Genomic DNA, 131,260 nt, shown 5'->3' with positions numbered 1-131,260 from the left:
GGCACCAAGCAGACAGCTAGCAGATAACTTTTCAAGGAATGGAGAGAGAGAAAATCCCTCTGATCAAACCGTTATGTTGACTATTAATCAGGCCTTATAAGTGTTTTTTTGGTAATGCTGGATGGAAAATGTTGGTAAATGACAAATGCATTTTATTTTATTATTTCATTGTGTGTTGTAGCTAGTGTCTTAATCCACCAAAGCCACATGTTTTATTTATTTTTCTTTTAGTCTTGCCTGTTATTCTCATTTCACAGCATTTTAAACTCTATAATTAAAAACAATATATAGTTGAGGTTTAGCAAAATAAGTGGGATCATACAAAATGCATGTTATTTTTTATTTAGTACTGACCTGAATAACATATTTTACATATAGTCTACAAGAGAAAATAATAGTTGAATTTATAAAAATGACCCTGTTCAATAGTTTACATACGCTTGATTCTTAATATTGTGTTGTTACCTGAATGATCTACAGCTGTTACAGAAGCAACTATTACAGAAGGTCTAAAAGCTTTATGAATTTTTTAAACACAATGCGTTACGAGCTGGGGGTAAAAACTTTTGGAATTTGAAGATCAGGGTAAATTGAACTTATTTTGTCATCTGGGAAACATGCAAGTGTCTTCTGTAGCTTCTAAAGGGCAGTGCTAGATGAAAACAATATGATATTTAGGCAAAATACGAAAAATTTACACATCTTCAGTCTGTTCAAAAGTTTACACCCCCGGTTCATAAAGCATTGTGTTTCCTTCTGAAGCATCAGTGAGCGTTTGAACCTTCTGTAATAGTTACAAATGAGTCCCTCAGTTGTCCTCAGTGTGAAAAGATGGATCTTAAAATCATACAGTCATTGTTGGAAAGGGTTTAAATACACAAAAACAAAGTATTAAAAATCAAGAGTATGTAAACTTTTGAACAGGGTCATTTTTATAAATTCAGCCATTATTTTCTCTTATGGAGTATATGTAAGCGTCTTTTATGTGAAATTTCCTATTCAGGTCAGTACTAAATAAAATATAACATACATTTTGGATAATCCCTCTTATTTTGGTAAAATAATTAACATTTTGCAGAATCTGCAAGGTGTATGTAAACTTTTGACTTCAACTGTGTATATCATTTATTAATTTAGCAGATGCTTTTATCTAGAGCAACAGAAACAGATTTGTATGCTCATGTCTGGCCTTTTCACATGTTCAGGGAAGTCTGCAGTCTACATAGAGCATACGAGCCAAGTCACATTTACGGAGTCTATTTACGGCAACCTGCTTCCAGTCGCGCTTGCTTCCCAAAAGCTAAAAACAACCAAGCCCAGTGGAGAAATTTAAATTAGGAGAAGGATTTGATTTCACACGTAGTCTGTTGAAAACGTACTTGGCTTGGTTGTGTGGACAGATGTGTGTGTGAACCCACTGCACCCAACCAATTCAACCAGTGTTTACCATATGTCATCCACCTCCTGTTAATGGCAGTAAGCATGATATGACTGGTGAACACACACACACTGATAAAACTGCCATTTTTCTAGCTTTGTTTGTGCATGGAAACAAGAAATCGCCTTTGGAAGTGTCATATGCTTACATAAGCTACCAATCAGAGCCCAGGTATAGTTAGCACGTCTTCCCCCTCCCGCCAGGCCAGAAGACAGCTCGACATGTTCCAATTTATCCAGAGACAGTGGAATTTAGGTGCTGTAGCTTAAGAGACGGTGTTATATTAACATTAAGGCCAAACATATAAAGTAGATAGACTCATAGGAACGTTTGAAATGCTGCTGTCATAAAATTTTACACCAGTAGCTTGCAATAAAATTGCTTTAAAAAACATTAAGACTATGTAAAATGTTCATGGTGTACCATTCGATCTCTTTCTTGGTCACTTTCCAAATCTGCATGTGACAGTGTCTTTGCTAAAGTGAAATGTTTCTATGGTGATGCACCATCTTGGGCGGAAAGTACAAGTCGTCATAGTTTATTCATTTGATTCATGTATTTTTCAAGTGTATTTAATGTGTATTTCAAGTTTTGAACTTTAGTAGATATATACTTATTTCACTAAAAGCACACAGTGGTTCACTCAGATCCTGCTCTATCAAGCTGCATTTAATATAAGCAATAGATAAATATAAAAAATAAAAATAAAATAAAAATAAACCAAATAAATAAATAAAACCAAACCATCAAGAACTGAAAAATCCAACATACACGGAGTAAACTCACTAATAAGGAACTTCTACAGAGTTCCCTGCCCATAAAATTGCTGGGTACCGTTCTGGTAGGTCACATGTTTCTGTGTGGAATTTCCCCTGTTCTGCAGGAAGCCACATACTCTTAAGGAACATAGAATAAAAGCATTGTTGAGAAGGGAAGCACTTGCTCTCATGCTCACTAGTCATTTCGTCATGGCCACAGGCCAGAGCAAGAGATGATTGATGAGTAAAAGAGTATGAGAAAAGGTCAGAGGAAAGGATGTCATCGTTCCAAAATCAATATATAATACAATAATATCTAATAACAATCAAGCATGCATAGTCATTTCAGTCATTGTGCAAGTCCCATAGCATTGCCTCTTGTCATCACATCCTGTTTTTGTTTGTTTAGCAGTATTTGGTTCGTGTTGCATTCATATTTCATTCGAATCACACCAGAGTTTGTTTGGAAGTGGACAGAGTAGTGCTTGCTGCGCACCAGGGTATGAATGGCAGCGTTCACATTTACTCAAATGAACTGCACTAACAGAGCAATCGAACAAGAGTTTGTTTTAATCAAACCCAATATGACAAGTATAAACACACCCTTAAAACAAAGCAAATCAAATCAAAAATCAAATCAAAAAGCAGTATTTGGTTCGTGTTGCATTCATATTTCATTCAAATCGCACCAGAGTTTGTTTGGAAGCGGACAGAGTAGTAGTCTCGCTCTGCTTGCTTGGTGTGCACCAGGGTACGAATGGCAGCGTTCACATTTACTCAAATGAACTGCACTAACAGAGCAATCGAACAAGAGTTTATTTTAATGAAACCCAATATGACAAGTGTAAACACACCCTTAAAACAAAGCAAATCAAATCAAAAATCAAATCAAATCAAATCAAAAAGCAGTATTTGGTTCGTGTTGCATTCATATTTCATTCGAATTACACCAGAGTTTGTTTGGAAGTGGACAGAGTAGTTGTCTCGGCCTGCTTGCTTGGTGCGCACCAGGGTACGAATGGCAGCGTTCACATTTACTCAAATGAACTGCACTAACCGAGCAATCGAACAAGAGTTTGTTTTAATGAAACCCAATATGACAAGTGTAAACACACCCTTAAAACAAAGCAAATCAAAAATCAAATCAAATCAAATCAAAAAGCAGTATTTGGTTCGTGTTGCATTCATATTTCATTCGAATCACACCAGAGTTTGTTTGGAAGCGGACAGAGTAGTTGTCTCGGTCTGCTTGCTTGGTGCACACCAGGGTACAAATGGCAGCGTTCACATTTACTCAAATGAACTGCACTAACAGAGCAATCGAACAAGAGTTTGTTTTAATGAAACCCAATATCACAAGTGTAAACACACCCTTAAAACAAAGCAAATCAAAAATCCAATCAAATCAAATCAAAAAGCAGTATTTGGTTCGTGTTGCATTCATATTTAATTCGAATCACACCAGAGTTTGTTTGGAAGTGGACAGAGTAGTGGTCTTGGTCTGCTTGCTTGGTGCTGTGGCGGGGATCCCGAAGCACAATCAGCGTCGCCCTGGCAACTCACAACGAACACCTGGATCCACTCACCACGGACCAATCGTTCACGGACAACACCCCTATAAAAGCAGTTCGCTTACCACAGACAGATGAGAAACTATCTCCGATGAGGTTGAAGCTTACCTGCTCTCTGCTCTCGTTTCCCCCGCAGATTCGCCGTGAACGATTGGGCGCCGTCACTTCCTGGACACAGCCACCGCAGCGATCTCACTCCCAGCACTTACCTGCTTGTTTGCACCTTCCCGGGAAACCTGCACGACGAAGACTTCACCTCTCACCGAGCACCGACGCACATTCACCTGCCTTACCACCGTTACACTTAAGTCTGTCAATAAACTCACCCTCCGGGGCTCACCAAACAGTCTTGTCTTGTCGTGCTGTTCCCCGCCCGGCCACAAGGTGGTGGAGAATGCGGGCAAGTTTACGGGCCTGAGAACGCCGACGAGCAAGACTCACTGTTTGTTTACGCCGCCATCTTGCCCCCATTCACTTCCGGTTCTTTTTGTTTCAGGGCGCGCCGCTCCCCGTGATCATGGAAGAACTGGTAAAACAACTCACCGAGGTTAGCGTCCGCCAGCAGCAATGTTTTGAACTACTGACAGAACAACATGGACAGATTCAAGGATATTTGGCAGAATTACGTGCCCCGGCTGCTCACACCGTCCCGCTGCCGGACCCCCGCGCCGCCGCCACTCGACTGCTACCCAAGCTGACCGCAGATGATGATATTGAGGCTTACCTCAAGATGTTTGAGTCTGTCGCTCGCACAGAGGGTTGGGCGAGAGGAAATTGGGCTGCGGCATTGGCACCGCTGCTTTCTGGTGAGGCCCAACGGGCGTATTTTTCACTGCCAGCAGTGTCACAAAATAATTATAATGAATTAAAAAGAGAAATTATAGGGCGTTTGGGGCTTTCAGCCGTAACTGATCTGATGCGGTTAGCTGAGCATTGGTTGTTAGAAGACTCGCCATCTCCTGCTCAAGTTGCAGAACGGGTAGTAGTCGACCGGATGCTGAGAGCGCTTCCGCGTTCGATGAGGCAGGCCGCCGGTATGAAGGGTCCGAGGACCATCGCGGAACTAATTGAAGCTATGGAGCTGGCGGACGCTACCTACCACCGGGAGGCCGGGGAGCGAGCGCCGCCTTTCCCCCGGAGGGTGAACCAGGAGCGACGCACGCCAGAGGCGCCACCCCGAGCAGTATACAGACCGCCCAGTCCCCACGACGAGCCGATGCCCACCGATCCACCGTCACCAACCCCCAAAGCTTGGATGGCCGGCTGTGTGGTGCATCAAGAGACCCTGAAAGGGGCCCCCACAACCTCTGTGGTGATTCGCGGACGACGGTATCAAGCCCTCTTGGACTCGGGAAGTTCGGTCTCACTCGCCAGGCCCGGGCCCCTGGAACCCCGGCCAGCCCCTAAGTCGACCATGCCCGTCACCTACCAAGCTACTTACCTTTCGCAAGGACGGAAAAGCCCGGACCCTGGAGGTTGGGGTCTTAAACGACCTACCTGTTCCGCTGCTGTTGGGCCGTGACTGGCCGGGGTTGGAGGCTGCCCTCAACGAAGCTGCCGGGTCCTCTCGTCCTCGTCCCCACCGGCATCGGCCGCCGTCGCGGGGGTCTGGAGGCCACACCAATCTGCTGACAGCTGACAGTGGGAGAGATGGTGAGTCCCCCTCCCGTAATACTAACCTCTTCCACAATGTCTTCCAGCAGGTTACTGGAGGGGGAGATTTTGGAAGGTCCCAAAAGGAGAACGACCGACTGAAGCACTGCTGGTGGCAGGTCCACATCCTCGAGGGAAAGGAAGTCCTCCCTGCACCTCACCCTCTCTCATACTTCGTCGTCCAGAACGGTCTGTTATACTGCATCGCGGAGCGACGGGGGGAGGTTAAGCACCTACTGGTGGTCCCGAAGACCAAGACAGAGCTGGTCCTGGAGTTGGCCCATTCGCACCCCATGGCTGGTCATTTGGGAGCCCAAAACACGACGCAATGGATTCGGGACCGATTCCACTGGCCTGGCCTGGAGGCCGAGGTGAGAAGGTTCTGCCAGGCCTGCCCTACGTGCCAGCGCACGTCGCCCAGGAAACCTCCCCCCAGCCCGCTGATACCATTACCCATCATCGGAGTGCCCTTTGAGCGGATCGGGATGGATATCGTGGGGCCGTTGCCGAGGTCTGGTCGGGGACACGAGCACATTCTGGTCATCGTGGACTATGCCACCCGGTACCCGGAAGCAGTCCCCCTCCGCCAAGCCACCGCCAAAGCCATCGCACGCGAGCTGTTCCTGCTCTCCAGCCGGGTGGGTCTACCGTCGGAGATACTGACCGACCAGGGAACCCCCTTTATGTCCCGGCTAATGGCTGACCTCTGCCGGCTGCTGAAGGTCAAACAAGTGAGGACTTCGGTCTACCACCCTCAGACCGACGGGCTCGTCGAGAGGTTTAACCAGACCCTGAAGCAGATGTTGCGACGGGTGGCCGTCGAAGACAAAAATGACTGGGATCTGCTACTGCCGTATGTGCTGTTCGGCATCCGGGAGGTTCCTCAGGCCTCCACAGGGTTCACTCCATTCGAGCTCCTCTTCGGTCGGCAGCCCCGTGGCCTCCTCGACGTAGCCCGAGAAGCCTGGGAGCAGCAGCCGGCAGTGTACCGGACCGTTGTGGAGCACGTCCGGGACATGCGGGACAAGATCGACCGGGTCATGCCGCTAGTCCGGGAACACCTGGTGAAGTCCCAACAGGCCCAGCAACGTCACTACTACCGGGCGGCCCAACTGCGGGAGTTCCAGCCTGGGGATAGGGTGATGGTCCTGGTCCCCAATGCGGCCTGCAAATTCCTCGCCCAGTGGCAGGGGCCGTACACCATCGAGGAACGAGTAGGCCCGGTTAACTACCGGGTAAGACAACCCGGCCGTAGAAGAGTGAATCAACTGTATCACATTAACCTATTGAAGAAGTGGGTCGGGGACCGGGACCAAGTAGCTGCCCTCGCCTCCCAAGACCCCGCGGTTGTAGATGTCAACTCCAACCTGTCAGCCACACAGAAGACGGAGCTGCGGCACCTGGTCGGTCTGTTCCTGGACGTCTTCTCCGACAGCCCCGGCCAGACTAATGTCCTGGCACACGACATCTGCACCCCTCCTGGCGTCATTGTCCGGCAACGGCCCTACCGAGTCCCCGAGGCCTGCCGGCAGGCTATAGAGGAGGAAATCCAGAAAATGCTCAAGCTGGGGGTAATAGAGCCATCACGGAGCCCGTGGTCCAGCCCGATTGTCCTGGTCCCGAAGCCCGACGGCACTCTGCGGTTTTGTAATGACTACCGATGCCTGAACGAAATCTCAGACTTCGACAGCTACCCCATGCCTCGAGTGGATGAGCTCCTGGAGCGGTTGGGGAGGGCTCGGTACATCACAACGCTCGACCTCACCAAAGGCTACTGGCAAGTCCCCCTCTCAGCCGACGCCAAGCCCAAGACGGCCTTCTCTACGCCCACGGGGCACTGGCAGTACCGGGTTCTCCCCTTCGGCCTGCATGGGGCCCCCGCAACATTTCAACGTCTGATGGATGTGATCCTCCGTCCCCATCAAGCATACGCCGCCGCGTACCTCGACGACGTGGTCATCCACTCGGACGCGTGGGAGGACCACCTGGAGCGGCTCCGCAGGGTGCTGTTGGAGCTTCGCCGGGCTGGACTAACCGCCAACCCCCGCAAGTGCCACCTAGCCATGAACGAAGGCAGGTACCTGGGCTTTAAGGTGGGAAGAGGACTCATTCGGCCCCAGGAGGATAAGGTCAAGGCCATCATGGACGCCCCAAAGCCGTCCACCAAGTCTCAGGTACGTGCCTTCTTGGGGTTGGCGGGTTATTATCGGTGTTTTATCCCCGGCTTTTCCTCTATAGCGGCCCCCCTGACAGACCTGACCAAGAAGGGACAACCGGAGCGGATCCGCTGGTCTGGGGAAGCCGAGGAGGCCTTCCGGCGCATCAAGAGGGCCTTAACCACCGAGCCCGTCCTACGTGCCCCAGACTTCAATTGTCCCTTCCTGCTCCAGACGGATGCCTCCGACACGGGATTGGGGGCCGTGCTCTCCCAGGTCCAGGAGGGAGAGGAGCATCTGATCGTGTACATCAGCCGGAAGCTGTCCAAGGCCGAGCGCAACTACACAGCTGTTGAGAAGGAAGCTCTTGCCATCAAGTGGGCAGTCCTGGAGCTGAGGTACTATCTGTTGGGCCGCCATTTTACTTTGTTCACAGATCACGCACCGCTACAATGGATGGCCCGGGCTAAATATACCAACGCCCGGGTCACGAGGTGGTTCCTCTCGCTCCAGGACTTCCACTTCGATGTGCGCCACTGGGCCGGATCCAGCAACTCCAACGCCGACAGACTCTCTCAGTCTTGGGCAGCATATGCAGGTCTGTCAGGGGTCTGCCACCAGGACCAGGACGTCGCTTGGGGGGGGGGGGGATGTGGCGGGGATCCCGAAGCACAATCAGCATCGCCCTGGCAACTCACAACGAACACCTGGATCCACTCACCACGGACCAATCGTTCACGGACAACGCCCCTATAAAAGCAGTTCGCTTACCACAGACAGATGAGAAACTATCTCCGATGAGGTTGAAGCTTACCTGCTCTCTGCTCTCGTTTCCCCCGCAGATTCGCCGTGAACGATTGGGCGCCGTCACTTCCTGGACACAGCCACCGCAGCGATCTCACTCCCAGCACTTACCTGCTTGTTTGCACCTTCCCGGGAAACCTGCACGATGAAGACTTCACCTCTCACCGAGCACCGACGCACATTCACCTGCCTTACCACCGTTACACTTAAGTCTGTCAATAAACTCACCCTCCGGGGCTCACCAAACAGTCTTGTCTTGTCGTGCTGTTCCCCGCCCGGCCACAGTGCGCACCAGGGTACGAATGGCAGCGTTCACATTTACTCAAATGAACTGCACTAACAGAGCAATCGAACAAGAGTTTGTTTTAATCAAACCCAATATGACAAGTGTAAACACACCCTTAAAACAAAGCAAATCAAATCAAAAATCAAATCAAATCAAAAAGCAGTATTTGGTTCGTGTTGCATTCATATTTCATTCGAATCACACCAGAGTTTGTTTGGAAGTGGACAGAGTAGTTGTCTCGGTCTGCTTGCTTGGTGCGCACCAGGGTACAAATGGCAGCGTTCACATTTACTCAAATGAACTGCACTAACAGAGCAATCGAACAAGAGTTTGTTTTAATGAAACCCAATATGACAAGTGTAAACACACCCTTAAAACAAAGCAAATCAAATCAAAAATCAAATCAAAAAGCAGTATTTGGTTCGTATTGCATTCATATTTCATTCGAATCACACCAGAGTTTGTTTGGAAGTGGACAGAGTAGTTGTCTCGGTCTGCTTGCTTGGTGCGCACCAGGGTACAAATGGCAGCGTTCACATTTACTCAAATGAACTGCACTAACAGAGCAATCGAACAAGAGTTTGTTTTAATGAAACCCAATATCACAAGTGTAAACACACCCTTAAAACAAAGCAAATCAAAAATCAAATCAAATCAAATCAAAAAGCAGTATTTGGTTCGTGTTGCATTCATATTTCATTCGAATCACACCAGAGTTTGTTTGGAAGTGGACAGAGTAGTGCTTGCTGCGCACCAGGGTATGAATGGCAGCGTTCACATTTACTCAAATGAACTGCACTAACAGAGCAATCGAACAAGAGTTTGTTTTCATGAAACCCAATATGACAAGTGTAAACACACCCTTAAAACAAAGCAAATCAAAAATCAAATCAAATCAAAAAGCAGTTTTTGGTTTGTGTTGCATTCATATTCCATTCGAATCACACCAGAATTTGTTTGGAAGCGGACAGAGTAGTGGTCTCGGTCTGCTTGCTTGGTGCGTACCAAGGTACGAATGGCAGCGTTTACATTTACTCAAATGAACTGCACTTACAGAGCAATCGCACAAGAGTTTATTTTAATCAAACTGTAAAGACACCCTTAAAAAAGCAAATCATCAAAGAGCAAACGATCGTTGTAGTACTCAAATTTATTAGACAACTAGATTAGGAAAGCATCTAGGCCCTATTACACCTGGTTAACACCCAGAGAATATCCTTTGAAATAATTTGTTAATGTTAATTTCCAAACTATTTTGGGATAATTTAAGCAAGAATATAGTCATTGTTAAGCAATAGTTGAGTTAAATAAAACTACCCAGAAGGTTGGGTTAAACATTTAACCCAACCGCTGAGTCAAAACAACCTAATCGTTGGCTTTGTCTATATTTTATTCAACTCTGGGTTGTTTTTAACACAGAATTTTTTAGAGTGATAGTACAACGGGGCTAAAGGCACACCTTAAGAAAAAAATTGCTTTTCACTGCACCCAAAGTGTATGACTGCGGAAACAAAATATGTTTGTATTGAACATTTATAGAGCAACAGATTTTGTGTGAAAATAAATCATACAAGTCGTTTATTTTGTTTAAAAATCATATAAATGTATGAGGTGGCAAAAGGGGCTTTTTATTCCACACACAGGGTAAAAGGCAGATAGTATTGTTACAAATACTTTAGCTGAAATAATGTTTTTTTTATCAATGTCTAAGTTAATACCAAAGTTTGTACTATTTTCTGCTTATTTTGATAAATAAAAAAGTATTTTTTGTTCATTAAATATATACTGTAAAAAGTTTTCACCAGTTTCAACTTAAAAACTTAAGTTTAGTAATTTTAAGTTAAATCAACTTAAGTCATTTCAACTCACAAGTTAAATCAACTAATTTTTATTGTAATAAGTAAAAATGACTTGTAGTTTTAAGTTGATTTAACTTAAAATTTTAAGGCAGCTGCTGAACTTAGATTTTTAAGCTGAATATGGTGAAAACTTTTTACAGTGTACTGTCATTAAAATATGTTAATATAAACCATATATTTTAAAATACAGAAACAAAATAATTTTAAAATGTAAAGATTCTGTAAGCATTGATGGAGATCTCATAGTAATTTAATATAGATTTACAGTAGTATCAACAAACTATATTTCATTATATGATATGATTATAGCATGTTTTTAAATATGATGGTTTCATCTAAACATGGTGATTATCTCTAAGATGGATACCCAGATTTACCATCTAATCCTAACCATGTCATGTCAACAAATGGAAAAATCAGGCTTCTATTAATTATCATGTTAATTATTGTAGCTTTTAGCCCCAACAGCAGGGGTGCTCTTTAACCCAAATATCATACTTTTACATATTCTTTTGTTATTTAAAAACTGTTGCTTTAATTATCTTAAACAAAACTCATCAAGAAGACCTTTGTCTCAAAATATATTCAAGAATTTTATCAGTTCTCATTTGCTAACTAAATCCGCAAAATTTTTAAAAACATCAAATATTACATCAAGTAAGCACAGAATAGTGAATGTTTTGGAAAGTAATAATGTCAAAGAACGAGATACAAAGTTACACTGTAAAATATTAAACTGCAATTATGAGAAATCAAGTTGCATTTGATCCTTCGCAGAGACTCGCCCCATTTCATTACATTTTGTGGCTCTTTAATGTATCGTGACAGATCACCGTATTGCATTGCGTTGACACGTGAACCAACCGTCTTTTTTCCCTTACTTAAAACACAAAAAAAAACATAAATGAACATCACAACGTATTTAATGTCAAATGTCAAAAGACATCAGTACACACAATTTTTCAAGTTTAAGTCTGCCTTAGTTAATCTATTCTCCTGTCTGATTTGTTTGTCGGACAGAATGCTGGATTCAGCAATATGATTGGTCAGATCACCTGTCAATCAAGCTGTTTGCAAAGGGTCAATTGCAAGGTATAATGTCACATTGTGAGATATGAGTTGCAGTTGTGAGATATAAAGTTACTGTGAGATATAAAGTTGATAAAAATGAATATAAAGTTTATAAAAAGTTATTTTTTTCTGAATAGACAACCAGCAAAGACTGTTTATGCATCTTATAAGTTCATCCATCCATAAATCCATTCTCCAATCTGCTTATGTGTATACGGTTTGTTGGCATAAGTTGTTCAGTGAATGCTTTTCCTATATGGAGACTAAACAATCAGATCCTTTGTGCTTGAGTGTTTGAAACTGTCCCACAAAGAATTGATTAGTGTACAATGAAGGGTGCTAACAAAATGCTACGAAGTGCTCTTAGGTTAGTAGGGCACCAGAGGGTCTCTGTGGATGGTCTCAACGTTTGAGTCACATGAAAATGCCTGTCGTCTCCCCCTTGTGTCATTTCCATAAACAACAAAGGGCCTGATGGTGGAAATTTGTTAGCCTACTTCTGGGTGCCAGGTTCCCTTGTGTCTCATTCAGCTAGAAAAACTGCCCCACTTTACACTTCACTTCTCAGTCACAGGAGCAATCCGATGACACGGCTAAGATGCTCCATTTGTCATGTACAACCGATTTGGAATTGTTTTTCCATATGGGCCTCAGATGAACTTTCAAGCAGGTCTGTATCTCTGTAACTCCAGACCCAGTAACCCACTACTCTAGATGGGGACCAGCCAGGTTGGCAGAAGCTTGTCTTACAGAATAGTGGTAAAGTTGTTGTTGTTTCAGTGGTACAATCACAGATGACCTACATATATTGAATCATCCAGCATCTTAATAGAAGGGATAGTTCACCCAAAAATTAAAATGATGTTGTTCTAAACCCTTAAGACCTTCGTTTGAAACACAAATTTTACAAGATATTTTTGATGAAATCTGAGAGCTTTCTGACCCTCCAAAGAGAGCAACACACACTGTAAAAAGATTTCACCAGTTTCAACTTAAAACCCTAAGTTCAGCAGCTGCCTTAAAATTTTAAGTTAAATCAACTTAAAACTACAAGTTATTTCAACTCATAGCAATAAAATGTGTCAAAATGACTTGTACTTTAAAGTTGATTAAACTTATGAGTTCAAATTACTTGCAGTTTTAAGTTGATTTAACTTAAAATGTTAAGGCAGCTGCTGAACTTAAGTTTTTAAGTTGAAATTAGTGACAACTTTTTACAGTGCAGAAAGGTAGTAAGAACATCTTTTAAAAAGTCCATGTGACATCAGTGGTTCACCCGTGCTATGAGAATACTTTTTGTGTGCAAAGAAAACAAAAGTAATAACTTTATTCAACAATTCTAGCACCATTATAGTTTCAAAGATATGAAGGTCTTACAGCTTTGGAACGACATGAAGGTGAATAATTAATGACAGAGTTTTCTTTTTTTGGGTGAAATATTCCTTTAGGGTTCATTTCTATAGTGCTGTTAGCAATATATATATATATATATATATATATATATATATATTCAGAAACTGGCACCATATATGTATTGCTCACACTTTCTGCAGGTTAAATAATTACACCAGTGGCTCAAGAGTGAAATACTGATTCACTGAGGAATGAAGAACGTGACTTGCTTTGTGATGCGTCACGATCGGCCATATTGGTGGCACTGAACATAAACAATGTCACTGAACTGAACGGAACTCGCAAATTTTGCTGACTATTGGTCCTGAAAATGGTCAATTATTTTCATGTTCTGGGCTGTACTAATAAATTGGGAAAAACATTTAAAGTACTATAGCACTACAGACTGCCAAAAGTTATAACAAATCAAAGAATGCAAAAAGCTGTTTGAGGAACAAAAGGCATTTGTGGTTGGCCAAACTGAACCATGATTTCCAAGGTAAGAATCAACAAACATTTGTGTTTGTTTTTATCATTTCTGGTCAGGTAGGTAAAATAATAGACTAATATCGTGATTAATAGGGTACGACTGGGCTAAAGGCGCGCCGGGGTAAAAAGTGCCTTTGATATTATTTTCCTCTAAACCATTAGATGTCAGAAAAACATGTTGTAGCACTTTCCAAGACATTCACTTTACAAGATAGATGTGAAACTTTGTCTGATCCTTGACGTGATTGCAGGGAAGCAGTGCAAAGTCATTTCTGTGCTTCAAAATCTAATAGTTGATGTTTTTAAAAATGTTTTAGATTTAAGTAGCAAATAAGAATAGCTAAAATTATTGAATATATCTTGAGACAAAGGTCTTCTTAATGATTTTCAGTTTTGTTTAAGATAATTAAAGGGGTCATCGGATGCCCATTTTCCAGAAGTTCATATGATTCTTTAGGATTTTAATTAAAAGTCTATAATATACTTCCTCATATAGATTTTATAATATAATTCTCAATAGTAGTGTAAAAAAACACCCTTTAAACTTGTCAAAATCAGCTTTGCAAAACATCAACTAATTTTATTGCATGGTCCTTTAAATGAGATGACGAGCCGTAATGTTTACTTTAGCCGCATTTAGCGGCAAAACTTGCCAAGCACATTATTAAGAAAGCCCATTTTCAAAGATGCATAAAAAAACCCTTATACTCACTTCTGCTGTGGGTGAAGCTGCATCAGGAATGATTCACACAAACATAGACGCATATGTAGATCGGGATCGGTGCTTTCCTTTTAAAAATGAAAGTAACGTTATCCTCTGCATCTTCAGCGGCTCAGATGTTGGGAGTAAATGACTACTGCTATGTTCATTATTACATCCAACAACAGAACACCTCAATCGCTTGATTGTCTTCCCCTGCACCTGAGTCGACACAATGGCGATTGGAGTCAGACTGTTTCAGCTCGGTGAGGGCGGGTCTAAGGTGAGGTGCTCATGTCAATCAACTATTGTACACCGACAAGAAGCTGAGAATGACCTGATTTTAAAAAGGGGATATTACTTTTAAAGATTAAGAAAATACCACTGGGTGGATTTTTATCATTATCAATAATTAACATGATAATTAATAGAAGGCTGACTTTTCATATTGTTGACATGACATTGTTAGATTCAGATGGTAAATATCATATATTATGTTGGGTTTCAATCTTAAAGATAATCACCATGTTTAGAATGAAACCTATTTAAAACATGTTATTAAATATCATATAATAAAATATCATTTGTTGTTACTGTAAATCTATCTTAAATTACAATGGGATCTCCTTCAATGCTTTCAGAATCTTAACATTTTAAAATGATTTTGTTTCTGTATTTTAAAATATATGCTTTTTTTAACATATTTAAAAAAAATCTATATTTTATTTACCAAAATAAGCAGAAAATAGAACAAACTTTGCTAAAGTGATCGTTTTAAACGAGTATTAACTTGTAATTATTTTAGCTAAACTATTTATATTACTGTGCTTGTGAGCCTTTTACCCTGTGTGGGGGGTATTGGGGGGCATTATCTATTACAATATCAGTCATGCATGCCAGTGTTTTTGCTGCAGTGTTTGAATAGCTTGTATTTTGGATTTCTGGTCTATTGCCAGTCTATCCGATCTATGAGGCACAAGCTGACGTACAACAGATCCACACACCTGCTGTCGACTCTCTCCTCCTATATCCAGCTGATCTCTGATCAGTTCTGGCCAGCAAAAGTAAGGAAATGTAAGCCACTTGCTTCATCTTACAGATCTATCAGTTGGTTCATGCATTAGGTGCTTCTGGGCACAGACGCCAAATCCGCCTAAACCTTCTGATCTTGTATTTAGATTACAAGAGCCACTTGTGCGCAAGATTACCCTTGAAACATAAGTCACCCCTATATGCTACAATGCTTGTGGATAATCAATGTATATTCAGGCAAGTATTTCATTCAATGCAGAGATTTCACAGTTATCCATGTAGAGCCTTTAACTTTCCCACATCCAAAATGGGGATTTTCTCATTTCCATTCCACTCCAGTATAAGCCTGACACTCAAAGCACTGTCTTTCAAAAGCTTGTTTATTTCTTTACATTGACCTGGCCAATGCCAGTCTAGTGACTCTCTAATCCTTGACCTGTTTTGATCCCAGTCACGTTTCAACATTTGACACTTCGGCTTGCAATAACACAACCTACTGCCCTAGATAAAATAAAGGGCACTCATACTCAAACTCTCAATCTGAACTAAGAAATTTATATATTTCTGATATTATACACACACAAATTAAATAATGCATTTGCATTTTGAATGCTGTTCACCTGGGCTACATTTACCACTCCTTTCTGGCAAGCTGTCTTTCCTGCAGACATGGGATGGGCACTACTAGAGTCGCCGCTCATGCATACACAATAGCCGTCTTGGTGTATTTGAACCAAAGGCCATCTGAGGTGTTTCCTTATCATTTTTGCATGAACGTTAACCTCTCTCTAAACTAATCCCTCTCCACGCCGTCTGTAGGAGAGAGTTATAAATAAACTGCCATGCCTCAGACATCTGCATAAGTATCACATTCTAATATTGCTGCAAATACAAGCCTCACGTTTCAGTGTAGGTTTCACTGCCTAATAGGATTAACTGAATTAACCCTACCAAGGCCTCTTGGCCAATTAGACTTCAACTCAAATAGTGTGCACAGGTGTCTCCTGCGCAGAGTTTTCCACGGCAGGATGAAATGGACAATGCAATGCTGACTCTATCCTTGAACTATAGAATGCACTGCATTACACCTTAAATTAAATATTTACACCTTGTATTAGCTTCCTCTCACATCTCATAAGAGAATGAACGCAACACTTTGTTTTTGATGAAAGCAGTACATTTGAATTACAGTATATTAACAATAACTGACAATGTAGCTTGACTAGAGACATAAATGTATAATGTTCTGAACTCTTTATTAAGGATAACTTATGAGACAGTGTATCCGGATGGCAAGTTGCATTATTCACAAGATGGCTAAAAGCACACTTGTAAGATTCGTGCTACAACCGGATATAGCGTCACTTACATAAAACGATTCTGCATTCTTGATATCAAAACAGACTGCCATTTACTTGAGGTAACTAAAGAGCTGAATTATTTAGAGATCTCATACTGACAATGCCAATGGTGTTTTAGACTGTTCTCTCTTACAGAGGCTTGCAAGGTTGTTTTTGATTCAAGACGTTGAATGGAAAAAACTAAGTGTTAAATTGATTTCACTCTTTGTCCTCAAGTCTGATCACATTTTTTCCAGCACAAGATGTTGCAGATCATTTAGATGTTTCTGAGGAAATAAGAAAGTGTTATTTAGGGTTTGCGTTGTCATGGAAAACCTGGAAATGTCACAGACATTTAAAACTGTGACTTCCCGGCCTGGAAAATTCACAGTCATGGAAATGTATAAATATATAGAGAGAGAGAGCGAGAGAGAGAGATACACTTTACATACATTAGTTTAAAAAACAAAGAACGCATGGAGTCTAAAATCTGTATCTCAGTGCCCTTTGGGTAGGGGATCATTCAATTCTTAAAACCATATCATGGTTATGCTATAAATATACATTTTCATGATTTGAGCACATTGTGTAATGTTTAATTATATTTTTGCTGTGATATGTTTTCTTTATATTTTTAAGCATTTAAATTTTACGTAACCTGGTGACTATGCCATATGATTAATTGATTGCTGTACAAAAGGGCTATACATGTTTTAATTGATCACACCTTGATAAAGATTTGTCACAATGCGTCAATGTGTGGTCACTTGTTACCTGCTTTTCAATACCCAAGCCAAGACTGTTTTTTATTTCTTTTCTTCAAATTCTCAAGTGACTTAAATTGATATGGTTTTAAGAGCTGAATCATAAATTTTTTTACATTTTTAATTTACATTTAAATTTTTAAATTGTTGTTGTTGTTATAATGCAATCATTATTTTTAAGTTTATTTTGAAGGAGTATTTATGGTTGAACATGTATTTAGAAGAAAGTAACTCATGCAACATAACTGACATTTTAGGCATTTATATTTGGTCTGGATTAGATTAAATACATTTCTAAATAAAAATAGAAATCTGAAATTTTGTATTTTTTACACTTCTCCTATTTATTGCCTCTTTATGATGAATCACTAGTTGTTTTCCCAATTATTAAAGGGATTCCTGGGTATTATGACATGTATGGCTTAATATAGCATAAATTATGTCTCTTAAATTATGTTTTACCAGAACACATCTTGATGATCTCCAAGAATTTTGGGAAAATACTCTGTGGACTGACGAGACAAAAGTTGAACTTTTTGGAAGGTGTGTGTCCCATTACATCTGGCGAAAAAGTAACACAGCATTTCAGAAAAGAACATCATACCAACAGTAAAATATGGTGGTGGTAGTGTGGTGGTCTGGCCATCTGTTCGTGACCTCAAGCTGAAGCAAACTTGGGTTCTGCAGCAGGACAATGATCCAAAACACACCAGCAAATCCACCTCTGAATGGCTGAAGAAAAACAAAATGAAGACTTTGGGGTGGCCTAGTCAAAGTCCTGACCTGAATCCTATTGAGATGCTGTGGCATGAAAGGTAGTTCATGCTCGAAAACTCTCCAATGTGGCTGAATTACAACAATTCTGCCAAGATGAGTGGGACAAAATTCATGTACAGCGCAGTAACAGACTCATTGCAATTTATTGCAAACGCTTGATTGCAGTTGTTGCTGCTAAGGGTGGTCCAACCAGTTATTAAGTTTAGGGGGCAAACACTTTGGATTTTGTTTTCATTCATAATAAAAAAACTTCATTCAAAAACTGCATGTTGTGTTCACTTGTGTTATCTTTAATTAATATTTAAATTTGTTTGATGATCTGAAATATTAAAGTGTGACAAACATGCAATAAAATAAAAAATCAGGAAGGGGACCAACACTTTTTCACATCATTGTATGTAGTAGAAAACCCATGAAAGATTTATGTTATTTAAAAAATGCACATCGTTTTATACATATTTTGGACTATGGGGGGCACCATTATGGTGTGAAATTGCAATTTTTACCGCAACTCAATTAAAATACTGATACAATGACCAACGCTACTGAAAGAGCTTACAGGCGGCAATGGATATAAGTGTAGGCCTAAACCATATGTTGTACCATTGATTTTCCTTACATAGAGTCTAAATGTCCTGGATATCCAGTGAAATCCATGCTGAGAAACTCCTTCCGTGGCTGCAGCGTCATGACAAGCATCAACATGTTTACATTCTGCCAGGATGGAATCTAGCATTTCTTGTCTCTGCTATTTGTAAGCTCTTTCAGTTGCTGTGTTCTACTAAAAGCCTCAAGGCATCAGGGCTAAAGTGGAGAGAACAAAATCTTCTTTAGGAAGTTTTCTTCATCCACAGACATCTTCCCATTCTTTGCTCCTCTTCGTATCGCTAGAAAAAGCAGGCTTACATCACTTCTCTTGTTGCCCTTCGACTGAAAATTACAACCAAAAGCTGCACAATGTGGCATTGTATTAGTTTATTATTTTCCGCGTTGTGTTGTGGTAAAAATAGCAACAGGTAGTGCCAGTAGCTCACTGAGTGCAGCTATTTCACGTCATCGAAATAATATCATCCTCCATACTACAAAATATGTATAAAATGATGTGGATTTTTTAAATACATAAGTCTTTCATTGGCTTTCTGCTACATATTTCAACAAGAGACATCATTTAGGTTACATTAAGCCATACAGGTCACTTTTGACAAAAGCATCTACTAAATTAATAATTGTAAATATTCTCAACTCATAATTTAGTATTTTACAGCGCATTAATTGTAACCTAATTGTGAAATATGTGTTTAAATCATAGGAGGAGGGTGGACCAACTCCAGAGTAAGGCTAAAAGTATTTTTGTCTTTCTATTTTTAAAAGGACTGAATTTGTATTCAATGTGATCACAATTTAATAACTACATTGTAAGTTGCTAATTATAATGTTTTTATTTCCATGGTTATTCAAACAGCAAATAAATTATATACAGAAAGCAAGCAAAGAACATTTTCACTATAGCTTCTATAATCACTATAATTATTATAATCTTTTATAATCAGTTATACTCACCGAAGCTGTACCTACAAGTGTATACAGAAAATCATCATAGCCCTTTGAAAAAGTTACTTTATTTGTTATACAGCCTGAAATCAAACCCCATTCCCAATAACTTTTGCAGCTTTATTTACAATTTTGGTCTTGCAACATCCAACTAATGAAAGAAAAAACACAACAGTTCTGCAAATTAATTAAAAAAACTAGGGTAATAGGGTTTATATTTAACAATTCTGACTTTAACTCGCAATTGCAAGTTTAAATCACAATTTTGACGTTATAACATGGCAAATGTGAGTTTATATCATAATTTTTTTATCATAATTGTGCAGGGGCATTTATGCTCAACGTCCATGTATCCACACCCTCCACCTATGGTTTAAATACTTTGCCTCACCAAAAAAACTTTCGTTCAGTTTTACACTTTAATTATTAGGCATGTTGATATTCTGGTCATATTTTTTTTCAAGCACATTTTACTAATTACAAACCACATCAATCCTAATAACTGTTATTAATTTTGTATTTAATCATTCAAACATGATATATAATTGTCTATGAAGGCTGGAAGTGAAAAACTTCTTATATGTAGGTGTGCATAATTATTAGGCACGTTTTCTTTGACATATAAAATGAGCCAAAAAAAGATTTAAACCAAACTGAAAAGTAAAAAATTAGTAAATACCCTTGAGAAGGATGCAATACTACTAGATGCACTACTAGAATTTGCAAAGTAAAGGCATGACCATTGGACAGAGAAATGCCTGTTGGGTCAGCACGGTGAGAAAAAAAAAGGGTGGAGAAGAAAAGATGTTAATTGCAAAATAATTAAGAATTAAGGTAAAGAATTAGGTGTGAAACCACCGGGAACCATTTAGTCTTCAGCACCACCATTATTTCAGAAATACAACCTACCTGGAGTCTCCAGAAGTGCAATGTGTCAGGTTCTCAGAGACTTTGCTTGGGTAAAAAATCCTAAAAAATGACCCTCACTTAACAAGAATAACACACTGAAGTGTTGTGAAATACACGAGGACTGTTTTTTATAGGCTTTGTAGACAGATAAGTTGAGAGTGACTCCTGAAGGACCAGCATCACATCCTCTTGTACCACTTTTACCAAGTTTTTGGTCTTCATTTTAGTCCATCTCTTCTTTAGGATATGAGATAGACTAAAAACGAACTCCCAAAACTTACTGCCAGATTCTGGAAGCTAAATTCTTGAAAGAGTGGTACAAGAGGATGTGGTGCTGGTCCTTCAAGAGTCACTCTCAACCTATCTGTCTATAAAGCCTATAGAAAACAGTCTTCATGTATTCCACAACTTTTCAGCATGTTATTCTCTAATAGGGTCATTTTTGGGGATTTTTTTTACCCAAGCAAAGTCTCTGAGAACCTGACACATTGCACTTCTGGAGACTCCAGGTAGGTTGCAGTTCTAAAATTATGGTAGCGCTGAAGACTAAACATTTCTTGATGGTTTCACACCTATTTCTTCACCTGAATTCTTTTTTTTTTTTTTTTTTGCAGTTAAAGGAGTAGTTTGTACTCACAAAACAAAAATTTGTACTCATCCCCTTGTCATCCAAGATGCTCTTTCTTTCTTCAGTCGTAAGAAAATTATGTTTTTTGAGGAAAACATTTCAGAATTTCTCTCCATATAATGGACTTCTATGGTGCCCCTCAGTTTGAATTTCCAAAATGCAGCTTCAAACGGCTCTAAACGATCACAGCCTTATCTGGCAAAGCGATCGGTTATTTCCTAAAAAAAGATACAATTTATATACTTTTTAACCTCAAATGCTTGTCTTGTCTATCTCTATGTGTACTCTGTGTAGAGATTAAAAAGTATATAAATTGTAAATGTTTTTAGAAAAAACGATTGTTTTGCTAGATAAGACCTTTCTTTCCTCAGCTGTGATCGTTTAGAGCCCTTTGAAGCTGCATTTTGGAAGTTCAAACTCGGGGCACCATATAAGTCCATTATATGGAGAGAAATCCTGAAATATTTTCCTCAAAAAACATAATTTCTTTACGACTGAAGAAAGAAAGACATGAACATCTTGGATGACAAGGGGGTGAGTACATTATTTGTAAATTTTTGTTTTTTCTTCTCCACCTGTTTTTTCTGACCATGCAGACCCAACGAATATTTCGCTGTCCAATGGTCATGCCTTAATTTTGTTTTGCATTAATATAGCATTCTTCTCATGGGCATTTAATTATTTTTGACTTTTCAGTCTGAGATTACACACCCTAAATCTCTTTTTTTGGCTCATTTTATCTGTAAAAGAACACATGCCTAATAATTATGCACACCTGAATATAAGGAGTTTTTCACTTCCAGCCTTCATGGACAATTATATATCACTTATAAATGATTAAATACGAAATTAATAGTAGTTATTAAGACTGATGTGGTTTGTAATTGGTAAAATGCGCTTGGAAAAAATATGACCAGAATATCAACATGCCTAATAATTATGCATACAGTGTACTTGATCTCCTAAACGGATGCAACAGAATATACTGTGGCAGTTAGTTTGATCTTCAAGCTGCTTGTGACGGGTGTTTAATCCCTGATCAAGTGTCTGTAATTGCTGTGGCTCTGATGAAGCGGATGAGCAGGAGTTCCTCACTTACCTTGACCTGACTGCTACCTTGTTTCCTTTTATACTGATCCATGACCAGCTGTGCTGACCCAAATAATTGTATTAATCAGTGTAATATATGCCACAAAACTAACCTTGGAACAGTGGACAAGGAGACTTGCAAATAGCACCCTGTCATGAGCAGACGGATATAGAGTCCTTCAAGGCCTTGATTTGAGCCCAGTCCTGCTGACACGGGAAAGCACTCAGCGGTCAGTGCGGTTGGAGAACAAAGCTGAGCTGCTCCTTCAGCATGCCAACAGCTGCTCGGCAGGAGGCCTGGCCATAGAAAGCCTGGGCTTCTTTCACCATTTGCTCATGTGCAACAAACAAAGACAACAAACAGAGACATCTGAAAACACTCTCACACAGGCAGATACACACACATATAACACATGTAACATACAATATGTGAGCTTGGACCAGTCATAAGGGTGAGTTTTTTGAAATTGAGATTCATACATCATCTGAAAGTTGAAATAAGCTTTTGCTTTGCTGTATGGTTTGTTAGGATAGGACACTATTTGGCTAAGATACAACTATTTGAATATCTGAGGGTGCAAAAAAATCAAAATACTGAGAAAATTGCCTTTAAAGTTGTCCAAATTGAGTCCTTAGCAATGCATATTACTAATCAAAAATTAAATTTTGATATATTTTTGGTAGGAAATTTACTAAATATCTTTATTGAACATGATCTTTACTTAATATCCTAAGGATTTTTGGCATAAAATAAAAAACGATAATTTTGACCCATACAATGTATTTTTGGCTATAGTGCTACAAATATACCCGTTTCTTAAGACTGGTTTTGTGGTCCAGAGTCACATATATGGGCCCCTTGACCCTAGCAATATTTTACATGCACATGACAGATAACAACAGATGTAGTGATGTCCAATTAGTAAATGATTCATTTTTTTTTACTTCTATGTACCTATGTGTTTAGCACCAGATCCCATAACTCCTCCCACACCCTCTTAATCGCCTAAATTCTGACTCGGTACACCCCTTGCACCTCATTACGACCACATATAATACCAGCACTTCGCTAAAACTCAGTGTCTTGTCTCGTTATCCACCTAGGTGTGTTACTGATCAACTCCCTTTGTTCTGTTTGTGATCCTCTACCTGCAATCATCTTTAGTCCTTCATCATCTGCCCTGACTCGGAGCTTCTATTACTCATCCATCTGCTTAGCAAGGACACAATTTCAAGCCTGTTTCACCAGTTAAGTTGCTACGCACCACTACCAAATACCGAGTCACCTGCTCTAGCCTGTTTTCCTCATTTCTGTCAATAAAGTCTGTTGAACTGCACTTGTGCAGTCTCTTCTACTATTTGTACGTACATGTGTCTCATTTTTGTTATTGCATAAATTGTACATATCAACTATTCAAAAATTTCTTTAAATGCAAATGAGCTGCTGCTCCCCGCCTCCTTGTGCCTCAGATATTCTGCTAAAAACATCTGTTTGGTTTCCATTATCATGTTTATTATGCTGAAATCATGCGTTTTAAAACCAAACCAGTTTAAACTTCTGATATAGGGTTTTCTGAGCAAAGCACACGCACAGAAAGCAGCATTCACGCGGCATGTGAGTATTAAACTAAGTTCTCTTTCATGCCTTATTGCACTTAAACTGTCAAATACACACAAGTTTATGTTAAAAACACACACGAGTTACAAAAACATGGTTATGTTATGTCTGTTATGGTACGGTTATGTCTGTGAAGGTAAACAGCTGGGAAAGAAATCACATTTTTATATTAGATCTATGAGGCAGCAGCGTAATATACAGTAAATAAATCAATAAACCACTGCTCTCTAACCCAGTAAAAAGTTACTGGGTTATCCTTTTTCACATTTTCTGGGTTGGACGATGCACCGGGGACCTGATTATAGCACTTAAACACTGAAAAGGTCAGATTTTCATGATAAGTCCTCTTTAATTTGTAGTAATATTTTTAGGGCTGCCCCCTAATAGTCAACTAACCATTAGTCGACGAGAAGATGCCTGGTCGATCAAAATTCTATTAGTCGCTTAATCACAGAAAAAAAAAATCCACAGGAAGTGGTGAAGTCACGCAGTCCGTGACGGCCAGATCGTTAACGGCTGGTCTATGTGGTAATATAGTACAGTGGACAGGACATCCAACCACTCGCCTATCATTCATCAACCTCAAATATGGCTAAAAGATGTATGTAGTAGCAACTTCACATGGCAGCTCAATCTAATGTTAACCTAGAAAAAATGGCCGCTAGTGAAATGCCTGTGCGGAGTGTGGAAGCTGAACAACAGCGTTCTTACTTCATGACAGATGGAGGAGCTGGTGCGGTCACTTGCTCTTAAAATACTCTGTCATTTTTTATCATTCTCTACGTTTATTTGTGTGCACTCAAAACAACAACGAAATGTTGCGCTTTTGTAAAATAATTCATCTCTGTAAACTTGAGTACGAAACATCGCAATTCTGTGAAAATATGAAAAATAAATCTATAGAAAGTGAAATGTCTACTTTCAAATGAACCAATTCAAATGGAAAACAATTATTCTAACATTATGTAAACCATTTGAAACATGCAGGCACATCCAATACTGCGGAGATGACAAGAGTCAGAGTCGCCGACTTTATCTCCTAAATTGAAAACAAAGAAAGCACTAGTTTTTCAATAAATGAATAAAACATTAATGCTCCTTGCTGTTTTTCCCTGTCGGTGCATATATGTGGCAAGCTGTTTTTGTGTGCGCTTAAGCGCTTATTAGGCTATGTAGGCAATTAAAGGCTCAATATTATGATGTATATGGATTATTAATAAACGTGCGACTAATAGTCGACTAATGCTTAAAAGTAATGACTACTAGCCGACCAGAAAGATCTTTAACCAAGGGAAGCCCTAAATACTTTACATTATTGCCATTCCTACTGTATTTTGATCAAAAGAATACAGCCTTGGTGATTATGATACTTTTATTTTAAACGTATTTTGAAATCTTACCAACCCCAAACTTTTGAACATAGTGGTGTATAAATGTCAAGACTATAAATAGATGTAGCTGATGACTAGTTATAGTTTTATGGGTCATAAAATGTGCTTTATATCCGCAAAGGTCACATTATAGAGCTGACGATGCAGATAAACCATGTGATGATAGTACACGTGACCCGAAACTGAATCTGAAAGTTAATGAAGGTCAATATTTTTCAGATTATTGTATATTAACCATCTCAATATTTGATACTTTAAGAGGCGCCCAATCATACCAGGGCCCAGAGCAAAGTTTCTGTTTTCATCCCCACTTGTCAACAGATGTCTTTAAAAGCATCCTTAAAAGCTCAACCCTGCTAAACCCAGTACACACAATGAAAAAGTAGCTTAGATCTAAATTACTACTCGAATTATTCAGTAGAGCAAGCCACTACGCCTGTGTATTTAAGAACCATAGGGAGGACAACTCTTCCCACACGGTAAAGGCAGGACCGAAAGTCACCTGTAATCTTGTCCAGGATGGTTTTTAAGCTTTGCAGCCTCCCAAATGAAACCTGACACTCGCTACAAATAACTTGTTTACCTAGCAACAGTGACACTAAGCAACAAGCTTCCTGTGAAATGAGACAATGTCCATGCACAATATGCCCTGGCCTAGAGTCAGTTTGACTCTTAATGCATATAAAGATGCACAATAATAATAATAATACCAAAAAATTTAAAATACGTCTTAAAGGTAATTCACTTTACTGTTCTCAGTAAAACACGTCACATAATTTGGAAATCAACCTGCTTTGGACACACGAACATCGCTGACAATATCCAACATTGTGCACTCCATTAAGTGTACTTTGCAATAAAAGGAGAGTTTTATTGAATCAGGTTTGCGTAAAGGCCTTGCATAAACTGCACAAGCCACATACCCCAATTACATCTTTATGGAGCACACTCTGAACAAGAAGGTTGCCCAGGGGGAAAGTAGGCCACTCGCAGGATGCTAAAAGCCATTTTCATAGCACTGCTTTAGAACAAAACCTTTCCTGAGAGAACAGGGGCTGCAATCCAAAAGTTCTTTCTCTTTTGTAAACAGTAGTATATACTGCAGTCACTAAGTCTCCTCAGTGCATTAAAAGGTCAGCCATAAATCATTCCCTGTGCTGGTGTCAATCCTCCCTTTTCCGTATAGGTCTGGTGTCCGTCACTGTGTTTGATATTGCCCTATATAACCAAAAATGATATCGTTATTAAAAACACTTCACGTAGACATATCTGGGGTCACACTGTTGCCATGATGACAAAGATACTTTGCCCTGTAAGTGTGGAGTCAGTCGGTGATCATGTCTATTCTCTGGCTATTTAAACATCATGTTATGATGGCAGGACACAGAGGGCTGATATAGAGGGCTACTTGAGAGAGTTGCGTCACAGAACAGTGATGTTGGTTTTGTGACCTCTTTAAGCGTTATGCAAGGCAACACCGTTAGAGTAAAAAAAAACAAAAAAAAAAAAAAAAACCAGAAAACAGAAAACATGGATGAAATTACTTTTGGGAGCCATGAAGACAGAAAAGTAAGAGCAGATGCTATGATTTTTTTTTTTGAGGGTATCTATAAAACTAAATAAAAATGACAATTTTTTTCCTTCACTCATAAGTTGTCATAATGGGGCACAAAGTATGGGGTTCCGGGTTCCCAGGCAGACGTTCCTCAGACGGACGCTCCCAAAGAGGAACATGCTCTCATTTTGCTGCTCTCCAGGCAGACTGTGGGGTCATGCGCTATTTGAGTGCTGTCTAAGGCGTGCTGAGTTCAGCCATAAACAAATCAGCTAAAAAACAGATGACAGACAGACAGAGGCAGAGCATAAGAGTCATAGAGTAAGAAACGAGACAAAGGTTAAGACAGAAAAGAATGAGGAAAAAAAATAACATTGATAAGATAAGGAATACCTGTACAAAAGGCTCTGTGTGTTGTTATTAACTAAAGGTTAACTGAAATAAATCTAAAATTAAGATGAAGTATTAAAAACTAAAAAATAAATAAAAAATCATACAGCTATGAGTGTGATATTGCATTTATACAACAGTTTGATGGCACAACAGTTTGTAAATACATAAGAAACAACAACGGAGTGTCTTTAAAAACCTCTTTTATGCAGAACTACTTTCTTCCGCCACGGATTCAAATCTCAGTTTCACAAGCTGAGCTCAAGCCTCTGTTACTAATTCAAAAACCTCACTTTAGAACTAGCAACAAAGAAACGTTCAGTTGCTTTATTAAAAGCCTTTTGTATTACTGTAGTAAAATCTCACTGTATTTATGCGTAGTAGAGTATTATGAGAGTATTATGAGATTCTTCAACTCAATCTCATATTCACAATAAAACATTAGTCTGAATGTCCGCTGAGGGAAGCGATATCTTTATCGTAGTATCCTTTTATCTATTAAGGGTGATTTCAGATGACAGCGCTGCTCAGTACATTTGTTTGCTGTGTCTTACAAGGTGTTGTTTAAATAAGTATAAAAATTTTCCTTGTTTACAACCCTGTTTCAGTCTCTTTCAGTGTAAAAGTCTTTACTGCTTTGCTGACTTACTCATAAAAACAGTCTCGTCACCATCTAATAGCGGAATAATGTAAATAAAATCACAATCACGAACACACACACCGTTTCCCAATAATATTATTAAATACTACTATTATTTATATAAAATATTTTTATTGAATAATAATATTTAATAAACAATAACAACCATCATAAAAGTTGAAAGACAATTCACAAAAACAGTGGATTTGGGCGTCCGCCGTGACATTCACTGTGAGAAATACTGCAAGCATAGTGTTACAAATGGTAATATCTACTAGAATATCACACTCCTCTCAGCCAATCAGATTTGTGGACTAGAAAGAACTGTTGTATTTATATGAAAAAATCTCATTTATTCTTTTGATTGTATTGATGAAATATAGTCATGTTCTTATGAGATTCGTACATCTGACCTGTTGCTGGGGTAATATCAGTAGGCCACACTTATCATAAGTATAGCTACTTCTTCCATGTCTGTGTGCCAGTTACTGGCCCATCCTGACCCACAAGCAGTGCTCCTGTTACTGTGGCTCTGGCTGCGGCACTGGAATGTGGAATGTTCGGGTTGTGGGACAAATGTTCCTAAAATGCAGCCCCACCTTTCAAACTGTTTGCCACCACAGTTGTGGGGACCTGTGCGCGGCTTGTGCGGACATGTGTTAGACAGCAATTGCACGGGTGCTTTTGTGAGGGGGCAGGGCGGTGCAAGATTGCTGAGCTTTAATAAAGTATTCCTCCCACCCAATAGTGAAACTTAAAACATTATCAGAATGGAAACAAAGAAGTGCAATGAGGGCATACACAGACGCATGCATTTTTTTGTCCTGTAGCACATACCGCAGATGAATGATTCATATTTAGCGAGCTTGTCAATCCTGAAACATTTTCACTAGAAGAGCTGCTGTAAGCCAAGACTTCCCAGGCCTGCTGTTCAGCTTTAGTTCTTCAAAAAACAACCTTTTAAAAAGGCCACCATTTTACCAGCCAAATTAGACCTGTGTGGTCGATTCTCACACCAACTGTCACAATAATGACAGGGTCATGGTTTATAGGAGCTTGTTTATAAGAAAGCAGATTGTAAACTTTGTGAAAACTTTATGATACATCAGTGACTCACTTTGCACTGACGCATTTCATTTAGTTAACATGAAAGACGTCAATACTCAGATCCAGGTGGGCATACACTAACATTATTAGGTGTTTGTTTTTTATTGCTGATGCAATCGTTCCATTCCAGCTCTTTTCATTAGATCACCTCATGGCTAACAAGCGTATAAATCCTGAACTAACTGTAGCAATGGCAGGCTTCAAAATGGGCTTTATAAAACAGACTAGCATAATAAAATAATAAAAAAATGAGTATAAATACTTTACTCATTTAATGACTGCATTCTTTTGCTTGTATTCAGTAAACTAAGCACAGGATCATGTGATTTTGAAACACACCATACCAAAGCTAATAACATTCTCTAAAAGCAGTGCATCAAGAGGCATGCAAAAGCATGAAACGCGTGACGATGATATGAATAAACAAAAAGGATGTTTTTCTTGAGATTATCGTTCATTGAATTGTCCTGAGGTCTTAACAACTGTGTTGCTTTGATTCTTTTATTTTGTGTAAGATGGTTTTATGAAATCATTCATGAATCATGCCTTTTTTTTCAGAGCAAACCCACACAAATTCTCCATGGGTATACAACATACAAGTGTATTTTTCTTGTGTAACCAAAGATATTTTGGAGTATATGTAAAATAACCACTCCTAGAGCTTCCAACATAGACTTTGAAGGCATCATAGGACACATATGTTCTAGAAGGCATATTGTGCCTCCAACTACACATAATTTTGGAGAAATCAGCCCCAGAATGCACTGCAATGAGCTCAGCAAACATATAGCCTAAATCCAAAATGAGTGGACAAAGTGAGAGAAATATTGATTATAAGTATACCTACAATTCTGCCCTACAAAGCAAAAAGGCAGTAACTACGCCGAGTGCAGAACTGAGAAAAATGACTTTAAAGTTATCCTGTCATCCAGCCTGCTATCCAATGTTAAAACCGTCCCGTGAGGATGCCGCAAAATCACACACATTTGAGATAAGATATTTTGTTACATAACAAAGGACGCCTTGAATGTCATGAAAATGATAATAACTCATTTTTGACCAAAAATGCAGTTACTGCCTTTTTGCTTTGTAGGGCAGAATTCATTTAATACTGAAAGATTAAAAAAGACAAAAAATGTCCGTTTTATTCAATATTTGTCACCCTGAACCACTAAACCAGTCATAAGAAGCAGTTGTATATTTGTCAATAGCCAACAAAATATATGGGTCAAAATTATTGATTTTTCATTTATGCCAAAAAGGACATTAAGTAAAGATTATGTTGCATGGAAATATTGTGTAAATTCACTACTGTAAATATATCAAAACTTCGTTTTTGATTAATTAACTTAATTTGGTCAACTTTAAAGCTGATTTTCTCAATATTTAGATTTTGTGGCACCCCATTCCAGATTTTCAATAGTTGTATCTTAGCCAAATATTGTCCTATCCTAACAAACCAAACATCAATGGAAAGCTTTGTTTAGCTTTCAGATGATGTAAAAATCTCAAAAATTGACTGGTTTTGTGGTCCAGGGTGGCATTTGTGTATGCTATCCACCTATTTCCTGAACGCAGAAGTTTCGCCGGACTGGAACAGTGCTTTACATTTCTGGTCTTTGGTGTATCTAGTCAAAATAACACATTCTTCGAACCAATAATATAACGTTAACCTATGAAAATAGTTTCAAAAAGCACATGCCGGCATATTTGATCACTTAGCAGTGTCGCAATGACCATCTTTTTACAGTAACTCACCTGTTTAATGAGTGGTAAGATGGCATGAAGAGTATTAGAGTATTTTCTGTAGGGTGAATGGCACGAAGTGCACTATATAGAGGATAGGGAACGTTTCAGACAGTGTAATTATGTATTTATGATTCACTGCATGAGCGAAACATATGCACAAGTCGACGCAGACCATAAAACGCATTGGACACATTTGAATTTTACACAAAATAGTATATAGAATAGCGATATGGATAAGATTGTGCCTGTCAAATGCGGCTTTACCGAGCTCAACGGCTTTAGCACAAACTGTGTTATAAACGAAACGCTACTGGCTGTTTTAAAAAGGGGGCGGGACTGCTTGATATGTCCGGCCCTGTCTTCCTGTTTCAGTTGAAATTATGTCAACACACAGAATAACGCTGCGTGTTTCAAAGCACTTTAGTGGACCTTTAAGCTTATTGCTGTTATTGTGGCAGCCAACAACAGCACAGCTTAACCCTGTGCACATTTTATATTTAGTTATATTGAAAAAGTTACTTTAATTAATTCAGTCAATCTTTTTTACCCTGTTTTAACACGAGAGCACCTAAACGGAAGTTACTCAGGAAAAAGGTTGATACATGTACATTGATTAGAAGATTGTAGCATTTCCTCAGCATACTCCTCTGTAACATTAATGAACGGTCACACTCTCATCGCAACGGCTGGTCTACAATCCCCCGTGAGGGCTCCATATGGCTACAGGACTAAGTCTTTGTAAAACCCTCAGCCTGGAAGACTGTCCCTGACACTAAGGGTGAAGGGAGGGAGGGAGGATGCGACTACTTGGACCATTCAAGCTGTGCCTGGCCACCGATGAGTCCATATGGGTCATACGTTCAGTATGTTGGATCCTTAATGGGATTGACTTAATCTGCTCTCTTCTAGCAGGACAGTTCTGTGAGGCTAAATCAACCATGTCGTGCCTAAATCTCAATGAGATTGATCAGAAATGAGTGGCTACCTTGACGCACTGTTGTTCTGAGCCTGTTTGGACACGCTGAAGACTGGCGAAGAGACAGTCATGACTTGTCCCAGACAGGGTTTTATAGTCACACAGCTGCTCTGATTAATCCCAAACACATGTTGTGAGTCTCAATTAATGTACTATAGATACTTTGATATATACATTTCAAAAGGAAATACCATGTTAAACATTAACATGAACATTTTATTTCTACTTTGAAGTGTCCAAGGTCAGAGAAATCTGATAAAATGTGTTGTTGTTAGCTTTAGCACATGCTACTTGTGCTAAAGCTAACAACAAGTTTAGCTCACACAACATACACGTCATCTGGGTAACATCTCATTATTATTTTTTTTCAGCGTTAGTACATTTCTCAAACTACTTTTCAAACAAAATGGTGGATGTATGTCAAATGGAACACCTGTACTTCACTATGCTTACCCTGAAAACTATTTGCTAAACATTAGCCATTGGAAGACAAATGGACCAACTAATGGTTGTTAAAAACATCTTTCACCATAAATGCAGGCTAGCTTAAGCTGCTAAACTGAACATAGCATAAGCTGAAACTCAAAGCTCTCTGGTTTCATTCATTTGTAGATCAACAAAAGATATTTCTGCTTTTATGAGGTTAGACGAACAACACGTTTCAAAGCTCTTTCATGAAAATCACGAGTGGGTGGAGGATAAAGGAGAAGGGTGAATACAATTGACTTCTCTTGAACTCATAATATTACGTGTTTGGAGGAACATATCACATATATACTTACATCAGTTGGGAGAGAACAGTGATTGCATTGATTTTGATATTTTTTTAATTCCATTAATTCAAAAAATCGCCTTTAAAGTTGTCCAAACGAAGTTCTTAGCGATGCATATTACTAATTAAAAAATACACTTATATATTTACTGTAGGAAATTTACAAAATATCTGCATAAAAACATGATCTTTATTTAATACCTTAATGATTTTTGGCATAAAAGAAAAATCGATAATTTTGACCCATCTTTTTGGCTATTGCTACAAATATACCCAAGCTACTTAAGAAGGTTTTGTGGTCCAGGGTCACAAATGATCCTCAAAATGACAAATTATATCCCAACTAAGTGGGATATTGGTATATAAAATGACTACATATGTGTTCATGCTGGTTCTTATACAGGACACATCCGCTTTGATCATGTAAATATTGTGGCATGGTTATGAGCTCATCATATGTAAATATACCAACCAACCGGTTTGCCTTCTCTGCAGCTGCCCTCAGGGGAGTTTCAACAAGTTTCAGTGAGGCTGGAGATCACAGTTTAATAAACACATTCATATATTGTCTTATAGAAAAACAATGTCTAATTTTGAATATATCCAGACCTTCAACAGTCACAGTTTCTCCACATCACTTTGTCCAATGACCTACTTTTGTGTTTGGGATGTTCTATAAAGTTTGAACATTGAATCAAGCCAGTATTGCCATTTGGATCTATAATTTCAGTTTTATAAGGATTGGAAAAGGGAATACAAGGACAATACATAACTTAAGGAGTCTAAAAGTAAAGCTACTTAAAACAGCATAACCAAATGCACATGAACTAGATTACTACACAAAAGCTGCCTGATTTGATTTCATCTTGTGCACGTACATACTAGTCAGATATGCAGTCAGAAACGCAGGTGATGCGCCCATCTGTTTACAAGGTTTATAAAGTGTATCTGTTGTTTATGAACATCAGTATTTAAAATAAGACCTGGGGGGTGTTCCATAAAACAAGTTTACCAAATAAGCCAGGCTTATTTCAGTTAGTCTGACTTATTGTCACTTGATTTGGCTCAAAATAAGTCAGACTAACTGAAATAAGCCTGACTTATTTGGTAAACTTGTTTTATGGAACACCCCCCAGGCTTGTTTACATGAGCCCGATTTTGAGTTTATTAAAACTACGAACGTGTGGACCTGCACAAAGTCCAATTATGACTTTAGAAGTTACGCACACTTGTGATGAATAATAACGTAAGCATGCTAACAATGTACAAATTCTAACAATGCTTTAGCGCACATTCCTACTTGAGTACTTGCTGTATTTCATAGGTGTGTTCAAAAGCCTGCTGGTTTGTTGAGTAAAGTTTACCATTGAAGAACACTCAAACATTACTGTTCAGATTTCTCTATAACTGTGTACAGTACTTTGGAAGCACACTTCATTCACTCGTTTTAACCTGGAGAAGTTAATAGCTTAAAGGATTGGTTCACTTCCAGAGTAAAATTTTTCTGGTAATTTGCTCACCCCTGTGTCATCCAAGATGTTCATGTCTTTCTTTCTTCAGTCGTGAAGAAATTAAGGTTTTTAAGAAAAACATTACAGGATTTTTCTCCATATAGTGGACTTTCATTAGACAGGTTGAAGGTCCAAATTGCAGTTTCTAAGGGCTCTACACAATCCCAGCCGAATAAGGGTTTTATCTAACTGAACAACTTGCCATCTCATTTTCTTCCCTAACTTCTAAATTGTCCAACATTTTTATTTTACCCTTTTTTGTAAAGGGAGTTTGGTGCTTTATAAACACTGGGTTGGTACTTCCGCCTATGTCGCGCATTCATGATAACATAATGCATGAGGTCAAGCTAGTTTAAAAAGTATATAAATTTGTATTTTTCCTAGAAAATGTCCAATAATTTCCCTAAATAAGACCTTTGTCCTTTGCGTAGAGCTCCACTGAAACTGCAATTTGGACATTCAAACCATTGGGAACCATTGAAGTCCACTATATGGAGAAAAATCCTGGAATGTTTTCCTCAAAAAACTTAATTTCTTTTTGACGAAAGAAAGACAGACATGAACAAATATCAGGAAATTTTTATTCTGGAGGTGAACTAATCCTTTGAAGTGGCACTGAAATGGAAGTAGCACCAGATTCCATACTAGGAATCCATAGACCCAATAGTGAAAGACAATTCTCATTTTTGAGAATGTTAGAAAAAACACAGGAAATAAAAAAAAAAAACAGACAGATTTCAAACAAAAGACTGGTAATATCAATTTTATTTCTTTTTTTTTTTTTAGAAAAGAAACTAATACAAGCTCATTTGGTTACTTACACACACTTTGTCATTATTTAAATCTTTTACTCCTGTTTCACTGTATCACTTATTTTCATGCGCTCTGTGATTATCATGCTCTAAACCACATGGCCAACAGTCAAAGTTTAAAGGAAAATTACATCATTATCTCTTTCACTTCTCTTTAAAACATGAGTAACAGTAAAAACTCTATAAAAGGGTGAAATAAAAGCAATACAAAAACCTGACCATTAAAGCTGGAAGAGAAACATTAGTCATCCCGTGCTTAGCATTGATTTAGTCAAGTGTGTTCAGTTAAAGGCACAAGACTAGATAACCCCCAAAGCGAGGGGTCCACGCACTGAGACAAACCACAAAGAGACAAGTGAACGGGTGTTTGGTGAAAAATTCATGATAACGCAAACAGGCGGGAAGTAGAAAGATGTGAAGCGAGATGCTGTGTCTCTAGAGCATAAAAGATGGATTTCACAAGCAAGAAAGAGGTAGAAAAACAACACTAAAACCTTTTGCCAGGACACTTTTCCCTGATGTATTCCAAGAACACACAGAACAGCTGAAACTTTGCAGGAGACCACGTATGAACCCAAAAATGATTGGATTGTGATTGGACAAAGACACCATAGAGACCTGGAGTTTATAGTCTAATTTGAGCACCAACGTCTCTAAAGCTATAACGTTTTTTCTGCCTTATCACCAGCTAGGTGTGTGGAATCATATATTAATGTCCATTAAATCTCAAAGGAAGGTTAAAACCTGAGAAAGAGGCGTGAAAAGACAATGTTGTTTTTCCAATTAAGAGGACTTTCACAACTACTTGCCTGGTATCCACTTGGTCCAGGTAGCACACACCTGTCAGGGCCAATGGGTTTAGCGCCGTTCATTTTCACAGTCCTTTAGCAGATTAGTGTCTTACCTTGCAACAATTAGCTTCTAAGCATAAGGTGTTCAATTCACAGCTAGAGAGAGTGAGGCAGTGTCAAAAAACATGCTTACATTAGATCATACAACAACCTTCTGAACAACCAAATGCATATATCGTTTGTCCAAATAGTGGGTTCACATGGACAAATACTCAAAGTGCGGACATTGACCAGCGCCATTGTGGGTGGGTGAACGTGCTGCGTGCTCAACTGTATAAAGAATAAGAGTGAAAGGAAACAAAATAGGTCAATGTGAAGAGATATTTCAGGCCACATAATTAATGGAAATTAACCACTCTGGGGGAGGGAAATACCCTGCATTATATCTTCAGTCATGTTTTTTTTTATATCTTTGCTCAGTTTGAATGACCAGAATAGTTGCTGTAGTTGCAAGCAAAACAAAAACTAAACACTGAAAATTACTGGACAAGGGAGAGGTTCATAGGACAAACAGAATCCCGAAGGATGCATGTCATCAACCTTTTGTTAGCAAGCAATTTGAATATGTTTATGAATCCTTACACTAGCTGTTTGGTATCCATCACCACTCGGTGCAAAGAGCACACTGTTATTGAAATTATTGCCAACAATTCCCTTCCCCCACCAGTAGCTTCGGGGAAATACATATTGCCATGTACAGACAACCACGTGATACTACCTGTTGCCTTCAAGTGAAACCTGACCAATATCTTTCAAAACAGCACTGATAAAAACAAGCTCCTATGACACTTAAATAGTATCTATCTTTCCCAATACCTCCCAGGAATGGGAATGGCCTTCAGATGGCATTGTGACCTGCGTTACTCTACCACTTACAAACAAATATAACTTTCTTCATCTTGTTATAGGGTAACTCATCCTAAGCAACAGCTTCTCAAAAGATAAACAGTTGTGGACCGAAATAGCTCAGAGTTTGACCTCTCACTGGGATGCAAGTGACAAGGTAACATGGGCTAGACAGACATTAAAAATGAAGATTAGAGTCAGATGTTTGACCTATAACTACTTTGAGCCCTTAAAAAGTATACTAGGAGTCATACACACAAGCCCTTAGAGATGCAAAAGTTGTACGTTTGTCTGAGTAGAAGTACTGTAAAAAGGACAGGATGAGCAGTCAGCATCGAAATTTCACCCACTCAAATCAACAGCACTCATTTCAAGACCAAGGTGTAAAAAACAGCCCTGATGTCAACTTTGAATTTTACACTCTGAAGGTCATTTGATAAAAACACAGTATAGTTGTATAAAATAGTTTTTGCTTGTTACACTTCATTAAAATGTTCTGACACTCGTTTAGAAAAACCAACCAAAACTTCTAAAACTGCTACATAAGCCTTTATCCCTGAAAAGCTAAGGAATCTCTATGAAACAAGCTTCGGAAGCACTGTGCGAAAAGTGGAGTCCCCCATCATGGTGGTCCGCAGTTTGTTGTTGGTCGAGCCCATGACGGGGGGTACCTTGGAGATGATAGTAGGGAAAGAGGTGCTGTGCTCTGTGATCCGTTTGGGCACCATAGATTTCTCGCCACCAGGTGCAGGCTTAGGGAGTCTTTTGTAGAGCCAAGGGTGTCTTAAGGCCTGAACTGGTGTCATTCGAGTACTAGGGTCCCAATCCAGACACTTCTTCAGAAAGTCAATGAATGTAGAGTCATCACAGCCTTTGAGGGCCGCCCCAAACTCCTTGCTACCTGGGGGACCTCGCATTTTTCCTCGGCGCGAACGGCTCCCGTTGAGGACTACGGTGCCGTTGCCAAGTGTGCTGACCGTGCAGTAGCGTGGGTGGCCTTTTGAGCTAATAAAGTTCTTGGCACGCTTGGCTTGCTCCAGCAGTTTCTGAGGTGGCATACCTAGTAGCTCCATCATGCAGGCCAGCTGGTCACCTTCATCCTCACCAGGAAACAGAGGGTATCCGGTAAGCAGCTCTGCCAGAATGCAACCAAAGCTCCACATGTCTATAGGCATGCCATATCGCGATCCCAAGATGACTTCGGGTGCACGGTAGAAGCGGGATTGGATGTACGTGTAGACGCGTTGGTGATCGAAACAGCTGGAGCCGAAGTCAATGACCTTGATCCCGCTCCTGCCTTGCTGCTTCAGTAAGATATTCTCCGGTTTCAGGTCACAGTGGATGATCTTATGGCGGTGGAGTGCTTCCAGGCATTGGAGAATAGAGTGTGCAAACTTGCGTACCAGCGGGAGACTGAAACCCTGGAACTTGTTGCGTTTGATGAGCTCGTACAGGTTCATGCTGAGCAGCTCAAAAGTCATACATATGTGATTGCGGAAGGTGAAATTCTCCAGCATGTGGACTACGTTCATGCTGCCTGTCTTGTCTTGCTTCTTCAGGTGCTCCAGAATTCGGATCTCCTCAGCAGCTTGCCGATGGAAGCGCTTCTCGTTACGCACCATCTTCAAGGCAAGGTGCTGCTGTAACTTGTGGTCGTAAACCTTCGCCACTTGCCCAAAACTACCTTTGCCGATCACCTTGAGGAACTCGTAGCGATAGGCAAGGTGGTCGTGAGGTACGTGGATGTATCCTCCCTGGTCATCGTCGTATCCACTATTGTTGGTGCCCCCAGCTACTGCCTGCCTCTTCTTGGCATTTGGTCCCAGGAAATAGATCTCAGGATGGTTGTGGATCTCCTGCTGCTCCAAGGTAGTCAGCTGCTGCCGGTATTGCTTGAGAGCTTGTTCTGGGGTCATTGGACTGCTCAGCTTTGTGACTTTTGTTGAGCTCTCGGACGACTTGACGGAGCTATTGCTGTCCACGCTTCTCTCTTTGGAGATTGCTGGTTGGGGCTTAGCTGGTACTTGGCTTACGCCGTTGTGCTGGCTTACACCATTGAGTTTGCGGTTGTACGTGTCCTCGTAAACATACTTCACCTTCTGTCCTGCGCGGACTGCTTGGTGATCCTTCATTGTAGGCTTGTTGACCACCTTAAAAAGGAAAGAAACAGTCTGTCAAACAGTTACATCAAGACAAAAAGCCAACATTATTTTTCAGCTGAGTGGATGTTCGAAATTAAAGGGAGGCTTTCTCTTATCGCCTCTGGCTTCTGAGTAGAACTGAAAAATAAATCAATGTACTGCAACTCTGAGGTTTTATCAGACCCGTGTTAAACAATCAATAGCGCAAACGTGCAGAATTGATCAGCTGCCTAGTAACCCTGGGAACAGCATGAGACCAGTGGAGAGGTTTGATGCATGAGTGATAATTGCGGCGACAGAGAATGCCAGACACAGTCTTTGCTGTCTGACTGGAACGTGAACTGAAAACTGGCGGAACAGGATGTTACTTTCATACTCACAAGGGATACAGGAAAAATGTATGTAGGCAAGAGTCTAATTGTTAAGACCTGCAAACATGTTTTTTTTTTTTTTTAAGGATTCTAACAGTTTTATGGTTTATGACGGTATATGTGCCTTTACATGTATCACCATGCATGAAAACAGTTGCAAAACCACTGTTTTTTAATCACGAAAGATGTGTGCATGAACAGTTTTTGATATAAATAACTGTATTCACTTATATGCTGTCACTAATGATTATTTTGGTAAATCAAGTATTCGGCCGATTATTTAGACAATTAATCGAGTAATCGGACAATTATAATTAATGAGGTAATAAAAATAAACCTAAGTAAACAATAGCCTTTAACATTTCTTAAAATACATATACAATGGCAATGAGGCAATAATAATTAGTTTAAATAAAGTAGGGCGCCAAAATCAAAATCTAGTAGGGCGCCAATGGCCTGACGATTGTTTTTACACTTTACTGCGTAATCTAATCCTTGTTTTTTATTGACTAAACAACATTTAATTGAAATGTCAACTTAATCTTTAATATTTGGCCATTTCTTTATGACAAAAATGTTGCAGCTAGTATTATTTCTGATGTGGACATTAAAACGTGTAAACCCAGAGTGAGGGTTTGAGCTTTTATTTTGAAATCATGATTAATCATCAATTACCAGTTTACATATTTAGAAAGTTAATGTATTCTCCTGTGTTGCAGTAGGTTTCTAAATGATTTACCTTATAAATCCGATAGAATGGTGCACATGGTTTCCAGACAAATGTTATAAGCAACTCAGACTCACAGCATATGCAAAGATGGAGTTTCTAAATAAAGCGCATATTAAACCTGCAGCGCTTATATTTTAGTTGAATCGTAGCGTTTGTGAATTCACAATAGCATTATATGTTATTATAAATCTTAAATGGGTTATATATATAATCCAGCCTTAGAAAATGGTCTAATACTACATTTCATGGGTTCTAGTCCGTGGAATGTGCCACTACTGGTATTTTACCGGTTACTCGACACAGGCTAATTGCAGTCAAGGATTTACTCAAATTGAATCATGATAGCCCTAGACTGTACGATTTCAAAATTTGAAGCAAAAACAGAATGGTCTGACCTTAGCTTTGTGACATTATGCTACATAAAACATATTTTGTGCTTTATTATAAGCGAGTTTCCTCTGCCTGATACAGTATTTTCTCCTCTTTGCGTTCATCTTCAGCATCTATAGCTTCTGTTAATGTCCGTTTGCAGTTCGTTTATTTGCCTAGTTAAAGTTCTAAAATGTTCTCCAATTATTAGTCAGAAGTGTATGCATGCATTTAATAGGATCCCTTAATTCACAATGCTGTTTACATTGCTTAAGTCTGGAATACACTACATGGTTTTTGCCCTGGTTTTCCGCCGATTTACAGTCTGAAGAAGTTGATTCTAGTTGCCAAATGTTTTAGCTTTAGACTCTGATTCCACCCAGACAGAGGATATCAAACAATATTGGTATTTTCAGCTGGTTCACATTGTTTTCATTTGTCATGCATCTTCTAGCAACAAGGCAAACGTTTCTGTATGGGTTTGTTGTGATTGGAAGGACTTTAGCCACTTTATTTTTTAGTTCACATGATGTGTGTAATTCAAATTTTAACCAGTATATTGCCCATTTAAACTGGTATATTGCCCAGCACTAGCTGAAGGCTTTAAAACAAAACAGAAATACAATGTAAATACAGAAGTAACTACATTTCAGTGGACTGTTAAAATAAAAACGATGTGGGCATTTTCTTTTAGAAAGTGTGTATGACTTCACCTTAACAGTTCCTTCACATACTTCTAGCACAGCGCTTGGAAAGAATTCTCGCCATGCTTGAGGAATAGCCACTAGACCTAACTATATCATTAAATATGCACTAACCTTTTGCCTTACAAAATAAGCATGTCATAAACAGCGGTTGCTTATGCCAGTCACAGTGGGCTTTCCTGAGCGAACGGGAATAGAGGAACTCTCTTTCACATTCAGGATGTTTAATGCACCATAACTGCTCCTAGTCCCGTTCCCATTTAAGATTCCACTATCAAAGATTTATAGTTAAACCCAAGATATTGTACATTTGACTCGGTATATAGCACAAGAAGAAAAATCAGAGGACAAAAAAAAAATTAGGTCATGCAGATAAAATTATAAGGTGCCCAGTAAACTGGGCCAATTGTTTGGGAGGGGGAAGGGGCATGGAAAGGCAGTTCCAAGGAGTGGGACGAAAATAGAAACCAGTGTGTTGGGAACCGAAGGATACTGCAGAGCCAAATCCATCAGCTGTTCAATCACAACAAAAAGAGCTTGGTTGACTCAACAAGGAGTACCTAAATGAAATCTGTCATGTCGGTAGCTAAATGAATCACTGGAACTACTGGAAGCTGTTTGTACCCGAAATGTCAGAAAATCAAAGCCGCTCCTCCCTGATTGTTTATTGAATGTTTATGGAAATCTGATTGCTAGTTAATTATTTACTGAGGAAATAACAATTACATAGCTCCAGTGCTTCCTTATGATCTTAGAAGTCCAGTAAGTAGCATGCAAAGAAGTGATAGTTTTATAATTGAAAACAATGTCTCCAGATCCAACATGTACGCAAAATTATTTATTGCATAATAGTACAGTGGAGAATCGGATTATCATATCCTTTACCATCCCCGGTCCCACAATGACGTATCATACTAAGCTACACGGACCTCATTGAAAGGCTTAATCTGTCTAGTTCGAACACCTGATATTGTTTCAGTGTATTGGCTCACCATAAAAATAGAGATTTCATTTAATTAAAAAGATTGAAAGCACTGGCTTTCCATGTAACACACATGCTGTGAAGCACAATAAACATACTTGATGTGCTGCAGATGTAACTTGTACCACTATCAGAATGTGGGAGAAAGGCTTGTCTAAATATGTGACGTTCCAAGAGGCACAAGTGGCAGCAGAACATATGCTTAGCTAAGACCTCGAACCACAAGGGTGAAAAATCATTTGAACATATTAAGCTCGAAGGACGTCATAGTGGGTCAGATTTTCAAGCTTAGAATTTAATCATGCTCTTTAGAACTGTTCTAGGGAAATACTTTTCATTTAGGGCTCATTGAAAGATTCCTGTGAGAAGATGACGCCCAGAAATCCTGGGCAGTGGGTCTGGAGAGACAGGAAGTGAGGACTTACAGTGTGTTTGGGGAGAGGGGGTAGTCCAGAGGGACTCTGTCCATTCACATCAGCGTCCTGGTTTACAATGTGATCTGTGCGCATGTAGGAATCATACAGACCGTCCCCGTGGCGAGCTGTGGAGAAAGAGTTCAAATGAGCCAGGGATTAGATTGTGAATATACTAGCAACATATATCATCCATCATTACATAAATGAAGATTTCTATTACACAGACAAAAGGAAGAAGGGGAAAAAACAATGTTCCCATCTGAGAAACACAAATCCCCTTAGGGAGGTATGTAACCAAGTTGCAGGTGTGCCAGACAACAGACAGTTCCTTAAGCACACTACACAGCAGGTGGCTACATATTAAACCAAGCTTCATGACTCATTTCAGTTTCAGCAGTTTCCACAACTCTGACTGATTATGTTCTTAAATCGCCTTAATGAACTAGACCACTTTTGCCTTACGGCGAATTTCATTCAAAAATTTCATCCAAACCTGCATGCGTTAAGTTCTTCTGTATAATGTTTATTTTTCTGTACAATGATGTTTTGAACACCATTGGCTTTTATTGCACAGACAAATAAACACTGACCCATTTTTATGTTGCACAGAGGAAATAAATCACTTGTAACAACATGGTGAGTAAACGATGAAAGAATTTTACAACATGGCACTAAAGTGCTTAAAATATTATAAACTAAACAATCTTGGTATTTTGAAATACAGTCAAACTAAATATGATTCAGACACCAGATATAATTTTTGATATATTCTTTTAATAACGGGTGCAGGATGCTACAGTTCATTTATGTAAGTGAGGATAGCAAAATAAAGTAAACCGTGAAATATTATACCCAAAAATTCTTCATACAGTGGACTACAAGCAAAATTGATACAAATTTGGGACCAAAAATTTGATTTGAAACTTTGACCTGACAAAGTTATCAAAGTTATCTGACATTATCAAGATGATTTTCCTAACATTTGTTCTAAACTATAGTGAATAAACTGTGATAATGTGAGATCTTTTTAAGGTGTCTGAATACATTTTTATTTGAATGCAATTAATTTGTGATTATAAAGATGAATTTGTTCTGACACAGTTTAACTCTGAGTTCTTGTCATATTTTATTACCATTTTCTACACTACAGCAAATAAACAGTGATAATGTGAAAAATGTTGAAAATGTCTGAATAAATTTTGATTTAACAGTATGTGCAACCACACAAAACCTCACATAATGAGCATTCAGATCTTGTTACTATCACTTACTGAGATGTCAATTCAATAAACTGTTAATAAAAGACATGATATGGCCTGTAGGGGCTATTGTTCCCACCTTCCCATGCAATTTCACTGCTGACATGCATGTGAAACTACATCAGCTGGAATAAAAAAAGCTTACTTTAGCACATTAACTAAGAATTGTTAACACAGGCAGTGCATTCATAACTATTAATCAGCTGTCTTCACTTGCCAAGTGAACCAAGACCAGCCACAGCAAACTCACAGAGCTGGATATTGCATTTCATATGGATATAATTACCTGCAGTTATGGGGCCATCTGGTTTTCTGCTCAATATCATCATGGTTGCATGCAGTCAACATCAAATATTTCTTTTTCCTCTGAAAAATATTTTCACTGAAGCAAGATCCATCCAAAACGACAATTCAGTGTCCTCCTACCGATACTATTTAAATATCAACAGAGTCTCATTTCCGAGAGGAAGCTTGTCAGATGTTCGGAGGCTAGATAGACGACTTTACAGTGCTGCAGGGTTCAGGCATGATCCCCTTTAAGCTGTTTTCATGAGGCTTATCAAGTTGACCACCTGTATTGCAAGTCTGGAGAACAAGTAACAGAGGTATCTGTATTTCCAACAAGATACTAGAGCCAGATGTGCATAAATTCAACAATGCATCCGAAGAAAACAAATAATGGTGGGTGAGAAGCGGTCGATGATGATATGAAGACTCAAAGTTGTAGGAGACACAAAAGCGTTTCCGTCAAAACAAACCGTCTCCCTAAAGCACAATAGGTTTGAGTCCAAACATTAAACCGATGTCGACCACCACCACTCTTCCCCTCTCTTGAATGTCGTGTTGTTGCTTTGAACAGAAGAATCATGCCAGCCCGAGCACACGGTCCAGCGGGCAGCTAAAGCTCAGGCTAGCGTTTCCTCTTTTCCGGAGAGCACAAGCCTAACTTACTTTCATTCTCAAAACAAAAGGCTCAGATTAACTCATAAACCCTTCCAAACACTTCCAGACATGTCAAACAAGTGTTCTCACGAATCGTCCGAGTGTTTTGAATGCGCGTTCCGTCCCGTAATGGTGCTCCCATAGATGTGTGGTTTCTTAGCTTGTTGCTAAGAGCGTCTTCAGCTTCGCCCAGCGCGACGTCATCAAACAGGACGCGTTAGGGACTGCCTGGGGCGCGGCCAAAACAACGCCATTATGGCTCAAACTTCCTTGAGATTCAGCTTAACAGTTGGCCGAAGATACCAGGAAGTGCCTGTTGAGCCAAAATGGGGATGTTTTGCAGTTTAAATCTAAACATAAACAAAGCGAAACTTGAACGTTTCAAGTTTAAATATTCTATTAAAGACAACTTTTTATGTATGTTTTATATATACGCAAATGTTTTAGACTGACAGAAAATTGAAGGAGGAATTTAAATTTAGTTTTACAGCTGAGTGATAATCTTATCAGAGAGGTGTTATGATGCCTTTGAACAATATAGTGTATTCACCTATTTTTTAACACGGAAGTAAGCCATTTTCTCTGAATGTGCTAAACTTCCTGTTCATTAGCCGCTGTAGGTGAATAATGAATAACAAAGGGCGAATAACAAAGGGCAGTAATCGGTAAAACTGTTTGCACTACAAACCAGTGACCATGGTTCATAATGAAGACAAAACATTAAAATAACATGGTAAGAAACACCAGTTTGTAATCTCAAGCAGCAAAACGGGCTGTTTTGAACAGCTAAAAATAGCTGGAAGTGAGTGACACTAGAAGCCAGACACAGTAAATGTACAAATTTTCACTCTTAGGTGGATAGATGTTAAAAAAGACTATTAGAGTTTGTAATATTATTAAATACAATGTTAATAAATACTGTAAGTGATGTGATACCATGTTTGGTTGGCTTTATACATTGGCACTTTTTGCATTTGCATTTTTACGTTTAGATTTGCATTTCCAGTGTTTGCCCAGCAACAAACTAATACTGTTTAAGTAAAACTAGTCTATTAAATAATTAGAAAAGATGAAAAACCCACATACAAAGATTGTTAATAGCTAACATGTAATATCTGTGTCCATTGTGCTCCTTTTGCAGTTTAACGATGACCTATATAGGAATTATATATATAAAAAAAAAACATCAGTATGCAAATATATGTAAAAGAGAAGACCAACTGTGACTCAGTATTCAAAAGTTATGATGACAACATTGAATAGTAAACATTCAATCAATGTACTGTAAGTGGAATATTTTTGGTTCAAATTTTGGATTTTGAAGTATAAAGTTACATTCAGCTGAAGTCAAATGTTTACATACACCTTGCAGAATCTGCTAAAATATTTTAGCAAAATAAGAGGGATCATACAAAATGCATGCTATTTTTTATTTAGTACTGACTTGAATGAGATATGTCACATAAAAGATGTTTACATATGGTCCACAAGAGAAAATAATAGTTACATTTATAAAAGTGACCATGTTCAAAAGTTTACATACACTTGATTTTTAATACTGTGCTGTTACCAGAATGATCCACAGATGTGTGTTTTTATTTTTATTTTTTGGTTTAGTGATAGTTGTTCATGAGTCTCTTATTTGTCCTGAACAGTTAAACTGCCCGGTGTTCTTCAGAAAAAAAATCTTCAGGTCCCACAAATTCTTTGGTTTTTCAGGATTTTTGTGTATTTGAAACCTGTCCCACAACAACTGCATGATTTTGGGATCCACCTTTTTACATTGAGGACAACTGAAGGACTCATATGCAACTATTACACAAGGTTCAAATGATCACTTATTGTTTAGAAGGAAAAACGGTGCAGGGGTGAAAGAGCCAGGGGGTGAAAACTTTTGAACAGAATGAAAATGTGTTTATTTTTCTTATTTATTTTTCTTACTTTTGAAATATCTTCTGCGCTTCAGAAGCTACAGAAGATACTTACATGTTCCCCAGAAGACAAAATAAGTTAAATTCACCCAGATGTTCAAATTCAAATAGTTTTTACCCCCTTAATGCATTGTTTTTCTTTCCGAAGCATCAGTGAGCGTTTGAACCTTCTGTAATAGTTGGAAATGAGTTCTTCAGTTGACCTTAGTATGAAAAGATGGATCTCAAAAATCATACAGTCATTGTTGGAAAGGTTTCAAATACACAAAAAAGCTAAAAACCAAAGAATTTGTGGGACCTGAAGGATTTTTCTGAAGAATTGTGGGCAGTACACATAAACCAAAAACAGATAGCACAATTCAAACGTCAACCTCCAAAACAAAGGTACAAGATTTACTGCAAGATAAATCTGGAGGATATTAAAACACAACAATCCTAGTGTTATCCTAGGCTGTGTTGCATACCTTAAATTACCTTGGCAAGTCTGGTGTTGTCAAACTCTTTACAGCCCAGATATAGATCAACACAGGCAGAAGAGCACATGCAGGGGTGACAGGGGTGATATGGTGAGACATGTCAGGCTAAATTGGGTGTGCTTACAACAGGACCGCAGCCATAGTATGCTATTCTTAGCAGTCAGTCTTAGGGGAAGCTGAGACCTGTCTATATTTGTGTCTTCAGATGACATATTGACATTGTTTTCAGGTTGACCTCTCAGTAGCAGACTGGATGGGTGTGAGTACTTGCACCTCATGAGGGCTCTTTAACGTTATGATGGACACTCACAACTGCTGTCTTTTTGTGGTGACTTAAAAGGTTTCTGGGTGTCCTTAAAATATTGCAAGACTTTTCCAAGTATGGGCATGTTGTTAAACCTGTAGGTGGATTTTAGTGAGTGTTTATTTAAAGTGCGGAGCCAGTTCAAACTAAGTTTACCATTGAAAGTAACATGTTTTTCCTGTAATATGCCATGCACTACACGTGCACTATCTGACCCCTGACACTGCTGTTCAATGCTGGCTGTTCTTATTTGTTGTAGACACAACAAAGTAGTTGTGACAACATAGTGCTTGCGCCTTGCTGTCTGTGCACTGCTACACAGTACCATATAAATACATAGGTTAGTATATACAGTTGCAATCGAAATGATTCAACCCCCTTGACCTGCAAGACATTTTGCTGCAGAGAACACAATTTTATAAAAGCAACTCAACAAAGGCATCAGTACACTATTAGATAAATGTATAAATACACATTTGAGTCATTCTGAAAACGGAAGCTGATGAATAATAAAAAAAAAATCAAATTGGCTCTAAATGTTCATGTTCAAAATTATTCAATCCCTAAAAGTCAAATTTGGTGCAGAATCTTTTACTCTTTAAAACTGCCAATAAACGCTGCCTGTAAGTGCTTTGAAGCTTTTGAAGCCACCTCTCTACTGCAATCTTGGCCCATTCCTCGCCTGAAAAAGCTTTTAGATCACTCATAATCTTTAGTTTCCACTTTGCCACTTCTTTCTTCAAATTCAACCAAATATTTTAAACGAGAATTAAACCTGGAGACTGAACAGGCCACTCAAGTACATTCAATGTCTGATCCCTGAACCAAGCATAAATTTTTGGATGTATACTTTGGGATGATGGCCCTTCAGGAAAGTCCACTGATCATCAGCTTTAGTCTTTGCACCAAAGGCATCACAATTCTTGCCAAAATGGCCTGATACTTCAAAGAATCCATGATGTCCTTCATACGGTTATGATTTCCACTTACTGCTACAATAAAACACCCCTCGAACAGGACTGGTCCACCCCAAAGTTTGACTATGAAGATGGTATTCTTCTGCTCATAAGCTCTGCCCTTTTTGCACCAGACATACCACTGATCCATAGGTCCAAAAAGTTCCAGTTTGGTCAGATCACTCTATAAAACATTCTTGCAGAACTCCACATGTCTATCTAAATTAATTTTAACATGTTCACGTCGGCCTTTTTGTTCTTCTTGGTCAAGAGTGGTATTCGGCAAGATGTCTCAACATGAAGGCCATAATTGTCTAGTGTTCTTCTTATACACTGCGTTGAAATGTTTTTCCTCCTTTCGTTGGGTCATCTTACAAGTCTTTGGTTGTACATTGCAGGTTTTTCCTCAGTTGTTCTGATCAAACATTTTATGATATTGTGCTTTTTTGTTCAACACCTTCAAAGGTTTTCTGGTACAACAGATTTTAAGCTAAGGAATAAGGATGCCAGCTGTGTCTCTGGGAACCTTTAATGCCTTGGAAATCTTCAAATAGCCTTAGACTTTCTAAAGTAATACAATTATTTATTCTCTGTAGCTTCTCTATAGCTTTTGTGAGAGCTGTGTTGACTTTGTCATATAAGCTACTAAAACTTCAGCACATGCATGGGCTAACTGTATGTGTAACAGCTCAAGCTAATTTTGTTATCTAATAGAGTTTCTAAAGGCTTAATTATGTTTTAAGACAATTTTGTTCCCCACCATACAAATAAGTGACTAAAAAAACAGCAATGTTAAACAGGGGCTGAATAATTATGACATAGCTGTGTTATTAAAAAATCCTAGAACTCATAGATGCAATTTTTTTAAGTCCTGGATCTTCAGAAAAGCTTGTATTTGTAAACTACTACAGTCTCTGGAGGGTTGAATAATTTTGATCGCAACTGTATCTAATAAATTACAGTTACTATTAAACTAAACTAAACTAACGGATGAAAGCTTCTATCAGTTAAAAACAATCTTTGGACATCTTTTCTTGTTTGCATTTGAATTACATGGTTAGGGTTCCCTCTGCTGGTTGTGCATTACATGTGCAACCATGATACACTAGTATTGATGTGATAACCTATATCAGTCACATAATACAAGACACCAATAGTAATATTTTGTCATGCATAATTTAATAGTACCATAACATGTTATATTGTCATATTTTTTTAGTATTGTAGCATTGCATGTAAAACACTATTTAAATATAAGGTTTAAAAGGTAAAAAAAAGGTGAACATTGTATCTATCTTAAATGCATCTAAAATGCTATTTAACTTTTACATTATAAATCTTTATTTATAAAAATTAAAATGTTTAAGTTTAAATCAATAGTTTCTTTTTTTATTACTATTATTATATTGATTTCGTATTTATAATAATTGATACTAGTAATGATTATTAACCCAAGTAGGTTGTCTCATTTCAATTTAAATATTTCTTTATCAATAATGAAATCTATGTTTAAAAATAATAATAATAATAATAATAATAAAGAAAACTACAGAATTATTGGTACATTGATATATATTTATAAATCTAAAAAGGTTTAAAAATGGTAAAAAGGTCTAATGTTATATTGTGCATCTAAAATAATTAATGAAAATTAAAATCATTTAAGTTTAATTCATGTTTTTTTTTAAATATTATATTTCATATTTATAATAATTAAAACTACAAAATGATTAGTGAGTCAGTTGTCTTATTTCAGTTTAAATATTTGTTTGTTATTATTTCTTAAAATATTTTTTAATTATAATATTTATTTCGTATTTATAATAATTAAAACTCCAACATGATTAGTAACCCAAGTTAGTTGTATAATTTCAATTTAAATATTTATTATTTCTAAACATATATATATATATATATATATATATATATATATATATATTTATTTATTTATTTATTTTTATTTGAAAAAAAAATTAGCTTTTTAAAGGTATAAAGGTTTAAAAAGGTAAAAAAGTTAAAATGTTATATCATGCATTTAAAATGCTATTTAATTTTTACATTATAAATCTGTGTTTATAAAAATAAAATCACCTTTTTCAATAAATAAATGATTTCATTAAATACATGAATTATATTTATTTTTTTATGTATTTATAATTAAAACTACAAAATTATTAATGAGGTAGTTATCTCGTTTTAATTCAAATATTTGCTTATTATTATTTCTAAACATATTTTTGTTATTTAAAATTTAAACTACAGAATTGTAAGGAAAAGAAAAATAATTTGCTTAAAAACATAACTTAGTAAAAAGGTTAAAAAAGGTAAAGAACGGTCCACTTTATATTATGCATCTAAAATGCTATTTAATTTTTACATGATAAATCTGCATCTACAAAAATTAAAATTAAGTTTTTTTTAATTATACTTATTTCGTATTTACAATAATAACAACTACAAAATGATTATTAACCTGAGTTATTTGTCTCATTTCAATTTGAATATGTATTATTTCTAAACATATATTTTGTTATTTATTTGAAAAGGAAGCTTAAAATAGCTTTTTAAAGGTAAAAATGTTTAAATAAGTAATAAAAATGGTCAAAATGTTATATCATGCATTTAAAATGCTATTTAATTTTTTACATGATAAATCTGTATTATAAAAAATTACAATTATTTCAGTTTAAATAAGTTATTTGTAAGGCTACAGAATTGTAACAGTAAATTAGGAAAAAATGGTGTAGAAATGATTTTCACTTAGAATTAAATTTCTCAACTAATTACAAAGAAACAGCAAGTACCACATTAAATAAAACATTAGATTTTAAGAAAAAAGACTTGTAAAACGTACCTTATTTTTATTTATAACTTTGAAAAATCACATTATTTCTAAAATTAAATGTATTTTTATTTTATAATTTAAACTACAGAATTGTTAGTAACCCCGTTTAGTGGCTTCATATGTTTCAAAGTAAATAAAACAGACTCATCACCATGAAAGGGTGACTTTTTATTTCATTCTTCAGTATATTTACAGCGTACTAGACATTTTAAACATTTGATACTCTAAAACAAAAAAACGATTGCCCAATAGTACTGATTTGTCCACATATTCAAGTCTGCACACACTGAAATTGAACCAAAAAATAAATTAAACAAACGCATACACGCACACACACGCACTTCAACATTTTAAACACTAGTCCCATGAAGTCCCACACAGGCTTAATGGCTCAGACGTTGAAAGCACCTGGCTACTGCCACTGAATGTATGTGAACTCTCTCAACGTGGAGTTATAGGGCCAGACATCTAGAGCATATGTACAGTACACAGTCAGAATAAGCTACACAGAGACTAAAGGCACTGCCAGCAGGAATATGGCTGTCAGGGAGAAGCAGCCTGAGCAGACATAGGCCCTGCCGCTTGCTTAAGGGCGGAAGTGACACTTCCAGTCCATCAGGACGTGTAACCCATACAAGATCAAAATATACAGGCAGAGCACATGGAAACGTATGACTTTAAAGTGCCTCTACAAACATACCAGTCCAAATTATAACATCACAAAACAGGTTCTGCTTAGAAATCCATGGTTCTTTAAGAGATTAGGATGAAATATCAGTGCCTGGAACATCGTTCACAGTTATTCCCGACCAATATGGAAAACCGCCTCAGTGCTTTTGTAAAAAATAAATCCCCTCAGTGTTAGGGCTGGACGATATGACATAAAATCTAAAATTTGCCCTCATAGTTATAGTTGTGAATCTGAGTCACGGTCGCTGTTGTGATATTCCTCTCAGAGATCTTGTAAATAGTTTTTCGCCATTCAACACGTCTTTGCGTCTAAAAACGCAAAACGCAGCGCTGGAAAAGCGTTCCGACATTTTGCCGTCAAATATTGTAAACAAAAGCTCGCAACGCTTGCTCCGCCTCCAGGGTCTTCAGATTGGTCCACTGTTTTGGAACTGACATTGATTAGCCCCGCTCTTACGGTGCGTTCACACTGTCACGTAGCGAGCGGGGCGAAGCGAGCGTTTGCAATTCATTCATGTGGAAGTTGCGCGTAAACGGTCGCGTGGTGCATTTTGGGATTGGAAGCGGCGCGGAGAAAGCGTTGAGAGCAGCTGAAAGCGTCAAAAGGTTGGGCATTCCTCAACTTTATGCAAATTTCGAGCGCAAAACGCCGGCGACAACCAATCGCTGTGAAGAGTAGGCAAGGCAAGATTATGACGCGTGTTTCTAAAACTGGTGGATTACTGAGCTGAAATCACATATTATTGAAAAAGTCAAGCAAAAGTAAATGTACTTTGCATGTTTTCATTATATGCTACAGTTTAGTTTTCGAACCGCCGTTAAAAGAAGACAATGGAACATAAATAGGGTGTGAACATTGTTTTTCAGAGGTGTGCTCAGCCCTAAATTAGACACTCCCCAAAGCAGTGGCGTTGTAGCGTTGCCAGCGGCACTGAGCGCATATTTAACGCTGTAGTGTGAACGCACCGTTAAACGCGATATGCGAGACGCCGCAAAAGACGCGAGCGCAACGCTCATACACGTCCGTATCCGACTACACACGCGGTCGTATGTTTTTAACCAGGATTAAAAGTGGGTTTGCATTTACATCATGGTTGGTCAGTTACCCGGATGCGCGGCCATATTGGAGATACTCAAATGTAAAGAACAGCATTGATTTCAAGGTAAATGCACTACTGAATATGTTGTTTTGCTAATTTATGCTGTCTGTACCACGGAAAAAAAGTGTGGAAGCTGCCAAATCATATAGAGAAGGACTTAGTAAGCAGGAAAGGTGGAATATTTTGACAAACTAAAGTCAATAGGTTGTAAATATACGTATTAATTAAGATATTAGCCTAATATTTCACATACCTGAGTGGAAATGATAAGAACAAACACGAATGTTGACAAGATTCTTGCCCTGGAAATCCTGGTTCAGTTTGGCCAACCACAAACGCCTATTGTTCCTCAGGTAGTTTCTTGCAATCTTCTCCATGATTTGTTAGAACTTTTAGCAGTCTATAGTACTCCAAATGTTTTTCCCGGTCTGACCGATTATTACAGCCCGTAACATGACAATAATTGATCATTTTCAGGAGCAATAATCAGCGAAATATGCGAGTTTCGTTCGGTTCAGTGGCATTGTTTACATTCAGTGACACCAATGATGTGTCGTGAAATTTCGGTTTCGATTACTTTTCGATTAATCATCCAGCCCTACTCAGTGTCACAGACACATTCAATTCACACGCACCTCTATAATTCAGCAGACGAACGTATGCACATTAAAAATTTCCCTTTAAATACTTATCAACGAAAAAAAGAAGTTAAATCCATCTCATGTTCCCTGTACAGAATAATATTGACTACTGTACATACTGGCGGACCACTCAGTGGTTTGTGTTGATGTGCAAATTACAGACATCCTGACTCCACTTTACATTAGCAGGAAGATCTTTAGAAAAGCTTTATTTTGTAATTACAATAAGGGGAGCTTGCTGTGTTTTCCTTTGGTGTAATACAGATTGGGATGCTTGTGGTTCGGATCCGGAGAGCTTTTCAGACTGCCGCCCTCTAATCTAACATGACCTTGCGTATTACTGTGTGTGCTAAAAGCCGAAGTGATTCAGAAAAGCTTACGGGATAACCACAGCCCACAATCCTCACGTCCACCGATGCTCCCTGCACATAAAGTACTGGTGGCGAACTTGCGAGACTAAGGTGATTTGTCAGCGCAGAGTGTTTCTAAAAGCTTTCATGGGACACCTGAATGGGCGAAAGGTCTTTCCAGAGAGTAACAGTCAGCGTGGGGCCATATTTCTAGAGGAGTTCAAAATGTCTGCGTCTGAACATGCTCAGCAGCCCAGATCTAGACAAACACTTTTTTTATAGATATAGTGGCCAGAGGGTTCCATAACAGCTTTAAATAGAAAGAAAAATATATTTTGACTCAGTGGGGTGAAATATTAAGCTGTAGGGTGAAACATTATCAGTAACACAGTACATTAATAGTTATATTAAGACAATCTTCAATATAAACAGTATAATTCTTTTTTGTTGTTGTTTTTTTACAGTAGCATGTTATAGTTGTTTATGAACTGTATAATTTGATATGTGGACAAGTTACTATTTGTCCTCTGATATCTCACAGGCATCATATTTTCTATAACTTAAGTCTCCCCACTTCCATTTCAGACAGGAAGTGGAATTTCACTCGGCTCTTTCGTATAGATATTCCCTGATAGAGGACATGCGGTAGACACAAGCAGAGAGACCAAAGGGAAAGTCATGCTTTAAGTAACACTTGCAGTAGCAGCAATAGCAGCAGCATGTAAAAAAACACAGACAGACGGGGTCAATGTAAAAACAACAAGAAAAAAAATAAACAAAACCCATTCAAATATCAAAAAGCATGACTGCCAGAAAAACATACTCCTGGGCTTTCAACAGTGTGCCATTTCCAGAGAGAAGGATTACTCTTGAAGTACTAATCTTTAGTTCCAACCTCCTCTTCATGTTAGTCATGTCTCGATCCCTTTGCCCGTCTTTGGGGGTTAAAGGTCACAGAAGCATGCTGAGAGCTTGTACAAAGTCCTGAGTGGAGGTTTTGTGAGTTCGTCTGTTGGGCTACTGGTCCTCCAGGCTGGCCCAGTGTTGGCTCAGTGGGTTGAAGGAGATTTGGTGTCCTACATTAGCCTGGGTTGCTCTCAACCTGACCCATAGCCTGTAGCAACTTCTCCTTGTAGGCAGCATAACGCTGCTCCACCTGCCGCACGCGATCCTTTTCCTCCTTCTCCAGGATGATCAGGAAGTTCTGCAGCTCAGGGACTGAAAATGCATGCCACTGAAAAAAGACAGAACACCTTATTAGTAAAGCCAGACATGAAATAATAGCCATAAAAAACAAACAACATCAAAAAACAATTAGTTTGAAATAGAACTGATTAATAAACCTATGTTTATGTTTGCATGTGTTGAGTTAATTGAATGGCTTATGACAATGTATTTAGAAATGTATTTTAATTGCATTTAATAAGGGCTGGACAATCTAAATACTTTGAAGAGTTTTTACGGAAGTCCTTTTCTGCCACTGAATAATAAAAAAAAAGGTAATTGCGACTATCTCACAATTCAGACTTTTTTTCTCACAGTTGTGAATTTACAACTCGCAATTCTGAGTTTTTCAGAATTGATATAAACTCGCAATTCTGAGAAATTAAGTCAAAATTGCGTGATATAAACTCACAATTGTGAGTTATAGTCAGAATTGCAAGACATAAACTTGCAATTCAGAGAACTAAAGTCAAAACTACTTAATATAAACTCGCAATTACAAGTTATAGTTAGAACTGTGAGACAAACTCGCAATTCTGAGAAAAAAAAATGCAATTTAGAGGAATGAAGTAAGAATTGTGAGATATAACCTCACAATTCTGACATTTTTTCTCAAAGATATAAACTCGCAATTCAGAGAAAAAGTCTGAGAAAAGTCAAAATTGCATGATATAATCTCACAATTGCGAGTTATAGTCAGAATTGCAAGACATAAACTTGCAATTATAAGAAATAAAGTCAGAATTGCGAGATATAAACTCACAAAGTCTTTTTTTCTCTCAGAATTGATATAAACTTGCAATTCTGAGAAATTAGGTTAAATTACTTGATATAATCTCTCAGTTGCAAGTTATAGTCAGAATTGCGAGACAAACATTGATCTTTATTTCTCAAAATTGCGAGTTTATATCAACTCTGAGAAAAAAAGTCAGAATTGTGAGTTAATATCACACAATTCTGACTTCATTCCTCAACTGTGACATTTTTTTTTCTCAGAATTGCAAGTTTTCTCTTTTTTCTCAGAAACTCTTGAGTGTTTCTCTGAGAGAAACTCAGAGTATTGCAATTCTGAGAACTTTTTTTGCAAGTTTGAGAAATAAAGTGAGAATTGTGAGATATAAATTGACAATTCTGAGAAATTAAGGTAAAATGAGTTAGTATAAAATCGCAATTGCGAGTTATAGTCAGAATTGCGGGACATAAACTCACAATTCTGAGAAATTATGGTCAAATTATTTTGGTATAACTCGCAATTGCCAGTTATCATCTTATATTTTTATCCTAGGACTTTATAACTCACAATTGCGAGTTTATATCATGCAATTGTGACTTTATAACTCTCAATTATGACTTTATATCTCACAATTCTAAAAAAAAAAGTCAGAATTGTGAGTCTGTATCACGCAATTCCAAGAAAAAATGTCACAATAACCTTTGTGCGATAAAAAGTCGCAATAACTTAAAATTTATTTAGTGGCGGAAACAATGGGGAATTGTGAGTTTACATCACACAACTCTGACTTTATAACTCGCAATTGCAAATTTATATCTCCCCTTTTTATTTTTTTATTCAGTGGCTGAAACAGGCTTCCATAAGTTTCAGTGGAAACAAAGGATGAAAACAGAAAGACTTTAATATGAAAAAATGTGTATATATATATATATATATATATATATATATATATATATATATATATATATATATATACCTATTTTTTTTTTTACACATTTAGACAAAACAGAAAATCTCACCTCCACCTCGCCAGTCTCATTTTCTTTGAGTACAAATGACAAGTTCTCTAGATTAGGACCTGCTAACAGCCTCAAGTAGAGTGGACATTCTGATAACGGCAACTTCTGGAAAAGATCTGATGAAGCAAACAAACAACGCATTAGTATTATGTATTACAATAGTATTACACAATAGTAAAGTATAAATAATAAATCTTCATTTGACTGCTTACCCTGGCTGTCCCGACGGGTCAGGCGGCAGAGGGCGAACTTGCGTGGGTTATCCTGTACCATGTACTTCTTCAGCAGGCCCTGGATGACCTCCCTGACCGTGGTGGTACTGCTGATGTGTAGCTGTTTAACGGCATTGCAGGGCAGGTAGAAGGATGTGCGGTTATCTGAACTTTCAGAAGAGGAACACGGTCCTGGTGACTTCCCGTCCCCAGAAAATACAGTCACGGGCCTGCGCAACTTTAAGTGAACTTTTATGAAACCAGTGTATGTCCCATCTGGGCTCTGGAGGAACACAAAGCAACTTCAGTCAGGTCATTTCTCATAGTAAAACTCTCAGATTACAACATGCTTTGATGACAAATCAGTACTCACTAATTTCATCCCATTCTCCGTCGCTTTGGAGTTGTAGTCATCTATTTTTGCTTTAATCTCTCCTTCTGTGAGGGACGTTGCCTTCTCTTCCTCTTCCTCTGTTGTGACATTCTAAAACCAAGATAAAAAACCCCCAGTGAGCACAAGGTTAGATGAGGCGTCTTTATATCAAACACAGTAGAGGCCTTGTAAGGTATTAATGAGCTGTGGTAGAAAAGGCCATCAACATCAAAAAGCTAAATATTGACAAAATTAACCTTAAAGGGATAGTTTACCCAAAAATGAAAATTCTGTCAGTAATTACTCACCCTCATGTCATTCCAAACCTGTAATGCCTTTGTTCATCTTCTGAACAAAAAATATGAAATTATTATATATTTTTAATGAACTCCGAGAGCTTTCTGACCCTTTTTTCTTTGTGCACAAAAAGTATTCTCGTAGCTTCATAAAATTACGGTTGAAACACTGATGTCACATGGACTATTTTAACAATTTCTGTACCTTGACTGGTAGTTCCCTTGCTGTCTATGGAGGGCAGAAAGCTTACGTATTTTATGCAAAATATCTTAATTTTTGTTCCGAAGATGAGCAATGGTCATAAAAGTTTGGATTGACATGAGGCTGAGTAATTAATGACAGAGTTTTCAAAATGAAACTAACCTAGAAAATGTACAGTATGCTTAGAAAAACACGTACAAAAAGTATAAACAGTGTAGCTTGTTTTAGAAATTCATCAAACTTGAAGTCAGTATTATTTTAATTCTTTTTAAAGGAAGTCTCTGATGTTCACCAAGCCTGCATTTACTTTACTAGTAAAATCTGTAATATTGTGAAATATTTTTATTATTTAAAATAACAGCTTTCTATTTTAGTATGTTTTAAAGTGTAATTTATTCCTGTGATGGCAAAGCCAAATTTTCAGCAGCCATTACTCCAGTGTCACATGGTTCTTCAGAAATCATTCTAATATGCTGATTTGCTGCTCAAAAAACATTTCTTACTATCAATATTGAAAGCAATTGTGCTACCTAATTTTATTTTTGTTGGAATTTTGATATATTTTACTGACCTAAAACTTTTAAACAGTAGTGTACATAAATCTTCAACAGGCATTATAATATGTTAATATTTATAATTCTGAACATTATTACTAGGGCTGGGCAATAAAGTGATAACAGTAATTAACAAACTGAGTTCAATAAATGTCCGATATCATGTTTTTGCGCCAAAAGCAGAGCGAAACAGCGCAAATCATTTACAACCTACAAATTACAACCATCCTTCACCACGGATTTACTGTAACACTAACTGCACCATGGTATTGTGGCAGAAATATGGGATATTTGTATTTTCGAATTTTATTATATTATTAACATGCAGAAACTAAAACTTGTCTATTAAAATAAAATATATTTTGTTAAAGAAAAATGACTGGAAAAGTGTACATAATTCAAAAACGTCAAGTGTTTGTCATGTTCTGACCATAAAGACGGTGTAGTTTTTACTTAGGAGCAAAAATCTGCCTTTAAACTTGAAAGAAATACAAAATGTAAAAGTTAAATTTTCAATATTAACTGATATGGAAAAAAAATAATAATATATATATATATATATATTTTATTTTATTTTATTATTTTTTTTTTTCACTATATCACCCAGCCCTAATTACTGCTACTCTTTTTGATCAAACTCCAGGGGGCATTGCAATCATTGAGTGCTACTGTAGATACTAATATCTGTGTGTGTGTGTGTGTGTGTGTGTACCTGGTATTCATCACGTTGTGGGGACCAAATGTCCCCACAAGGATAGTAATACCAGTAGATTTTGACCTTGTGGGGACATTTCTTAGGTCCCCATGAGGAAACAGGCTTATAAATCATGCACAAAGAGTTTTTTTTGAGGAAGTAAAAGTGTGCACAATCTCCTGTGAGGGCTAGGTTTAGGTGTAGTGTAGGTGTAGGGCCATAGAAAATACGGTTTGTACAGTATGAAAACCATTACGCCTATGGAATGTCCCCATAAAACATGTAAACCCAACGTGTGTGTGTGTGTGTGTGTGTGTGTGTTTGTACAGGATGACAGTAACAGTTTGAATGCCTCTTGAGACTTCTTTAAACAAATCCAGGTTGATCGAGACAGGACTAGAGTCTATGCAAAGACATTTCTGGCCTCTAAGGAGCGCTCTACCGATCCATAATGATTCATTGATAAACAACAGAGAGAAACACCTGTCATTTAATGTTCTTGTTCCATCAAATCCCAAAGGATGTGACTAATTTTTCCCTTTTTTCATGAATGCAGTATATCAGCCTATTAGAATGATTTCTGAAGGATCATGTGACACTGAAGACTGGAGTAATGAATCTGAAAATTCAGCTTTGCATCACAGGAATAAATCACATTTTAAAATATAACAAAATACATCATAAGTATTAAAAATTGCACAAATATTTCACAATATTACTGTGTTTTTAATCAAATAAATGCAATTAAAAAACTTCAAAATATCTAAAAATGAGCACTGATGAGCCAAACCCTTGGTAGGTCACACATTCCCTCTAATAGGCAGAAGAAATGGCGAAGGAACGAACACAGGTCACGTGACACTTAATACTCCATCATTTCCAGTGACAGAACGAAATGGTTCTCTTGGAGGGGTTTTCTAGGGGGAGTGACATCGAGTGCAGTTGCTGAGCAAGCCTTAGCAACAAAGATTCTGTCGGAGGTATTTTTAGCTACTAGCTGCATCCCCCGTAATACACGCAAAGTGAGTTTCTCTCTTCTTTTCTGGGCCGAAAGAATAAGAATGAAAAAGCAAGATCATTTATTCATGGAGATCCCTGGGGCGCCAGAATGGCAGCTCTCTATGTCTCATTGAGCAGAAAGAGACCGACTCATACACACATGAACACACAAACATCAAGCCTGAGCGGAGAGGAAGAAGAATTTATTTGGACGCTTAGCAAACAAATTAACTTCTGCCTGGCCCACACACTACAACTGCCTGCCTGGCATGGACAAGCTCAATAGGCGGAAAGTTCAGAAATCTCCTCAAAAGAGACAGCTTGTTATGAAAGACAAAATCGGCAGACAGGAAATGTGCAATACTGCTGCACTTGTGCTGTTGTGTCTTGTGGTATGTGGTGACACGAAAGAAACATCTTGACAAACGAAGCAATGCAAAATCCTCAGTGAGGGGGAAAATTGCTTTAAATGTCAGACTTACATTTGCACAGTAGCACTATGTAGGCAATAGGGATAGTTCACCTAAAAATGAAAATTCTATCAGTAATTAATTTATTGTTCGTACTACCTTTCTAGGCCTTGGAACGACATGAGGGTGAGTAATTAATGACAGAATTTAAATTTTTAGGTGAACTATGCCTTTAAAAGCAAAGAAAACAAATCGCTCTGTGTCTGGCTATAAGTGCCACTGACATCCTAGTCACTGTTCTGTGAAGAGAAGTGTTCAGAATTATCTCATGGTCTGTGCAATCACTCATTCAATATACGTCACATTCACTTCTGCAAATTTTTCTTTACCTGTTTTGTATTGTGTGGCGTCAACCAGAGACAATGTACAATTGTGTGAGCTTATCCAAAAACACATTTGTGTCATAGTTCAACCACAGTAGAAAAAGAAATGGTAGAGAATTAAACTGTGCAGCTTTTGTAACATAATTTTTTTTATGGAAGGCAACATTAAAGGAGAAGTTCACTTCCATAAAATGTCTTAATGTCATCCAGGATGTTCATGTCTGTCTTTCTTAAGTCGCAAAGAAATTACGTTTTTTGAGGAATTTTCTCCATATAGTGGACTTTAATGGTGGCCAACGGGTTGAAGGTCTAATTTGCAGTTTCAATGCAGCTTCAAAAGTTTTTACATGATCCCGCGAGACCTGAGAATAAAAGGTCTTATCTAGCGAAACAATTGGTCATTTTCTTGAAAAAAATCTAAATGTATATACTTTCTAAACACAAATGCTCATCTTGCACTAGCTCTTTGTCTAATGGTGTGTTTACACCCAACGTGAAGCGAATATGTGCATTGCATCACTCGCTTAAGATTACTCGTGGGATGTGGATGAGTATTAATCATGCATTAATGTGTGTTACATTTTACTACTGTATATACACTGACATTATTTTTTTATTGATAGCAGCCATGCTAATAACATACAACAGATTTGAATTGTTTTCTTTGCTTCAGATACCTATATCAGAAATGAAATGCTCTTTTCCATTTTATGATACAACCAGATGTGTCAAGCTCTTCGCTGACTGGAACGCGTCATGCAAATTTTCTGCTTGAGTTGAAGACATGACTGAGGCGTATATTGTGTGCGAGTATTGTGTGTTCGTGGCAAACGCGTCACGCATTTCACTTTATTTACTTCACCAGGCAAAAATTAGCCTCTTTTCACGTCTTTGCAATGACTTTGTATGTAATTGACTCGCCCAAATAATTAGATTTGAGTTTAGTGTGAACACACCATTCGCCTTCACACATTATGTAATCACGTTGGAAAAGTAACACACGGTTAGTTCTTCGTCTGTGCACTTTGGTTTAAAAAGGTAGAGTAGGGCAATAAACTTCATCTTATTTTGTCCTCCAACTTCAAAATCGTCCAACATCATTGATTTACCTTTTTTGGGCGTTTGACATTCTTTGCACATTCACTTTGTAAACACTGCGACGGTACTTCCGCTTGCGTCATGCACGCTTCATTATGTAATGTGTGAGGTGGTTAAAAGTATATAAGTTTTTTTTTTTTTTTTTTTAGAAAATGACAGATCGTTTTGCTAGACACAACCCTTATTCCTTGGATGGGATCATGTAGAGCCCTTTGAAGATGCATTGAAACTGCAATTTGGACCTTCAACCTGTTGACAACCTTCGATGTCCACTATATGGAGAAAAATCCTGAAATGTTTTCTTCAAAAAACCTAATTTCTTTTCAACTATAGAAAGAAAGATGTGAACATCTTGGATGACAAGGAGTAAATTATCAGGAAATTTTCATTCTGGAAGTGAGCTTCTTCAATTAAATGTAAAGTGTGTCATTTCTATGTCTCTAGTGGCACCAAATGGTATTGCAAAAATAGTTTTCAAAGTGTTTTTTTCCAACACTTCCAGCACCTCCATCCAGCATTTGTCAATGAACCAGATTTATACTCCCTCTAAAGTTTAGTAAAACAAATCCTCTGCCATTCCACAAGCAATCTTAATCTCTGATATGATTAATGCTGACAATCTAAGACACAATTCAGATTTTTGAGGCATCCTCATTATTCTCCCACTAACTTGAATCCCTTGGTGCACACAACCAAAATCTCTCAGGAATTCCTGTATTTGTGACCAGAGGACTGTGAGCTGCTAAATATATCTTTCTCCCTCCCTTCCTCACATCCAAAGCAGAGAAAGTGGCCTTTTTGAACAATGGGGCAAAACAATGGAGACCAGTTTAAATGTTCAGCGAACATTTACTCCTGATGGTCTCTTTTAGAGATATGTGACCCTGGACCACAAAACCAGTCGTAAGTAGCTCGGGTATATTTGTAGCAATAGCCAAAAAGACATTTTTTGGGTCAAAATGATCTATTTTTCTTTTATGACAAAAATCATTAGGATGTTAAGTAAAGATCATGTTCCATGAAGATATTTTGTAAATTTCCTACTGTAAATATATCAAACCTTAATTTTTGATTAGTAATTTGCATTGCTAAGAACTTAGACAACTTGGGCAACTTTACACGACATCCAAGAGCAATCTAAGCCTGGCCATCGTATCCCATCATCTTCACATTTTGAGTGAGTATAAATGAGCTCTGATTTTCTCTTGAAATTCAGTGAAAGGGAAGAATCCTTATTGTAACAACCAGAGAGTGAAGATGTGTGTCTGTGGGTGTATTGATGGTTTTCAGCTGGAGAAAGTGTGTAAGAGTGTATGTGACAGTAAGTGTGGGAGTAATTGGAATAAAGGCCATCATAAGTGTGTGTGATTGTAAGTGGGTGGGTAATGTGTGGGATCTCTCCTGTCTATTCACTGAGGCTCACAGGACCTGCTGTCATTCAAAGAGATGACCCACATCTGAGCTACACATGCATGAGTGTATAACAAAACTCACTAAAGATATAAAGCAAACCCTGATTAGTTAGCTCAAAAAACACTCCAGGTTTTATGCATTGATAAAAATGCAAGTTTTAAAATACAATGTTAAGAACATCTTCAGCTGCAGACAAATTATTTCCTTTCAGGCTGAAGAGAGAAATCACCTGATGTAAGAAGGTTGTGAATCGCACCTTTTCAAACGCGACCCGGATATCCTGTGTATATGCACAAAAAAACGCTGTCTGGCAGACATCTTTCTAGAACGCGCCTTGTGTTTTTTTTTTTTTTGTATATAAATCATATATATACATACACAGTAGTCAAAAGTTTGGGATCAGTAATATATATTTTTAAAGAAGTCTCTTTTGCTCATCTAGGCCGCATTTATTTTTATCAAAAATACAGAAAAAAAACTGTAAAATGGTGAAATATTATTGCAATTTATAATGTGGTTTTCTATGTTAATATACTCCTATTAATTAGGAATTAATATAATTTATTCCTGTGATAAAAAAGCTGAATTTTTAGCATAATTTCTCCAGTCTTCAGTGTCACATGATCCTTCAGAAATCATTCTAATATGCTGATTTATTATTAATGTTGCAAACAGTTGTGCTGCTTAAGGTTTTTTTGTTTTTTTTGCAAACTGTGATACCTTTTTCAGGATTCTTTGATGAATAAAATGTTAAAAAGAACAGCATTTATTTGAAATATAATTATTTTCTAATAATATAAATCTTTACTATCACTTTTTATCAGTTTAACACATCCTTGGTGAATAAAAGTATTAATTTCTATCATAGAAAGAAATTACTGACCCCAAACTTTGAACAGTAGTGTATATTGCTGCAAAAGTTTTCTATTGTAAATAAATGCTGTTTTTTTTTCTTTTGTTAACTTTTTATTCAGAATGCTGAAAGTAGTATCACAGGTTCCATATATATATATATATATATATATATATATATATATATATATATATATATATATATAAATTAATTAAAATTTAAAATAATTAATAAATCAACATATTAAAACAATTTCTGAAGGATCATGTGACATTGAAGACTGGAGTAATAATACTGAAAATTTAGCTTTGCATCACAGGAATAAATTGTATTTTAAAGTATATTAAAATAGAAAACCACTATTTTAAATTGCAATAATATTTCACCATTTTACTGTTTTTTTCTTTATTTTTAATAAAATATACACAGTATATAAAACATAAACATTGCATTGTATAGGTTAAAATTAGGCTATAATAATATGCATTGCTAAGAACTTCATTTGGACAAACTTTAAAGGTGATTTTCTCAGTATTTAGAATTGTTTGCACCCACAGATTCCAGATCTTCGAATAGTTTTATCTTGGCCAAATATTGTCCTATCCTAACAACCATAGCCATACATCAACGGAAGGCTTATTTATTCACCTTTCACATGATATATACATCTTAATTTCAGAAAATTGACCCTTATATCTGGTTTTGTGGTACAGGGTCACATATAGAAATACACACACAGATAAATATATAAATTATCTCTAGGATGCACTGTCTAGAACATTTCTTTGATAAACAGGGTTAGAAAACAACAGTTTAGCCTGAACAATCAAACAGATAAAACCTACCTAACCTGTATGAATTGAACAATATGCTGAAAAATGACTTTCATTGTTAAATGCTCCAGGCTGTTTTTTAAATCAAAATGAGCCTTAAACAAACAGAGGAAAGAAAGTCATCGAAGGCCCAAGTGGAGGGTGTTAACCATGTACGTAACAAAGGTGCCTTGGGGCATGACCTGGACAAATATCAACTTACAGAGCCTACATGACACGAAAGAAAAGGGCACGGCTGTAATTGCTATCACAGTGTCATCTCAAAGTCATCACTGCATGTCAGGCAGGTGTCCTTAAGCGTATAGCACACGGCTACTCAGACTGATTAGGGAACACAATGCCCTTAGTGTCAGTTTCAGGCAACGTGCAAGTCATCTATGTCTGTACCTGCTGAATGGCCTCAAACTAATAATCTAATTCGGTTAGGTGCTGCACGTTCTCTTTATCAGCGTGAGAACTGTGCTAACAAAAAATACAGGAAGTGAGAGTTGCAAGTGTTAGCCGACATCAGTTCTAGGGAACCCTGATGTTCAGAGGAAGTGCTTTATACAATGCGAGTGACTGCTAATGCATTGATAATGTAGTTTAATGCACTGGCTTTAGCTGCAGTAAAATCAGCCATGGCTAGTCAGATACAGGTAGGCAAACAGGAGTCTATTTATAGAACCATAAAGGCTCCTCCTGCACATGACTGCATGCATGATTTTTAACAGCTTGTGTGGGTTTTCATGTATACGTTTTGTATTAAAAACAAAATATAAAAAAATACACACACACATAAATAGATACATAATATGTGTGTGTGTGTGTGTGTAATTATTTTTTCCACATTTGTTGTTTTTTATTAATTTACAAAATGCCTTTTCATATGTAGTAAATAAAATAGAAATAAATGTGTGTGTGTGTGTGTGTGTGTGTGTATAATTACATTAATAGCACATGATGGTGTCTAAATACTTATTTTTCCCACATTCCTTTTTTTTGAGAAATCAATTTACCATTTCAAAATATATTTTCATATTTTGTAAATAAAAAATAAATATTAGTAATAATAATAAATAATAATAATAATAATTAATAATAATAGTGTATGTGGGTGTCTAAATTGTTTTTCCACATTTCTTAATTTTGAGCAAACCATTTACAGTTTAAAAATATATTTTCATATTTTGTAAATAAACTGGAAAAAATATTAATATGTGTTTAATTACATGAATTAAAAAATGCTTTGTAAATAACTAAATAAAAAATAACTAAATAATAATGATAATACGCATGCATGTGGTGTCTAAATATAATTTTATATACATATTTTTCCACATTCCTTAATTTTGAAGTAAGCCATTTACGGTTTTAAAATATATTTGCATATTTTGTCAAATAAAAAAAAAATGTGTGTGTATAATTACATTGAAGAAACAAACAAATGTTTGAAATAAATAAGTAATATTAATAATAATAATAATAATATTATGCATGTATCTGGGTAGTGGGTTTATAAATAATTATATGACATTCCTTAATTTTGAGTAATCCATTTAAGGTTTCAGAATATATTTTCATATTTTGTAAATAAAATAGAAAAAATATTAAACATTAATTAATAATAAACAAATGCTTTGCAAAATTGAATAATAATTAATAATAAGAATGTGGGTGTATAATATATATATATATATATATATATATATATATATATATATATATATATATATATATATATATATATATATATATACACACACACACACACACACACACACACCCACATATTATTTATATATTTATTCTTTTATTTATTCTTTTTTATTTATGAAGCATTTGTTTGTGATATTATATATACACATATTAATATTTTTTCTATTTTATTTACAAAATATGAAATATATTTTGAAACCATAAATGGATTTCTTTAAATTAAGGAATGTGGAGGAAAAAAAAAATATATAGTTATAATATATAATTAATATATAATATAATTACTTGATTTATGGTTTCAAAATATATTTTCATATTTTGTAATATATATATATATATATATATATATATATATATAAAATATACTGTATACATTTCCCTATTCCTTAATTTTGAGTAATCCATTTACAGTTTTAAAATATATTTTAATAATATAATATTTTAAATAATATTAATATGAGTGTGTACAATTACAATAATTAAAATAAACAAATACTCAAATAAATTATTATTATTATTATTAGTAGTAGTAGTAATAATAATATTTGTATATGTGGGTGTCTATATATATATACTGTATATAAACTACAATATATCTTTTAAATATATTATTTTGTAGAAATCCATGTACATTTTGTATGCGACCACAAATGTAATCAAAATCCTCATCCCTAGTCCTTAGTATCACTAGGTGTGAAACTGCATTTCTCAGCATGCTTTCAAAGATTTATATGCTTTTAATTGATTTTTCTTGTGTGTTTCTCTCTACTGTTTCTGCCGCAGTGTAGGAATAATGCCTTGCGATCTGCTCCCTCCCACACATTGCATATGTGTACTCATTCTCTCCCTCTCTCTCATTACTGGGTCAAGTGTGCAGTAGGAGATTCTCCCCTCCCTCCCTGCAGCCCTGCACAAATGCAAAGCCCATCATCTGCATGCCTGAATAAACAGCGTAGATCATCAGAGCCCACGACACCAGTAAACACAAGCCTTACGCTATCAATCCATTCAAAAGCCTTTGATAATGAAGGTCTTAATTATCTATGCATTGGGCTTGGGTCTGTTTTGTTTTTACGCATCATTACCTCATGGCATCCCTATAGCAGATTGATACGCTGATTTTTTTTTTTTCAATGAGATTTTAAATAGCCATTCAATTATAATGTTTAGAAATGAGGAAACTTGCTGTAGCTTACCAACTAGGAAGCCATTTGCTGCAACATCTACCAGATCTGAGCCATAATAAATTCTCTTCAATCATACAAAGGTTTATGAGATGGCTCATAACTTTCAGTACTCATGGACTGCAAAACCTTGAGCAAACGGCCTCATGTTTGCATGACTTTCCCTATTCAAATGTTAAAATCTCTCTGGCTGCCCTTTAAGAGGAAGCTATTTATTGTTTGTTCCCTTCACTAATAGCTGACATTTGAGTCTAAAATACAAAAAAAAGGTTAAAAGAATTCATATATAATCGATGTTTTCCTTGAAAGTGTTGTCTTGGAATAATTATCAAACACACAGCATTATCAGCAGCATTTATCAAGGCACTATTACTCAGTGCTCTTGGTTTAAAAGCCTTTGGCCTACTACGTTTAACCCGGCGAGGTAAATCGGAAATGTATTATTGATCCATAAAGCAATTTTAATCCCATAACTGACAAGAAGAATGTGCACACTAAAGTGAGAACGTAAGCTATAATCTCCCATTTATCCATCCCTGGGGTTCTTCTAAGAGACTTTCAGAGATGCTAAGAAGAATTAGGGCAAGCTAACTTCACCTTCTGTGTGCCTACAATAACTGCTTATTCAAACTGCACTTATTTTTGTTCAGTAGAAGCAAAACAATGTAAAACTGGTTTATAATCTAAATAGTGAACAATAGGGATCTTACCTCAATCGTATATACGAATCAAATGTCTGTCACCCAGTAGCTGAAATTAGTGTACAAGTAACACCTTGCACTAAGCAACACAATACACAAACAATCTTTTATAACAACCCTCCTGGAAACACAAGGTTAGACCAGCATGACCTTTTTGAGTTGGGTTGGTTTTAAACTGGTTTGGTGATTGTCTAGAGTATGAGAAATGTCTCAAAAAGAGATTGAGCAACAAATTCTAAAAATTATTTAAAGGAGACCAATTATGTCCCTTTTTACAATACAATATAAATATAAATATAAATCACAGGTGTCCCCAGAATGTGTCTGTGAAGTTTCAGCTCAAAATACCACATAGATAACTTATATCTTTTGAAAATGCCCATTTTGAGTGGAAGCAGAAACACACTGTTTTCGTGCATGGCTCTTTAAATGCAAATGAGCTGCTGCTCTCCACCCCCTTTTCTAGAATAGTACTGTGCCTTTACAGTACATTCACAGAGGGGGTCGGCTTGGGCCGCAACACAAACACGAATGGCTAGTGTCTGCACTAGTGTATTTGCATACGGCGTTCTGATTGGCTGACACCTGTGTTAGTGCTTGAAAAGTTGAAAAGTTTTCAACTTCTGTCACGAGAAACACCAGTTATTTATTCAGCTTTCAGATCCTAATTTCATAAAAATTGACCCTTATGACTGTTTTTGTGGTCCAGGGTCACATATAGGTTTTTCTGAGCACACACATCTGAAGCACGCACACAGAAAGCAACTGTCACATGGCATGTGAGTACTAAACTAAGGGTGCTTTCACATCTGTGGTTCGGTTCATTTGGTCCAGACCAAGGGCAACAAATGAGACATTGTAGCATTTTTCTGCCGTTTTGGGTCCTTTTCACACCACACTGATCGCTCTGGTCCAAACCAGTTGAAACGAACCAAAATGCAGTCATGTGACAACATCCACAACACCCGTTGGCCAGATCGTGTCATTGAACGTATTTTCTACACTGCTAAACAATGAGAAGATTGCGATGTTCTTGTGAGTTTTCGGAAGTTAGGACCTAATATGATCATCAGACCAAATTTATGAGTCTCCGCACCTCCTCACAACTCCAAATTTGTCTGCGAGCTGCCATGGGGCTATGTTGCTAAAGTGCTAATTGTCAACAAATAATGTTACTTGTCCTCATTCCATAATGAACAGCGCAGTTAACTACGGCAGCTGGATTAGTCCAAAAAGGCGCAATACTTTTTGCGGTTGGGTCTGTTTGAGTTTGGATCATGTTCTCACCATAAGCGATACGCTCCAGTGTTCGTTTGAAAGCGTACCGAGACCACCTCTTCAAGGAGGTCTTGGTACGCTTCTTTGGTCCGCTTTTGGTGCACACTTCGAGTGCGATTGCTACATTCACACCTGCCCAAACGAACCGCACCAAGTGGGAAAACGAACTCTAGTTCGATTCAACCGAACTAAATAAGGCAAGTCTACGTCTACATTTATCCGGATACATCTGAAAAGAGTTGTTGTTTTAAAACGCTCTCTGTCCAAAAGTTTCTTATCCACACTGAAACGTCAGAAAACATTAAATTTTATCCACTTTGAACAGCGTTTACAAAAGCTACATTTTCCTCGACAAAAATGCTCTCAGTGCGGACGGAAGGTTAAAACGGAGAGCAAAATATGCATTTTCAACGAAAACGTATTAGTGTGGACATGGCCTAAGTTCTTTTTCATGTCTTATTGCGCTTAAACTGTCAAACACACACAAGTTTATGTTAAAAACACACAGGAGTTACAAAAACAGTTGGCTTTGTTTTGCGAAGGTAAACATCAGCAGGGAAAGAAATCAGATGTTTATATTAGATCTGTGTGGCAGCAGTAATATACAGTAAATAAATCAATAAATCCACTGCTCTCTTGTCTACTCTGAGGCTGGGACTCTAAATAGTGTTTAGTGCTCATCTGCGCAGCCAAAGACAGAACAGTTAGCATGCTTTTCTCAAACTTTTGCGTTAGAACTGGTACACAAGTGATGGCGCTGTGGGTGGAAATGTGCAGATTAAAGGGGCAGTAACATTAAAATAAGATCCCTTTTTAAGTTCCTTTTTCACATTTTCTGGGTTGGTAGATGCACTAGGGACCCGATTATAGCACTTAAACATGGGAAAAGTCAGATTTTCATGATATGTCACCTTTAAACCATGTCCACTGAATGCCCTCAAACTGGCAGCTCATACCATGTCCAGACAGATGCGAACAGGATGAATAATTCACATCCTGAGGAGCTTTTTCCAAACCTGATACTGCAGAAAGTGATGTAAGGCTGGTCAGCTCAGGTACAGGAGTGAAGTCTGAAGTCTTTAAGGACATGAAATATTCTGTGGCGTTCAGAATACAGCCACATTTGCTGGGTTATAAAACCCCACTGTACAATCTAATTGACTTTTTTGGTCACTAACAACTGTATCTCAATCAGGGTCTAAGATAGAGGCCTACCGTAACAGCACAGGAAGTCAGTGTAAAAGCTATGTGGTCTTGTAAAATAACACGCTCTTTGATTCAGGGAAGGACAGGCCTTTCTGGCACAATCAGCAGCCATTTCCTTCCCCTCACAGCATTAGAGAGCTCTGAGGGTGTGAGAGTGCACTCTATGTACACTGCCATGTTTCAAAGAGCCTATAATGGAGGTCAAGATATGCAGCTAATGAGCTAAAGTATAAAAGCTTTGCTTTAAATGCTTTAATGTATTCGGTGGATTGTATTAATGCAAATACATGAACCTTATAGTAAGTGACACCTATATAACATAAGTGCAATCAATATTTCAGCTCTAATGTGAAATACATACTAAATTATAGTGTGGAACAAAGCTCTTATTATGATTGTAAGTTTAAAACACAACAGTGCAATCTCCACCTACTAACCCCTTTTGACAGTCGCCCTAACAGACGCTTTAATCCAAAGTGACTTACGGGGCATTCAAGGTATACATTTTTTATCCGTCCATGCGTTCCTTGGGAATCATACCCACAGCCTTGACGTTGCTAGTTGCTGGTGCTCTACCAGAACTTGTGGCCTTCATTTTATCTGCTCATTTCAAGAATGGTAAACATACTGTCTAAATTATGACTTCAAACTAAGAAAGTGTATAATACTTTAGTTAGAGTGTCAAAATGGCTGCCATAAAAATCATAGTAAGTGACAGCAAGGAATAATGCATAAACTTCTTTCTTATCCAATCATTAGTCCTTATTCATCTAAATCAAGTGTTTGCAGTCGCTCTAAACAGCAGCAGTGTTTCCATATACACACTTAGAACCAAAAAGGTACAAAAGAAGTCACTAGGGCAGTATCCTTTCAAAAGGTACACCTTTGTACCCCTTTTGGCTGGACATTAGTTCATTAAAGATACGTATTAGGGCCGAAAGTGTCTAAATACCTAAATGGTACATAGAAAATTTGATTCTACATCCTGTCTAATCAAACGTTAATGACCTCGACAGGTTAAACCAAATGCAAGAAAACCAAAAACAGACAGGGCATGTTGTTACTCAAAACATACCAGGTCATAAACCTGTTCTGAATGCACCTTTACGTGCAGCAGTTCATCAAGTGAGAAACATGAAGAAAAATGCACTTCCGCACACAAGCTTCCGTTCTCATTTTTTGTATCAGGTGTGAATATAATCGCTCAATCTTCAGCCTTGTGTTTATACACTACCTTGGCTACTTGCTTTGCCTGTGGCTGCCGGAAGAAGGAGGTCTTGGCGGTGAAGAAGGTAAAGTCATCGCTTTCCTCATCCAGGCTGCAGTACCCACTGCTCATGCTATTGCTACCGGTCATTTGCGGGGGCGGATCCAGTTTGAGGGACTCCCTACACGGGTCTTCGGGGGACCAAACGCACCATTCCAGGCTCCAGGGATGGGAAGGGGTGGATGGGCTGGGAGCGGGGGACCACAGGTTCAGGTGAAGGGCCAGAGCTCCACGTGCCGCCGGAAACGAGCGCTGAAACTTGAAGGCTGACGCTCAGCGAGCGTTGCGGCCGGTATCTGATGCTCAGTTCCTGTTTCCACAGGTCACAAACAAGCAGCTGTACAGAAGCAGCTTCTCCGACTCTATTCAGCCATCAGCTTGGTGCTTTAAACCCACAAGCGCCCAAGATGAGAAAATTAGCCCAGGGTGGAGGAAAGCATGTCACTGCACACAAATTGCTTGTATTGGCGTCCACCAACCGGCATGCAGTCAGACAGTCTTGCGGTAAAAAGCACTAAAGGTTTGAGAATGTTGCACTGACATTGTGTTGAATATCCTTTCGCCCGGCTGAGATGGATGCAGAAGTCTACAGTCCGGTGCAACGGCTGCTAGAAAGACGCCAGAAAATCAACCTGCCTCACACTGACTGAGTGAGCAGAGAACTGACGTACTGCACCTCCCTCCCTTCCTTCTTCTCTCACACCAGCGTGCACGCTCTCTCTCTTTCTCGCTCGCTCTACCATCTGTGGTTGGGTCTGTTATCTGCCTACAAGCTTACGCAAACACCCTCCTTCTTCCCCCTCCCTCCTCCACTATCGCTCTTCCTGCATGCAACTGCTCTTTGCTCAACTCAAGACACTTCCCACTGTAGAGAAAAAAAGAAAGAGAGAGAGAAAAAGAAGGAAAGAAATGGAAAAAGATGATAGACCGGAAGAGCGAGAGAAGGAGAGAGAGGGAGAAAGAGAGAGCTTTCTGCATATGGTCTTTTAGAGGCTATTTTACATAGTACCTGATATGCAAAATACCCCTGATGGCAGGGAGCATGAATCTAGAGTATTGTTAAATGGCACTGTGACATTAATACAGGCAGGACTGGAAAAAGCCTTTACAGATTTTTCAGTCTGGAAAAAGTAAGGGGAAATGTATAATAAGCTGGTCATTATCACAAAATAAATGGGATTGGGGTGGTGTTGTATCCTCTTGAAGAGGATGTGATAACTGATGACTGACTGTCCATAATTTAATTATTTTATTAAAGATACTGTGGAGTTATATCAGGTACATGAACATATGGTTGCCAATTAATTATAGTGGTTAGTTATGCAGATTAATGCTCATTATTAAAAAAATAGGCGTAATGACCAATCAAAATCAATTATTCAAAATAAAAAGAATTACCAAGTTGGTATTTGGAATAAATAAATGAATAATAAATAAAGATAAAAAAAATGTATTTGAGTTTAAATTATTTTAATAAAAAAGAGACTGTGGAGTCAAACGTGAAATATGAAACTAGATTAGCTGCCAATTAAACGGTCAATTAAACAGTCCTGTGCTCATTATACAAAAAAAAAAAAAAATCAAATATACTGTAATCACATACTGTAGTTTATTTTATAATATGAGAAAAAAAGAGACCATGAAACTAGACTGGCTGCATATTATACAGTTTGCAGAATGACACATTAGAATATAATATACCAAATACAAAATATTTACCAAATAAATGTTCAGCATGTTAGTTGAAAAGAAGGAAGGTAGGAAGAAGGGAATGAAAGAAGGAAGGAAGAAAAGAAACGAGGTGGAAGGAAGGAAGGGAAGAAGGAAGGACAGACAAGGACAGAAAAGGACAGGGAAGGAAAGGAAAGGAAAGGAAAGGAAAGGAAAGGAAAGGAAAGGAAAGGAAAGGAAAGGAAAGGAAAGGAAAGGAAAGGAAAGGAAAGGAAAGGAAAGGAAAGGAAAAGAAGAGAAGGGAAATAAGAGAAGGGACAGGAAAAAAAGGAAAGGAAAGGAAAAGAAAGGAAAGGAAAGTAAAGGAAAAAAAATATAGAAATTAAAGAATGAAAGAAGGAAGGACGAAGAGAGGAAGGAAATGAGGAAAGAAGGAAGGTAGGAAGAAGGGAATGAAAGAAGGAAAGAAGGAAGGAAGAAAAGAAGTGAGGTGGAAGGAAGGAAGGAAAGAAGGAAGGACAGACAAGGACAGAAAAGGACAGGGAAGGAAAGGAAAGGAAAGGAAAGGAAAGGGAAGGAAAGGAAAGGAAAAAAATATAGAAATTGAAGAATGAAAGAAGGAAGGACGAAGAGAGGAAGGAAAGGAGGAAAGAAGGAAGGAATGAAGAAAGAAAGAAAGAAAAGTGAGGTGGAATGAATTAAAGAAATAAGCAAAGAAGGAAGGAAGGTAGGAAAGAAGAAGCAAGGAAGGAAGGAAGGAAGGAAGCAAGGAAGGAAGCAGAGAAGGAAGGAAGGAAATGAGTAAAGAAGGAAGGGAGGAAGGAAAGAATGAAAGGAGGAAAGAAGGAAGGAAAGAAGCAAAGAAGGGAGGAAAGAAGACAAGAAGGAAAGAAGGAAGGAAGAAAAGAAACAAGGGAGGAAGGAAAGAAGCAAGGAAGGTAGGGAAGGAAGGTAGGAAAGGAGAAAGGAAAGAAGCAAGGAAGGAAAGAAGGAAAGAGGGAGGAAGGAAGGAAAGAACAAAGGAAATGAGGAAATAAGGGAGGAAGGAAGAAAGGGTAGAAGGAAGAAAGGAAAGAAGGGAAAGAGGAAAGGAAGGAAGGAAAGACTGATTATTTGAAAAATATTCGACTGTAGAATGTTGCAAGTGGCTAATCACAATCAAGTCTGATTCATTTCTTTCCTGCATTTCAGCCCAGTTTTATATTGTTTACTAGACTACATATATAAAATATCTAATGATAAATCACTTGTGATGTTCTTCATTTGGATGAAAGTGTCTTCTACATGAATAAATGCAAATGTAAATATTCCAGAGAGCCTTTAAAAGCCACAGGTAGAACTCCGAGCCCTAACTGATCATCATTACTGTTGCACATTCTATAAATAATTCATCACACTGTAATGTCCCACTGCTTTTTCACTGCACAAGCTATCTAACCGCTAATAGAAATACACAAAGATAAATCTTTTTGTACTGCTTTTTACAGGAAACCTTTGATAGATCTTCCTGATAGGCAGAAAAAGAATACAACAACATCTATATAAAAAAAATATATAAAAAAAACGGACACAAATTAAAGCTAAAAATCATTACAAGAGTGCTACAACATTAAACGTACATATGTTCCACCACAGGTCAAAATTACAGCGACATCTGATCTCTCCTTGCGCCCGTCAGGGCTTTTGGTCTTAACCTTTGACCCTGACCTTGAGAGAATTAGACACAAAGTCCAGCTGGAGCACCAGTATATGTTAAATGTGAGTACAAGATAAGAAAGATATAAAATCACTGTCATATCCATCAGTCCATCAACTAGGCATGGGTGACAATGGTCAACTAATCGAATAGTCATTCATCAATCAACCAGGTTGACTAGTGTATATTTATATACACAGGTTTCCTTCTGGAGCATCAGTGAGTGTTTGAACCTTCTGTAATAGTAGTATATGAGTCTCTCAGTTGTCCTCAGTGTGAGGTGAGATGGATCTCAACAAGGGACTCATGAACAACATCACTAAACAAAAAACACAGCTGTGGATCATTCAGGCAACAACACAGTACTAAGAATCGAGTGTAAATTCATCTATTATTTTCTCTTGTGGACTAAAAATTCTTTTATGTGCAATATCTTATTCAAATGTTTCAGTGTTGTTTTGTCCATATAATGAAAGTCAATGGGGTCCAATATTGTTTGGACCCCAAAGTTCTTCAAAATATCTTCCTCTGTCTCACAGAAGAACGAAACATCCCCACCATCAACTAGATAATACATGCTAGTTAATTATCTAAATGTATCTGCATTTTAGCAACAAAATTCCCTTTAATTTCTTTAGTAACTACCTGCATTTCCACGTTACTATGGTAAAACACTGGCAGTATGTCAGCTTGAAATGAGACCATTCATCACCTCTTTTTCATTTCATGCTGCTTTCCTCAGCTTGCTTTCTCCAGCAGGGAGACAATTCCTCACAAAGGGAGATAAAAGACAAGAAGAAAGAGTATGCCACTATAAATGAGGAGAGGTTGAAAGCCACTTTGGAGTCCCCTCGTCAGCTTTATTAGATTCTCATTGAACACTGAACTGGGCCACATTTCTGCCATCTTTTTTCATCTGCAGCAGACACTTCTCACGTCCTGAACTATATATTGAGTCCATATCCATAAACTCTGACGGCTGATGTGGTGCTTGAGCAGCTATGGACATAAAAAAAAATCATCACTAGGAGCTTATGACAAATTACCTGAAGCGGTGGCCTTGGGTTGCATTATCATAATCAATGAGCTGGATCACAGGAGAAGACAGAGGGGCTTGAACATGTTCGATATCCAAACCCCCTGGGAAGATAAAAGGTCCTCTTTTGGCTACTGTCAATACACCCCAATTAATTCTCACTAGAACTCAATCGTTTCGCTCAAAAGAGTTCGGAAGGGGGATTACGCAATTGCCTAGAAAAACATAATCAATAATGTGGACAGATGGATGGATGGATGGAGTGTACAAAATCAGAGCAAAATCACCCAAACTAAAAGTGGCACACTGAAACCACTAAGGGGTCCGAAATGAAGCCCAGTACCTGCGAGTGGAATGCATCATTTGTCAATGTCAAATACAGTTTCTAAAGTTGTCTCACTGCTGTGTGAACTATGGAGTGAAGAGGCCCAATGTGAGTAATCAATGTGCCTGACAATGATAATGGATCTCAAACCATCCATAACACAGGTATTTTTCTCTACAGGGAAGCAGAAGGCTTTGTATTCTCCCTACATTTTTGTCCTAAACGCTTCTTCCTCTAATGGCTCTGGTATTGTGCTGGTGACACGTTCTATGAAGAGTAACTGGAGGCTTGGACAGATCCTGACACTGGACTCCGCTCGTGTTTCACAGCGGTGTTAAGTGCCGTTAGGACGCTCCATATGATATGTTTCTGATACTGCTGTAACACCTCACTCCCTCCCTCTCGTACTTAGTTAAATAATGTAGACGGTCTCTGATTTCCATGCAAACTGTGGAGGAGAAACAGTATTTGCTCAGTTTGGATGGCTCTCTATGCAACAATAATATATGTATATCTATCATTTCTCTGTTTTCGGATTAAAAACACACATTTGTATGTGTCAACACAGTAATTTAGGTCTTAAGTGAAAGCAAACAGCTGAGAAAGAAAACAGATGTGTAACAGTATATTGGATCCGGGTAGCTCTTAAAGTGACAGCAGTCTAATAATTCTGCTGTCTATCGTTCATGTTAATCAAACAACAAAAGAGAGAAAATCTCGTATTGCTCTTGACTAAATCACTTATTTAGGCTAGTATTAGTTTTTTTGTGATATTGACACTGGTGAAAAGAATTATGGAAAAAAATTTATATCATAAAGCCCTTATTTGACGAGAGTCATTGGATGCTAAACTAACTTTTACATGTTGTTTGAACATTAATGTGTGTTGGCAGTTTGTGTAGACAGCCACCCTACAATGATAAAAATCCACCCAGTGGTATTTTTTTAATCTTTAAAAGTAATATCGCCTTTTTTAAATCAGGTCATTCTCGGCTTCTTGTCGTTGTGGCGAAACACAGTTGATTGACATGAGCGTCTTACATTAGACCCGCCCTCACGGAGCTGAAACAGTCCGAATACAATTGCCATTGCGTCAACTCAGGTGCAGAGGAAGACTCTAATTGAACGATTGAGGTGTTCTGTTGTTGGATGTATTAATGAACATAGCAGTAGACATTTACTCGCCACATCTGAGCTGTTTAAGAGGCAGAGAACGTTACTTTCATTTTTAAAAGGAAAGTGTTGATCCCGATCTACATATGCGTCTATGTTCGTGTGAATCATTTGTGATGCAGCTTCACCCACAGCAGAAGTGAGTATAAGAGTTTTTTATGCATCTTTGAAAATGGCCTTTCTTAATAATGTGCTTGTTGGCAAGTTTCGCAGATAAACATGGCTAAATGCGGCTAAAGTAAACATTACAGCTCCTAATCCCTCAGCAGAGAGGGGCGGGGCGAGTAGAGCTCATTTGCATTTAAAGGGCCCATGCGTAAAAGGAGCTGATATTTTGCAGAGCTGATTTTGACAAGGTAAAAGGGTGTTTTTTACACTACTATTGAGAATTTTTAACCAAAGTATATTCGAGACTTTTCATTAAGACCCTAAAGAATCATATGAACTTGTGGAAAATGGGCATCCGATTGATTCTTTAGGGTCTTAAAGAGAAGTCTATAACATACTTTACTTTTTCAATGATAGCGTAAAACAACACCCTTTTTACTTGATCAAAAACAGCTCTGTTCACAGCGAGACGTTTTGGTGCATGTCCCTTTAAATGCTGATGAGCTCTGCTCACCCCACCCCTCTCTGCTGTAGGCGAGCGGTTCTCTCTGAGACTGTAAACTTTAGCCGCATTTACCCGCGGAACTTGCTAACTAGCACATTATTAGGAAAGGCGATTTGCTTCTTCTGTAGATGAAGCTGGATCAAAAATTTGTGCGAACATGTAACATGCAACAACAAAACACCTCAATCTTGCACCAGCGTTGAAACGCCGAAACAGCGTCAGGCGGTTTACAGCTCACTCAGGGCGGGTCTAAGGTAAGACGGCCATGTCAATCAAAAACATTGTGGGAGCAGCCTTGCTCTTTGTGACGTCACAAAGCCTAGAATCTGAGAATGACTTGATTTGAGAAAGATAATTATTTATAGGGATTTAAAAAAAATGTTTTTTTATCATTATAGGGTGGATGTGTGCACACACTGCCAACACACATTTATGTTCAAACAACATGTAAAAGTGAATTTTGCATCCAATGACCCCTTTAATTTGTTTTTACTCTAGAATATGTCACATTACAAAAGTGAAATCAACCCGGATGCTGTTTCATGTTGACTTTAAACAGCTCATCCCCATGAACAGCCTCTCACTTCCTGTGCTCTTCACGCTGTCTTATAGTACCACAGAGCCGGAAGACATTACATAGATTCTGTTTTTGGAATCCTCAGTGTGAAAATGCATTGAGAAAACCTACGCAGATCAGTGTGTAGATGTGCCTTACTACAGCTCTCTCCAAAAATTATGAAATCAGCCCACACGCATACGCATCCCAGGATCTCTTGCGTGGTTTTTAGGAATCTAAATCAAGCTGCTAAAATCAGCACAGCTCTAAAATACAAAGAGAAAATGAAAAAGACAGGAGGAACCAAGTATTACATTCAGTTTACTTTTTGAGTACACTGGAAACTGCACAAACACACAAACACACACGTTGCACTGAACTATCACGCAAGTTACTCCACAGGAAATGCTACGGTGAGATGACAAACCTGATAAAATATCTGAAAATGGCACATGCAAATAAAAAAAAAACATATTATGTTTCTACTGAACTGCACTTGATATGTTCAGCTGCAGGTGGTTTGAGGGGGCATAAAGAGTGTTCGCGCTGTGTGTGCGTGTATATGTGTGTGAGGTTTTTGTATGTGTACACACCCGAGGACAGGAAAAGGAAGTATATGAGAGATGACAACAGCCTATCTGCACTACTATACAAGAGTCAAAGCCGGTGAAATACCTCCAGCAGCTGGGGAAACAACCCCTCAGCACACGGTCAACAGCACTTTCACAGCCAATAAATGCCAAGAACAGAAAAACAGCGTTTTTGAACTTGCAAATTTATTCTTGTTTGTGCCTGATGTTCACTCAAAGAGACCTTCAGGGGCTTTCAGATTAAATCAGCCTTATTTTTATACTGAAACTGAGGGGATAAACAAGACCTCAGGATGGAGCAGTTAATGTTACTGAGGGGCAGTGAGGCTACAAAAACTGAGAGATATTCCAGAGCTAACTGTGAGTTAGCACTAACGGGGCTAATGTTTCGAGGCCGCGGGGGACATGAGGGCCTGTGCCTGCATGATATGAGGGATATTAGGGTAATGCGCATGAAGAACATTTTGTATTCTTGTGAAAGACAATAAGAGAGTTAGACATATTAGGTTTGTGTAATATACAAAATAAGGATAACAGGAAGTGTGAGGTGAAGTATGAGGAAAGTGTGTGTAGAATATTCTAGAGACTGAAGAGTGGATATGATTCACCCCACTGACTATGTATGGGTCAAAATGATTGGTTCTTCTTTTATGCCAAAAATCATTTGGATATTAAGTAAAGATCATATTCCATGAAGATATTCTGTAAATTTCCTACCGTACATTAATTAGTAAAATTAATTTTTGATTAGTAATATGCATTGCTAAGAACTTCATTTGGACAACATTAAAGGTTGATTTTCTCAATATTAGATTTTTTTTGCACCTCAGATTCCAAGTTTTCAAATAGTTGTATCTCAGTCAAATATTGTAATATAAAAAAACCATACATCAATGGAAATCCTATTTATTCTGATTTTAGATGTTTAAATCTTAATGTAAAATTGACCCCTATGACTGGTTTTGTGGTCTAGGTTCAATTATAATAACATATTCTTCTTTCATAGCTAAAACTAATAATAGTCTATATCCAGAGGCAAATTACACTATTTTTCCCTTTTACAGTTCAACTAAATTCAGTAAGGAGGAAAAAAAGACCACAGCTTTAAATATTAAACCTTTAATATGTCTTTAAAAATTAAGATTTCAAATTTTTACTTGACCCTAGAAACCACTTCAGGCTAAAAAGCCGGAGATGAACACAAAAGTTTTACTTTGCTCTCATTTAGTCTCAATGATGTCTAAGAAAAACAATTGAGCTATAAATGAGATGCCATTTGTGACTTTTCTTTCCTACAGGTATTAACTTTTCCGTTCTTAAGAGTCAGTAACATTTGTTAAGCAAATTAATAGCTTTAATAATACTTTTATTGAGAAAAGGTGTATAAACCTGTTTAAAAGTGACAGTAAAACATTTATAATGTTACAAATGGTTTCTGTTTTACATAAATGTTGTTCACTGAACTTTCAAAAAGCTGTTTTCAGCATTGATTAACAAAGTTGTTAATCAAAAAAGTGCATTATACATAAAGATCATATGTCTTAAAAGAAAGAAAGAGTCGACTAAAAGAAAGAAAGAGTCATATTTTCGTATCTTCTGCCTTTTAAAAGCTCTTGTATTTCATCAAAAATATCTTAATTTGTGTCTGCAGATGAACAAAGGTCTTAGGGGTTTGGAACAACATGAGGGTGATTAATGACAGAATTTTCATTTTTGGGTGAACTATCCCTTTAAAAAAACAGTAGTTTACTCTATATTACTGTATAATATTACTGTAATGGGCAGTAAATGCCAGTATAACAACAAAAGTGCTGGCCAAGCCTATGAGTTATCTTAGCAAATGCCCTTGAGATTCACACGCACACACACACACACACACACACACACACACACACACACACACACACACACACACACACACACAGACAGACTCCCTCATTTCTCTGTGAATCATCTACATAAGGTCAATGGTCCTCCCCCTGTTCCCTTGGCACTGGTGTGACTGTGAAGGAGCTCTGTTTAAATAAATGCTTCTGGCTGCAGAGGTCTGTTAAATCCCTGAAGCCGAGGGGGTGTCTAGCTTCTGTTTTGACTGTAATTACGTTGTGAGGCTCTCTTTATGGGCTATCTGCATTTCCTGTGCATGTCCAATGACTGTCTGTGTGCAAAACGGTACGTCTCTGGGGTGTTTGAATGGTGGTAAAGACAACTATAACTGAATTGATGCCAGTGTGACAGGCACATGGACCAACAAAGGCTTTTATTAGAACAAATTAATTAAGTTACTTGTTTAAAGCATGTCTGTTGTGTTTTGTTGCTACTCATTTAGATTTTGTAATGGAGGCATTCACATGCAAATCGCACTGAATCATCCTTGAATGGTTCTGTATAATAAATATCTGCCCCATGTGGTGAAGTTCAGAATAACAGACTATAAATGGTTATTTTGTACAATGCAACCTTATCTCTTATTCCATAAAGCTGAATCAAATCAGTGATACAATCTGTAGTTCACAAGACCAAAGCCCTGCCCTGTGTGAGGAGACCACTAATGTGAAATTCATTTCCGTTGAGGAATAACCATAATGCCCTCTGCTGACAGCTCACCATTCAACAGCTCTCAATCTCACTGACAGCACAGGCCAGCTGGGTTTGCTCTTTTCCTTATTTAGAGGAGATAGGAACAGACAGGAAGAGCTTCATAAATAAGACAAATACACTACAAGGGACGCAAAAGCTTTTTTCAGTAATGACTAGTCTGATAATATAAATGCTTTCGAGAAAAATAGCTTATTGGATGTCTGATTGGCCTCTAGGTCATACCGTTTTGACCTTTTGGTCAGGCATCATAGAATCATAGGATTTGCTCTGCAAAAGTAAGTGTATGCCTTTGTGTGTGTGTTTCTGAGGACAGTGTGCCCCAGGCAGACCCCTGCTGCTCGTCCTCAGTCCCAACTGTGCTGTCACTTCCTGTGTACCTGGGACTTAACTCACTGGCACTGTAAAACGCAGCCAAGCATCAGAGAGGCAGTTAAGCATGTGCTAATGTGTCCCAGCCAAGCAACCCAGGGAGGATCAGATTCATTTTCCGCTTCATCCTAAGCATCTCGCTGCATACTTTTATGGTCTCTTTCTAAATTTAGAAAGCTCTCTGCATGCTTAACTTAAAGAAAAGTATAAATGTATCATCTATCGCAAAAGTACCACAAAAGTATCAATATATTACTATATTCCAATTTGTAATCTTTAGCTTCTTTCTTAAAATGCTGGAGGATTTGGATATAAGCCAAGAGAAGACTGGTTTTCCTTATAAAGTCACAGTTATGAAAAATAAAGTCACAGTTATAAGATATAAAGTCATATTGCCAGATATAAAGTCACAATTATGAGAAATAGTCAAATTTATGAGAAATAAAGTCATATTGTGAGAAATAATGTTACAATTATGAGATATAAAGCCATATTGTCAGATATAAAGTCACAATTACAGGAAATAAAGTCAAAATTATGGGAAAAAGTCACAATTATGAGATACAAAGTCATTGTCAGATATAAAGTCACAATTACGAGAAAATAAAGTCACAATTATGAGATATAAAGTCATATAGTCAGATATAAAGTCAAAATTATGGGAAATAAAAGTCACAATTATAAGATATGAAGTCATACTGTCAGATATAATGTAACAATTACAGGACATAAAGTCACAATTATGACATATAAAGTCATATTGTTAGATATAAAGTCACAGTTATGAGATATAAAATCATATTGTCAGATATAAAGTCACAGTTATGAGATATAAAGTCATATTGTCAGATATATAGTCACAGTTATGGGAAATAAAGTCACAATTATGAGATATAAAGCCATATTGTCAGATATAAAGTCACAATTACAGGAAATAAAGTCAAAATTATGGGAAAAAGTCACAATTATGAGATACAAAGTCATTGTCAGATATAAAGTCACAATTACGAGAAAATAAAGTCACAATTATGAGATATAAAGTCATATTGTCAGATATAAAGTCAAAATTATGGGAAATAAAAGTCACAATTATAAGATATGAAGTCATACTGTCAGATATAAAGTAACAATTACGGGACATAAAGTCACAATTATGACATATAAAGTCATATTGTTAGATATAAAGTCACAGTTATGAGATATAAAATCATATTGCCAGATATAAAGTCACAATTATGGGAAATAAAGTCACAATTATGAGATATAAAGTCATATTGTTAGATATAAAGTCACAGTTATGAGATATAAAGTCATATTGTCAGATATATAGTCACAGTTATGGGAAATAAAGTCACAATTATGAGATATAAAGTCATATTGTCAGATATAAAGTCAAAATTATGGGAAATAAAAGTCACAATTATAAGATATGAAGTCATACTGTCAGATATAAAGTAACAATTAGGGGACATAAAGTCACAATTATGACATATAAAGTCATATTGTTAGATATAAAGTCACAGTTATGAGATATAAAATCATATTGTCAGATATAAAGTCACAATTATGGGAAATAAAGTCACAGTTATGAGATATAAAGTCATATTGTTAGATATAAAGTCACAGTTATGAGATATAAAGTCATATTGTCAGATATATAGTCACAATTATGGGAAATAAAGTCACAATTATGAGATATAAAGTCATTGTCATATATAAAGACAATTACGGGACATAAAGTCACAATTATGAGACGTAAAGTTGCATTATGAGAAATATAGTCACAATTATGGGAAATAAAGTCATACTGTCAGATATAAAGTCACGATGATAAGACGTAAAGTTGCAATGTGAGAAATAAAGTCATAAAGTCACAATTATAAGAAGTAAAGTCGCGTTGTGAGAAAAAAGGCAAAATTATGACATATAAAGTCATATTGTCAGATAAGTAGCAAGTAACAATTACGGAAATTAAAAGCACAGTTATGAGATATAAAGTCATATTGTCAGATATGAAGTCAGAATTACGAGAAATAAAGTCACAGTTATGAGATATAAAGTCATATTGTCAGATATGAAGTCAGAATTACGAGAAATAAAGTCACAGTTATGAGATATAAAGTCGTATTGTCAGATATAAAGTCACAATTATAAGACACAAAGTCACGCTATGAGAAATAAAGTCACAGTTATGAAATATAAAGTCATATTGTCAGATATAAAGTCACAATTACGGGAAATAATGTCACAGTTATGACATATAAAGTCAGCGGTATAAAGCCGCAATTGCCATTGCACTAAAATATGTAAAAATATGTAGAAAATGTGAATGTAAAAAGATATTTGATATTTAGAAATATATGATATTGACTTATAATGATATAAGTCAATTTATTTTTAATTTGCATTATAATATCCATGACCCTATTAAAACAAGCCTGTGACCCATTTTTGGCCCACCAGATGGGATGAACAATCTGTATCTGTTCTGCCTCCTTGCGTATCTTTGTAGTGAGGATCTCCCTCTTATAGTTTGCATAAAGCAATAAAGGCTGAGTGAGTGAACTTACCGTCTCCTGAGGGTCTTTGGCGCCGGGCCTCTGTGGAGCGGGGGTAGACAAATCCTCCGTCGCCTGGTCTAGTTGGTTGCAGTCCAGCTGAACAAGCCCCTGACACTCCAAATGACATGTGTAGCTGCAGTCTGGAGGTCAGAGACAAACAGGACACACACAGTCACTAACAGCCATGAAGTGCACAGACAAACAGCACCGTTTAGAAAGCCAATGAGGACTGCCAACACTCTTTCAGCTCCTTTAAAACAAGAAGGCTTGAAAAGGCTGGCGGAGGACTGGGTCATGTGTTTTATTCACTGTAAATGTCTGTGTCAGCATGAGCGCCGAAGCCTTGGAGTAAATCTAGACTGGGGCTGGTGATGATAAACTGACAATCTGCATGTTGCGGACATCTGGCTCAGACACACGCACTTCACAAACTAGAAATAGTTTCAGAATGAACAGCTCATTTACATTAGGCAGAATGTCTGGTGTGTCCTCCACATAAACATTAATTATTAGGAGGAATTTGGTCATGTGAGGTTGTCACGGCTCGGTTAAACAGTGCCCTATTCATTCACTTTCAACTGACTTGACCCCTAGGATAGAGGTTTATAGAAATCAGAAGACCTTGTTTCTTTTATTCAGTGCCAACTATAGCAGCTGTAACCTTCATTACAGTGCAATCAATTGTGCTTTTTGACATAGTTGTTGTGTATGGTGCCATCTAGTGGATATCTGATATAAAATACTGCACAGTTTGCACAGAAGGATGAGTGACTGTAAAAATTAGATGAGTGAATCTTTTTCTCTTACACTTTATTTTTAAAAGATACATTTTAAGAAAAAAAAATGCCTATATATAATAAATATATTCATATATATATATTGTAATACTAATACAAAATAATAATAAAATATAATTTATAAATAAAATAATACAAATACTTAATTTGATTTGAAAATATAAATAGAATAAAAAATATATATCATTCAATTTTGATAAAAAGCAAAGTAAGAATTATAAGAATTTATATATATTAGACCTATATAATATTTATTTCCCATAATTGTGTTTAATTTTTCTTGAGATGCATTTCAATAATAAAAACATATATGGTTATATATAATAAATATATGCCTTTATGTAATATTCATATATAATAAAATACAAATAATAAAATAGAATAATAATATTTTAAAATAAACTTGATAATAAAAATAAAAGGATGAAAAAACCTTTTATTTAAAAAAAAAATCATTTTTATAAAAAGATATATAATATTTAATTCCCATAATTATGTTTATTATTTTTTGAGATGCACTTTAAGAAATAAAAACATATATATATGGCTATATATAATAACTATATATGCCTTTATATAATATTTATATATAATAAAATATAATAAAGTAAATAAAGTATAAAATAATATTCTAAAATAAAATGTATAAAAATAATAAAATAATACTTTACTTTATTTGACAAAATATGAAATAATAAAAAATGATAAAAAACAACTAAATGCATATATTAAAAAAAACTAATTCATAATAAAATATTATATAATATATATTTATTGCCCATAATGGTTTATGAATATACACACACACACGCACACACACACACGCACACACACACACACACACACACACACACACACACACACACACACACACACACACACACACACACACACACACACACACACACACATATATATATATATATATATATATATATATATAATTTATATAATAATTTATATAATTTATATAATAATAAAATTGGTAAAATTAATAAAATAATACAGATACTTTATTTTACAAACTACAGATTGGACAAAATATAAAATATAAACATAATTAAATGATTCTAAAAACTAAAATGACAAAACGCAACTGCTAAATGCATATAATATTTTAAAAACTAATTTAAAAGCAAATATTATATAATATCCCATAATACATATTTATGCTAATACATTTATATAACATAAATATATATATTCTCAATTCAGTTACAATCAGGCTAACAGAGAGGAAAAAACTCAATCACTAGAGGGCGCCACTGTGCCAACAACTTCAAAGGTTAATGGAGGCCAATGAAATAAGGTTATTAAGGCCTGGAACAGACAGCTGCTGTTTAATTTGTGCCAAGAAACGTTTCATTGACACTCGGGTTCATTTTTTCCTCCCTGTAATTGCCCATCCAGTCAACCTTTTACACATTTTGCTTTGGAAAGTAGCTTATTGTATAAAACAACTCGTGCAAGCTACCCTCATCATCCTAAAATTCCCATTAGCATCATAACAGAGATAATAAAATGACCTCAGACCAGCACAGAGAGTAAATTCAAGAGCTAAAATGCACCCTGAGCATCTATATTCATCGCTCACAGCCACAGTAACCAAGGAAACTACACTGCGCCACTGCATATTATGCAGCACAGGCTGACCGTGATATTATACGACAAGGTGTCCTGCAGTGAGGCTGCAGTGTCATATAAATTGTATAAGTAGATCAACAACACAAAGTGCTATAGTTGATAATGCCATAAAAATGGGCTTGTGTTTTGACTGAGGTATCTGTCTCTACACACAGCAGGAGTGACAGATGTCAAGAGTGAATGCTGATTGATTATCAGCGGATTGATTATCAGTGCCAAACACATTGCTACTGTCATTGTAGAAGAGCAGGGAGGTGCAGAGCACTCTGAAAGGAGATTGCGAATGCTAAGAGCCTCTACACAACACTGATAACGCACATGGAAAATGGACGTCACTTTCGATGGTCTGTCTGTCTGCCAAAATATAAATCTTGCGGGGAGTGTTGAGCGAGACTATGAGAAAGACTGTCCAAACCAAACAGAATGACTCAGGGTCAGGAAATGCATTATGGGAGGAGGTGAGGCTTCCGTCCGGTTCTGACTCTCACCTTCAACCTCAGCCTGATATCAACAGTGTGGTTTTAATGCAACACCCTGATAAATTGACGCTTTTTAAATGAAAACCTGACACGTGCAGAGACAGTCAGGTGACAGTGTGTCATCCTGCAAAATTGGTACCATCTGTGTCTTACATACATGTGTAAAAGATTACTTTACCAAGAAATTGACTTTTATTCATTTCATCATTGCATATTTTTTATCTTTTATATTTAACAATGTACTACTAAAAGATTTAATAAATGACCACTTTTCTACTTTCAAAAGACTACCAGTCAAAAGTTTTTGAACAGTAAGATCTTTAGTGTTTTTTAAAGAAGTTGCTTCTGCTCACCAAGACTGCATTTATTTGATCCAAAGTACAGCAAAAACAGTACAATTATGAAATATTTTTACTATTTAAAATAACTCATTTTTATTTGAATAGATTTTGAAATGTAATTTATTCCTGTGATTTCGAAGCTGAATTTGTAGCATCATTATTCCAGTCACATGATCTTTCAGAAATCATTCAAATATTTTTATTTGCTTTTTGTATTTACATTTATTATTATTATTATGTTGAAAACTATGTTGAAGAATATTTTTTAGGTTTTTTCGAAAATAGAAAGTTCAGAAGAACAGCATTTATCTGATGTTTTGTAACATCATTAATGTCTTTATTATCACTTTTGATCAATTTCAGCATCCTTGTTAAATAAAAGTATTAATTTCTATCATGTATTCCCCATTAAAAACAAAAAAGTGAAAATTATACTGACTGCAAGCTTTTGAATGGTACAGTGTATAATGTTACAAAAGCTTTTTTATTTCTGATAAATGCTGATCTTTGGATCTTTCTATTCATCAAAGAATCCTGAAAAATTGTACTCAAGTGTTTTAAATTTTGATAATACTAATAATAAAGCAAATCAGCATGTTAGAATGATTTCTGAAGGATCATGTGACACTGAAGACTGGAATAATGATGCTGAAAATTTAGCTTTGATCACAGGAATAAATTACATTTTAAAATATATTCAAATAGAAAGCAGTTATTTTAAATAGTAAAAATATTTCACAATATTACTAGATATTTTTTTTTAAAAACATTAAAAATCTTACAGTTCTAAAACTTTAGACTGGTAGTGTACATTGTCAAGAAGACACCACTTCAAGGACAGGTTATTTTTTTATCACTTGTGAGACAATGTTGTCAACCTTCTTACTATTTGACCAGTAAACAACTGATAAATAAAAAGAAACACCCGCTTTAGATTCTCTTTTAAAAGCATCTTGAAGTTTCGTGAGATTATGCACAAGGTTTTTAATGTCAAATTAAATAGGACAACTTTTGACCCCATTTCCATCCTTCCTGTTTTCGTTCTAAACATGCAATGATACTACTGACATTTATTAATTAAGCCTGAGAAAGTACAGTCCAGTTTTTTCATAATTAAAGTATTATTTAAAAGGGAAGTTCACCTAAAAACGAACAGCATAGACATCAATGCAACTGACACGTTCAAGGCCCTGAAGGGTAGTAAGGACATTGCTAAAAAAGTGGTTCCACCGTAATTGTATGGCGCTACGAGAAAGAAGAGAAGAAGTTGTAGAATAAAGTTGTTATTTTTGTTTTCTTTGTTGTACTTACTACCTTTGCAGGGTCAGAAAGCTCTTGGATTTCATCAAAAATATGAAACGAAGATGAACAAAAGTCTTACAGGTTTGGAACAACAAGAGGGTGGAGTAATTATTGACAGAATTTTCATTTTTGCGAACTATCCCTTTAGCAAGTACTGACAAGCTAGAAAGCAAAACACTGAATAGGTTTCAATAGCATTATGGCAGTCTAGTCTACTCCAGCCAAAACTAAATGGGACATAGTTAAACGTCCCAAACAAGATTGGAGGTTTACACCAGCCAAATCTTCTTGGAAACTCTTTAGATTATATGTTGAGGTAATTAGTGTCACAGGATGCTCCTTCGGTCGACGTCTTTATCCTTCAAACTGTGCGCTCGCATATGCTCCCCACCATTATCATGTCATTACTGCAGTGTGGTCTGAACCCCCTAAACCCGATTAATCTGGGGAGTGTGCCGCCAACCGCTAATCACTGACCGTCAGCTTCTGGGGTTACAGACAGAAGAACTGTAAAGGGATTTAACACGTCTTTGTACGTGCCCTCAGCGTGGAGGATAATCTGTTTGGAATGTAAAATCACTCCCACACAAGCGGTCCACAATCTATGAAACTCATAGTTAATCTGGAAATTATATAGATTTTTATTTCTAAAGTAAGTATTATTTAAACCACCACTCAAAAGTCTGCAAACTCTTGTTGTGGTACTCTCATGAATGTGTGTCAAAGACTGACACGGAGGAGAAGAAATTGTTGAAACTTATTTTAGTTTTCTTTGTGCATAAAAAGTATTCTCGTAGCTTCCAAACATTACGATTGAACGACTGATGTCACATGGATTATTTTAATGATGTCCTTACTAGCTTTCTGGGCCTTGAACGTGGTAGTTGCTGTCTATGCAGGGTCAGAAAGCTCTTAGATTTCATTTAAAAATATCTTAACGAAGGTCATGGTGAGTTTGAAATGACATTATGGTGAGTAATTAATGACAGAATGTTCGTTTTTGGTTGAACTATTGTTTTAAGAGCCGAAAATGGACAGAACACAAAGACTATGGGGCTTGTTTGTATTTGTGACCAGTTAAAGGAGAAGTTCACTTCCAGAACTATAATGTACAGATAATTTACTCACCCCCTTGTCATCCAAGATGTTCATGTCTTTTTTTTTTCAGTCGTAAAGAAATTGTGTTTTTTCACTCTTCTATGGTGCCTTTAAGTTTGAACTTCTAAAATGCAGTTTAAATGCAGCTTTAAAGGGCTCTAAACAATCCCAACCCGAGAAAGAAGGGTCTTGTCTAGCAAAACGATCAGTTAATGTAAGACTATTTTAAAGTTGAAAAATGAGATGGGAGTTTTTCGACATACAGAGTTTTTGAAGTTAAACAGTATATAAATTAAAATTGTTTTTTGGAAAATAACCAATCGTTTCGCGAGATAAGACCCTTCTTCCTTGGCTGGGGTTATTTAGAGTCCTTTGAAGCTGCATTTAAACTGCATTTTGGACGTTCAAACTCACAAGCACCATAAAAGTCCTCTGTAAAAAGTTAAACATAAAAACTTAAAGTTTAGCAGCTGCCTTAAAATTTCAAGTTAAATCAACTCATTTTTATTGTTATAAGTTAAAATGACTTGTAGTTTTAAGCTGATTTAACTTAGGTTTTTAAGTTGAATCTGGTGAAAACCTTTTAGTGTATATGGAGAGAAATCCAGAAATGTTTGGCTCAAAAAACATTTTATTTATGACTGAAGAAGGACATAAACATTATGGATGACAAGGGGGTTAGTAAACTATCTGTACATTTTTATTCTGAAAGTGAACTTCTCTTTAAAAAGTATAAATATACATTTTGCCTTGTAAAATCCCGATGTTCTGAGGGGGAAACTCAAACACACTCATGTGGAGAAAAGTCTAATAAACACTCCATATATTTTGCCCGGGGCACATTAAACTGTGACCCCAGACTATTTGTTTAGCCGCAGCGCCTTATGAATAGAGGGGTCACACTTATGTTTTTGAGTAAGACTGGGGTCATTGCAGAGATGCCCCATGGATAGAGCATTGCAGCATAGTTTACATAACCTGGAAATGCTGCAGTGCTGCTATAAAACAGGAGTGCTGGTGACAGAGGAGGTCAAACTCTTGTCCTTGTCACATTAAACACAATGTTTATTCGACCACACATGGAATTTCCTCCGAGTGAGAGGTCAAATACGCATTTCTGGGCCTGTCCCTTTAAAACAGCACTTCCCACTAGAACACGGTCACTTCCTCTTGGAGTTAACCATGTCTGCTGATCAGAAGAAACATTTTGGTTGTTTAGCTGGAAAAGCGTGCCAAACTCCCCTCCGATAGCTGGAATGTAAGGGGGAGTTTATAGAGGGAACAAGAACACTGATGCCTTTTTGTCCCTCACGCGCCTTCTCGCCTCCCACTTCCTTCTGACATTTCTGATCTCCCCCTTCTCTTCCATACATCAGCATTTTTCCACCTCAGGAGTCACAGTTCCTTCTCAGAGCCACGGCTCATATGCACCCCAGCTGTACGCACACTCCTACCACCTCTCTCTCTCCGTGTTGCTCTCTGTTTCAGATTCTGCATCAGTCAGCAGCATTTTCTGTCGTTTCTTTCTCTCAGCCAAGTCAGAGAACCTGACCCTGTAACCTTGCTGTGCATCTTTTCCCATGATTCAAGGATGCCCTTCATAACAAAAGCGAAGATTCATTGGCTCATTTCAAAGAGTGCTACGGGAATGACACATTTTTGTAGACCAAAATCTAAAACGACTATTTTAGTACTTCCAGTTCCCTTATCCTGAAGTCAATTGGTGAGTCTGAATATGCCTACTTTAAAACTATACAGTATGCACAAAGAGTAGTAGACTTTGTCCAAATTTATAGCATTTGAAAATAGCAGACAAAAAGACCTTAAATGACTTCCACCTAAGATTCTGAAGTGTGTATTCGATGGACTACTATTCTATGAGGCCAAGGGAGACAATTTGTGAATGGCAGTGAAGCAGCACAACTGATGCTGTAGGTCATGTGATAGTAACAACATGACGGATAAAGTGGTCGATTATCGGCACTAATATTAAGCATTTTTATGGTTATCGCTATTGGTCATTTTCAAAACCGATTTGCAGATGAAAAAATTTAAAAGCATTTAAAGAAAGTTTTTGTCAGAGGCCTTGTTATTATTAATTTTGACATTAATTTTCATTTCAACACCAGAAATATACAGTTGTATAAGTCAGAAGTTTACATCCACATTGCAGAATCTGCAAAATGTTAATTGTTTTACCAAAATAATATGGATCATGCAAAATGCATGTTATTTATTATTTAATACTGACCTAAATAAAATATTTTACATAGAACACATTTACATATAGTCCACAAGAGAAAATAATAGTTGAATTTTAAAAAATGACCTTGTTTAAAAGTTTACATACAATTGATTCTTAATACTGGGTTGTTACCTGAATGAACCACTGCTGTTTTTTTTTTTATTTGTTTAGTGATAGCTGTTTATGAGTCCCTTGTTTGTCCTGAACAGTTAAACTGCCTGCTGTTCTTCAGAAAAGTCCTTTAGGTCCCACAAATTCTTTGGTTTTTCAGCATTTTGTGTATTCAAACCATTTCCAACAATGAATGTATGATTTTGAGATCCATCTTTTCACACTGAGGACAACTGAGGGACTCGTATACAACTATTACTGAAGGTTCAAATGCTCACTGATGCTTCAGAAGGAAAAAAAAACATTAGGAGCCAGGGGGGAAAACTTTTCAATAAATGTAACTTATTTTGTCTTCTGGGAAACATGTAAGTATCTTCTGAAGGGCAATACTAAATGAAAAAAAAAAATGACATTAAGGCAAAATAAGAAAAATACACACATCATCCTGTTCAAAAGTTTTCACCCCCCGGCATTGCTTTTCCTTCTGAAGCATCTGTGAGTGTTTGAACCTTCTGTAATAGTTGCATATGAGTCCCTCAGTTGTCCTCAATGTGAAAAGATGGATCTCAAAATCATACAGTCATTGTTGGAAAGGGCAGAAAAATTTGTTGGACCTGAAGGACTTTTCTGAAGAGGTAGTTTAAGAAACACAGCTGTGGATCATTTGGGTAACAACATAGTATTAAGAATTAAGTGTATGTGAACTTTATGCAAACTTTAAGTGTATGTAAAAAGGGTCATTTTTATAAATTTAACTTACTTTCTCTTGTGGACTACGTATATGTAAATGCATTTTATGTGAAATATTCTATTCAGGTCAGTACTAAATAAAAAATAGCATGCATTTTGTATGATCCCTCTTATTTTGCTAAAATAATTAACATTTTGCAGTTTCTACAAAGTGTATGTAAACTTTTGACTTCAATTGTATATCGGTTCAAAATATTGGTCAGTAATTGTTACATATCACATATCGGTCGACGCCTAATAATATGTCTAAAATGTATTCATCAAGAATCATAAACATTTGTTGGTCCCAAAGCTTATTTTCTGCAATAAACCTTAAAGTAAGGGTTTTGTAGAGGGAACCAGGTTGATGCTATTTGGGTTGGCATACAAAAAACGTCATCACTGCAGCGCTCTATTTACACACAGCATGGCATCATATTCCAGCAACCTGGTCCCAGTGGAACCTATCTGACTGAACCCTGTAATTTAAACCCAAATTAATGTTTCTAAATTAGAAACAGACACAAAAACTCCAATAAACAGACACAAACATGCAGCACTTTGACAGAAACACACTGGTTCATTCAAGAAGCAAGAAATGTTAAAGTAAAGAACCTTTCTGACTCACATACTATGACCTGTTTTAAAATGTGTAGTTCTCTTACATCGAGCAAGCGCAGATATACTTGACCATTCATAGAGATTCAAAGACAACCCCTGGGATAATAGCCATGGGTAACTGGTGGGTATTTAGTCTGTAATTAAACTGAACAGATCTGTCTTAAGAGGGACCACATAACAAAATCTGACCTTTCTTTCCAGGAGGAATCAAGTCTAAATTTCAGAATAAGTTGTGTACAGTTCTGCAATAATTTACTAGAAATGCACTGATATTAAAATTAGGGCCAACACTGATAAGCAGATAATTATGTTAACATTATGAGATACCAATATTGATGTAAAAGTGTATGCATAACAAAATTATAACGTGCAAAAAACTGATATTTATTTAGAGATTTGCTTAAGATTACATTTAAAAGTGTTATTCAATTATACATTTTTTAAAAGATGAACATTAAGTGAGTGTTGGATGACTTGAAAAGTACTCCACATGTAAAAATAGTGAACATGGGCATGCACAATCTTTAAAACAGTACTGTATATGTTACTGCATTCATATTCCCTAATCTATTGATTACTCTAATGTGAGTGAAAGCAGTCAAATCACTTTTTAGACACTTGTTAGACTGAGTTTATCAACCTGGCAGTGACTAAAATTCCCTTCTCACTCCTTTTCACAACAATCCATCCATCCATCCTTTCACAGACGCAAAGTCTATTGCTAATACTGCACAGTGAGTCAATTTTATTTAGATCATTCATCCCATTTACACTCAATGTATACTGGGGCTAAATTCACATATGACATTCAGAAATGACAAACCTTGAGAGCTTTCCTCTCTTTCTTTTTCAGTGTTTATATTTAATTCCTCATTTTATTCCCTTCCTCCACAGCTTCCTTGTTTCTTTTTTTCCACGTAGACACCCCCACATTTAGTTTTACCGCTGGAAAAACACGATCAACCCAAAACAGAAGAAGCAAAAAAAGTGACCGAACACTTGAAACATGTTTCAACTCCTCACTGTTATTTATTTTTGTCCAAAATCTGAAAATTAGGATTCCAGTTTCAAATTAAACCTGTATAATTTCAACCAAATGAACAGACTGACATATGATTGAAATATGATGTTAATAGAATTTGGCAAGAAATTGTACTTTCTAAATATTTTTCTTTAAAAATCCAACACAAATCAAAATGCTCTTTTAGTTCCTTGCTCTTAGAATACTGCAAGAGAAAAGAAAATATTGTTGTTATCCAAGGAGGTATTAACCCACAGTAAAACAACGTCTGGCACTGTGTTTATACCCTATTAAAACATAATGAATAGAAATAGCCCCGAACCCATTAATGCTTAGCTTAGGAAAAGCAAGGCCTAACGAAGTGTAAAGTATCGACACAGTGCAAATCAGGATGTTTTGTCTTGTGAAGCATGGGCAAAACCTTTTAGATGCTAAAGATGCTGAACGAGCACTAAAACCCAATCTAAGGGATTTAATAAGCTGCACCACTCAGGTCACTTCGGCCCTGAACACATGACACAGACACAGTCTCACATAGCTTATGTCAGCTTTCAATACACTGTGGGTGGGAAATTGTCAATAGAAATTGAAAGTAATTGTGAAGAGTACATTGTTAGTGACAAATAACATGAATTATGTGTCCAGTGTTTACTTTGAACACAGATGCTGACAAGTCTGAATACAGACAGGTTTGTTTAAGCTCTTATCAGCATTTCACAGCCACGCTTTTACAATCAAGCTCACAGATTCAGCATCAGTTTGAGCTGACAGAATACTTCTATAGTTCTTCTATAGTCACATCTAAGTTTTAACATAATGGCTCACTAGAGGAAGGCCTTTTGGCCATGTTCAGGCCTTTAAATCCTGCTTGAGAACTTGGGTTATTTACTTCATAACATGTAAAATTCACACCGCCTGCTGCTGATTTCTGTCTTACTCAGCGTGTGTCATCCACGGCAGTGCGTCAGTGTGTGCGGGAGCTGATGGCTAACGTCATCATGAAGCAGAAAGGGTGAGAAAAGTACTACCGTCATCTCATGAGCTTGTCAACTCATAAGCATTTCCGAACCAGAGACTAAAAAGGCTCGTATTTGCCAAACAGCTTTAATGCTAATTGGATTGGCCATGACTTAGAAAGTAAAGTCTACTGGGAGCTAAAAGCCAGATGTGACAGTATTATCAGAGCACTGAGTGTGTGGATCTGCACTGACAGACACTTTCAAATGTTATGACTGTCCATGTCCATAAAAAAGCACTGTTATGAAAACTGAAAGGAAAACTTCACCCAAAATGTTCCAAACCTGTAAGGCCTTCATTTATCTTTAGAACGCAAATGAAGATACTTGGATGAAATCCGAGAGTTTTTCGACCCTGCATAGACAGCAACGCAACTACCACGTTCAAGGCCTAGAAAGGCAGTAAGGACATCATCAAAAAAGTCCAACCGTAATGTTATGAAGAGGAAATTGTTGAATAAAGTCGTTACAAATATTATTCTTGTAGCTTCATAACATTACGGTTGAACCACTGATGTAACATGGACTATTTTAACAATGTCCTTACTACCTTTCTGGGCCTTGAATGTGTCAGTTGACTTGCTGTAGGGTCAGAAAGTTCTCGAATTTCATTAAAAAATATCTTAATTTGTGTTTCCAAGATGACTGAAGGTCTTTTTTGGCACACAGGCCATCACCTTTCCATGTGAAACCATCAATCTCAACCAAAGACTTTCTTTGAAACTTAGAAAAAGAAGTCTCATCGGTGTATCTTGCTTTTTATTCAAGTATGATACTAAGTGAACAGAAGGGAAGTTAACTTCACACTAAAGCAGATCACTTTTTATTCATTAGGCATGGTGTACTGTATCCCTGTCTCTGTCTACTCAAAGAGGGATTCCGGTTCAGATCAATGGGAAATTCAATTTCAACTCCCTTGGCTTCTGATCAAGACGTCATTTTGCCGAAAACAGCACTGAGATCAAATTCATCCGCTGATGCCTAGGCGTCTAACTTGACTGCATAAGCAACAAACGATCCGTGAGAATCTGAGACCGTGACTCCACAAACACAACATAGCATGCAGACGAGGAAACTTTTAACAAACTTTCCAAGATTATTAAGTGGTGCTTTTGAAGGCAAGCTATTTTTCTAAACTCCTAACTCCCAAGTATTAAATCAATGTGCTGCATAACATTTATAAAGTAATAGCCTGAAGTAAGAGATCTATCCTCAACAATCCGGCCATTTGGAGGTGTCATTCATATGATATGAATGACACCTCCAAATGGCCGGATTGTTGAGCATAGATCTATTACTTCAGTCTATTACTTTATAAGCAACACTCTAGAAATCACCAAGAACACCTTAAGATCACCCAGAATCCACATAGAAACCTCTACAGATCAACTATTCATTCAAAGGTTCTTTAAAGAACCAACTCTTTTTTTAGCTTTTTATAATCTGAAGAACCTTCTTTCGCCACAAAGAACCTTTCGTAAAACAGAAAGGTTCTTCAGATTTTAAAGGTTCCAAAAAGGTTCTTCTATGGCATCGTGAAGCACCTTTATTTTTAAGAGTGTTTAACAGTGGCATTGATTGTTCCATGAAGAACCTTGAACATCCATGAAACCTTTCAAATGCAGAAAAGGTTCTTTAGTAGAGGAATGTTCTTCAGAAATGGTTCTTTTAAGAACTGTTCACTGAAAGGTTCTTTAGAGTACCAAAAATGGTTCTTCTATGGTATCACCATAAAAATACCCCTTTGGAGCCTTTATTTGTGACCCTGGACCACCAAACCAGTCTTAAGTAGCACAAATATATTGGTAGAAATAGCCAAAAATACATTGTATGGGTCAATATTATTGATTTTTTTTGAATGAAGTAAAGATCATGTTCCATGAAGTTATTTTTTAAATTTCCGACCATAAATATATCAACACTTCATTTTTGATTAATAATATGAATTGCAAAGAACTTCATTTGGACAACTTTAAAGGCGATTTTCTAAATATTTTGATTTTTTTGCACCCTCAGAATCCAGATTTTCAGATTTTTCCTATCCTAACAAACCATACATCAACGGAAAGCTAATTTATTCAGCTTTCAGATAATGTATAGATCTCAATTTTTTTTAAATGACCCGTATGACTGGTTTTGTGGTCCAGGGTCACATATTAAGAGTGTAGAACATCCTAGAAACTGCATAAGAGCATATAGCAACATGTTTACAACCATTTAAAACAGAGAAGCACACTTGAGCAAGTTTTTCACAGGTAAGGTCATTTTGTTTAGACGATGTAAATGTAGTTTCATCATGTTTCTTAATAGCATCAGGTAAATCTAGTGTTGAAATAGTGAATACAGTACAATTAAGCATTATACATTGCACTCTGTCTGCCTGGTTTACCGGCACATTCTAGAACCACAGAAGCTTTTAGCGGCTGAGTTACAGATCAATGTCTATTCAACACATGAATGGACAACAATAGATACAACATGAGAGAGAAAACGAGACAGAGAGGGAAAGAAAGAGACCACGAGAGCAAGAAAAGGAGAACGAGAACGTGATGCGGCAACAAGGCTATTTAAGGAAGGTGAAAGCCACTGCAGAGCTCTGTGACTGAAACCTAATTGGCCAGGTCTAGTCACAGAGGATAAAAGTACATTAAGTTTTAGTCTCACAGTCACTTACTAAGCCAGGATATTTCTCATCTCTCGGTCTCAAGTTACCTGATAACATGAGGGTCCCGCTACTGCTGGAGCGCCGCAGCAAGCGGAGGCCCTCGGACCAGGAGCGGGACTTGGGCAGGCGGCGGAAGAACCGTCCCAGCCGCTTGGAGACCTGTCCAAAGCAGGCGCTGGCCACCGCCTCCTCGGTCCTCATCTCCGGCAGCATGACCGCCGCTATCTGCGGCCTGTTGCGGCCATGACCCCAGTGCCACCACTGCGTCCCGCTCCAGGTGCCAGTCCGTGAGCGGCCGCCGTCCCGGTTGGGGCTGGGCGCCTGTGGCTCCGTTGCGTCGTGGTGTGGGCTCCCTGCGCCAGTCGCTCCTGTGTGTCCACCATCGCAGGGCTGCGCTCGGTTTTGTGTTGTGCACTGAACGCCCCCCTCCCTGCCTTTCTGCCACCCTGCACCCCTACCCTCTGACACAATCCCCCCCTCCGCTGACTGGTACTCTCTCTCCTGTTCTTGCCTCTCTGCGTCCGTGCTCCTGTTTTTCTCACGCAGTGCAGAACTCGTACCAGCTCAGACTGCACCCACTCATCCTGCTCTCTGCAGCATGTTTTTCATTGAATCCTTAAAGGCACAGCCGCACTGCTCTCCTGCCTCCTACTCTCTTTTCCTCTCCCTCCCTGTCCTTTTCTCTCCATCTCAATCGATCCATCAATCTCTCTCTCTTCCTCCCTCTATGCCTCTCTCCTGTCACTCCGTGCCATCATGCCACTTCCTGTGTGAGAATACAGTCCCACGCTTGGAGAAACCTGTTGTCCTTAAGGACGTCTCAAGTTCTGAACATGTTAGCCCTCTATTCTACATCTTCCTCATTCTCTCTAGTGTATATCTATAAATAAAGAGAATTGAGAGCAATGTCTTGCTCCATTTTCTCTTAACAACAACTATTAAAGCATCAATGAAGGTTTACAATTTGATAACCTCCATAAACTACCTCCTTGCTACCTCCATGTTTGTTCATCCAGAAACAATTGCATATTAATGATCTAATACCTCAACGATGCATCTCATATTCCTATTTAGACTAGAGGTTCACAGATTTGCTTATCCCAAAATAAATTAATACGAACTAGCTAATGAATGCAAATATACAGTTGAGGTAAAAAAAAAAAAAAATTACATACACCTTGCATAACCTGCTAAATATTAATTATTTTACCAAAAAAGAGGGGTCATACAAAATGCATGTTATTTTTTATTAAGTGAATATGATATTTCACATAAAAGATATTTACATATAGTCCAGAAGAGAAAATAATAGTTAAATTGATAAAATATTACCCTGTTCAAAAGTTTACATACACTTGATTCTTAATACTGTGTTGTTACCTGAATGATTCACAGCTGTGTTTTTTTTTTCGTTTAGTGATAGTTGTTCATGAGTCCCTTGTTTATCCTGAAAAGTTAAACTTCCTACTGTTCTTCAGAAAAATCCTTCAGATCCCACAAATTCAGTTTTTTCAGCATTTTTGTGTATTTGATACCTTTCCAACAATGACTGTATGATTTTAAGATCTATCTTTTCACACTGAGGACAACTGAGGGACTCATATGTAACTATTACAGAAGGTTCAAATGCTCACTGATGCTTCAGAAGGAAAAAACGATGCATTTAGAGCCAGGGGTGTAAACTTTTTAACAGAATGAAGGTGTAAATTCTTCTTATTTTGCCTAAATATCATATTCTTTTCATTTAGTACTGCCCTTCAGAAGCTACAGAAGATACTTACATGTTTCTTAGAACACAAAAAAAGTTGTTCTGAAGCATCAATGAGCGTTTGAACCTTGTGTAATAGTTCATACGAGTCCCTCAGTTCCCTCAGTGTGAAAAGATGGATCTCAAAAGCATACAGTCATTGTTGGAAAGGGTTCAAATACACAAATATGCTAAAAAACCAAATAATTTGTGGAAACTGAAAGATTTTTCTGAAAAAAAGCAGTTTAACTGTTCAAGACAAACAAGGAACTCATGAACATCTATCACTTTTGAACATGGTCATAAAACAACTGATTTACATTTATAAAACAAAAACTGCCCCAGTTAGCCAAACAATATCTTAATGTTTAGACAAAACCTAGGACAAATACCAAGCCGTTCGTATTTTGCATTTGACTTCTGCTGACTATAATAGATGGGGTGGCACATTTCCTTCTGTCCTTATCCCAGGTCTCTCATAAGAGAGAGTGAGTCTGTGAGAGACAGATAGAGGTAGAGAGAAGTAGCCAAGGGCAGCCTAAATATAGCCTGAGATAACTCCCAAAAGGCCTGTCATACTTTTGTGAACTCACTCCTCCTGTTCAGCAATAACTGCCCCCTACACCTCGTCACAGACCTCATTAACACATCTTTACTTCACACACGCATGAAACACAGCCCACTCTACACCTCCATCTCAAACTGCTGCCTGATACTAATATCCAACCAATGAAGCCTTCATGCAAAAGCTGGCTATCCGTCCTCTGAATACCGTGAAGCCACAGTACTGAAACAGGAAGTGATGATTTAACAGACCCAGTCCATCTGTCGCTTGAGGTGAATGTTGTATTGAGAAAGTAGACAAAGCTCCTGCTGTATAACCGTGTGTTCAACAAGGTTGCACACATGAGCACTAAAACATCTACAACATGACTAACGCATTTTCAATGGGTTTTTGTGGTGCACACAGGCAAGCTTGTGCCAGCGGTTTGATTTAGTTCGAAAAGTTAGGCATTGGAGAAGCAGACTTGATTTACAAGTTTTATCTTGTTAAAGTGAAGAAAAAGGAATTGAATGGCAATGGAATGTAAAAGCTATAATGTTTCTGGTTCAGTAGAAAGAAAGGACAGCAAAGCATATAACACAGATGTAAGATGTCTCATATTTCTTTTTAAAGGATTAGTTCACTCCTGAATTAAAATTTCCTGGTAATTTACCTCCATTTCATTCAAGATGAAAGATGAAAGTAAGGTTTTTGAGAAAAACATTCCAGCATTTATCTCCATATAGTGGACTTTATAGGAATCAATGCGTTGAAGGTCCAAATTGCAGCTTCAGTGCAGCTTCAAAGGGCTCTACACAATTCCAGCCGAGAAATAAGGGTCTTATCTAGCTCTACAATCAGCCATTTAATAAAAAAAAATATATATATATTTTTTTTTAACCAAAAATTCTCATCTCGCATTAGCTCTACAGTGCATGTCTATGACTTTATCGCATTACGTAATCACGTTCAAGACGAAAAACCTCCAACTTCAAAATCGTCCAACATCGTTGTTTTACACTTTTTTTGTAAAGGCTGTTTGACCTTTTTTGGACGTTCGCTTTGTAAACACTGGGTTATTACTTCCACCTACATCATGTGTGACCTTTCCAACGTGATTACGTAATGTGTGAAGTCGTGGATGCAAAGCTACTGCAAGATGAGCATTTGTGGTTAAAAAGTATAGAAATTTACATTTTTAGAAAATAATGATTGTTTTGCTAGACAAGACCCTTATTCCTTGGCTGGGATTGTGTAGAGCCCTTTGAAGCTGCAATGAAACTGCAATTTAGACCTTCAACGCATTGACTCCCATTGAAGTCCACTATATGGCGAAACATCCTGGAATGTTTTCCTCAAAAACATACATTTATTTTCAACTAAAGAAAGACGTGAACATCTTGGATTTAAACGGCCTTTACAAAAAAAGTAAAACAGCGATGTAGCTAGACAAGACGAGCATTTGAGGTTAAAAAATATAGTATTCCTGAAAATTTTCCCTCAATAATTTCTTTACGACTGAAGAAAGAAAGACATGAACATCTTGGATGACAAGGGGGGAGAGTAAATTATCTGTAAATTTTTGGTTCTGAAAGTGAACTTCTCCATTAATAAGTCTAAATTCTGCCAGCTGAAACAATATTTAAGGACGTTCTGTACTGTGGATGCACAGCATCCGAAAGTAGAAAGTAAACAACACATTACGTCTTTCCAGCAGTATCATTTTACCTCGTCGAGGCCAAAAGGAAGACATTCCTCTTTCTAGCATTACAGCCAGTCTGAAACTTTTAATTAAAAATCAATCCATTGTCTGACTGGCATCCATAAGCTATAATCCATCTGCAATATGGCTAAACACAACTCTAGCATGGATTAAACTCCTCCACTGCAGACGGATGGGTGCCGAATTGGGTGGGGGAAGTTGCCAAAAAGCCAGCCAGATTAGACAAATAAAGCCAGACTGAAGGAGAGGGAGAGAGCAGGTAAGACTGATGCTTTGAGACAGGCCCATGCAGTGATGAAAGCTTTTAAAGACACCCACTCACTCACTCAGTAACTCTGAGTCACACTAGCAGGGAGGAGGAGCGTCACATGAACAGGCTACCTGAGGAGAACTCACTTATTCTCCTTGACTAAACCTTGAGACCGTGTCTAAGCCTGCTGTGATTCAGCATAACACATATCCGTCATATAAAGGGAATATAAATCCGAAACAGAACTCAATAATGGTAGTGCTAAACACAATGGAGCACGCAGTACATCTTTCACAATCCGTTTAGCTATGCATTTGTACAATCGAAGACTAATGAGAGGTTTCAGGTTTTGACAGTGAATGTTGGCTGAGCAAGAAAGAGCTGCCTTAGAGGAACATTTTATTGCTGAAAAGATATTCATTTATAGCTTAGGAGATTTCATAGAGTTCAGATATGCTTCTCATGAAAATTCCTTTCATTTTAAATGAGAGGATTGTTTATATATGGCAAGAGAATACACTGGGAAAAAATGCACAACAGAATTCTGTGATATAAACTCACAATTATTACTTTCTTCTCAGAATTAAGTAATACAAACGTACAATTGTGAGTTTATATCATGCAATTATGACTTAATTTCTCAGATTTGCAAGTTTATATCACAATTCTGACAGAAATTGTGAGTTTGTATCACGCAATTTTGAGTTATAAAGTCAGAATTGTGTGATATAAACTCACAATTCGGACTTTTTTTCCTCAGAAAGTGTGATAAAAATTGTGAATAAAGTCAGAATTGCATGATATATATATTTCACAATTCTGACTTTTTTTCCCTCAGAACTGTGTGATATAAATTATAGGTTATAAAGTCCAATTTTGAGAGGGGAAAAAACTTAAATGTTTAAATCTCATAATTCTGACTTAACTTGCAACTGCATCTGAGTTTATATCAATACAATTCAGACTCTATTTCTCAGAATTTTGAACTTTTGTTTTGCAATTCTGACTTTATCTGACTTTAACTCACAATTGGGAGTTTATATAATGCAATTCTGAAAAAAAGTCTGATTTGCACGATTATATCTCGCAATTCTGACTTTATAACTCACAATTAGAAGTTTATATCATGCAATTCTGAAAAAAGTCTGATTTGCACGTTTATATCTCGCAATTCTGACTTTATAACGCACAATTGGGAGTTTATATCGTGCAATTCTGAAAAAAGTCTGATTTGCACGTTTATATCTCGCAATTCTGACTTTATAACGCACAATTAGAAGTTTATATCGTGCAATTCTGAAAAAAGTCTGATTTGCACGTTTATATCTCGCAATTCTGACTTTATAACGCACAATTAGAAGTTTATATCGTGCAATTCTGAAAAAAGTCTGATTTGCACGTTTATATCTCGCAATTCTGACTTTATAACGCACAATTGGGAGTTTATATCGTGCAATTCTGAAAAAAGTCTGATTTGCACGTTTATATCTCGCAATTCTGACTTTATACTCTCTGCATTCTGCATTCAGGCTCACAACTGTGAGTTTATATCAGGCAATTATGACTTAATTTTTCAGATTTGCAAGTTTATATCACAATTCTGACAAAAAAAAGTCAGACTTGCGAAATGTAAACTCACAATTCTGACTTTTTTCCTCAGAATTGTGATATAAACTCGCAATTGTGAGCTATAAAGTCAGAATTGCGAAATTTGACTTTTTTTCTTGCAATTCTGACTTTTTTTCTAAGAATTGTGATATATAAACTCGCAATTCTGAGTCATAAAGTCCAATTTAAAACGAAAGATGAAAAAGTTTATAACTCACAATTCTGACTTAATAACTCCCAACTGCATGTTATAAAGTCAGAATTGCAAGAAATAAATCCGCATTTGTGAGAAAAAAGTCTGAATTGTATGTTTATGTCTCACAGTTCTGACTTTATAACTCGCAATTGTGAGTTTATATCACACAATTCTGAGGTAAGTCAGAATTGTGAGATAAAAAGTCGCAACTACCTTTTTTATTTAATGATGGAAATGGGTGTCCATACTTTTAAAGCAACAATCGTTACCAGTTTTTTAGTGTAGAGCTATAAAAATAATGTGTACTGAACACCAAAGCTCAGATAATCTTAGAAGAATTTGATAAGAAAGTCTTTGGTTTCTTGGTGAATAAGTGCAAGACATACAGTACTGCTCTAAACTATAGAGGAGACTTTTAAAAGGATTCATTTGAAAATGAAAACTCTTTCTCACATTGCTGAGTACAAATAACACTGTATTTTCATTGTACAGACAAAACACCTTATATTTTCTTCTGTGTTCTGCAGAAAACCATACAGGTTTGGAAAAACAACAGGGTGAGTAAATAATGACTTTCATTTTTGGTTAAACTATTACTTTAAGTTTTTTTTTCAGAACAAACATCTGAGAATCAGGTGACTTCAGCAAAAGTCCATTTGTTCCTTTTTGAATTGTATTGTTGTCTAAAATAAACAATCGAGATATTAAAGAGAACTGATTTGTGTTTTTTCCTTCCTTTAGAAGAAAGTATAAACACAAAGGAGCTGTTTATAGGTGAACGTAACCACTGATGGTCTCTGACTGCCTCTTTCATTCAGTGTGTATAATTACGGTCTGTGTACATCTGTAGTAGTCAAGACACTCCATCTTTAGCCCGTCTGCACCACCGCAACCTCTTAAATACAGCATTTCCCAGCATGCCCCAAGACACTTCTACAACAATTACAAACTACAATGTTGTGCTTCACCCATGAGTGACTTCTGGTCATGTGCAATAACTAGGAGCATCTCAACACACTACAGAAGAATGAAACCAATGCTTATGTTGGAGGCATATCAGGACATGCTCATGGAATGCTACACAAAACCCCCCTGAACTGAAAACAGCAACATTTAAAAAGATGGAAATCCCCGATGTATCCCAAAGTGAATCGTAGAGACAAACCACAACAAAACTACCAGGAAAAATTACACCCAGGCCTGGCATTTACAATGAAAGGTTGCGGAGAAAGAGGAACAAGTGCTTAAAACTCCTGCGGTTTCAATGAAAATAGTGGAAGTCTATAAAATGTGATAAGAAGCTTTTGCAAACACGCTCTACATTTTCATTATCATATACTTCAGTTCTGCTCCACTTGCACAAGCTTTTAATCTTGAGGTGAACTGTTCCTTTAAGAAAATGTATAAACAGAAATGAAAATTAAAGAGGATAGCTCACCCAAAAATGAACCTTCTGTTATCACTTATGCACCCTTTTTTGAAGAATGTTTCAACCATTTTAGTCAATACGGCTAAATAGGGTCTAAAACAACAATTCACCCCACTGACCTAAATTTAATTTTTAGGTAAACTATGTCTTTAAGAGGACTATTTATAAAGACAAATAATAAGCCTAAGGGAGTGTTAAAGATACGCCCATATTTGACTTTTCGCTGCTCTGGAAGGGCAGAACAGTCATTGGGGTTAATGTATAATCCTCAAAATCATCCTCAACTTCTAAATGATACACTCCATAAACCCCTGCAATTTCACCGTCTGCCTCTTATGAAGCCGTTCACTGCAGTACCTTTTCCAAAAGAGAACTGCTGACACACTGCTAACTCAGCAACGCTTTACACATGCATACACACACACACACACACACACACACACACACACACACACACACATACGCAAGCGAACAGATGCACCATATGCACACACACTGACAAAAACACAAATACACACGCTGAACCTTCTGATCTCAGGGTGAACTGGGGTAAACTCATTTATCTCAGATCACCATGGGACATTCTAGCACTAAATTTAATCTTTCAAATACACTGCGTTGGCAGAGATTCATTTAAAGCTAATGTCATTCTACATCATTCACAGATCTATTTCTGTAACTCAAGCGAAATTAAATGGAATTTGATTTTGGTTCTCTTTTACAAACCTCTCAAAAGAAGTTTTATTTATAACGGAGGTTACAGAGTAGTTTTGTTACAGCAGCCCTTTAAAAGCAAAAAGGGCATTTAGTAACCAAATTAGCTGAAGTGCATGATGGGACAGTGGTGCAGCAATAAAGGTACGACGGAAAAGCATACAGAGGAAGCAAGTACCTTAAAATGATCAGGAAAATTTAACATAATTCAAACACTTGGATATCTTGTTAGATGTACCACTTCAGATTCTTACTCTTTCTTTTTAAAAGGCAAGTGTACCTCACATGCTTTAAATGTTTCTCATTCCTATCTTTACAAGCCAATAAATCAAAGACCCCTGTGGGTCACAGTACTTCATTTATGAATCTCAAAGTATCTGGAGGGGGTTGTCAGAGTCCCCCCTTTATCTTCATATACTACTAATCAAACATGACAAATAATGAAACAGAAAAACAAAACAATGACCTCTGCTGGGAACTCCCCCCTCATCCTCTGAAAACCCTCCACATGTATCAGCACGCTTCATCTTGATTAAACATACAGTGCTGGAAGTTCCTATAACAAACACTGGAGCCACAAACAACCCCTTCAGCAGAAAACAGGCTACTAGCAAAACAAACACTTGTGTACTTTATAAACACATTTATGTGCACTCGTCAGTGTTTGTCTCTTCTGTCATTTCCTTCCTCTTTCTTTTTGGTTTGAACAACTAGTAGAAGTAGAGTTAAAGTAGGGATTTTTCCCTCTTTTTTACTATTTAAAAATTTGTCAGGCTTTTAAGTTTAGAGAGTCTTTTACTATGCTAAAGACCTATCCATCCCTCTATCTGTTGTATCAATCCCACTATTTGCCCATTAGTTCCTCCATCTTTATCTATCCATCCATCTATACACAACTAATTTGTCCATCCATCCCTTCATCTGTTTAAATCTCTCTGTTCTATCAATCACCCTACTATTCACCCATTCATTTATCCATCCATCTTCATCCATCTATCTATACTCAACTATTTGTCCATCCATCTATCCCTTCATCTGTATCCATCCCTCTATCTGTTCTATCAACCCATCCAATTATTCACCCATTCATCTATCCATCTACTCAACTATTTGTTCATCCATCCATTCATCCCTTCATCTGTTCTATCCCATCCCTCTGTTCTATCAATCTGTCCAACTATTCACCATCTTCATCCATCTATCTATACTCAACTATTTGTCCATCCATCCGTCCATCCCTTTATCTGTTTACATCCCTTTATCTGTTGTATCAATCTGTCCAACTATTCACCCATTCATCCATCCATCTATTCTCAACAATTTGTCCATCCATCCCTTCATCTGTTTCCATCCCGTTTCCAAACTGTAGACCTATCCATCCCTCTATCTGTTGTATCAATCCCACTGCTTGCCCATTTATCCCTTTATCTTTATCTATCTGTCTGTACTCAACTAATTCATCCATCCCTTCATCTCTTTCCATCTCGATCTGTTGTATCAATCCCTCCAACTATTCGCCTATTCATCCATCCATCATCATCTATCTATACTCATTTAATTCATTCATCCCCCTCTGTTGTATCAAACCAGCTATTCGCCTATTCATCCATCCATTTTTATCTATCAATCTATCCCTTCATCAATTTCCATCCCTCTATCTGTTGTATCAATCCCTCCAACTATTCACCCATCCATATTCATCTATCTACCTATCTATAACTGTTTATTTATCCAGCACTTCATCTGTTTCCATCCATCAATCCATAGACCTTTTCCTCAGAGTATTCGTCCATTCTGCAGTCATCCAACATCTTTCTATATGCTTCCCTCAGACTATGCATTCATCCATCTAACATTCCGCCTGTTCATCTATCCGTCAGTCCATCCACCTTTTCGTTCATCCTACCTCCATTCATCCCTCTGTATATCTAAGCTCAAATGAGGAGAGGAGATATCGGTCACTTACTTTGACACTTGAATGCAGCGCTGCTGATCTGGCGGTTGCAGGCGTCGCACCAGTCCTGGCTCAGCTGTCTGGAGATAAAGATGTGGCCCTCTCCCTTCTCTGCCTTCACCCTCGGGTCTTTGTGGTTGAAGATGGACCATGCCTCCCTCCTGAGAGGCTCGCTTCGCATCTTCACTACTCCTGACCTTGCCTGTGTCAGCTTGTCGATCGACAGTCCCTCCAGTTCGTCTGGCGCGCAGCTGAAGTTTGACCGCGCCGAGGGATTGCGAACTTCTTGCGGTGATGAAGACCATGCCGTTTCCCTCACTGAGCTTCTCCGGCTCCCGGCACTGTGTCTGCGAAATATTCCGTTATTGTTGTTCGCGTTCTCTCGTTCCATGTCCACAATCGTTCCGTCCATGTTACTACGTGGCGAACCGGCACTACAGCCTCGGCTGTGTGATGCTGAAGGGGGCTCGTGATTGAATAAAACGAGCGATGCTGAGACTGCGGCTCTGGCGCTGTCCATATCACTCGGTCTGTTTCGCATGATCTTGTCTAGCGACCATTTACGCGTGAATTTTTTCCTCTCGCTAGACTTCAATTTGTGAAACAGTTGCTGATCCGAGTCGAGGAGGTGTTGAGCAGGGTGCTGTCCTAAAGTGACGGACGCCATGTCTTTCTGGTAAGAGTTGTATGTGGGAAGAATACAAACTAAATTGAAGCGCCAGCGGCGAGAGTGTGACGCGCACACTGATTCAGCGGCGCGCTTTAAATGTCACTGGCTGAGCGGACGCGCGCGGACCTGCCCCTTGCAAACTCATGATCTTATAGACCACTTCTCTGTTATCCCATTAAATACAAGAAACGGAGAATTTTACAAATGCTACGACCGCCCATCACAAACTCATGATCTTGTAGATCACTTCTCTGTTATTCCACTAAATACAAGAAACAGAGAATAAAAAAAGCCATGAATAAACTTTGTCACTAACTCATATTTTCTCTCTGTGTCTTAATTTGTTTGGTGTTTAGATGAATAGTCACTTGACATTACAAAAATATGTAATATTGTGCATTTTTATATTTATATAACTATTTGTGGTGTCAAACGATTAATCACATCCAAAATATGCTTTGTTTACGTTATATGTGTGTGTACTGTGTATACATTATGCATATATAAATATGAAATAGAAAAATGTTTATAAATTAAAAATATTTATTAGTGCTGTCAAATCGATCAATCTCATCCAAAATAAGTTTGTTTGCATAATATATGCGTGTACTGTATATATTTAATATATATTTTTTCTGATATGAGAAGAGGATGGATGGATATCCTAAATAAATACATCATGTATGTTTATATAAGCATCATAAACACAATAGAAACACATTATGCAAACAAACTTTTATTTTGGATGCTATTAATCATGACTAATAGATTTGACAGCACTAATTTACATATAATATCAACTATACGAATATAAATATATACATGTAAATATTTCCAAAACATAAACTGTATCTGTGTATTTATATATACATAATAATTATACACAGTATACACACATATGTAAACAAAAATCTTTTTTGGATGCGATTAATCGTGATTAATCGTTTGACAGCACTAATAACTATTCATACTTTATTATCTGTGAGTTGTAACATCTGAAATACACATAGAATATGTATGCATTTCATTATATTTAAAATATATAATGCTTAATAAAATATTTTTAAATAAAAAAATAGATTTTCACCAATTGCGTTCACCACATTTTTATTTGCGCCGTATATAGTCTTTCAAGTACTACTTTACATTTAAAGCGTACCTTTTACCACACACTACAGCAGTGGAGAGCTTTAAAAAAAAATACAACACATTTAACATGCTAGTTTACAAATTGGCAAAAGGAAAGTTGATAAAATTCCACGATAACTAAAACATACGCAAATCTGACAGTGAACCACAGCGTGGTCTCTGTAAGGTCAGCACAGTTCCCCCAGCGCAAGGAATTCCCCGTAACATGACATCAGAACCCAACAAACACAGCTTTCACTTTCCATATTGTAATCGTCTGTAATACAGGAACTTAAAGAGTCTACTAACTCTTCTCAGTATTTGTAGGATGATAATATTTAGAGTCATTTGTACAGATTTCTAGCTGAACAGTCAAATTAACTTTAAAGCGCCATGTTGTGTTATAGTCTATTGTGATCGATAGACTAATTAAATAAGTGCTATTGCACAGTTATCTCTTCAAAACGGAATCAATTACACCGGCCAGACTGAACAACTCTCTTTACTCCATGACTGTGCAATAATTACACCATTATTGTCGGCCGAATGCACATCAAGCCATCAATATTTAAGTCTCGAAAATCATGAAACTGCTGTAGTAGTTACAACAGATCTATTTTTCTTTTTTCTTGGTTGTTATAGTCAATACAACTAGATTTTATGAAGATAAAATGCAGTACTTACATGAACACTGAATCTGATAAATATGACTTTTGTGATTGATATCAAATCAATCAAAGTTCAGTTTTAAACACTCAGTACATTTTGTACTCTAAGGGACTTGAGTCTAGTCATAACTCAATTCAGTACGCATCTTGCAGTTTGAGCTGCATGTCCCGGTAACAGCCATTAAGACAGCAATCGGTTTTTTATGGTTTGAGAGGTTCAATTAAGGACAGTTTCTGAGATGTTTAGTCTAGCTTTCTCTTTAGTTCAGAGATCCAGGCTTTGTAAATATAACTATTGTTGTGCATTCTTTGAGGTCTTCATGGTCTGTTGGCTTGAGGTACTTTTTTCTCCACTGGCAGTGTGGCAGTTACTGCAAGGCTTAAAAACAAGATGTCCTGTTAAATTTAAAAGGATTTTCTATACACAAAAAACATTGGTTGTACACAAAAACATCCATACAGTACCTTTCTATCATGTTGTTGTTATTCTGTAGCTCCTGTGCCACAGCTTCCATCTCATCCTTTAATCTGTTCATTCTGGAAACAATTTGTATTTCATTTATTAGTCGGAATTATTAAATGCTGTGTCATCTTCATTGCAATCACATACTTGAGAATCATATGCTCATCCTTTTTCTGTCCATCCACCCCCTCAGCTCCTACTGGCTGTTGGAGAGCTCTGTGCACAGCTTTGTCCAGAACCTGCAAAGATGGCGAAGAAGGTGGTCAGGTTGCTCTATATCAGGGATCATCAAATCTGGACCTCGAGATCCATTTTCCTGCAGAGTTTAGCTCTTACCCTAATCAAACACACCTGAGCATGCTAATCAAGGTCTTCAGGATCATTAGAGAATAACAGGTAGGTGAGTGTGATCAGGGTTGGAGCTAAACTCTGCAGCGCATTGGACCTCCAGGGTAAGATTTGGGGAACCCTGCTCTATATCCTAATACATTATTGGTCTGACTTCAGAATATTTTCTTTGAACACAAAAAGTATTCTTGTAGTTTTAAAATTAAGGTTGAACCACTGGTGTCACATGGACTATTTTAATGATGCCCATACTACCTTTCTGGGCCTTGAACATGTCAGTTGCGTTGCTGTGTATGCAGGGTCAGAGCTCTTGGATTTCATCAAAAATATCTTAATTTTAGTGCTGTCAAACCGATTAATCACAATTAAACATACACTTTTATTTTAAATGTGATTAATCGTTTTGCAGCCCCAGGTTAATCGCGATTAATCGATTTGACGGCACTACTTAATTTGTGTTACGAAGATAAACGAAGGTCTCACAGTTTCGGAATGACACGAGGGTGAAAAAATAATGACTGAACTTTCATTTTTTGGTAACTATCCCTTTAAGGTCTGCTGTGAAAAAAATGCAATTCGGCCCTTACAGACATTACTTCCTGATGGGAATGAGCCCAGTTAGTCAAATGACTAATTTATTGTGCAATCTTTACAGAGGTTGTTTTTGAAAAAATATAGACATGTTCACTTTAGATGCCATTTAAATCACAGAATCTGTGAAACTAAATGTATCTAACCACCACAGGAATAACTGGTTATCCAAGAATAATTTTAGAATCATCAAAAAATAATTTTTGATATTGTTTTACTAGTGGTTCCAGGACATTATAGTTAATTTATGTAAGTGAAGATAGCAAAATAAAGTAAACTGTGACATTATACCCAAAAATTCTTCATACAGTGGACTACCAGTAAAATTGATAAAAATGTGGGACCAAAAGTTTGATCTGACACACACACACACACACACACACACACACACACACACACACACACACACACACACACACACACACACACACACACACACACACACACACACACACACACACACACACACACACACACACACACACACACACACACACACACACACACACACACACACACACAGTTCTTGACATATTTTATTACCATAAATTTTGTTTGACTGCAATTCATTTGTGATTGTCAAGATGAATTTGTTCTGACACAGTTTAACTCTTGAGTTTTTGTCATATTTTATTACCATTTTCTAAACTATAGCGAACAAACTGATAATGTGAGACATGTTGAAGGTGTCTGAATAAATTTTGGTTTGACTGTATGATTAGACAGTCCTTATTTATTTGATTAATTATCATTTAAAATTAAAAGTAATGCCAGTTCTACTAAGTAATTTTACTTTACTTTAGAATGATTGCTATAGTCCTGCTATTCAACCAAAGTCAACACAAATAAGGAGAACTGCTGTAAAAAAAAAAAAAAAAAAATGTAATTCTACCCTCACAGGCAGTCTTTTCTTTAGGACTGGGCCCGAAGCTAGCCAAAATTTTATTTGCCAACTAATTTGATGTGTAATTCCTACCGAGGAATGTTCACTTTGGGTGGAATTACGATCACAAAGTGAGTCTGTGAAACACAAAATTTACCTAACCTCCTCAGGGACAACTAGTCTTGCCTGAATAGGGCTAAAGACAGACTGTGTATGTCTTTTGTGGGAAACAGAAGGCTGACCTTGCTCTGCTGGGCCTCACACACATGCAGATCCCTCATCCTCTGCCTTAAAACACCTCCAAAATGCTCTAGAGTCATCTGCATAACATTAAGTTCCCTGTAGAAACATGGTCACATGGTCATCTATAGATGTCATCCTTTGACTGCTTTAAAGGAAAGGAGAGGTTCCCTTTCCAGAACAATCATTTACAGATAATTTACTCACTACCTTGTCATCCAAGATGTTCATGTGTTTCTTTCTCGAGGAAAACATTTCAGGATTTCTCTCCATATAGTGGACTTCTATGGTGCCCGCAAGTTTAAACTTCCGAAATGAAGTTTAAATGCAGCTTCAAAGGGCTCTAAACGATCCCAGCCGAAGAAAAAGGCTCTTATTTAACGGTTATTTTCTGAAACAATTGACAATTTATATACTTTTTAACCTCAAATGCTTGCCTTGTCTAGCTCTGCGTGAACTCTGTTTATTCAGCTTCAAGACAGTTAGGGTATGTCGAAAAACTCATCTCATTTTCTCCTCCAACTTCGAAATCGTCCTACATCACTTTAACGTCCTGTAAAGGACGTTTGACGTTCTTTATACGTTCACTGTAAACACTGGGTACTTCTGCAGCAATGTAGGATGATTTTGAAGTTGGAGGGAAAAATGAGATGGGAGTTTTTCGACATACCCTAACCGCCTTGAAGCTGAATAAACAGAGTTCACGCAGAGCTAGACAAGGTGAGCATTTGAGGTTAAAAAGTATATAAACTGTCAATTATTTTTTAGAAAATAACCGATCGTTTCACTAGATAAGACCCTTCGTCCTAGGCTGGGATCATTTAGAGCCCTTTGAAGCTGCATTTAAACGGCATTTTGGAAGTTCAAACTCAGGCACCATAGAAGTTCACTATATGGAGAGAAATCCTAAAGTGTTTTCTTCCAAAAACTATTTCTTTACGACTAAAGGAAGTAAGACATGAACATCTTGGATGACAAGGGGGTGAGTATCTGTTAATTTTTGTTCTGGAAGTGAACTTTAACAAGTCATTTCGTTTTCCCACACATAATGTGTTTGAATGGTGTATTCTTAGTCTACACAACCTCTGTCATACCTGTTCCAGCTGCCAGCAGCCATCAGAACAACCTGGTATTTCTGCAAACAGTCATCCTTGAATAAACTCTTGACCTTCTTTATGTATGAAGACAGATTAAGCCTGGGGAGAAAATAGTCGTTTCTCAGTTTAACCACCCTGAGAACAGACACTCATTCGAGATGCTCCTGGTGTTTAATACTTACTTCTCAAACTTGTGAATCTGTTCATCATTGTAGCTGAGCTCTGGGACAGAAAATGAATAAATTAGTAGCAAGAAGAGAATTATTTCAAACCCACAACCCAACACCGTAGTACTTTTTTTTTTTCTGTGTGACTGCTCAAGATATCCCTATTTTAGCTGTATCTAACATTATCAATGCAACCAGGCAGAAAGGGAGGTTATATTCTTCTGTCTCCATGCCTGCCTGTCTGGAATGGTCCACGCTGTCAGATAAGGCAGCACAACAGTGCCTCCCTTCCCTGCAGCAGTGCGCTACTGAGAACTAATCTGACTAATCTCAGCACTGGCTCCACTCATCAAACTCCAAGTCCAGCTCCAGTAGTGCGAGTGACAGAAATGGGTCACTGTCTAAAACACAGTAACTTCTCACACAGTTTAGCGAATTTTTGCTAAGCCTCCAGAAACCACATAATTGAGAAGAACATTTATCATGGATTTAAAGCTTTAAATACATAATCCGCAGAAGTTCAGAAAGAGTCCTTTGACAGGTGTCGTACTGTAGATTCGTCTGTAATTTGTGTTGTGTTATATTAATATGGAAGAAAAAAACATGCATCTACTTACTTCCTGTCATTTTGTCTATGCAATACTGCTGATGTACTGCAACAATCTTCTCTAACAAAACCTCCATCTTCTGGATGCTGCATTAAGAGGAAAGAAAATGTTTTTAATTATTAACACATTATTAACATCCAAAAATATGGAATTTTTTTGTTTATGCTTGTATTTTTGATTATGTTATATATGTGATTATATGTGATATTTATTATTGAATTCAATTTACAGAATATGTTAAAGGGATAGTGTCCCCAAAAATGAAAATTCTGTCATTAATTACTTACCCTCATGCTGTTCCAAACCTGTAAGACCTTCGTTCATCTTCGGAACACAAATTATGATATTTTTGATGAAATCCAAGAGCTTTCTGAGCCTCCATAGTCAGCAATGCAACGGACACGTTCATTACAATAGTCCATGTGACATCAGTGGTTCAACCATAATTTGATGAAGCTACTTTTTGTGTGTGAGGAAAACAAAAACAATGACTTTATTTAACAAAGTATTCTCTTCCATGTCAGTCTTCGACGTGCATTCATGACAGTACCACAACGCTTTCTTTGCGCACAAAAAGTATTCTCGTAGCTTCATAAAATTATGGCTGAACCACTGATGTAGACTTTTTTTATCGATGTCCCTACTATCTTATTGGGCCTTGAACGGGGTAGTTGCGTTGCTGTTTATGAAGGGTCAGAAAGGTCTAGAATTTTATCAAAGATACCCTAATTTGTGTTCCCAAGATGAACGAAGGTCTTATGGGTTTGAAACGGAATGAGGGTGAGAAATAATGATAGAATTTTCATTTTTGGGTGAACGAAGCCCAACATTAAGACAAATACTGTGCTGAAATGTTTTAGCATGTTATGGTACTGAAAGATAAAATACCATCTCTCTCTCTCTCTCTCTCTCTCTCTCTCTCTATATATATATATATATATATATATATATACACATTTTTATAGAAAGAAAGAAAGAGAGAGATTTCAAGTTTAGTTTCAAGGTTCCTCAATCAAAATAAAACAAGAGAGCAGAGGAAAATCCCTTGGCACCAGGATAATGGTTTCATATTGTGAGTAATAAGTTTGAAAACACTAAACTGTATCATTTTCCCCCAACTTCACAGGTTGTTTTACCTCTTATCCTGTGCCAGTGTCTCAGAGTGTTTAGACAGCATCACATGCAAATGCAGTAGTTGATTCTGGAACTCTCTGACACTGCCATACATCCGCTGCAAATCCTCTTCAATCTACACACAATCATAAATTGTAATCAAGAGTGCAAACTATTACATTTTCTAAAAATACAGTTGAGGTCAAAATTTTGCATATACCTTGCAGAATCTGCAAAATGTTAATTATTTTTACCAAAATAAGAAGGATCATACAAAATGCATGCTATTTTTTTTATTTAGTACATAATATTTCACATAAAAACATTTACATAAAGTCCACAAGAGCACAAGAGTTTACACGAGTCCCTTGTTTGTCCTGAACAGCCAAACTGCCTGCTGTACTTCAGAAAAATCCTTCAGGTCCCACAAATTCTTTTGTTTTTCAGCATCTTTTCACACTGAGGGACTTATATGTAACTATTACAGAAGGTTTAAACACTCACTAATGCTCCAGAAGGAAAAACAGTGCATTAAGAGCCGGGGGTGAAAACTTTTGAACAGAATGTGTAGATTTTTCTTATTTTGCCTAAATAGCATATTTTTTATTTAGCACTGCCCAACAGAAAATTCCCAGAAGACAAAATAATGTACATTTACCCTGATCTTTAAAATTCAAAAAGTTTTCACCCCCTGGCTCTTAATGCATTGTGTTTCCTTCTGGAGCATCAATGAGCATTTGAGTCTTGTATAAAAGTTGCATATGAGCTCTTCAGTTGTCTTCAGTGTGAAAAGATGGATCTCAAAAATCATACAGTCATTGTGGGAAAGGGTTCAAATACACAATAATGCTAAAAAACCAAAGAATTTGTGGGACCTGAAGGATTTTTCTTTAGAATACCGGGCAGTTTATATGTGGATCATTCAGGTAGCAACACAGTATTAAGAATCAAGTGTATGTAAACTTTTGAAAAGGTTCAATTTTCTAAATTCAACTATTATTTTTTGTTGTTGTTGTGGACTATATGTAAACATATTTTATGTGAAATATCTTATTCTGGTCAGTACTAAATAAAAAAAAATAACATGCATTTTGTATGATCCCTCTTGTTTTGGTAAAATTAATGAACATATTGCAGATTCTGCAAGGTGTGTGTAAACTTTTAACCTTAACTGTATACACATTTCACAAAGCACAACTCTTACCGCTGGCAGTTTCTTCTTATTGTCTACAGAGTCTGGAAACTCATGTGCAAACCTCTGAGTGCTGATTAGGAAGAATCAAGAGACATCCATCACTAAATACCTTACTATAAAATGCTTATTACAATTACAGTACACATTAGATTCAATGATCATATTGATTCTTACAATCGATGAAGATGCTCCTCTGTGCTGATAGAAGAAAGCAGCTTCATATTCACCATGGCAATCCTGTGTGCCACATTACTGCACTCAAAACCTGTGTTTTCACTGAAAAGTCAAAAATATTGTTATTGGACATATTAAAATGATTATATAAGATTATAATGATTATATAAATGCTCACATGTAGCTATGGTACCCCTGCAGAATCAGTTCCCTGTACTTCTGGAGTGAGCGGGCTATCCGCAGGTACTGATGGATAACCCCGACAATATTCTTTAGGAGAAAAAAACAGGACGCAGTGTGAGGATTAGGGATAATAGTGTTATAATGATTACCACAAATAAGCACCAGAGATGAAAACAAAGATGTTTGCTTACCTTGGAGAAAGTGTAATCTGCCATGACGTCAAACTTCGCGGGCATCACAGGGGCCTCAGCTAGAGAAAAAAATAAAAATGGAAGGGGTGGCGGAAAAACAAAGAAAAGAGGCAATGTTACCTCTAAGGGTTTATAAAATGGCTCATAAAATTGACACTGCGGCACCACGCAGGAAAATAAAAACACTTTTATTGTGTCCTTACGTTCTCTGTATGGATGGCCCACTAGTTTCTCTGGTCGTCGGCTGATGAGAATGATAGGGCGGTCTGCAGTGGTGGGGGGAAGGTTTACTACTTTCATGGTCGGCTCTAATATGAGAGGATGACCCTGAAACAGGTACTGTTGAGCTGCAGGTTCGATTCCAGTTTGGGCCTGAACATCCTCAAAAAAGATTGAGACCCTTGAGGAGAACAACAACAACAAAAAATATTGGGAACCACTGTGAAAAGTCATAGCCTTATTCATGATATATATGAAGCTGAATTTTTAGCACCATTACTCCAGTCACATTCCTTCAAAAATCATTCTAATATTCTGATTTGCTGCAAAAAAAAAAAATATTATTGTGTTGAAAACAGCAGAGTAGAATTTTTTTCAGGTTTCTTTGGACGAATGGAGAATAAGTTCAGAAGAACAGCATTTATCTTAAATAGAAATCACAATTTGATAAATTTAAAGCATCCTTTAATGCTAAATGAACACAATTTCTTTCTAAAAGATACTGACTCCAAGCTTTTTATGGTATAGTGTATAATGTAGTGGTGGGCCGTTATCGGCGTTAACGTGCTGTGTTAACGTGAGACTCTTATCGGGCGATAAAAAAAAATATCGCCGTTAATCTATTCTCAAAGTTGGGTTGGGAGCTGGGTCTATACTACGCAAACTATGATGACTTTGCACTGTAGGGGGCGAGAACGAGTCTTCGAACCTGTGTGTATGCATACTGTGAAATTACCACATCAAAACTGACGTGCTAACATGGATGCAGCTATGAAGCCGCTGGGTTTGCTTCAGGGCAGGGGCGTTGCTAGACCCTTTTTACTGGGGCACGTGCCCCAGTGAAAATCTGCTGTGCCCCAGTAAAATCTCAAATTTCAGTTATAACTTACTTTGATAATTACGAAATAAAGACATTAAACTATATGCAACAACTGAATTGACGCTTCTAAAAGCAACACAGTTTAACCGAAGACTATGCACGCAGATTTCCATGCCCGTGCGCGTCTGTGTATTTAACTGCAACGCGCACGTCGCGCAGCCTTTTACGCAGAAGCACATGCAGTGTAGGAATAGTTGGTTACACAAGTTTGTATGGTTAATTGTGTTGTAAATGCAATTGTCAAGCAGTTTGTGATGCATTTTGGAAACAGGACATGAGCCCCTGGTCTAATGCGCCACCTGGCTTGAGAAACCCGTTCTCAAAGACTTACTTTTAGTCATTATTTGGGTAGCACACATATTCTAAATGCCTTCGGCAGAATTCAAATTAGCCATTTTAATCTAGATTAATTTCAAGATTACAGTGAGATTAATCTAGATTAAAAAAAAATAATCTATGGCCACCACTAGTATAATGTTACAAAAGCTTTTTATTTCAGATAAATGCTGATCTTTGGATCTTTTTATTCATTAAATAATCACGAAAAAAATATACTCAACTTTTTTAAATATTGATGAACAGCATATCAGCATACTAGAATGATTTCTGAAGGATCATGTGAAGAAGACTGGAATAATGATGCTGAACATTTAGCTTTGATCACAGGAATAAATTATATTTTAAAATATATCCAAATAGAAAACAGTCATTTTAAAGTAAAAATATTTCACAATATTACCGTTTTTGCAGATGCAGGCTTGGTGAGCAAAAGAGACGTTAAAAAACATTACAAATCTTACTTTAACTTAAATAGATTTTAAATTATGATAATTTGGGTACCTACATCTATAATTACAAAAAGAAACAGATTTTCCAGGTAAAGTAACATTGTCACAATATTGTGACATGCCACATTTGAATGAAGCTGCATGGAGTACTTCAGTTGTAGTTGCTGTAGTGAAGAGATTAGAGATCTCTTCTTTAGGAGGCCACATACGTGTTGTGAAAGTTGATGTAGATGCTGTGTGTTTTGGCCTGCTGGAGAGAGAAGATGTGGACCGTGATGCGATTCAGGATGGCAGTGGTGGCAGCAAAGAACTGGACGAAGCCCCAACACTTCTCCTGATTGGCCTCTAGTATGCTGGCCAAAACTGGAACCACCTGGGTCATCAAACCCCTGTGAAAAAAAACAGCTATTGGTGATCTACTGCCAACTCCAAGAAGCTTCAGTGTACTTAGAACTAACAAAGATTTCCTTCCAGCATGTTAATCATTATACATAGACACATGAGACTATTAAGACATGAGTCACAATGGTGGCTGTTTTTAATTTGATGTGAATAAAAACAACTCTGTAATACTGTGGACCTTGGTGTTTATCATTAAAAATTTCCAGTAGACAAAAAAAAAAACTCACAAACACGAAACTTAAACATGACTAAGGACTGTTCACACTAAGAATGATAACTACAAAAATTAAGATAACAATATTATCGTCCACATTAACAGATGATAACATTGTTTATTTTATGCATGAACTGCAATTACGCTGTTTTTATCATTCATAGGTTGAAAAAAAAAGTTCAAAAAGAGATTACAACAATATTGTTCCTCTGTGTTGCGATTATTGTTGTTGTGGTGTGGACATCCTTTTTCTCACAGAGTTAGAATGATTATTAAAATGTTCTAGTTATATAGTTATTGTCCTTGGTTTGAATGGCCCAGTATTACAGTATGACACATTAATAGGGTTGGATATCGAAATGTACGCGTCTTACCGAATACCCGGTTATTGGAAATTTGGAACCGGTTCTAAAATGGAACCAGTTCCAAATTTCCAATAACCAGGTATTTGGTAAGAAACGTGCATTTCGATTCCACTTAACGATTCCCACGTTCACATTTTAATGATTTTAAACTATTTAAGTGCAGGAAGGAAAAGATCTTTCGCACTGTTTTCCGTGCAGTGCCCACATTTGAATTTTTTTGTCTTAAGTGAATGAAAACAGATAAAAAAGAAAACGCATTTACGCACGTATTTTTACATTTGTGTTCGGTGTTAAAGAGACAGCGTCTAATAAACATGCCGCCTGTCATTAACGTTAATCAAAGAACAAAAGAAAATCATTAACTGACTGAAAATCTTTCGGAAATTTACTGAGGGTTAATCAATATTTTATTTCTGCAAAGAAAACTATGCAGCGTTTTCGAAACTTTTGATTTCAATTTCTGTACAGGTACAAAAATAGAATTTTAAATTTTCTAAAACATTTTTTATTTATGCAATAGCATAAATAAATAAAACTTAACAAATGTCAGGGCTGACATTTGTTCAGTTTTATTTATTTATGCTTTTGATAATTGATTTGTTTGTTCCTATTTTATTACTTGTCTTTACAAATGTAATGTTTGAAATTTATATTAGCCTAGTTGTTGTTGTTTTTTTTTGTTGGTAAAACCATAGGCAAAAGACAGAATAAATATTTCATAGAATAAACTTTTTTTTATCTTACTGGAATCGGAATTAGGAATCGATAAAAATCGGATTCAAGCAGAATTGGAACTGAAATCAGAATCGATAAAATTCAAACAATACCCAACCCTATTAAAGGGATAGTTTGCCAAAAATGCTAGTTCTGTCATTAAATACTCATCCTCATTTTGTCCCAAACCTGTATGACCTTCATTTAACTTCGGAACACAAATTAAGATATTTTTAATTCAATCTGAGAGCTTTCTGACCCTGCACAGACAGTAACTCAACAGACATGTTCAAGGCCAAGAAAGCTAGCAAGGGCATCGTTAAAATAGTTATGAGAATACCTTTTGAGTGCAAAGAAAACAAATTAGTTGAAATTCAACTAATAAATTAGTTGATTCAACAATTTCGTCTCTTCCGCCGCCATTCATGAGAATAGCATGACACATGCGTGTGGTGCTGCTGACACAGAACCTGCGTTCTGATATAGAACGTCCATCTCTGTATATCCTGGTTCAAGTAAGTAAAGCTGGGCAAAAAAATTGCAAGAAAACTTCAGACATTTTTACAAATACTGTTTTATGTACAGTGTGTGTCTTCCTCTGCTTGTAAACAAGGCGCAGCGCAACTGGTTTCTACAACAGAATGCTGCTCCTGCGTCAGGACCACCGTGTGAATTGTGGCAGAAGAGAAGAAATTGTGTAATAAAGTCATTATTTTTGTTTTCTTCGTGCAGAAAAGTATTCTTGTAACTCTGTAACATTACAGTTGAACCACTGGTATCACATGGACTATTTGAACAATGTTCTTACTGCCTTTTTTGGCCTTGGTCTTATGGGTTTGGAACGGCAAGAGGGAGTAATTAATGACAGAAGTGTCATCCCTTTAAAGAAATTATATTTTTCCTTCCAAGTCTCATTTCATTGGCATATATATTAAATTTAGCATTACTGATTGAAGTCCATATGAATTTGTCTTGCCAATAATGTCTGTCCACACTTTAGCATATATAAACTCACTCTGACAGTTGGCAGCTGTGTGGCAGTCGATAGCTCCATTCAATGGGTCCATCTTCCATCTTTTGTACACCTGCTATGGCTCCCTCTGGCTTCTCTGTTGTGATCTTGTACCTTGGAAAAGCACCAAAAGTCAACAAAATAGCACAAAATAAGCCTAATACAACTAATAAAATTATATATCATGCTTCATGTTTAAGGCTTATTTTTAGCCTGGCAGAAGTAAACACAGTATTTTTTTTTTTCAGGATTCTTTGATGAATAGAAAGATCCAAAGATCAGCATTTATCTGAAATAAAAAGCTTTTGTAAAATTATACACCATACCATTCAAAAGCTAGGAGTCAGTATTTAATAATATAATTTTTTTTTTTTGGGGGGGGGGGGGGGGGGAGAAATTATAGAAAGTAATACTTTTATTTAGCGAGAATGCGCAATGATCAAAAGTGATAATAAAGACATTTATAATGTTACAAAAGATTTCTATTTCAGATCAATGCTATTCTTCTGAACTTTCTATTTAACAAGGAAAGCTGAAAAAAATTCTACACAGCTGTTTTCAACATATAAAATAATAATACATGTTTTTTGAAAAGCAAAACTGAATATTAGAATGATTTCTGAAGGATCGTGTGACTCTAGTAATGATGCTAAAATTCAGCTTTGAAATCACAGGAATAAATTACATTTTAAATGTAGTAAAAATAATAAAAATGTTTGACTGTTTTTGCTGTACTTTAGATCAAATAAATGCAGGCTTGGTTAGCAGAAGACTTCCTTAAAAAAACATTAACAATCATACTCTACTGACTGTTAGTGTATTTAATATAGAATTTACAGATGAGATTTCCTACATGACTTTCTTGTTTTTGCGTGGGCCTCCATAAGGTATGAAAGGAAGACTGCCAGTGGCAGCATGGTAGAAGGTGACACCAATGCTCCACAGATCCACAGACACACCGTACGTTTTCTGGTGGGGCTTCCTCAACACTGCACGCTCATACATGTCCGGATGCTGAACCACACAAGCACAGTTCACAAAAGTTATGTCAGATACTACATTTATACACACACAGATCAAAGGAGCCACATCAAATGCATGATTTCTGATAAGCAACTGCATGTGCCGTGATTTCTTTTTAGCATTAAGCATTTGAAAAAAATTAACAGCATTGCCTCCTTACCAGATATTCCTCTGTGCCATATATAGACACAAACTTCTCATCGTCCTCCAACTCACGAGCTGCGCCAAAGTCTGTCAGCTTGTACACCGAGCGTCCATCCTCACCCACTTGTCTCATAATATTGCCAGGTTTGATGTCTCTGTGCACCACTCTATTCTCCCGCAGATGGTTCATTCCTTGGACTATATATGTGCAAATGCGAGAAAGACCTCCATTTATACACAGAAATGCCTCCTAACAAGTGCATGTGTAATGGAGAGGAAACTATTTAGTTTCCTCTGTTGGTTCTTACCCACACACTGTAATACGATGAGGAACTCAGACTCAGGAAGTCCGAACGCATTCTCTGGCTCCTCTAACAGGTTCAGCAGGCTGCCACCTGAGCAGAATTCCATCACCAGAACCTTCTGCTTCGGATTCATATGCATCTGATATGCACAGGAATAGAAATGAAAGCAGAAGTAGGATCAAGTTTGGGTGGGGAGTCAAACAGAATGTATAGAAATGTTAGAAATATGTTGAACCTGACCAAACTAAACAAACAGGTCTCAACACATCCGTCTGCCGTAAAAACTGTTAACAGGACTTAATCAGCTAATCTAGCTAGTTGTTTTTATTGTTGGCTTATTATTCAATTAGTCACATTAAATATTCAATTAGGTAGTATCTAAATGTTAGTGAAAAGCTTCAAATAATAATAAAAAAAATATTATATTTCCTACTGTTTTGAGGTAAGTAAGAACTCTAACGCTCACCAAGACTGCACTTATTAAAAAATGATCTATCATAAAAAATATTTTAAAATGTAATTTATTCTTGTGATGGCAAAGCAAAGAAAGTAAAGAATTTTCAGCAACCATTACATTTTCTGTGTCACATGGTCCTCCGAAAACAGTGTATATTTTAGTCCATTGACTTAGACTGATTTTAACTACACCCCTACATTTATGATCAGATAATATTTATGTCTCTCTCATATCTACATTGGTGAGTAGATAGCCCCCCTCATTTTGAGGTAAATGTGATTAAAAGTCTGAAAAATCTGTGTGTAATTTTAAAGAACATCACTACTAAACACCATTTTTCTACAGTTTTATTAGTTTATCTTGATTTATCGCATCGGAAATAAAAGTTTCTATATTTTAAATACATTTAAATAAATTATTAATTATATGAATATAAATATATATGTAAATGCATGTAAATATTTTCTAAATACACACTGTATGTATGTGTCTTTATATATACACACATAATAAAAATACACAGTATTACCCTTTTTGAGCTAGGTTCAAAAGTATCTAAAATTGTCACGACTGAAACATTTGGTGGAGTTTTGGTAGTGACATAATCGTTTTTGGGTGTTATCCCATAAAAATGTCACTACTAAAACAGTCACGACCAAAATATGTCACTATTGTTTCGGTAGTCATAAAAGGAAACACATAACCCTCATATTTGGGGGAAATAAACCAAATTTTTGTACAGTTATGCAATTTTCTTTTTGTATTTTGGTATGTTTTAGTAGTGTTTTAGTACACAAGTAAAAATTCTGTAATGTGATGTGGTCACTACTAAAACATTACTGTCACTGCCAAAACTGTGCAGTCACAACTGAAACATGGGATGTTTTGTCAAAAATAAAGTATAATGAATCGTCATAAGATGTTATGATTGTCAATGTATATTCCAACTATTATATCCTTAAAGGAACACTCCACTTTTTTTGGAAATAGGCTCATTCTCCAACTCCCCCCCCCCCCCCCCCCCGAGTTAATAAGTTGATTTTTACCGTTTTGAAATCCATTCAGCTTTCATTTAGCTTAGCATAGATCATTGAATCCTGTGAGACCAATATAGCATTGCATTCAAAAATGACCAACGAGTTTCGATATTTGTCCCATTTAAAACTTGACCCTTCTGTAGAGATATTGTGTACTAATACCGGCGGAAAATGTAAAGCTGCGATTTTCTAGGCCGGTAAGATTAGGAACTACACTTCCATTTTGGCGTAATAGTCAAGGAAGTTTGCTGCCGTAACATGGCTGAAGCAGGCGCAGTAATATTACGCAGCACATTGTGACCAACTGCATGCACAGGGAGCGTTCCTCGTTGGAAATTACCTAGCTGGGAACTCATTTTTTTTAGGCGCTGTGTGTCTAATAGGATTCAATGATCTATGCCAGTGTTTCTCGACTCCAGTCCTCGGGGCCCACTGCTCTGCACATTTTGTATGTCTTCCTCATTTAAGGCACCTGATTTTGATCATCAGCTCATTAGAAGAAAGATTCATGAACTGAACTGAGTGTGTCAGACTCAGAAACATACAAAATGTGCAGAGCAGTGGGCCTCGAGGACTGGAGTTGAGAACCACTGATCTATGCGAAGCTATGCTAAAAGTGATAACGCCAGAAAAGGAGAACGGCTGAATGGATTTCAAAACGGTAAAACTAAACTTATCAACTCGGGGGGAAGTTGGAGAATGAGCCTATTTCCAAAAAATGTGGAGTGTTCCTTTAACTAAATTAGTATGATTAACTATGATTAACCTTTTACAAAGAACAGTTGTATTCAAAAAACAACAAATCTCATAAATTACACTTGAAAAATTGTTGAAAATGTAATTGTTATTGATTTACCTCTGAATTTTTTTTATTTTTTATAAAATATCAAAAAATATATATATTTGCAATGTAGATATAAGCAAAACCTTATTAGGTCAATATAACCATTCTTATTCAGTTATTATTACTGTGTATCGGTAGTGACAAATTTGGGGAGAGAACAAATATTCCAAAACTTCTTGAAAATACAATATGAGAATTACCTGCACAGTACTAGAAATGTATATGGATATTATACAATTTAGATACATACATATTTTTTTCAAAACATTTCCAACTTTGACTTTGGACCAATTCTGTAGAATGGCCTATATTAAAATTTTAACATCTTTACTAACTCTCCAGTTCTTTGCTGTAATAATAAAAAAAAGAAAAACGTTTGAACAGTAGTGTATATAAACATTTTCAATACAATTGGTTGCAAATATATTATCATCCTTCGGCTATTTCTAACTGTTAAACCATACAATGAGTTAAATACTACGTTTGAATAATTATCAAATCAGTTTCACTCCACTAAATAAACTCCCTTTGTGCTGCTCTTTAGAAAGTTAGCCCTTAACCCTAACCTTGATACAATGCCTCAAACATCAAAGCACTGTCTAAAAATAAAAATAAAAATCAGTCCTGTGGCTGGAAAATCTTGAACAGCGTCACAAACCACATCAGATACGTACCTCTTCCACAGCGAAGAGTTTAACAATGTTGACGTGATTGAGTCTCTTCAGCACCTCAAACTCCCTTATCTGAACTTCATACGGCCTGTTGTAGCTCACCAAGTTAAACACCTTCGCGGCAACCAGCTCACCAGATTTCTACAGCAATATAAAGTGCCATATAGCTTAAAATATCAAGTCTATGAGTTGTTTGTGTAACGGAAATGGGAAAACTGTAATAATAATAATTGAGTACTTTGTTTCGGGCTTTGTAGACACTTGCTGTAGCTCCCTGACCAAGAACATTCTCCAGAGACCAAATGTGGTTTGCTGTACTTGCTGTCATTGTGTTGACACAAGCAGACATGATCAGATCTGTGTATGACAGAAAAACAGTGTAAGTGAACTTTTTGTCCATCTTTGTTTTCATTCTCCTTGTAGTAGCAGCAGTTAATACGTGAGTAGTACTAGTACCTGAGTCAGATAATGTATAAATTATGTTGCCAATGAACTTCTAGTTAGTATCTTCAAACAGTATGTCAATTAAGTGCTTTAAGTGCTAAACAGATTCAAAGTACATATTTCTCTCATCCAAAAACAGTTGTAGCTACTCAGAAAAGTGACTTACCGGTTTATTTCTGAACTCAACACGTCTCTCAGGTCACTCGCATCACAACAGAAGCGTCAAAGAAAATCCACTTCCTTTCTATATGACCTGCAAACATAAACACCATCATATTTCTCCAAAAATAAGTTAATATTCATGACAAGACGTTGTGTGAATGAGCTTCCGACAATTTAAATACACCGACTATGAGGATTTCCCCTTCTTATCATCGTCAGCATCTCATATCACTTTGACTGACAACATACGTAAACGGCAAAAACCAACCAACCAACCATTTGTGTGTTAGATGTCTGCGCATTTTCCCACTTTAATCCGAATTTGTCAATCCGCGTGAGTTGTGTCTATGGACTAACTAACGTTACACCTGTAACAGTTAGTCCTCTAGTTGAAGTTTTGAGAGCAGCTCGACGGAAACGTGTGACCAGCAACTCTCCTTTCATTTCTCTCAGGAACTTCCTTGTTCGGTGCATCGGGTTTATGTTTGAGCGTAACTGGTGCGTTTTTGTTTTTTATATATGATTTTATCTTAAAGTTAACATAGTTAACATATCACAAGTTAAAGTATTATATTGTAGATCAATATGTCGTTTAGGTGCAACACCGCGAACTATTTTATTCCACTATAAAATTGACAACAACCAAAAATGGATGTCGTCCTCTAGTGGTCGGAATTAAAAATAGCTCTACAAGGCAGAAAGGCAAGTACATATTTCTGTCATTAAAAGCATTTTTGTTTGACGCCTGTTCTTCAAAATGTAACGTGAGACACTAGAAGATAAGTTTCACTTTGATGTGCATATTCTAGTAAATTCTTTACAAGGGTTTCCTGAAAAAAAAGCTGAAAGCTGAAAATAAACCCCGTCAGTATTTCCTGCTAAGGATAAATTATTAATCAAATTTGAGCACTTTAAATATATTTTTTATTTGCTCAAGAAATGAAGTTAAGGTTCTTAATAACAGAAGTATCTTTTCCTTCTGTAGTTTTTATGTTGCATTTTTTTTAATCTTTAGGAAGTGGACAAATTCTTAGAATGTTGGACGCATTTCATTATTTTATTTTATTATATATATATATATATATATATATATATATATAATAAAATAAAATAATGAAATGCGTCCAACATTCTAAGAATTAATATATATATATTTTTTTTTATACTATATTGGATTTTATTTTTTAATACTATGACAGATTTTATTTTATTTTATAATACTATGTTGGATTTTATTTATTTATGTTTTATTTATTTATTTTATTTTATAATACTATGTTGAATGCATTTTATTTTATTATACTATGTTGCATTTAATTTGATTTTATAATATTATGTTAGATTTTATTTTATTCTAATACTATGTTGGATTTTATTTTTTATTTTATATTGTTGGATTTTATTTGTTATTTTATTTAACAAAACATTTTATTTTTTTATAATACTATGTTGGATTTTATTTTAATACCATGTTAGATTTTATTTATATATTATTTTATTCTATATTACTATGTTGGATTTAAATTTATTTAATTTTATAATACTATGTTGGATTTTATTTAATTTTATAATACTACATTGGATTTTATTTTATAATACTACGTTGGATTTTATTTTATAATACTATGTTGGATTTAATTTTATTTTATTTTATACTACTATGTTGGATTTAATTTTCTTTAATTTTATAATACTATGTTGGATTTTATTTTTATTTTATTTCATAATATTATGTTGGATTTTATTCTATTTCACTTTATAATACTATGTTGGATTTTATTTTATTTTATAATACTACATTGGATTTTATTTTATAATACTACGTTGGATTTTATTTTATAAAACTATGTTGGATTTTATTTTATTTTATTTTAGAATACTACATTGGATTTTATTTTGTGTAATGGTGGGTATAATTGCTGAATGCTAGCAATTGTAATAAGACATCTCAAATTTGCACTAAAATGTATCAGAAAAAGATCCATGCCCACTTAGGTATTACAATAAAAAAAAAATGTAATTATATTTTAAAAAGCTGGCAAAATGGAAAAAAAGTGGCCAGTAAGGTGTCAAAAAATATTGTTTTAAATGTTATTTTGTGAAATGGTAGGTA

General features: G+C 36.9%; 3 protein-coding genes across 5 annotated transcripts; all 3 read right to left on the bottom strand.

Moving 5' to 3' along the window:
• Positions 1 to 34,723: 34,723 nt before the first annotated feature.
• dyrk3 (dual specificity tyrosine phosphorylation regulated kinase 3) lies at positions 34,724 to 44,574 on the bottom strand. Its single transcript, XM_073825990.1, has 3 exons — positions 43,744 to 44,574; positions 42,208 to 42,323; positions 34,724 to 38,635 (listed from the first exon to the last, which is right to left on the bottom strand). Exons 1-3 carry the CDS (start codon positions 43,784 to 43,786, stop codon positions 37,061 to 37,063), a joined length of 1,734 nt encoding a protein of 577 aa, XP_073682091.1. The 5' UTR covers positions 43,787 to 44,574; the 3' UTR covers positions 34,724 to 37,060.
• Positions 44,575 to 51,064: 6,490 nt separating this feature from the next.
• On the bottom strand, positions 51,065 to 110,415 carry rassf5 (Ras association domain family member 5). Of its 3 annotated transcripts, none has more exons than XM_073826120.1 (6): positions 109,760 to 110,415; positions 85,523 to 85,653; positions 57,254 to 57,364; positions 56,881 to 57,163; positions 56,669 to 56,784; positions 51,065 to 54,926 (listed from the first exon to the last, which is right to left on the bottom strand). In XM_073826120.1, the coding sequence occupies exons 1-6, from the start codon at positions 110,412 to 110,414 to the stop codon at positions 54,774 to 54,776; spliced, it is 1,449 nt and encodes a 482-aa protein (XP_073682221.1). In that variant the 5' UTR covers position 110,415; the 3' UTR covers positions 51,065 to 54,773. The 3 variants fall into 3 exon arrangements, with proteins under 3 accessions (XP_073682221.1, XP_073682222.1, XP_073682223.1); XM_073826121.1 differs by lacking the exon at positions 109,760 to 110,415 and adding an exon at positions 99,630 to 100,046; XM_073826122.1 differs by lacking the exons at positions 85,523 to 85,653; positions 109,760 to 110,415 and adding an exon at positions 72,290 to 72,967.
• A 1,009-nt stretch (positions 110,416 to 111,424) lies between these two features.
• On the bottom strand, positions 111,425 to 129,721 carry ikbke (inhibitor of nuclear factor kappa B kinase subunit epsilon). Its single transcript, XM_073825474.1, has 22 exons — positions 129,424 to 129,721; positions 129,152 to 129,238; positions 128,780 to 128,898; positions 128,545 to 128,682; positions 125,536 to 125,671; positions 125,244 to 125,425; positions 124,914 to 125,074; positions 124,064 to 124,174; positions 121,563 to 121,742; positions 119,670 to 119,866; positions 119,467 to 119,525; positions 119,271 to 119,362; positions 119,093 to 119,194; positions 118,928 to 118,988; positions 117,747 to 117,859; positions 116,620 to 116,696; positions 116,018 to 116,057; positions 115,833 to 115,934; positions 114,741 to 114,837; positions 112,824 to 112,915; positions 112,679 to 112,750; positions 111,425 to 112,592 (listed from the first exon to the last, which is right to left on the bottom strand). The coding sequence occupies exons 3-22, from the start codon at positions 128,888 to 128,890 to the stop codon at positions 112,532 to 112,534; spliced, it is 2,184 nt and encodes a 727-aa protein (XP_073681575.1). The 5' UTR covers positions 128,891 to 128,898; positions 129,152 to 129,238; positions 129,424 to 129,721; the 3' UTR covers positions 111,425 to 112,531.
• Between the last annotated feature and the right edge of the window lie 1,539 nt (positions 129,722 to 131,260).

The sequence above is a fragment of the Garra rufa genome, chromosome 20 (genome assembly GCF_049309525.1).
Source record: "Garra rufa chromosome 20, GarRuf1.0, whole genome shotgun sequence".
NCBI classification, from domain to species: domain Eukaryota; kingdom Metazoa; phylum Chordata; class Actinopteri; order Cypriniformes; family Cyprinidae; genus Garra; species Garra rufa.
The sequence above is the reverse complement of the archived record's forward strand: the minus strand, read 5'-3'. Positions and strand labels throughout refer to the sequence as shown.

Excerpts from the sequence above, each read along its gene's own strand:
- rassf5 (XM_073826120.1), bottom strand. The coding sequence starts at position 110,414 with ATGGCGTCCGTCACTTTAGGACAGCACCCTGCTCAACACCTCCTCGAC. Across the intron at positions 57,365-85,522 it reads CCAAAGACCCTCAGGAGACG|AATGTCACAACAGAGGAAGA; the intron begins GTAAGTTCACTC and ends TCTTGGTTTTAG. Across the intron at positions 56,785-56,880 it reads GACCCGTCGGGACAGCCAGG|ATCTTTTCCAGAAGTTGCCG; the intron begins GTAAGCAGTCAA and ends TTGCTTCATCAG.
- ikbke (XM_073825474.1), bottom strand. The coding sequence starts at position 128,890 with ATGTCTGCTTGTGTCAACACAATGACAGCAAGTACAGCAAACCACATT. Across the intron at positions 119,195-119,270 it reads CAGGGGTACCATAGCTACAT|TGAAAACACAGGTTTTGAGT; the intron begins GTGAGCATTTAT and ends TTGACTTTTCAG. Across the intron at positions 116,058-116,619 it reads CATAGACAAAATGACAGGAA|AGCTCAGCTACAATGATGAA; the intron begins GTAAGTAGATGC and ends TTTCTGTCCCAG.
- dyrk3 (XM_073825990.1), bottom strand. The coding sequence starts at position 43,786 with ATGATGATATTGAGCAGAAAACCAGATGGCCCCATAACTGCAG. Across the intron at positions 42,324-43,743 it reads AGATGGCCCCATAACTGCAG|CTCGCCACGGGGACGGTCTG; the intron begins GTAATTATATCC and ends CTTTCTCCACAG. Across the intron at positions 38,636-42,207 it reads CCCCTCTCCCCAAACACACT|GTGGTCAACAAGCCTACAAT; the intron begins GTAAGTCCTCAC and ends TTCCTTTTTAAG.